Source organism: Vipera berus (genome assembly GCF_964194415.1).
Source record: "Vipera berus genome assembly, chromosome: 5".
Taxonomy (NCBI): domain Eukaryota; kingdom Metazoa; phylum Chordata; class Lepidosauria; order Squamata; family Viperidae; genus Vipera; species Vipera berus.
In genome coordinates, this window is record NC_138207.1 from 41,795,242 (window position 1) to 41,929,027 (window position 133,786).

General features: G+C 39.4%; 1 protein-coding gene across 1 annotated transcript; it reads left to right on the forward strand.

Moving 5' to 3' along the window:
• Positions 1-18,808: 18,808 nt before the first annotated feature.
• Positions 18,809-108,245, forward strand: DGKG (diacylglycerol kinase gamma; the record flags this gene model as incomplete). The annotated part of the gene is made up of 26 exons (XM_081329806.1): positions 18,809-19,124; positions 33,069-33,145; positions 36,303-36,323; positions 38,344-38,500; positions 40,040-40,102; positions 42,694-42,951; positions 44,655-44,825; positions 52,029-52,078; positions 52,635-52,709; positions 54,114-54,233; positions 57,442-57,559; positions 60,882-60,970; positions 63,090-63,206; positions 64,843-64,941; positions 67,672-67,788; positions 68,862-68,935; positions 72,352-72,426; positions 75,243-75,328; positions 76,720-76,809; positions 78,469-78,629; positions 82,923-82,987; positions 90,791-90,881; positions 96,496-96,697; positions 104,936-105,056; positions 105,948-106,008; positions 108,159-108,245. Exons 1-26 carry the CDS (start codon positions 19,058-19,060, stop codon positions 108,243-108,245), a joined length of 2,712 nt encoding a protein of 903 aa, XP_081185932.1. The 5' UTR covers positions 18,809-19,057.
• Between the last annotated feature and the right edge of the window lie 25,541 nt (positions 108,246-133,786).

Consider the following 133,786-nt stretch of genomic DNA (forward strand, 5'->3'; position numbering starts at 1 on the left):
GGAATATCTTTAGGTACCAGTTACTGAAACGAATCCTGCCCCGCCCTATATTCCAGGACATTGACATGATTAAACTCCTGACCAAATTTTAATAATCTTGGGAAACAAGAAATATGCAAGTGCAGGAGGAATCTCCATTTACAAAGAAACTGAAGTAAATAATTCTAGATCATGTAGTATTCCAGGCCGAGGCTCTCCATTAGATTCAGTAGTTCAGGTAATCCTTATGCAAAAAATATATGCTGATATCTGTATTGCTATTTCATTTTTAATACCAGCGAGATTTTATTGCTAAGAATACATTATAACTTAAGACTAAGAGGAAAACGTTATTGCCAAACATAGATTGCGCCTTAAAACAGGCATGGAGATTTCACTCACTATCTCATGCCTTGCCAGAAATGTTGGCCTTCCACTTTCATCTGACTGGGTGTATATTAAATAAGCATCTCTTGGATCTGATGATAGATTGCCAATTATTGGCCGGGAAGTGGGGGGGAGTGAATGGGAATAGCAGTTTTAAATGCTATGTGATAATAGTCTTATGAATTAATATTAGAAGTAGTTGTCAGATTTTTTCAGCAAACATTGGTGTTATTAACATCCACATTCATTAAAAGTTTTAAAATAAAATCACCCTGGAATTGCTGTGAATATTTTGAGTGAGAATTTATTGGGCTGTTTGCTTAAGAGGGAAAAGCTCAGAGTCAAAACTGAACACTTCCCTTTCTTGACACAGAGTATTATCTGAATACAGACAGGTGCAAGTCTATTGTAACTTTTCACACTGGCCTAGATTCCCTTCTGTATAGACAGTAGGATTGAAGATGGGGCTTACGACAAGGACTAGCATGTTTAGGCACCTATCAAAGGCACTTTTTTTGTAAAATGGGAAGAGCTCTTACAGTATTCCTCCTTTTCAGCATTGCTTGTGCCTCCTTTAACATTCAGCACTTGTGGTAGTAATTACAAAAACAATTGGTTTGTTCAGAGGATATTTACTTGACCAGCAAGCAAGTGATAGAAATTTTCGGGAAGAGGACTAGCTAGTAAGAATAGCTGGCAACAGTGGCCCAGATACTGGTGAACAACTTGAGGCCCTAAGGCTATATATGCGGGCCTGAATCCCTTTTTTTGCACTTCGCAGAATCACTTCTGATCCCAGCTGCCAAAGACTGGTGCCACATTTTCCTGGCATTTTGAAATAGGAAACACTAGAAAATTATAATGTGAGCTTTTTTGGGAGGGGGGAGGAAATGAATAAAGATAACTACCAAATTCCTCCCAAAAGCATTTGTGTATCTTTGGCCAAGCAAACAATACTACATGGAGTCCCAGTTATCAAAAGGGTGCCCAATCCAGATATAAGAATCAGGAACAAATGACATCAATTAGAGGTCAAAATTATAGATGAGCTGATCAAGAAAATTCAATTGATTTTACTGTTGGTGTTAATAGAGCAGTATTTTCCTCTGGCAGGTTATATAGATTTTTAAAAAATCTATAGAAAATATTTCAGTAATGTCCCCTAACATCGGCATTATTGTATATCTTCTCCCAATTATATACTGTGACTGTTAACAAACATAAAACATGCAATTTGCCATGTTTTCATTCTTTATGAGAAATTACCCTTTATGGTAGTCCTTTTATATGTAAATTCAATCAATCTAAATTCCCTTTTAAAGTAATTACAGATAGTCCCTGACTCACAAACAATCGTTTAGCAATGTTTGTACACTAGAGTGTGTAATTTGATGTTAAAATGGCACTGTAAAAAGTGGCTTACAACCAGTCCCCTCACAACTGTCGCAGCATCCCCACAGTCATGTGATCAAATCTGGGCTCTTGGCAACTGGCATGTATTTACAACGGTTGCAGGATTATGGGGAGGCTGAGCTCCACCACATGTTTATTGGACCCGTGCCCTTCCTGGCTGGTTTATGCAGCCCGGGAGAGGACACGAAGCTGGTTCCAGGCAGTTATATCGGCTTCTTTGAGTGAGGGTAGTTTCCCCGCCGTCTTGAAAGAGGCGGTGGTGAGGCCTCTCCTCAAGAAGCCTGGCTTGGACCCAGCTGTGTTGAACAACTTTCATCCTGTCTCCAACCTTCGCTTTCTTGCGAAGGTTGTTGAGAGTGTGGTGGCGCATCAGCTCCCTCTGGTCCTGGATGAAGCGGATTATCTAGACCCGTACCAATCAGGTTTCAGGCCCGGGTACAGCACGGAGACGGCATTGGTCGCGCTGGTGAATGATCTCTGGAGGGCTCGGGACAGGGGATATTCCTCTGTCCTAGTCCTATTAGACCTCTCAGCGGCTTTCGATACCATCGACCATGGTATCTTGCTGCGGCGTCTCAGGGGATTGGGAGTGGGAGGCACGGTTTTGCAGTGGTTCTCCTCCTATCTCCTGGGACGTTCGCAGTCGGTGTTGACAGGGGGGCAGAGGTCGACCTCGAGGTCTCTCGTTTGTGGAGTTCCTCAGGGGTCGGTCCTCTCGCCTCTCCTGTTCAACATCTATATGAAACCGCTGGGTGAGATCATTCGTGGCTTTGGAGTTGGGTATCATCAGTACGCTGATGATACCCAGCTTTTCATTTCGACCCCAAACCACCCCAGTGATGCCCTCAATGTGATGTCCCGTTGCCTGGAGGCGGTTCGGGTCTGGATGGGGAGGAACAGACTTCAACTCAACCCCGACAAGACTGAGTGGCTTTCCATACCTGCATCCTGGGTTATTTCGGATATTCCATCTCTCTCTATGGGGGGTGAACTATTACCCCCCATAGATAGGGCTCGCAACTTGGGAGTCCTCCTAGATTCACGGCTCACTTTGGAAGATCACATAGTGGCTGTGACTAGGGGGGCTTTCGCCCAGGTTCGCCTGGTGCGCCAGTTGCGCCCCTATCTAAGCCGGGATGACTTGTGCACGGTCACTCACACGCTCGTGACCTCTCATCTAGACTACTGCAACGCTCTCTACATGGGGCTGCCCTTGAGGACCACCCGGAGGCTCCAACTGGTACAGAATGCAGCCACGAGAGTTGTGTTGGGAGTCTCCTGATACTCCCATGTCACACCTCTGCTCCGTGAGCTGCATTGGTTGCCAGTTGTCTTCCGGGTGAGATTCAAGGTACTAGTAATGGTGTTTAAGGCCCTACATGGCAGGGGTCCGGAGTACCTTAGGGAACACCTGCTGCCGGCATCAACTTCCCTTCGCCCTGTACGTTCCCACAGAGAGGGCCTCCTCAGGGTGCCACCGATCAGAGAATGTCGATTGGTGGCCTCCAGGGGGAGATCCTTCTCTGTGGGCGCCCCGGAGCTATGGAATCAGTTACCGGTTGAGCTCCGGATGGCGCCCGATCTTTGCTCCTTCCGTCGTGATCTAAAGACATTCTTATTTGAACAAGCCGGTCTGGCCTGATGGGGGATTGGTTGGGTTTTTTATTGTTATTTTAATATTTGTATTTACTGTTTTTAGTGGGCATATATTTAATTTCTTTTTTAACTTTTGTAACTTTGTATTTTTTATTCTTGCCCTGTTCACCGCCCTGAGTCCTTCGGGAGAAGGGCGGTATATAAATAATATATTATTATTATTATTATTATTATTATTATTATTATTATTATTATTATTATTATTATTATCATCATCATCATCTTGGGTTCACATAATCACCATCTGCAACTGGCTTCTGATAAGCAAAAATGCAGGAGGCCAGATTCACTTAATGACCATATGATTCACTTAAGAACTGTGGTGATTCTCTTAACCATGTCAAAAAAAGGTCACAGAATCAGATGTGACTCACTTAGCAACAGAAATTCTGATCCCAATTACAGTTGTAAGTCAAAGACTATCTGTACATATATGCAACTATCAATAGTAGTTTCTTATTTTTAAAGGTACTTTGGCTTTTATTGTATTTCTGTGCATTTCTGTATGGGGAAAAAGCAAGACTATTTGTGTGAAGATTAATGGAAGCACAATGCTGACATTCATTCAGGTTCCTTAATGGTGGAAAAAAATAAAACAAAATGAAGACTGCACAGACAGAGACAGACAGACAGACACACACACACACACACACACTTTTAGATAAGACCAGATCAAACCCCACTCCTCTCATTGCCTAATCCCTTCAGAACCAGAATGACCCTCCTGAAAATCCCATCAAACCAAAGAAAAGAAATATCCTCACCATATAGTACAGCCCAAAGGCAGCCCCATTTGCAACATAGAAACATCACAACCTTCCATTCTCTCTTAGTGGATGACCTCAACATTGACTGTATCTCCTTAACAGTAAACTTTGGGGCTCTGCTGCCTTCCTGAAAGGCCCTTTTGCTCAGCAGTAGAACTCATTCTGGATATACTGACAAGGATCTGCCCAGCTTCCCCAAACAGAGCAGCCAATCAGATCCCCAGGATTTCCTGCCGCCTCCTATTTCTATAAAAATTGCTTTCCCATTATTCAAGGTCTCCCTTGTTAAATCATTGCAATAAACCTAGTTCTCCTCCTTAGTGTTGTGCTCTTATTGTGGGAAAATTCCAGAACAGGCTAAACATTTTTAAAAAATAATTATAAATACACATATGTAATTATCAAAATCAGTTTTATATTTTAAGAGTACTTTGGTTTGGATCGTGTGTCTGTGTGTGTGTGTGTGTGTACATGCATGCTCCCATGCGCACATTTCTGTCCAGGAAAAAGCAAGAATATCTGTTTGATACCAACTTTGATGTAAGGTTTACTGGGGGCAGAATTCTTTCATTCTCACAGAAGATCCATGAATAATTCTTTTACGACTTTAGTCAATATCAGGCATAAGCAATCCATTATTTCATCTGGCTGACATAGCAGAGGAGATTCATACCTAGTGAAAGTCAGTGAAGACAAGTCCCATTCGAGTGGAACATATTTGAATGGATGGGGAAAATTCATACCAAATGAATACGAAACTATTATTTATTTAGTTAGTTAGTTAGTTTTCTATACCGCCCTATTCCCGAAGGACTCAGGGCGGTTTACAGGGCAGCATATAAAAGACAATATAAAAAGATAATATAAAATTAAAATGAATTAAATTAATTAAAGCCTAACAATTAAAACAATATTAAAAAGCTAAAACCCCTTTAGTCCAGGCCTGATAAATTGAAAAGCCAGGTTTTCAGGTCCCGGCGAAATGAACGCCGATCGTGGGCGGTCCGGAGTTCCACAGGTAAATCATTCCAAAGGGCAGGCGCGCCCACAGAAAATGCCCTCCCTCTGGGGATCACCCGCCGGCACTCCCTAACCGGCGGCACCCTAAGGTGGCCCTCTCTATGGGAGCGCACAGGACGATGGGAAGTTGATGCTGGCAGCAGGTGCTCCCTAAGATAATCCGGACCCATGCCATGTAAGGCTTTATAGGTCATCACCAGCATTTAGTCTTGGCCCTGAGGTTGCACCCTTCCTTCAAACCACTGAGCCTTCTTTCCATACAGATCTGAACTATCAAAGTTCTGTTTTGCTAGAGAACTTCTGTAACAGATAGCGGTCTTTATGAAAGTTCATCATGAGCTGTGCAATCTAAACAAGCAGCCCTTTGATTTCTACATTGCTTGTTTGAACTGTTTAACAGTGATACAGTGCGCAACCGTTTAGCTATGCAGGTTTAAGCATGGTCACTAAAAATTTAACACAATCTGAATCCTGGCAGGGATGGGGTGACCGAAGAAACTTGGTTTCCATGGAAACTAAAAAGTTAGCACTTCTCTACTATTCCTCTGATTTGCAAACAGATTAGTGGGTGACTTCAAGACAGAAATCACAAGAAAGGAGGACAGCAGTTATTGCAGAGGGATCAGACAAAAATGCTGAGTTTAAAACTGAATTGCCAAAGGACTAGAAGAAGGAAATAAATTGCTTTACTTTGTGGATTTGTTTTAAGTAGAAAAAGAATTCAGACAGATACCTCAATTTTGTTATTATCATTGCCTATTTGTTATGTATAGCTAATGGTAAAATGTTCTTAAAATTATTGTTTTTTAGGAATATCTTTATAACTGTTTAACTGCTGACTTTTAAAATCTTTACTAGACATATACACTGTGACTTTTTCACCTTTGTTAGCTTTTTAATTGGATTCCCACTCTGTTTAGAATGCTGACGTGGACAAGGGAGCTTGCAAAAACCAACAGAATTACAAAGAAAAAAGGAATATGGTAATGGAGGCCACCAAGAAAAATTGTATAGACATCATGGCAGTTCTGAAGAAGTTATATACATGTTCTCCTATCACTGGATTACTATACCCCTATTATAACTCAGGATAAGAAAACCAAAGAAAGAATAGCAAGAATAGTACTTGCCTGCAATGCAGTCAGTGATTGACTTTTATTTATTAAATTTACATGCCACAAAGTGACTGTGGGTGGTTTACAGTTACATAATATATATGCTCATCCATGTTTCTGAGGTCTGCTGTATTTTCATACCAGAATATCATGATCATTCAACAGAAACCTTGCAAAAAATGCATGGACCTAACTGGATCAAGGAGGGGTTAGCATATCGTAGAAGACAAACATACAGGTGGCTTAAGGGCTAGTTTTAGCCCTGGCTTTGGGGGGGATTTTCCACTGAGCACAGAGCTTAAGCAGACCCTCAAAACCAAGACCATTCTAGAAATTCTCTCTCTCTGTTCATTTTATTTTTTACCTCCCAATATGGCCACAAAGGGTGGGAGAGAGGAGTGAATGAAACAGGAAAAAAAAAGAGGTGGAATATAAAGTCTCCTTCAACTTAGTCTGTGGTGGTGCTGATCCTGATTGGTTCACCACAACTTTGTCTTTTTCTTTATTTTTTCAAACATAAAAAAGCAGCAGAAAGTAACAATTTCCTAGTCATCCTTACAACAGTTGGGATGACATCCAAGGTTGCTTTCCCATTTGATCACAGCCCCTTAGCCACGTGGTGAGGATTATTTTCTTTAGAGTAGCAGTAACTGATCACTTGTGTCATCCAAATCTAGTCAGGGAGCCATAAAATCACAATACATAAAGCAGGGGATGTTCAATCTTGGCAACTTTAAGACTTGTGAACTTTAACTCCCAGAATTCCCTAGCAAGTTTTAAATTTGCCAAGGTTGGATACCCATGCTGTATACCAGGGCTCCCCAAGCCACGGGCCACTACCAGGCCATGCAACTACCATGGCCATGCAACAGGGCCACATGAGTGGTGGGCTAGTGTTCATGCATGTACACAACTTAACTTGCCTGAGCACACGTGCACACAGGGATGTGTGCACAGAATGAATCTTGCAGTCTTCTATATAAAATTCATTGCTTTTTATCCCACTCTATCTTCATTTCTGCAGTATAGAATATTGTAAGGAGAGTATAATATTATTATGTCTTGTAAATCTTTGATGACTTACAAATACGTTCTAAGAACTACTAGATTATGACTTATCTTCAACCACTGACCTGATCATAAGCAAAGTTTTATGAAGTCCTACTGATCTCGTGTTCTACAGCCAGGGACACCACAAAGTGTTTTTTATTTGGAATGAATTGGAACACTCAAAAGTAATATTTCATTGCTAACTTCTCACCCCCTTTCTCTTAATTATGAAAATCCCTGCCCCGTTGTCATCCTGCAAAATCATGACCGGGTTGCGAAAGTGAAGCCAGAATTAAAACATTTCCAAAATAGCCTAATCTCAGGGGCTTTCCTTCTGTTTGCTCATCTTGTGAAAAGCTGCCTTCTGTGTTACATCATAAGTGTCTATAAAGAATTCTGGTAACAAACATGAAGTTTATCAAAGGAAAATACTTTCTAGTAGTCTGAACTTCTGCTTCTGGTCTCTATGAAAAAAATCATCTTGTACCTTGGCCAATAAGTTGTCTGGAACACACAAGCAAATTATACGCCACAATAGAATTTAATGGCAAACCATTACATCTATTAATCACAGTTAAAATAAAAAAGAAAGTGAATTTTTGCAGAGGGTAGGTTTAATGGGAGGTGAGTAAATATCATAGGTGATACTATAGCAGGGGTGTCAAACCCGCAACGTCACGTGACGTGTCGCAACATATCGTGACTTTTTTCCATTGCCGGCAATGTGGGCGCGGTTTCGGCATGATGCATCCGGCCTACAGTAAGTTTTAAATTAATTGATATTTTACTAATATGTTACTAATGTTTTGCTATAGAATTATGTAAACTAATATTAACATACAAGCAAGCTGTATTTCTACCACTCATTGAACCAGAAAAGTAGTTCACAACCTAGAATAGCTAAATCAAAGGTAAATAACATGGAGTTATAAACATGTTGTGTAAATTGGGTCATCATGTTAAACCATAATGTAGATTGTTTATTCACCTTAGTATGATATGGAATCCAGCCATTGTAATTAAATAAAGTTTATGATTTAGTATGTAAGTTGGATTAACAAATCACAAACCACAGCATTGTTTTATCCAGAATTTGTTGAACAAAACTACAATGATTAGGTTTATAAAGTATCCTAGCTGGGATTATGTGATATGTTGAGCTGGAAAGTCCACTTAACTAACATGTATACACCACTATCTGACCCTCATAATCTTTTGGGTTTACCACTGTCATGAACTTACCATGCAGTTTCAACCAGCAGATCCTATTAACTGGGATGATAGGAGCTGAAATTAGTAATCAAGATTAGCCTTAGGTTATATATCTCAGTTTCCATAAACCTAAAATGGTTGTCCTTCAACCATGCAAAGCCTTATATACACCTCTGACTCTGGTTGATGAGCCACATTCAACAGGAGGTAAATTGTGCATCCTCATTAACACTTGGTAATTTGTAAATTGTGTTTAGTGCTTTTCCTGCCCTGATTATTCAGCAAGCCATGGTTAAGCAATCTAACTGTGTGAACACAGCCAGTATGAAGTGTGGCCATATTACTAAACAAATGCAAACGATGAATCAATATATACAGTACATCAAGAATATACCATATTTCTGCCATTTACTTATGGGGCTTACGTGTGGGAAACTGATACATGCTAAGGCAGTATAAATTTTTGGAGATGTCCCTTTAAGACAAGGTCTCAGGCCTGTGGGGATACAAATTTCAGTTATAGTACTTCAGAGTAACATTACAGTAAGTGCTTTAAAGCACAGTGTGAAATATAAAACAATGCTTTCTTGATTACTCATTCTGTTGCTACATAAGCCAATAAAGGACCTGTTGACAGAAACATTTCACTAGCTGATACTTACCCAGGGGTTACCTTAATCCAGAAACCAACTTGTTTTAAGCCTAGAATATGTAAAGCAGAATTCATCTGATGTGTGTTTCATACTCAGATCCTCTAAAACAAATCACCTATATTGTACAAGTTTTCCTTGCTGGTCTCTGTATGGCATTTACTTGGAATAAATCATAAGTAAATAGTGTTAACTCCAGATCTTGAAAAAGTGCTTTTTCCAAAAGGCAACTGGACTTTCTTGAGATTGTTTTTCCTTTGAAAACATTTCATTTCTCATGCAAGAATCTTTTTCAGTTCTAACAGACTGGTGGACAATGAAAGGATTTATATTCTTTCCAGTCATCTGGTCGTTAGGACTCTGAGGATTGGTGTTAGCTCTCTGAGAGCTCTGGATGCCACTTGGAGGTTATTTGTATCCTCAGAATCATCTGAATCAGAGTGCAAAGAGGTGTGATACCTTCTTGGGACTGCTGAAAGTAATGCATTGTGAACAGGAGCTAGATGGTGTCATGTCCCTCCCCCTCTGTTGAGGGAGGACTGTTGAATTTTAACATAGATGGCCTCTTTGAATCCTCTCTGTCCAAAATGTGAACTTTGCTGTCTTCAAAAGAGTGGCCTTTGTCTTTCAGATGCAGCTAGACTTCCTAATCCTGTCCTGATGAGTTTGTTCTCCTGTGTTGTGCTATGCATTTGTGAAGTGGTTGTTTTCTTTCAGCAATGTATAGGTCTGCACATCTCACTGCATTGCACTGCATATATCACATTGCTCAGTTTGTGTCTGGGTGTTTTGTCCTTAGGGTGGACCAGCTTCTGTCTTAATATGTTCCTGGGATTAAAGTGTGCCTGTTTATTGGCTGAAAATCCTCTTGAGCTTTTCAGATATAGCGCAACCCACGTAGGGAGTGCTTAAGTCCTCCCGACCTCCCCTCCAAGTAGCCACCAGCCCAAAGAGGTCTCTCACGTTGGCACCTCTTCCTAACAGGGCACGTAACATGGTGGTATTCAGTCACAATTGGCAGCCACGCACATGGAGCAGTGATGGTTGCTCTCTCTCAACAGTGACTCATTTGGGATGATGGTGGTTGATCTCAGGCAATAAGAACTTACTGGAAAGATGGTAGTCAATCTCTAATGACAGCAACTTGCCCAGAACGATGTTAATCAGCCTCTGGTGTTGGCAACTTGCCTAGAACAATGCCAATCAGTATCTGGTGACAGCAACTTGCATAAAGCAATGCTATCCTGTCTCTGATGGCAATAACTTGCCCAGAACAATGGCAGTTAGTTTCTGGTGACAGCAACTTGCCTAAAACAATGGCAGCCAGTCTCTGGTGGCAACAACTTGCCCAGGACAATGTTAATCTGTCTTTGATGACAACAACTTGCCTAGAACGATGGCAACCAATCTCTGGCACTGGCAGAGGCGTCCCATGTCCACTCTCCTTGTCCCTCTCTGACCTCACTCCATGTAATCCTTTTTTTATCCCCCACCTGATCCTATAAAGAAAAAAAACCCTTATCTCCCACTAAAAGACATATATCAAACTCTTCCCTAATTCTCCCTCTGACTAACTTACTCCAATGAGGGAAAGGAATTAAAACTCCCCAAACTACCCTCTCTCTGTCTGGCCTGCCTGCAATGAAAGAGAAAGAAACAATAAAACTTCACCTTTCCCCCCCCCCCACCCTCCCTCCCTCTCTCCGTCTCTCTGTCTCTGTCTCTGTCTGGCTCTCTCGCTCTCTTGCTCTCTCTCCCTGTCCTGCTTCAAGCAAACAGCTCCAAACAGCCATTCTCACCCCTCCCCCTTTCTCTCTCTGCCTGGCCTGCTTCAGGCAAACAGCTTCAGCCAGCTACTCCCACTCTCTCTCTCTCTGCCTGTCCTACTTCCAGCAAATGGCTCCAGCAACTATTCTCACCCTCTATCCCTCCCTGCCTGGCCTGCTTCAAGCAAACAGCTCCAGCAACTACTCTCACTCTCTCTATCCCTCCCCCTTTCGTCCAGCTTGCCTGTAACGAAGCAAAAAAAAAAAAGCAAATGCGAAAACCCAGCTTCTTACTCTCTCTCCAATCAGCTGGCTCAGAATGGCAAGCTCCTCCAAGCCTTCTCTCTTCCTCCCTTTTATCAGCTTCTTCCTCCTTTTTCTTCCCTCCTCTGAGGCACGCCCCACCACCGACCCATGGCAGCTGCCAGAGCTCCTCATCTTCCTGCCTAATCGGCAGGGCTCCTGCAAAGCCTCTCAGCTGGCTCCATTCTCACCCCAACTCCACTCCACAGATATTCCTGCAACATATGGAATGGCAAAGTTGTTCTGTTTATTGCTCTCTTCTTTGTCTGTTATGAAGGAGCTCCTGCTGGATCTTTCTATGGATTTGTTGAAGGTCCAGTTAAGATAGCCACAAGTTCTTATGGTTTCCGTGATGTGTTTTTATTCTTTCTCTTTTCCCATTTTGCTGGTAGGCAAACCTTCAGCCTGGTGGTGTAGGGTTTAGATTATTCCCAGTTTGTGCTCCAGTGGGTGATGAGAATCAAAATCTAAATACTGATCTATGTGTAGGTTTTCTATATACTTCAGTATTGAGGCTGCTGTCTTCCTTAATGTGCACTGCACAGGCTTGGAAGACCAGACTATTTTTCTTATCATCCTCCTGTTGTACATCTTAATGTTGCTGTCTGTAGAGTTCCGCTTCCTGTGTTCTAATTTTGACCCAAGTATCCTCCACATATCTATGCCAGTGAGTGGGTAGAATTCCTGTGAAGAAGTTTAAGACTTTAAATATGAATGTGAACTCAACTTTCAAAAGGGTCCTTCTCTTCAAAGCCATCTGGAAGCTTCAGATGGTCCAAATACAGCAATGTAAGTTGGTCCTCTCTATGAAGGAATGTTATCTGGCAGGATCTGGGAAGAGGCCTTTTTGTTACAGGCCCTCTCCAACTTCATGGGCTCCCTGATCCAGCTGCAGTTATTCTGTTGGCTTTCCAGAAAACCTTAAAAACATGGCTGTATTCCTGAACATGGCATGGGAGTATCTGAGACAGATATTTTTGTAGTGTTGTGTTGTTGTTGTTGCCCTCAGCTGTTGTTCTATGAATATTATTGTTGTGAGGTTTTTTGCTGTTGTTATTGGTAGCTTGTTTTGTAATTGATTTTTAAATTTTAAATTTTGTTAACCATCCAGAATCAGTGAGATGGGCAGCGATATAAATTGAGTAAATATAATGGAAAAAATTGAAGAAAAAATAAGAACAGATAGCTTTCCTAGAAAGCTTACTATTAGTACAAAGGAAAGGAAGCATTTTTTTCCACCTTTATATTTAGCTTTTGCAAGCATGATGAAAGTATAACAGTTATGAAAGCATAAAAATGCAAAATTGGCATCAGTGCCTTAACTTTAAAAGCATCTTGGCCCGGAACTAGAGCACTGTCAGAATTTTAACTAAAATTGAATTTTTATCTGTTGCTCTGCTTTTATTTTAATCCATCAGAACAGTATTTATGTATGTATACCACCTTCTCTTAAACTCTCAGAGCAAAGAGATAGGAGTGTTACAGTCTGTTCTGCCCCCCACTTATGGGTTTTGCATGACATCTATTTCACCTTGCCCGCTTTGGTTAGTATTTAATTTAGAAATGAAATATTCATCTTACAATAAAGAGAAATGACCATTTGAAGTGCTTGTTAAAATCTAGATCCCTCCATCAATCATTTTAAATTGCTTTCACAGGGCTCACTAGTAAAACCTTTCTCATTCTTCTGTTTTTAACTTAGCTCTTCTGAGAGAAGCTACATTTTCCCAATTGCTCATTATCTGCTGGGCCTGTCTTCTATCACCTCTGCCTTAGTTACTTGATACAGACTCATTAAACGCTCTTAGTAGGATTTCTTGTGTTCAGTTCAGCATCTAAAATGTCGTGGGCACTTAATTATATCTTGAAGAGAAGTTGTAGTATCGTTAATGTCCTTTCTGAGAGTTGCAGTTAGGAGGAAACTCTGGCCTAGGCAGTAAAATGTCAGGTTAATAATACCATTTTATATAGTACCTGTGGAGTGTCCAAAGCATCACCTCAGATTCATTATATTTAATAATACCTTTCAAGAGGGATTGTACGAAAGGTCAGTTTTATTATCCTTTTCTAACTCAAATGACGAGTTGAGTCTAGCTGAGGTTGACCTGATTAAGATTTAATCAGCTATTAAGTGCAAGCTAAAGCAAAATCTGAACCCCAGCTCTTATAGCTTCTTTTTTTAAAAATATTCATATCCCATCTTTAGTATTTTTGCAAATAACTCAAGGAAGTGGAATATCCAACACACCTCCGTCCTCCTATTTTCCCTGCAACAACAACTCTATGAGGTAAGATGGGCTGAGAGAGTGTGACTGGTCCAAAGTCACCCAGCTGGCTTGGTTAAGGCAGAACTTGAACTCAAAGTCTCCTGCTTTCTAGTTCAGTACCTTAGCCACTAAACCAAAGTGTCTCTTATCCAAATGCTTAGGCTGCAATTGTGAGTATCAACCTGCTAGAAGTGTCCATAATTTAAAACTGATTCATACTGTCCTATTTCAGGTTTTGTCTTTAACTAGATGATTTTTAATTTTATTTTACTCAAGATATTTGCTAAAGTTTGACTCCATTTGATGGCATTTTTATTAACAGCCATCTTTGAGAAAACAAATCTGGAATAGTTGTTATTCTATGGCTCCTCCCCTAGGATGTGGATGAAATCCTAGAGACAATGCGCTATTCTGCAACTAAAAAGTCCACACATGTCTGGTGTGCATGTGATCATATTTTGCAACAATAGCAAATATCAGAATCAATGAGACAAACAATTCATTGTGGTATCAAACAACCGTCCAGAGTTCAATTTTGCAGGACCATGGACAGATCACAAGGTGTTAGAAACTTGCTTCAGTGGTCTTGAGGATGCCTTATAACAACCTTCTGCAATTTGGTGGCCTTCAGATATATTGGGAAACAATTCAGACTATTCATCCCACTGAAACAATGTCAAACTAGTGCATTAAATATCCAGGTCCTTAATACTTTTTCCCGATGTCCAGCCTAATGAACAAAGTACTGAAGATCCTTATATGTACGATCTTCAGGCCTGAAACTTAATACCTTTGTATTGTTTTCTTCATTTTCCACCCCGTATGGCCTCTAAACCAATGAGCAGACACTGAGAACAAGTGTGACATAATGGGGCTTTTTCCTCAGATAGGAGGTGCTCAAAGAAAAAGTTATGTAGGATCTGATCAGGAATGTTGAAGCCCTGGCCATCAGACACAGCTTTGAAAGCAGGAACTAATTCTTTGTGTAATGAGTGTGGATGAGAGGATGCAACTAACTCAATTGTATCCAGATTTTTGCTGTAATTCAGGATTTGGTTATAAAACAAAATCTGCACAAATGATTATCTCCATACAGTGTGTAGAGAGTAGTGTTAAGACCATTGTAGTAGATTACATTCAGTATTATACATCCCACTGCGCCTGTCAAATTCTAAAAAGGGAAGCTATGTCCATTGCTATTCTTAAATTCTCATGGGATTGGGAACCCAAATTATTGTACAGAAGTCCTGGGCACATTCAGATTAGAACGTTTTTTAAAATGTGGATGAAAATGTCTCTAAAAGGGCCTTATAGATTTTTCTGCAAGAACCTCATTCTACCAATTCAAACATTAACATATTTTTTGAGTCTATAATATTGAATCAAATTTGCTGGAAGAAGAATCACACGCACTGAAATCTCATATCTTTCCTCCAGAAAATTGTCCACAATAGTCCCTGAACTCTTGGGAAACCTGCTTATATTATAGATTTTCAAAAACAATTTATGCAGATCAAATTTCAGACTGTGATAAGAGTATTTGAATTAGGCCAACGTCGTGGCAGGAGGCAGTTAAAGAAATATTTGAACCTCTCTAGCAATTGCTGTTGGCTCTAGAAAAAAATATAAGTACCTTTTTTTCCTTACACGTCTGGGATTTAGGCTGAGGTTTGGAGCAGTACAGTGGCACTGTGGGAATCCACCAGTTCTTTACATGCTATTCTGCAATTTAAAACCACCACCAATAATTTATTGTGCATACTTTGTGGCAATGCATTTTCAGAATGTCCTAGTATGTATTGCTGCATAATAGAATTATTCATCCTCCTCTGCTTTTAGAAGCTTTATCGGAGTAGGCGATAAAAACATCTTTACTCTAGTGCATAATGCACAAAATGCAAAGGTATAATCACAGGGAGCAGAATTCCTTTGACTCAAGAGATCCAGTTGCTGAAGAAAAACGGTAGGAGGGGAACTCTTAGAAATAAGAGTTCATATCTGAGTAGGACAAAGATCATTAGTTTTTAATACAGTTCTGCTAATGTTGCCTTCTAATTCAATCTTGCATCTCCTCATAACAATAATGACTAGCCATCTAAAATTAATTTGTCTCTTACAGAATAATGGTTTATCCTGGTCTCCTAAATATCAGAGAGAGAATGTAATTGAATGGAGGAGAGGTTCACTAAGAGCAATTTTTGTTTAACATGAAAAAAACAGTAAATGTTCTCAATCCATGTAGCATTTATGCCTGATTACTATCATGTATTAGTCACTACAAATCAAAAACCAGGCAAATGCAAATCTGAAATGCTTTATTGGCATGTCTTAATAGTCAGAAATCAGGTGAGTAATTAAAGAGCATTTAAGACATAGAAGGTTCAAAAGTCTTAGCAAGATTGAGTCATAATCTGCTAGCAAGCAAAGAGGAAAGACAGAAAAGTTGTGTTTAACAGTCTGAACACCAGAGAATTCTAGATGCCAGTCTGAATATCAAACCTAGGTTGTCAATGGAAGACAATGAACAAGAGTAGTAGGCATAGAAGTTTGCAGTTGGAGACCAGGAGCCTGGAGGCTGCTTAGCCTAGGGGGATCTGCTAGTTGCCTCTACTCAGCCCTTTGTAGTTGCCAATGGGTTCCGATTTAGGTGCCCTGCCAGCTTGGTGCCTCATTATCTGAAGTGGGTTTCACCTGCTCAAGTTTATTGTCTCTTGGAGCTTCCTGTTTGCCTGCTAGCTCTGCAGGCTAATAGTCTAGTTTGCAGTTTAACTTCACATTCTGCAGATGAGACCATAGCCCTTACAATCAAATTAAGGGAAATTCCTTCTTCGCTTCCTTTACCTTGCTTGCATCTGTGCAAATTGCTTTTTCATATCAAATGTGTTAATCTGACATTAAATGGAGGGATGCTTACACATGCCTTCAGCTCTGTAGTTTATTTTGTGATAATGTATTGCATTTGTAGAGTAGAAAGTGGATTGGATCAGTTGAAATGACTTTAATTTCAAAATTGTAAGAAGGCCCAAAGATCCTACATTACCCCCAGGGTTTTATATGAATGACTTCCTCTTCTATACTTCCAAATAGAAGTTAATGACTTTGCTGATACTATATTAGATCAAGAGAAGATTAAAGTGTTGTGTGTGCACAACCCACTCATTTCAATGTTATTCTCTACCTCAGTCAAATTGTTTACCAGGAAAAGGTTTAATTATTTCTTCTTGATTCCAAGATGAAGCAGTTAGTGGAGGACTTCTATGAACATCATCTGTGTCCTCTTTAATTTTTGCTTTCCTGTATAGGTGCCCAGGGTATAAGAGGACTTGCATTAGGTTGGGTCCCACCCAATTCTGTGCATACTGTTATTGTTATCAACAGCGTTATGATGGGATTTTAGTTATTTACTCAGGTGAAAATGAAATGTAGATGAATAACTAAGGGAAGTGGCAACCTCACAGCCTTATTTGCAGCAGTTCAAGGGATATTAAAAAATTTTGCTTCTTGGTTGATTGGGTCATTGGAGATTGCTGCTGACTGAGGGTGTGATTTAATTACCTGCATGAACAGCTGTATCTGCTGTCTCTATCAGTCAAATGGTAAGCATTAGCATTATTAAATACAAAGCAGGCAGGGAAAAGGTAATTCTGTTTGCTGTAATTGTCCACTTTAGCTAGAATAGTCCAAGAACAAAAAACAAATAAAAACAAAACACACCACTAAACCATCTTACATAGAGTTCATATTATCCTCTTTCAGTTTACTGCACTATCTATATTTAAGAAGAAATTCTCAAAAACCTTTTGGGTAACTTTTTTCTTTGGAGAAATCATGTCCTTGGCTCCAAATACCACACTAGACATTGATTTACCTGCTCATACAACAGGCTGAGTCAAGCAGTCAGCTATATTCAGCAAAGGCATAGTGTTTGATCAATAATATGCCTTTACTTTTACTGTAGAGGGAGGGAGAAAGACAGAATAGACTTTTCTCAGTTCAGTATCCTCCAGAGATTGGATTATAATTCCCATAATTCAAGTAAGTAGAGTCATGATCATTCTTCTGGGACACTATGGAACTCATTTAATAGTGTATCTGGACAGTTTCAATTTGGAGAAGTCCATATAAATGAGTAATAATTTTCTGTATTTAATAAAAATAAAGCAACTATTCCATGTTTTTCAGGAGTAGTTTTTCTATGAGAGTAATATCTTTGGAGAGATATTCGGTTTCTGAAAAGGAAAGAAAAAATGCTGGAAAAATATTTTTGGAATAACAAAATTGTGGTTTTCCCCCTTTTTGGATGAATAACTTCCAACACCCCTAAAATGAACACATCTGAATGATGTAGATATGGGAGACATCATATAAAGAAAATTAGCAATAACTGTGCTTATTCATAACAAATGTTCATTTGGAAAGACCACTATATGCTATATACTACACTCATATTTTAGGAAAACCTTCTGATTTATTGATGTTATATAAAAATTAGACTGCCTAAGACAGAAAATTCTATGAAGGTACAAAACGGTTTAATAAAACTCTTCATGTATATGTCATTTCTACAAGGTGGTACATGACTTGTAAGGCATAATACCAAATAGTATTCCTCAGATTAATGAACATTCACAATGTGTAGAAATGGGATATCTCCCTGTGCAGAACAGTGTTTATTTCAGAATTGTAAATGCATTTTGTAAGCTGTAATCTCCTTTTTTGATTCAGTGGAGCCAAGCTAACTGCCTGCATTGAAGTCCTTGCATAGTTCAACTGAGTACATGGTTCAGACAGTCTCTCTCATTTCTTTAAGCTACTTTTATATCAGCCACACTATCTAATCTGACTGAACATTTTTCTTTACCATAGAACTGTCCCATCTTTTTGTTAAGTGCTTAGGGCTACATATCTATTTTTTCAAGCCTTCTCATCTTTTTCTCCACAACTTAGGAGGTAAGACATGATAACTACCTAAAGGTAGATGAGAGCACATCATCAATAAGCAGGAATTTGTACTTGATTCTCTGGTTCTAGTCATGCACACTGTTGGAATTAGCCTCTTTCATTGTAGGTGTTTTTACATTTGTAAAATGTCCAACTAAAATATTGAGTATGTTCTATCTTCACTTTCTTGCAAACCTTCAGAAGCATCTTGAAAAAAGTGCATATAATTTTATAATTCACTCTCCTTTTAATTCTAGGTTTGGATACACTGGAATTCTTCATGAAGTACTTTTCTGATGGCAGTCCTAAGTAAACTAGCTGTTAAAGAACCGGGCACATCCGTATTCCTGATGAATGTGATTTGAGTTCTGTAGTAGACATCTATTCTTAACAATAGTAATACAGAAAGTGTAACTACCTGCAGATCCAAACTGGAATGATGGCCCAGAAGAATTCCTAGATGTAAATGTGCATCTTTTCCATGGACTTTGATTAAAGGTGACATCGTCTCCTCACAACTCAGCTTAAAAGATGAGTGATGGGGTGTGGATCATGCTTAGTCCAGCAGAATTTGCTCAGCTGCAGCAATATTCTGAATGTAAGTACTTACTTCAGCCAAAAGCCTATCATTCTCTTGATGATTATTTATGTTAGCAATAATATTTTAACTGATTGACCTCCATCATATAATAGATGAAGTACAATTTTGTTTGGGTTTTTTTTACAAGGTGCTACAGTTCATACCATGGCAACTAACACAGTATGCATGGAACACACAGTACATCTAAGCAGTACACACAGTGTTTTAGGGAGTTTAACAAGAGGAAAAGACGAGAGGAAATGATTAGAAAAGCTGTTTTCTGAGAGGATAAGTTCTGAATAGTTGTTAAGTGCCAGAGAATGTCCTCCAAGCAGAAGAATGCTCATTAGTCTACTGTATTGTAGGCAGTATATCAAACAGCCAGATTCCAGGGAGTAAACTGTGGGGTGGGGGGAAAGAGAGTTTCCTGGGAGGTTCCTAGCAAAGTTCTCCCTCCAAGTCTGAAGCAAGTTGTTCAAATAAAGACTTGTGTGCCATAGAAGGTACAGGTATTGTAACAGGACTTGTTAATTATTCGGTGAAAAAAATTCAGACCACTGGCTTATAAAGTTATTGGCCTTCATTGTCTACATTAGTGCTCAGACTGGGAAATAAACAAGGTGAGCCTCAACTCTTAGTATTCTCACTCTGGAGAACTGGATGGCCCCAACCCTGCTGGCTTTTTGTGAGGCTCTAAAGACCTAGTTCTGTGCTCAGTCTTGGGCCCCCAAATAATGTGAAAGCATCCATCTCCTGGCTATGTTTGTGCTGTTGACTATGCTGGTTTTCTTGGCTGCAATGACTTTTTATTTTTGTATCCAATAATTGTTTTTAGTCTGTTCGTTTACCACCCAGAGAAACACTTATATCAGAATAAACCAGAAATTAATTCATAGGAATAATATATACATGATAGGATGATTCTCATGACTGGGATATAATGATCTAAGTATATAATTTGTTGAAAACAGGCAGAAGCAATAGAAAGAGAGGTGGTTTTTGCTATTCAGAAATCCAAGGGAATCAATTTGATTGTAGAAACCATATGTGAATGAATAAATAAAAATAGTACTGTGTTTGGTGTCTACTAAAGTCCACATAGCCACAGTGAAGGTGTGGGTGGTTTTCCAAAACATAATTGCAGAATTTTCAAAAGGATATGAAACAGTAGTGATAGAAAGGAAAGTAGTGATAGAAATTCATCCTTTGGGAGATGAATTCTGCCAAACACCATCTTATCAGGAAATTTCTGACTTGCCTTGCTGAAGTCAGAGAAAGGCACAAGATGAGCAATTACTCTTGTTTAATTGTAATAAAGAAGATACTATAGGTAAAATAACATGTTAGTAACAAAGACCAAGGCATCATTTCATACTTCACAGTATGAAGGCCTTGCGCCTTCTTCCTACCCGGCCTTGAGCAGCCTCCGTCTGGGACCTACTGCTGGGTGGCCGTGTCACTCGCCCGTTTCCTCTGCTGTCGTTGACCATCCAGCCGAGCCTGCCGAGTGCCAGCTGCTCCCTGCATCCTCGGCCGCCTGCCAGCTGCTTTCAGGAATGCTGGCAGGCGCAGCCGAATGAACGGACCCTCCTGCCAGGCCTGCTGACTGCCGGGCGATACCTGAGTCCTCGGCTGCCTGCCGGCTGCTTCCAGCAACCCAGGCAGATGTGGCTGAGCAACCAGACCCTCCTGCCAGGTTTGCCGCCGAACAGCTGTTCCAGAGTGTGGGACTGGACTTCCTTGGGTTTGCGAAGGGTGGTTTGGGGCGCGGATCCCCTGGTGTGGCCGGGTGCGGTGGGGTTGGGCACCTGGGGTTAAGGGTAGGGATTACCTGGTGTACTTACCTGGTTGGGGGTGGCATGCCGGATAGGGGGGAGGCGGGTTGACACACGCGCGTAGGGATGGCGTCTGGGGATAGCAGCAAAAGGAACTGTACGGGGGGAGGAGGGTTTATATGGATGTGTGGGCGGATGTTGGTCTGTGGCATGAGGGCGGAGCCCTTGTACCTGATGGCTATGTAAGCGTTGGGAGCGATGTGCTACCAACACTGACTTTGTTTCCACTGGAGCTGAATAAAGCAACTTCTGTTTTGTCACACGTTCCTGCTGGAGTTTTGTGTTTGCTTCTATCCGAGGACATAGTCGTGACAGTAAATCAGCATTCCCTTTGTTTATGCTGTTCACCTCTACCTTTTTGCTTAGGCATAAACATGGCAGAGGGAACACAGGGGGCTGCCCCAGTGGCTGATGAGGGAGAGCCAGCTGGAGCTGCAGCACCTATTGAGGTGGCAGAGCTGGGAGAAGCTCAGCCGGTGGTTAGACCTAAGGTACGGGACCCACCACTGGTAGCCACAGTGGATGATTTCCAGGAGGCAGGGGACCAGACCCATGAAGGGGAATGGTGGTTCAGCCCTGCTCTTGGCCATATGAACCCTAGTCAGGGACAAACAGTATGGCCAAAAGGCCCATTAATGGAGTGGAGAGAGCGACGTCTCACCCACGACAATGAGGAGGAGTGGAGTTACTCCACAGCGCCAGGCAGGCAGACTATGGAAATACTCTGGGACAGATTCAGTGAGATTGGATATCAAGAGCCCTTACCATGGCCGGTTCCAGAGGCTGTACACGATACGCTGCAGTGGTCACATACTGAGACCCAGCCTGTTCGCTCGAGGTAATCTCGTTTCCGGCTAGCTAGCCCACGGTTACAGATTCCGCCCGGTCAGGGTATGTCTCAGGGGAGGGGTCCTGCTGCTCACATCCCAGCAGCAACAGCACAAAGTGGTTCTGATGCTAGGCTAACAGCGGACAGAGGCCCACCCAGCAGGCAGCAAGACCATCCGGCACCTTGGACTGGCAGGCAGTGGGTCCCTGGGAGACCACTCCACAAGGACCAGGACAACAGATGGGTCCATGGGGGTCGGGTGTGGTTTGGGGTCTGCCGCCATTGCCGATGTCCTATGACGGGCATCCCGACTGCCTGGCTATGTTTTTGAGCCACGCCATCAGCCATCTGGACAGGTATGTCCCAGCTTACTCATCCCAGTGGGCGATGGTGGTGGCAGTGATGGTGAGCCTGCAGGGCGAAGCCGCAGCCTGGGCAGCAGATCTGTACAGTGACCATGCCAGAGAACTGGGTGATGCTGGTCTCTTCCTGGAGGCACTACAGGCATGATTCAAAGATGTCTCCCAGGTCCAAAGAGCCGAGGCTGAGGTGGTGGGTCTCCGACAGCGCAGCAGACCCATTGTTGACTATTTTCGTGAGTTCCGCTGGGTGGCTGGCAAGTTACACTCATGGCCAGAATGCCTTCTGGTCCACCATTTTAGGGCGGGTCTGGATGGGGCTCTTTGCAGGGCATGCATCGTCCGCGGCATCCCGAATTGACTACAAGACTGGTTCTGGGTGACAATAGAGTTGGACGTAGGGTTGCAGGAGTTCCGGGGAAGAATGGAGAGTGTGCCTGGAGGCCGAAGAGCCACTGAGAAGGTAAGAGAGGAAGGACAGAAACCCCCAGCTGTAACACCAAAGCCTTCCAGTCCGGCAACTTGCTCGTTGATCTGGTGCTTCCGTTGTGATCAGCCATGACATAGGGTGGCAGAGTGCCCAGTCCCGGTGCCCCGAGCAGTCCCAACAACCCCTGGAACATGCAGCACCACATTCAGGAGGCCCGTGGAATGGACACGAGCCGCACATCAGATGCTGGGCGAAATGCCCAGGGGGTCGTCCCAGACGGGCATGGAGACATCAACTGATGATCTACGACAGCACCGATGAGCTGGATGAGGATCCCATGGTGAGTGCACCAGTGTGTCCCTTTGCAATCCCTGTTGTGTTAGTGAGCCCACAGATGGGACGGAAGGGTGCATACCGGGCTTTAATTGACTCGGGTAGTACCTGCTGTCTCCTTAGCTGAACTGTGGTGTCCGAGGTGGGCATTAGGATGGAACAGTTAGCCACCCCACTTAGATTCCAGCAGGTAGACGGGTCTCTTCTGGGAGGGGCACCTGTTACCCATGTGATGGAGCCTATTTGGATGGAGATGGGGGAGCATTGGGAAACCCTTCGCTTCATAGTAGTACCCTCTATGACCGAGGCGGTGATTCTGGGGCTTACCTGGCTCAATAAATGGGGCCCGACGATTTGGTGGGAGGGAGACTATCGTCACCTACATATCGGGATGGGACCCCAGCCCCCAGTTCATGACCTCATAAGACCAGAAGGGAAAGCTGAGGGAGAGAGAGCAGAGTCTGGACAGGTACAGCAGAGTCTGGACAGGGAGTCCAGGTCCCACGGATGTACTCCGACCTGGCCGATGTATTCAATGAACAAGAATGTGACATCCTGCCACCTCATCGACCAATGGACTGCACCATTGAAATGGAGCCAGGGGTCAAATTACCCAAACCCCATATGTACGCTATGACACCATGGGAGATGGAGGAACTGCGACAGTATATCGATAAAAACTTGGAAAGGGGTTTTATCCAACTGGCTCATTCCCAGATAGCGGCACCTGTCCTGTTTAAGGAGAAGAAGGATGGCTCCCTACGTTTATGTGTCAACTTCTGAGGCATCAATGGTGTTTGTGTGGAACACCTGTACCCCCTTCCCTTGATGAAAGACCTGCTAGCCCATTTAGCAAAGGGAAGGATATTTACAAAGCTAGACTTGAGGGAGGCGTACTACAGGGTGAGGATTAAGAGTGGCGATGAATGGAAGATGGCCTTTAACTGTCCACTCGGCAGCTACCAATTCAGGGTTATGCCATTTGGATTGCAAGGGGCTCCTGCGGTATTCATGCAGCTAATTAATCAGGTGTTGCATGAGCATCTGTACTGCGGAGTTCTAGTATATTTGGACGACATCCTCATATACACCACCACTATGGAGGAACATGTTGTCCTAGTCAGACAGGTGTTGCAAAAATTGCTGCAGGCTTGACTGTACATGAAGCTACCTAAGTGTGAGTTCCACAGGGCCCAGTTGGACTATTTGGGGTACAGAATATCTGAGGTAGGGGTGGAGATGGACCCCAAGAAGGTTGAAGCTGTTCTGCAAAGGCAGGCACCAAGGACTTGTCGCCAGCTACAAAGCTTTCTGAGGTTTGCCAATTTCTATCAGCAATTCATCCCGTCCTTTGCCTCGATTGCCTTGCCTCTTCCAGATCTTCTGCGCACATGGCAAACAGCGATAAAGCCTCGTCCCGGGTAGAAACTAGCGTGGTCCACAGCATGTCAACAGGCTTTTGAGTCTTTAAAGGTCCTGTTTGCCAGGAAACCCATTTTGCTCCACCCAGACCCTGAACTACCATTCGTTGTGCAGGCGGATACTAGCGATGTTGCGGTGGGAGCTGTCCTTCTACAATGGAGTAGGCACAGGTCCCTACAAACATGTGCGTACACTTCCAGGAAGCTGACAAACACCAAACGGGCCTGGGCAATCTGGGAGAAAGAGGCCTTTGCCGTACGTTGGGCTCTTGAGGCATGGCAACACCTCCTGGAGGGAGCCAAAGCCCCATTTGAGGTTTGGACTGATCATAAGAATCTAGAGGCTTTACAGTCACCTAGACGCTTATCTGCAAAACATGTCAGATGGGCCCAGTATTTTTGGCGTTTCCGGTTCACCCTGAATTACATGCCAGGGGGGGGAAACTTTCTGGCTGACGCGCTTTCACGGCAACCATAGTACGACAGCAAAAGGGAGGAAGTGGTGCAAGTGATCATGCCCCCGTGCCAACCAGAGATGGCAGGAGCTGCAGCCCGCATAGCAACGGATGACCTAATCCATGACCTACAGAAAGCGCTCAAGGGAGATACCTGGTTGCAAGGCCATCCAAACATTTTGATGAAACGGGATGGGCTGGCCTGGCACGGGGATAAGATCTATGTACCCCAGACAATGAGACAGAGTGTGCTGTATCAGTGTCATGACGCCAAGCAGGGAGGGCATTTTGGGTTTTTAAAGACCTTGCATTTGGCACGCCGGCAGTTTTGGTGGCCGCATATGAAACGGGAGATCGAAGACCACGTACGGGGTTGTCACATCTGTGCAACTGCGAAACCTAGTGCGGGGAAGCCGTTGGGGTTACTCCAAACTGTGGCTGACCCTACTAGACCCTGGCAGGACATTGCGATGGACTTTGTAGTCGAATTGCCGGAGAGTCATGGCTATAATGTCATTTGGACAGTTATCGACTTATTCTCCAAACAGGCGCATTTTATGCCATGCAAGGAGTTACTGTCAGCTAGGCGGCTGGCATGGATGTTCATCACCCACATATACCACCTGCATGGAGTACCCTGTCGGATCATCTCAGATCAAGGGGTGCAGTTTACAGCTCAGTTCTACAGTGACTTTGTTCGCTTTATAGGATCCTCCCAAGGCCTCAGTTCAGCGTGCCATCCAAGTACCAAAGGGGCAGCAGAATGTGCAAACACCATGGTGGAGCGGTATCTACGATGCTATGTGTCATATCAGCAATCTGATTGGGTGGACCTGTTGGTGTTTGCTGAGGTGGCACGTAATAACACAGTCCATAGCAGCACAGGGATCTCCCCATTCAGGGTGGTGTCTGGCCATGACTTCGTCCCCATCCCTGAGTATGACCAGGGGGAGCCCCTCCCTTGCCAACCCAAAGAATGGATGAAACAGGTGGGGGCGGTGTGGGAGACAGTAAAGAGGGCTCTAGTGAAGGCTGCAGAAACGAGTAAAGAGCAGGTGGACAAGAAAAGGAGACCCTTTGAGCCCTTCTGGGTGGGGGACCTAGTGTACCTATCCACTAAATACCTACGGCTTCAAGTACCTTGTAAAAAACTTGGTCCTAAGTTCCTAGGGCCTTTCCAGGTGACACAAGTAATCAACCCTGTGACAGTGTGGCTCCGACTGCCCAGGTTTCTGGGTAAGATTCACCCAGTCTTTCACAGTAGCCTGCTGAAGCTGGCTAGGGTATCACCCCATGGACTAGGGGAGGGGGGTCCAGGGCCGGTACATGACAGCCATTTCGAAGTACAGGAGATCCTCGACTCTAGGGTGCAGAGGGGGAGGTTACAATATTTGATATTGTGGAAGGGTTATCCCATGACAGAAGCCTCGTGGGTGAAGGAGATGGAGGTCCATGCACCCCGGCTGATCCGGGCATTTCATCACAAGCATCCGGGGAAGCCAGGTGGGGGACGGGCGGAGCCTTCTGGTCAGGTGGATGATCATTCATGTGTAACCTCTTGTCTTCCAGGTGGAGCCCTGGTAGGGGGAGCCGCCTGTCGAGCCCCGTGGGCCCGACACTCCATGGGGGGGCAGCCTCGCGCGCCAGCCTTGCGTCTTCTTCCTACCCGGCCTCAAGCAGCCTCCGTCTGGGACCTACTGCCGGGCGGCTGTGTCGCTCACCCGTTTCCTCTGCTGTCGTCGGCCTTCCTGGTCGTCCTTCTACATCAGCCAGCCTCCAACTGCTTCCGGGACGTATGGCGTCTGCGTCTGCGCAGATGGACCATCCAGCAGAGCCTGCCGAGTGCCAGCTGCTCCCTGCATCCTCGGCCGCCTGCCAGCTGCTTCCAGGAATGCTGGCAGGTGTGGCCAAACGAACGGACCCTCCTGCCAGGCCTGCCGACTGCCGGGTGATACCTGGGTCCTCGGCTGCCTGTCAGCTGCTTCCAGGGACCCGGGCAGATGCGGCTGAGCAACCGGACCCTCCTGCCAGGTCTGCCGCCAAACCGCTGTTCCAGAGTGCTGGACCGGACTTCCTTGGGTTTGCGGAGTGTGGTTTGGGGCGCGGATCCCCTGGTGTGGCCGGGTGCGGTGGGGTTGGGCTCCTGGGGTAAAGGGTAGGGGTTACCTGGTGTACTTACCTGGTTGGGGGTGGCATGCCGGATAGGGGAGAGGCAACCCACACACGCACGTAGGGATGGCATCTGGGGATAGCAGCAAAAGGAACTGTATGGGGGGAGGAGGGTTTATATGGATGTGTGGGCGGATGTTGGTCTGTGGCGTGAGGGCGGAGCCCTTGTACCTGATGGCTATGTAAGCGTTGGGAGTGATGTGCTACCAACGCTGACTTTGTTTCCACTGGAGCTGAATAAAGCAACCTCTGTTTTGTCACACATTCCTGCTGGAGTTTCATGTTTGCTTCTATCCGAGGACGTAGTCGTGACAGGTAAATCACTTCAGTATTTTACAAAGAAAACCACATAGATAAAAAATATTAAATGGTTGACAATACGGCACTGGGTGATTTGGTTAAATAGTGTTCAACAAGCTACTGAGGTTTAGCTGAGGATGTTTTGAAGTATTAATGTATGATATGGCTAGACTAAAGCCTTCAAGACTTCAGGTTGCTGATGTCATACAGAAAACGAAATAATTTTTGAAATTTAGAAAAAAATTTAAAAATGCAAAATGCAAAGCTTCAGAGATATTGTTACATGGAATGTATGAAGCATGAAATTGGAAAAAAATCAACACAATGAAAGATTAAATGAATTGATGACACATTGACATCTTAGGCAACAGCAAATTGATATGCATTGGAATTGGACAGGCAGAAGATCATATGGTTTACTAATGAACACATGAAAAACAAAAAACAAATGTTATTGTTTTCATAATTAGGAAGAGCATAGTAAGACAGAATTTGGCTACAAAGCAACCCTTGACTAAATAATATAAATTAGTCTTGTAGGCTATGTGTATATATGTATATCAGCTGCTCAGTGATGGCAAAATGCTAGCAAGTGAGCCAAAACTACTCAGGTCCTGTTAGTTTTGTCTCCTCTAATAATAAAGTATGCATTTAATCAAGGAATTGTGGAAAAGAGGGTGAAAAACATGATTGAAGCTTGAGTTTGTTGGGAACCATCTCTTTGTTCTGAATGAGTCTGATTTTGAGGCCCAGATTGCATACCAGAATACAAAGGAGCTTTCTGATGGTCAGTTCTTTATGTGTTATTTTTGAGAAATCCCAGGGAATGGGTAAAATACCGTATGATACTGAAGTATCAGATGTCCGTATCTTCAAATATAAAAAAAGAAAGAATCCAAGGAATTACAGACCAATCAGTTATCAATAACCTAGTAAAATTCTACAGCAGATCATAAAGCAATTGATATGTAAGTACCTTAAAAACAACATTGTAAATACAAGAAATTGGTGTGTATTTGTCAAAATAATCTTACCTCACTTTGATTATATATATATATAATCTGCAGATGAAGCAAAATTTAGAAGAGATGAACTAAAATTAAACACAATGTTTATAGGTTAGAAAAATGCCTTGAAAATAATGGAACAAAATTTAACAGTGAGAATGCAAAGCTATTTACTTAGAAAACCAAACTCAGATTCACAAACATAAATAGAGGATATTTGGCTTGACAGAAGTACAGTACTTAAAAAAGCGTCTTGGAATAATAGTTGATCACAAATTGAGTAAGCAAACTAATCTGGCTGTTAAAAAGGAAATGCAATTTGTAGAATTTAGGTATGGGAGAAAACAGCATCTAGAGAATTACCGGAAGTAATTGTTCCATTTTTTTCTGCTTAGGTCAAATCCTATTTTGAGGATGTGTTCATTTCTGCACATCATGCTAAGAAGAGACATTCTTGGGAAATCTACAGAAATTAAAAATGATCCAAAGAAGGGCAACAGGCTGAATAGGAACCTTAGAACCCAAATCTTCTACAGCACGGTTGTCAAACTGCTGGCTTGAGGTCCGGTTTCATCATACTGAAGCCACGCCCATCCCACTGCCGGCAATGCAAAAAGAGCCACGATACGTTGCGACACGTCATGTGATATGGCGAGTTTGACACCCGTGTTCTACAGTGACAGATTGAAGGAACAGAAAATCTTTAGCCTTGAGAAGAAAAGATTGAGAGGAAGCAGTCTTTATATACCTGAAAGACTGTCAACTGAACAACATAGAGACCTAGCCTAGGGATAGGCAACCTTGGCTCTTTTATAACTCGTGGACTTCAACTCTCAGAATTCCTGAGCCAGCATGGCCGGGTTAGGAATTCTGGGAGTTGAAGTCCACGACTCATAAAAGAGCCAAGGTTGCCTACCCCTGTCCTAGCCTGTCATCATCTCAGAATGCAGGACTCGGAATAATTAATTTAATTATGGTTTCAAAATTCTGAACAATAAAAGCAAGTTTTCAATTTGTCAGCAAAACTCATTATTCAGAGAGGTGATACGCTCTTCTTCACAGGATGTGTCAAAGCCAACTGTCATGGTGGCTTTAATGTGGTTTCCTGTACTGAGCAAGTGGTTGAATTCAGTGGCTTAGATGCCCCTGCAAAACTACAGCATATTACTCTAAGCAACTCTATAAATCTTCAGCTCTCATTGGGTGGGACAAGAGTGTCTAGGAAGTAGCCATATCTTCACTAGTAGAGCAGGGATTTCACAAAGAAGGTAGGGGAGGAAAGGAGAGGAAAGGGCAGGGGAGAGGAGAGTGAGGAAGGGAGACCTTGATTACCTAGGCTTACTCAGAGTCAAGGCAGACTGGAGAAAGTGATGTAACTTACAGTGCATCACTCATCACTTCCTTATTCAGTTATAAATGGTGATGTCATTGGCTGTGTAAGAAAGTCTTTAAATTCTGGACCTTTCCCTTAGAAAAAGCATGAATTTGGGCTGCTGGTGTTGATTTAAGGGAAGAAAATCATTTGCATTTGGCTAGTGTTTAAGGACAAAGTGTTAGCAATGTAAATAGAAGAAGAAACATCATTCAGAGAAAAGATTAAGAGATTATGATAAAGATTGGCAGTTTGGAAGAAGAAAAAAATAGTTGTTAAAAATATTTACATGTCTAAAGTTTATGGAACTCACCAAGGCAACTCTACAGCTTTATATATATATTTTCCAAAGACATATTTTACATGGAACTACATAAGATAACCTTCCCCAACTGTGCTCTGCAGATTCATTGGACTTCAACTACATGACCTCCGGCCAATGTAGCTGAAACTGAATCCCAAACTCCCATTTGGGAAGATCGGTGTGAAGTTTAAGTGCTGAGAATGTACAGAAAAGAATGTTCCCACTGACTTATCACCATGAATTTAATCTTTCAGAGACTCTAGCCTAAACATCACAAAATTCATTATCCCTGAAGAGATGTGATCTTGAGCAATCCCTATAGTTTATAGATAGAAGCCTCTGTAGACATCTCAAAGCAGACTCTTTTAATCATTTTCCTGTGGTTTTTCAATCTATTTTATCCTTTGGGACCAACTTCTTAATCCAGAGCAGTTGAACTGTGAGACTGCTGGGACATTTCAATTCCTGGAGTTCTGAAAGCTCACTAAGGAGGATTAAGAAGCAGAGAACAATGACTTCCATTAAGACACTTTATGGAAGAATTCTCCTTAAATATTGCTGATGGCAGAGTTAAAAGGAGATACTATCATTCCCTGCTATATTAATTCTGTGACACAAACCAAGGTACAAACACACCCATTATAATACTATGAGTAAACGATGTCGCTTTAGAATTCTGCTCTACAACTTAAAGTGGCATGGTTTACTCATAATGTTATAATAGGTTGGTTCATATATCATGCTAAACCTAAACAAACTTTGTGTTTGTGAATTAGCCCATGTAAGAAGTCCAATTTACTGTCACTGACTATAATCCTTGCAGATAGAAAGCTTGCATGACAGTAGGTATTAAAAAATTGAAAGGAGTAGCATATAATCATTAACATCTGAGACCTAGCATGTGGAAGAGATGTGATACTTAAACACTTTGTCTTTTTTGCCACCAAAAAACAAAGTTGTCTCCAATCTGCCTCTTTTACATCTGCTCTGAGACTTATTTTTCATTAGTAATAGCAGCAGAGGTAAAGAAACAGTTTCCAGAATAACATGCTGTGTAATTTTTCTACAACTGTGCCATTATCAAATCCTATTTTTAATTTTTTATTGTTTTATTTGCTATAAGTAAAAAGCACATTAAAGGGGGAAAGATACATTGATATATATCTGAGAAAAAAAGAAAAATATCATCTTCCTCTTTCTCTTTTTTATAAAGCATTATGACATTATAAAGCCACTGATTAAACCCTAATAAGACAGAATTATATTAGTCCTTTCATCAGTCAAGGGCCAGATCAGTGTTGAAAGTAAAAGTATTTCTTTAGGGTTCTCTTTTTCCCCAGAAGTATATTTGCAACACCTAAAGTTTAATATATCCAAATTGCTCATAAATGCACAAATTCTATATTAATAAAAATATAAATAAATGATGGCTAAAATGAGCTATCAAAAGCTCACATCCAAATCGTATATGTTAAGATGCTCCAGATCTGTTTACATCTTCAGTATAAAGTATGGAAAGCCATCTTTCTTGAATAACCAAGTATCCTTTCCTGAAAAAGAATGAACCTATTTTAAAACAGACCACTCCAATCCTTTAGAGAAGGCCACTGAAAGTCTTCCCTCATTGCAAAGTACATGTGGCATGGATAAATTGACTGTTTTCCCTGTGGTTGCCTCCACATTCTGGAATACTCTTTGCTGTTAGGTACATATGGCCCCTACTTTGCCTATGTTCCAAAAATTAATTAAACTCGTCTTATTTCAGCAAGTTCAGCTGATTCATTAAGGACATCTATCTTGGTTTCTGCTAGGGATTATATGCCTGTGTTGTATTGATCTTGTTTGTTTTTATTTTTACGGCATACTACCAGAGTCCTTTGGAACTGGGGCAGATTATAATTTCTGAAATATACATAAATAACTATTTTAGGTCTTTTGATAATTTTCTCCTTATATTAAATTAAATGACTCAAGATGCTATTAATGCTAGTTCCAAGGCATTGCTGGCTTCAGGATATCAGCAGCCAAGGAGAGCTGAATCATTAGGTAAAGTAGTTTCTCAGGCAACAAAATTGTTAAAGGACCGCAAATTGAGGTGCTTATGTGTGTATATTATTTATTTATTTATTTAAAACGTGCATAGCCACCCATCATAAAATCAAACTCTGGGCAGCTTACAACCCAGTTTTTCCACCTCGTGCACTAACTTGACTAGCTTAAATAGCACCCTCTTGCAGCAAAATGGGTGGCAAACAAATTTAATAAATAAATAAAATAAATGACGGGTTGATAAAAAGCCCCATTTGCAGTTTGCCTCAATCTGCATAATATCTTGGATTTAGGCCAGAATCTTCTTCCTACATTTCCTGTAGATACGAAGAACATGATCTGACATAGTGCATCCTGAAGATCCCTCACTCAGCAGAGGTGCTGTCTCCTTATGTTATGTATTTAATACTATGTAGTCCCCTCTGCTTGTCTGCCTTTATAATACTTTCAATCATTCTAAATACCCCATGCAGAGATGGAGCTTCTTAACAGCATTTTATGTCAGACAGAGGAAGGAAAAATGGTGCTTTCAAACATTATTCTATCTTCACAGCAATTCTATCAGTAGGCTGAAATATGAAGATCATCTAGTCAGCATTCAGTGGCTAGAACTTGTCTTTCTTTACTTTTATTCTAATGTTTTATTAAGCTGATAATAGCCATGGGGATCATTATGTGGCTTGCACAGAAGATAGCCCTTCCCTCAGAAAAATTGGAAATGCTTTCTGCAAAAAAAAATAAAAATTAATGGTTCTAACTACTAGATTTTAATGGCTGTAAGGCTGGCATAGAAAACACATAAGGAAAGCAGGTTTTTTTTCTTCTGCACACAAAAAGATACAACATTTGAATTTGCAATGTGATGTATGTATTTCTTACAAAATAACACTGGGATTAGGAAAATAGATTCACATTTATTAATGCAATTTAAGCCATTTAAAAGAAACCAAATATTCTTATTAAGGAAATATATATAGTTTTTACTATTTTGATTCAAGGTGTTGCTATTATTCTGTACAATCATTTCTTAACCGATTATGAAGAACTTGTTTGGAAGTAGGCTGCTCTTAATCATACTGGCCTGTGTTTCACTTTCTAGATTCTACCAAGAAATTGAGAGATGTTTTGGAAGAGTTCCATGGGGACGGTATTCTGTCAAAATATAATCCAGAACAAGTAAGAAAACTTGCATTAGCTGTATTCTTAAAAGCCTATTGACAAAATAAACTAGCTGTGTAGATTTCTGTGTACAAAATTCTCAAAGGATCTTAATCACATTTTTAGGATAAAGTGGTTATTGAATCTTATGTAAGCTTTTTAAATTATTCAGATCCTAAACCAACCAAACTAAATGTTTCTCTAAATAAGCCTTTTTATCTGTCACATCAGTTTTTAAAAGAGTTGTGAGGAGATAAAGTGATTTTTATTGGCACCATAAAAAAGGAAAGTTTTTCTTGTGAGATGTGAAGTGATATTTTTAAATTGCTGAATGGGAAAGGGAAAGATGAAACCTCCTCTTCCTACACGGGGGAGCCTGAGTGCAAGCACCACCAGTGCCTGCCTTAAGTTCTTCTTAATTACAAGTTATTTGCTAAGGAAAGATAACATTTTGCATGTCTAGGGGAGTGAGAGAGGCAAGGGTAATTCATTTTTGTATAGAAATTCTCTCAAAATATTAATGAAAATCAAAAGCCAAGATCAGGCTGGTTTCCACCCTGTTGATTTTCCAGAAACTATAAAACTGTTTATTCTAGAGAACTTTCAAGAAAGATTTGTAATAAGTTGCAAGATCCTCATTTTCTGGTTCTTATATTGGTGTAGTTCATCTGCTTGTAGGGCTGTTCTACTCATAGGAAAATATTGGATATAATATTGATTTGTTTTAATCTTTTTATGTGGAGGGAGAATGTAAGCTACTCAGAGGCCATGTGAGTTGAGCAGCATAAAAATCCTAGTAATAAATAAATAAGGATTTCTAAAGATCTGCAGTCCATCTCTGCTTATAAATTAGCTCTACTGGATTTAGTGAGAAACATATCCTAACATTCTGCTACCTGTGTTTCCCCAAAAATAAGACTGGTTCAGGGTTTGTTCGTTTGTTTTTTGCCTCCAAAAGAGGCACCAGGTCTTACTTTTGGGGGATATCTTATTCCCCTCTAATACTGACAGCCCCATCCAGCTGGTCCATTTCTTCTTGGGATGAAGGAGCAGCTTCATGCTGCAGCTGCATTCCAGCCTGCATTTTGCAGTCAAGCCTTTCCGGAAGGCCTCTGCAGACGAGTACCGTGCTATGGATTCAATCCATAGTTCAGTCCTCAGCTGCAGATCTCTTGCAGAACCAAGCTATAGATTGAATCCATAGCTCGATCCTCGGCTGCAATGGCCTTCTTGGAAAGGCCTCTGACTGCAAAATGTAGGCCTGGCTGCAGAACACGCTTCAGAAGAAGTGGGCTGGCGAGTAGAGGCCTGCCTGCAAGGTAAGTGAGTGCGGGGTGCGTGGGGCAAATCCCCACCCCTCCACCCCCTAGCTTGATTTTTAGGTGTGTGACTCACCCCAAAACTAGGGCTTATTTTGGGGGTAGGGATTATATTGGGCCCACCCCCGAAAATCAAGCTAGGGCTTATTTTCAGGGTAGGCCTTACTTTTGGGGAAACAGGTTATTGGATGATACAACGGAGTTTTAACTGCTCTACTTGGAAATTGGAAAACAAGTAACTGCCTTATTATAAGCTGATCTTTAAAGGCACATTTAATTTTTAAAAATCATTACCGACTTTTAAATGTTCAAGGTAGAGAAGCCTATACAATATAGGAGTATTTCATAAAATCATCTAGTCAAAATGCATGTCATTTACAACATTTTAAAAGTTATTCCCACTGTTTTCTAAAGACATATAGAAGTGAATTACAACCTAATGAATAAATATTAAATTTGAGTATTATCAGTTCAGCAATATCTGAACTCTGTAATTGTTTTAGGTTAAACTGAACTCAGGGAAGTGAAGGAGAAGGAACAGCTATAATACACATTTTTCTATCATTTTTCTGTTGGAGGCCTTAATCAGTTATGCAGATCCAAAAAAGGAATGTCTTAAAAGTCTTTATCGGAAAAATCACACATCAATTTGAAATACATCAAATATTTAATTTTAAGAATATCATGTGGTAATAAAAACTAACAGTAAACTAAATTTGTATCAGTGGATATTGTCTGTTCTGAAGAAATCACTAGATCCAAGAATAAGTTCCTGTAATCAGTATATCTGATAAAGAAATTGCTTCATTTTGATAGAAATAGTTTTCAATGTAACGTAGTGAAATATTGCTTAAATTATTCCTTGTTGCACTTAATTACTTAAAGCAAAGGTGTTCTACCATATGTTGAAACTGGAGGTAGATCAACCAGTAACACAGGTCACAATATATGCTTAATAATATGTTAGTGTTATATGCTGGGCAATGTAGGAGTTAGACCAAAGTTTCCTAAATAGTAAAAAATTAATACTCACTTATATTGCAGTCCTGGGAGTAAGCCCCACTGGACTTCTTTCTGAATAACCTCATGAAAAATTTCTCTGTTTGTTGCAGATCCAGTTCTATAATAGGCAGAGTATGAAATATACCTTTGATGGGAAATAATGAGGGGCAGGGAACAATGGCAAGGTCCCTGAGGGGCATACAACCTACCTTCCACCATATAAATTCCAGTTAAGATTCTAAACTCTCCCCTCACATCAGATCCAGGTGTTAGTCTGGAATGAAGAGAGGTACTGTGTTGTTCGTCACCTGGTCAGAAAATCGGTCTTAAGGAGCACACTCTTTTATCAACCCTAATTAAACTCAGATAGTTGCTAATGAGAATAAACAGAGATAATCTATATTCTGTTCAAAGCTCTTTGGTAGCAGTCCTAAATACAAATAGAACACAGAGACAGACAGACAGACAGACAGACAGACAGACAGACAGAAACACACACACACACACACACACACACACACACACACGTATCTCTTTAAATCCTTTGAACAGAAAGCTCTTCCTTAGAGAACTTTTTGTCTACCTATCAGCTATTTGCAAATTTCACAAGCCAAAGATCTCATCCAAAATCTTCTGCCTAGAACATGTCTTTTCATCTGATGGTGAAGTTTGAAATAGGGATACTTAAGAACAATGTATTCTCCCAAGTGCCTTCTATGGTGATAAACCTGGGGAAGAACTTCAGTCTAATCCTTCCTGGAAACCTGAACTGTCTTTGTCCAATGGAGTAGCTTCTTGTTCAATGCTTCGTCACTCAACTTTGCTTTGTCTTTCTCTGCTCTTTATTCCCTCAGAAGCAAGACACTTTGAACCAAGTAAGACTTGTTTTCCAACTCAGGCTCTGATGTGATGTGCTATTTGTTGCTTTGTATGGTTGCTTTGGCATAAACTAAGATTTCCCTCAAATTATCTAAATTTATATTTATGATAAGAAATTTAAATCTGCACATTATTAAACCGAAAAAACTAAACAAAATTGCTTATCCTGGAGAGCAATAAATCATTAGGGAGAAAATAAAATCTAATGCTTAAAATTCAAAACAGCCCAACTAGAATGAATCTATAGTAGCCATAAAATACTACAGGAAGAAAATTAAGAAAAATGTCTATTTGAAAGAGAATGGAATATATTGTCAAGGGGAAAAGTCATGGCTGGTAAAGATGCTCCAAGCTGAATTCTGTGTACCAGGGCATTGGGCCTGACTTGTTCTCTATTCACCCAAGCCACAAATAATATAAAAAAATTGAGTTTTATCAGAAAACTTTTTAGGAACAAGTTAATTGATAAGGAAGATAAAGAGTCAGTGGAATTTTTTGCAGTGTTATATGATATCATAGCATATAGCATATTAGTCCAGTTATTTGGGCAACTGAATAGAGTAGTGACAGCAATGCTTGTTAACTGTTGTTAATCGCTTTGGTTAAATGTTGCAGGGAATATAATAGGTTTGCTACAGAATTATGAATTATAGCTAACAATTCACAGAATGCAAAACTAAGAGCTGGCAAGAGCAAGTTTTTCTCAGCTCTGTTGTTACCTTTGATCTCTTCTGCTTCCTCACTTATGGCTGCCCCAGTTGTTTTTAAACAACTTTTATTATAAAGTCACTATGAAAATTGTGAGCTTCATGTTAACCACTGTCCGTCTTCCATCAGTTACCTCAGAGTTCAGCATAGTAGAAAGCTCTCAAGAGTCCCAGCAATTAAATGTAGGCAAGGTGTCCTTGTTTGCCAGATGGCAAGCAGGACAATGAACAGAACTGGGTAAATCTGAAGTGTGTGTGTGTGTGTGTGTGTGTGTGTGTGTGTGTGTGTGTGTGTGTGTGTGTCCCCTCTTGGACTAAGATCAAATACTTCTTCAGCCAAGCCCATTCTACCAATGTCACTAAGAAGATTTCAATACATTTGCCAGGATTACTTCCAAAAGCTTATGCTAAATGCTTTGCCTTTTGTGGCGATGCTCAAAGAACTTTAGTTGTGTTGCTTATTGAGGTTCTGCCTTCACCGCTGCAACTGTTGTTCTGCATATATGCATGTAACCCTGATTTCAATATGCATGTAAGAAATTTATTACTGTGCTTCCTTGTGGCATACTTAAGTATACTTTGTATTCCTGAAATATAATGCTAATTACATGCATTATAGTACATAGGAAAGAGATTACATATCGGTATACAGGTAAGATGTAGCTCTAATGAATACCTGTAGATGAATGTGTTCATGATCCATGGGCTTTCTTCAAAAATCACCAGATAGACCTCAGTGAATATCTGTTCTGTGCATAAAGTTATTTTCTTAAAACTTAAATGCATTTTTTCTTTCTTTCTAACAAACCTTTCTTCAGTGAAGAAAGTGCTCAAAGTACACCACCAACTGGTCTCCAATACACACACACACACACACACACACACACACACACACACCATATTTTAAATGCCAACATATTCATAAGGCAGTAGTGTCTACATGGCTTTTCAAATAACAAGGAGAACCTTTGTCCAAATTAACCCCCAAATCCAGGAGATTAAAAATTGCATTGATCACATATAATTCCATGCTTTATTCCAGATACCTTTCCCAACAACTTATTGACCCACCTACAATGTCTAATGACAGAGTTCTTGATCTATTTTCACTGTGTAGAAACCAATATCTTAACAGTTGTATTTATTTGTTTCTTCCTTGATTTTTTTCCCTTCTATCCTTCCTTCGTCAGGCTCCTCAATTGAGACCCTCAATTTAAAATGAGGAGGAAATGTAACTGGTAAGATTTCTAATGTTTAAAAATTCATTAAAAAAACACTTGTGTCTTTTACTTCCCTCTCTTCCTGTTAGCCTATTGACTATGAGGGGTTCCAGCTCTTTATGAGAACATATCTGGAGGTGGATATTCCAGAAGAGCTCTGTGAGCACCTCTTCATGTCCTTCAAAAGAAAAGTTGGCCAGTGTTCTCTTGAGAACCAGCAGCAAAGTTCCAGTATTTCACAGCTTGGTAAGCCATATGCTTTCTTTGCTGCTTCAGTTCTCACAAGTGTGGAAATGGCTGACAGTGGAATATTTTGAGTTGTCTTTATGGGCAGGTTAGTTTCCCTAAAAGAATAAATGGGCTCTACCACTAAATGATGCAGTGTATAGTACCTTCTGCTTAGAGTTCCATTACTCTCTTTCTAGGATATTCTGTTCTATTTACTTTCTTTGAATTTGCTGTTTCATTCTATGGCCCCTAATCCTCACTGGGCTGTGTTTCTCCCCCGATTTCTTTTTCATCTAAAAAACCTTTTCGTAGATACCATCCACATTCAGCATTCATGGACTATTTTTGTGCAGCGGTGTTATGGTACGTTAAATTAATGTGATTTGAATTGTGAACTGAACACATAATTCAATAATCATTTTTAATCACATATTAGGTTCAGATGCAGGGGCTTGAGCCACATATCTCTGATTTTGTTTTAATTAACTCCTTTTTAGTGCTCATATAAAAGAGAAGGTCTGTGGGAGAGGCATTCATTCATTCCACCTGTTTCTCTAAATAATGCTTTTTTTATCAACTATAGATCAGTTTTCAAAATAGCAACATAAATGGAGTATGGAAGGTAGTTGGTGTCAGCACAAAAGGAGATAAGCTTTTCCTGTGCAGTTAATATAAATGGGATTAAAATAAAATAAAAATAATAAAAATAATATTGTCTGTTGGGAAGGGGGGCTTCACTGGCCTACTGAAAGGGGAGGAGAAGGATGAAACCTCTTTTCTTGCACACTGGAGCCTGAATGCAAATAACTACCAGTGACTGCTCTTAAATTCTTTTAAACAATCATTGTGGCTCAACTGCACAGCCGTGTTGATGTTGGTCTTAAAATGGCCACCTCAGCATTTCTTTTACTACACCGCAGCAAATGGCAAGTTAATTTCTGAGTAGGGAAAAAACAAGAAAGTTTGAGGAAACCCTGAACCAAACTGAGATTGACAGGAAGAGGGGAAAGGAATCAAAACAGTAACAGAAAAAAACAGCCATCTATTCATTTTCCCACCTTTACGTGTAGAGTTTCCACCTCTATCAGGAGTTATGGAGAGGAGTAGCTGCCACCTGTGAACTCCATCGCCCTGACAAATATCATGCACCCATCCCAGTCTTCCCTTTTCCAAATACTCCTACTGCTATTCCCATGATGGGGCCAAGCCAGGCACAATCTTGGTTGTGGCACTTCCTTTTGTCTCTCCACATAGTCAGCAGCTGTGCCCAGTTTAGGAGCAAGCAGCAGTGTCCTGCTTTGCCTCATAATGTGCTAAGTTATGCTTCCCCACAGTTGATTGGGCTGAAATTGTTTCTGCAGCAGTGTTTGTAAGGCTAAAGCAAACCAGTAAATACTTGCAGTTCTATATTCTGCCTAAATATTTGTGAGCCTTTTGTGGAATAAAAGTAGAACGTGCAATTGCTATTGTAACTTTTGCAATGAATACTGATCAATTGATGGCAAGTGCCCATTGTTAAAGTATGTCTACGTTCTTATGTTTCTTTTATGTATTCAGAATCCAAGACTCTTGATACAGGTATATCCATCCAGACAGAAGTTGCTTGTGCTCCTGTTACAGGTATCCAATATAAATGCTTTTAAGAGCTGCACAATATTTCAAGTTTAATAAGGAGCTTTATGGGCACCATCAAGCTGAGTTCTATTCAACATTAGTTCCAACACTTTGTTGTCACTTTATGCTGTAAAAACAAATACAAAGCTAGGGACTACCCAGTTTCTGGAATCCTGCACAGAAACATACAACAGCAGCTAAGTAAACACGTTAAGCAAACAATCCTTGGGTGCCAAGAGATCTCCCATTATTTCAGAGAGGTCTGGCTTTTTTAATCCTTATCCCTTGCCAGGAAACAGTTGCTATGTGGCGATGTCCTTTTTTTCAATGCTGTGTTTTGATTTTGTGGTATCCTCTACCATTCTAGTTAGATGCAGGAGATAATCAGATGAAACATACAGGAAGCAAGAGATTAGTATTTTTAAATATATATGTAATCTAATTTGCAATCTGGACTGAATCAATATTAGTAATATGAGTTTTTATGAAGATGAAGTTGAGCGGTTTCCATACAACCTTCTTATAGCAAGATACCTATGTGCCATTTATTTCTCTACTAAATTACTAGATTAAAATGGACACGCTGGTAAGAAATGGTAGGAGAATCTGATGGGCAATACGGTAGGTAGGAAGGGCTGTCAGAATTATTACCAAAAATTGCTGATGCAGGTGCAGTACAGAAAATGGCAAGTTCACCATAAAAATTACAAGTTCATCAGAAGAATAAATTAGTAAGTTCATCAGAAAATTATAAGTAAGTTCCTCAGAAAAACAAATAAAAGATCATCAGCTTTGTGTTTTCAACTTCCTCTGACAAAATGAATAATTTATTATCATTTCAACATCCATGAAGGGTTTTTCATGTTTATATGAAGTACTAAATAAATACATTAAGCATATTAACTATCTAACAAAATGAAATTCAATGGTGAAAAAAGTAAGGTTCTACATTTAGGCAGGAAAAATCAAATGCATAGGTATAGTATAGGTGGTACCTTGCTCAATAGTAGTAACTGTGAGAGGGATCTTGGAGTCTTAGTAGACAATCACTTCAATATGAGCCAGCAGTGTGCTGCAGCTGCCAAAAAAGCCAACACAGTGCTAGGCTGCATTAACAGAGGGATAGAATCAAGATCAAGTGAAGTACTAATACCACTTTACAATGCTTTGGTAAGGCCACACCTGGAATACTGCATCCAGTTTTGGTCACCACGATGTAAAAAAGATGTCAAGACTCTAGAAAGGGTACAGAGAAGAGCAACCAAGATGATTAGGGGGCTGGAGGCTAAAACATATAGGGAACGGTTGCTGGAATTGGGTATGTGTAGTTTAATGAAGAGAAGGGTGAGGGGTGACATGATAGCAGTGTTCCAATATCTCAGGGGCTACCACAAAGAAGAGGGAGTCAAGCTATTCTCCAAAGCACCTGAAAGCAGGACAAGAAGCAACGGATGGAAACTAGTCAAGGAGAGAAGCAACCTAGAAATAAGGAGAAACTTCCTGACAGTTAGAACAATTAACCAGTGGAACAACCTGCCTCCAGAGGTGGTGAATGCTCCAACACTGGAGGTTTTTAAGAAGAGACTGGACAGCCATTTGCCTGCCATTATTATTTTTACAAATAATAATAATTAATAATTAATAATTAATAATAACAAAGAAGAAGAAGAAGAAGAAGAAGAAGAAGAAGAAGAAGAAGAAGAAGAAGAAGAAGAAGAAGAAGAAGAAGAAGAAGAAGAAGTAGTAAGTAGTAGTTGGAAGGGACCTTGGAGGTCGTCTAGTCCAACCCCCTGCTCAGGCAGGAAACCCTGTATCATTTCGGACAAATGGCTGTCCAGTCTCTTCTTAAAAACTTCCAGTGTTGGAGCATTCACCACTTCTGGAGGCAGGTTGTTCCACTGGTTAATTGTTCTAACTGTCAGAAAGTTTCTCCTTAGTTCTAGGTTGCTTCTCTTTGTAGGCAGCAGGCATATCCAACACACTTTTCTCCTCCTATTTTCCCCTCAATAAAAACAACCCTGTGAGATGAGGAGCTGAGAGAGAGTGACTGGCCCAAGGTTACCCAGAGGCTCTCATGCCTAAAACAGGACTAGAACTCACAGTCTCCTGGTTTTCCAGGGTGATTCCTTAACCACAGATGGTCATGATTTATTATTGGGGTGGGGTGGGGGTTGTAGTGTTTTATTTGTCTTATGAACTATGTAAAATCTAAAACCCTGAAAACTGGGGGGGAAACACAGCAATCCTATAAAATGCAAAACAGAGTTCCAGGGATTACATATTGTATAGTACTCATGTCTTAAGTTATTCACATCTCAGGATTTATAAGAAAATCCTGCCTCTGCAAAAATCTTTTGCATAAAATAAGATCCAATTGTATATGGGGCACTAAGGGAATGCATACAACCATCAAGAGCTGTAGCACAAAGGTAGTGTTCTGGGCCATGCTGGCTGAGATGATAAATTTGGAAATAATAGACTAACATGGAAAGGAGGCCTCCGTATTGAGAAAATTAATATAAAACATCATGTTTCATTATGATTCATTTCATGATTCATAAATCAAGGATGATTTATCGCTTTGTTTTAAATTATAGGGATCAATGGGAAAACTCTTCTAAGTGCCATGGGAAGGCATACCCCTGAATCCAAATGTCCCCAGACAAATCTAGCAGAACCACAATCGGCATCTCTCAGTCCTGTTCCACCATCCAACATCAATGTCCTTGGGAATGCCTCACCTAGCTGGTCCAGATCATCATCGCAAAAATCCACTGCTGGTAACCCTTCTGCTCACAACTCCTCAGGATCCTCCAAGATTTCCTCAGGTTCTCTACTTACTCCACAATCTCCAGGTGAGATCTGCCTTTCTTTTATGGAGGCATCTTTATATATTCTCGATCCTCACTCACATATAGCCATGAAATTCATTTCAGAGGTCAAAATCCTAGCATGAGATACACACCTGGTAAAGAAACCTGAAGTGGAAGGGTGAGCTGAGGTAATGCACTTTTGGCCTCTCTGAGGGTTTAAGAAGCAGAAATATTTATTTATTTATTTATTTTATTACATTTATATACCGCCCTTTCCCGAAGGACTCAGGGCGGTTTACAGGGTAATAACCAAAATACAATCTACATTAGACTGAGAAAATGATTCCAAAAGCAAATTTGCAGCATTGGCCAATAAATTATTTCCAGTGGGCTCCCTGATTCAATGGCCCAGGTGCATTTATCTGCTATGTGGATCAATCAGTTTGAAGAAATCTTCACCCACTACTGATAGTCCTCAATTTACAACCACATTCTGGAACTTCCAGAATTTCCATTGCTAAGGAAGGCAATTGTTAAGTGAATTACACCTGATTTTATGCCTTTTTTGCCATGATTGTTAAGTAACTACAGTTGTTAAATGAATCATGCAGTCATTAAGTGAATCTGTCTTCCCCCATTGACTTTGCTTGTCAGAAGCTTGCTAGAAAGGCTACAAATGTCAATCATATGACCCCAGGGCACTGCAACTGTCATAAATGCATGCTGGTTACCCAATGGCCAGGTTTTTAATCACATGACCACAGGCAGGCCACAGTGGCCATAAATGTGAGGACCAGTCATAAGTCACTTTTTTCAGTGCAGTTGTAACTTTGAAAAATTGCTAAACAAATGTTGTAAGTCAAGGACTACCTGTAATCTTACTGGAATGATGTTACCTGATGTTTGAGCTCAACTAGGAATCTGTACTTTTATTCCAAGCGTTCTAAATTCAGCAGTTTTTGATGTTTTTTTATGTTTGCGTGATTGGTAAGAAGGGTGGAGTAAGAGCTGCTTCCTTCCGAGTTGTTGTCATTCAATTTTTTTTATTATGTGGTAAGAGCAGCTGTTTCCAGCGTGCTAGTTTATGCCAGGTTTGCAAAAGATTGCAAACATTCTACGTAGTTTAGAACTTATTGGTGAACTGATTTCTTCACCCACACTTTAGTTATTTCTTCCAAGTCATATCTTCCTTTTCAGGTTCAAGATACAATCTAATAAATATATTAATCAGCTGTAGTCCACAAAATTGCCTACTTAACAAAATGGTAATTCATACAACAGAATAATTTTCTCCCCCACACACACATATATAGATAAACATATTTCCATGCAAACATCCTTCTTCCTAACCTGTTTTCCTCATTCTTTTCTCTGCCTCCCTGCCTCTCCTTACAGTCCTTCTCAGCCTAACTTTCCCATTGGGCTACCATATTTTCTTATTCACTGGAGCTTTAGGTTTGGATTTTTTAAAAACACCTGTTGCTGCAATGCAATTGCATAATAAAAACATACCAAGAAAAATTTACAAAGAGAACTACAACTTCACCCATAACCTTAATTCTTGATTTGCCATGCAAAATCTGTTGCAGCCCTTTGCCTCACAAAAGTTATTTTTGATCTAAGATCCACATTAAATCAATATAACCTAACAGTCACCCTGTACATATTTTGAATTACAAGCTAAAGAATGGCAGCTTGGAAATAATTATTCTAAAGCAACATGAACCCTTTTCTCTTCCCTTTAGGTTCCAAAGGTTTAGACAAGAAACTTCCTTTCAACCTTCGAAAGAGTAACTTCTCCCTGAAAACAGCCAGTCCACACCCACCAGCCCCTTTGGCTCAGGTAGTCTACCTGAAGGACATTGTCTGCTACCTGTCACTGCTGGAAAGGGGACGGGCTGAGGATAAGCTGGAGTGTAAGTGCTTGGGTGACAGGAAGAACATCTGTAGTCCTTGAACACCACATGCAAAACTATGAATGCCTTGGTCACAGGTGGCAGGGATGGAAGGAATGTGGGAGGGTTGTGGTTTTAGAGGAAACCATAAGAGCTTTGAGGTTTATAAAGGGTAAATGCTCAGATTCACATAGGTGTGAATCATGAATGAAGCTGCAACTCCTGCCAACCTGACAGTTCAAAAGCGTGCAAACATGAGTAGATAATGGTGGACTCATTAATGGAGACATGAAAGGAGTCCCCAACTGGGAGTCCCCTGGGCAACAGTGATGTCATTGGTTGATCCTTTCACTATGGAAGCACCTCAGTGCTTACAACACAGCAAAAAAAATGTATGAAGACACCAAATTGTTCATTCATTCCTTTCTAGTTAAACAAGAATAGGAACCTGTGGATCTCCATGAACATTGTTGGTGTATATCATCAACTCCAACATGGCCAGTGATCAGTGCTGGAAAGAACTGTGCTCCACATCAAGTAGTTCATTATGGATTCAATATTGATTAAACACCATTTGTTTAATATCCATTGATGGAAGACTGCTACATTGGCCCATAACTCACATTTCTATGTCTTTTTCTCGGGAGGGCAATTTTCAGGGAGGAAAAAGTTTGTGAGTGATTTTTAAATATTTTCCAGTATGAAATGCTCAGGTTTCAGCAGTTCCTTCTCCTCTCCTGCAATCACATCTATTCCTCTGTGCTTTCTAAAACAATAACTCATAGGCCACCACAAAAAATTAAATGGGCCATAGATACTATTTTAATTTGTTCACATATTTGGGTGTAGCGTTACTAATCTGAAATACTCCATGTGTCCTTCCTGATAAGCGGCTTCTACTAGGATTAATTAAAAGGTGTATGTAGTAGTCTTTTTTATTAGGTGGTAAGAGCAGCTGGGATGGAGAAGTCACTGTTTCTCTTCTCTAGCTAGTATTTTAATAGAAAGGAAAGATGTTAAGAGGCAACACTACATGTACTTTAAAAGCTGTGTCTGGAAGCATTCTCAGAGCATGTACATCAGCTCCAACCCTCAGTTTTGCAGGTGAGGAATTCATGTATTGGTCATCAGCTTTAATTAAATACCAATTCAGTGATGTGATTTCAAATTACTCAGGACTTACCAGCTTCCTTATCCTAGAAGGTAGAGGTTTTTTTTCTCAAATAAGTAGCTATGAGTTGGGGAGTGGAATGGTAGAAAATACGGGTTCAAATAGCTACAAACATAGCTACTACTGCAGTTGTGTCGGGAGTGCTGAAGCGCTTCCGGATTGAAAGGATTGAATGGTGACATCATCGTTGCCCAGGACAGGCCGAGTTGGGAGCTCCTTTCACATCCTTGTCAAGTTGGGTGCCAACATGGTACCCATTTATCTACTCATGATTGCCCACTTTCGAACTACTGGGTCAGCAGGAGCTGGAGCATGTGACAAGACCTCATCCCCTCCTGCGGCAACAACCAGGTCTCAAATGCCAGCCTGCCGATCATCAGCCCAGGGTCCTAATCTTGTGTGCCATTATGCTCCCAGAAGTATTACTGAAGACCTGATACCTTTTGAATTAACCGTTTAAAAAATAAACCTAGACTGTGATTTGGAAGGGCAGCTCATTTGATGAATTTTAACCCTTTTTGTAATGCCTAAACAGACTTGCTTCTCTTTTCTTTACAATTATCTTTTTCCACATATTGTACCTCTCTGTTTTGTTTTCCTCTTTTGCTGTATTTCCTTTACATTTCACTTCATTCCACTTCCAGCCTTATTTTGGAGTGTGGCTACTGGTGGGCAGCTGTATGCATGTATATATAAGTGTGTGTGTGTGTGTGTTGTATGTGTGTGTGTGTGTGTGTGTGTGCAAGGTGTTATGTGAATCCTTTTATTGCAGAAGGGACTTTCCAGATACAGTACAAATAGAGTCGGCAGTCCTAGGTGGAAACAATAAGGAAGCTATGCACAACGAAGGAGTGGTTGCCTGTTTATAAACTTTTTCATCTTTATTTATTTATTTATTTATTCGGTTTATATACCGCCCTACTCCCAAAGGACTCAGGGCGGTTTACAAGGCAAAATTTAAAAACAATACAATATAAAATTAAAATTAAATTAAGTCTAGCCGCAAAAAATGAAAATCACAATTTAAAACATTAAACCCCTCAGTCCAGGCCAGATAGCTCAAAGAGCCAGGTTTTTAGGTCCCGGCGAAATGAACAAAGGTCGGGGGCAGTCCGGAGTTCCGTTGGCAGTTGATTCCATAGGGCAGGCGCGCCCACAGAGAACACCCTCCCCCTGGGGATCGCCCGTCGGCAATCCTTGACCGGCGGTACCCTGAGGAGGCCCTCCCTCTGTGCTAAATTCTGAGTCATTTGCCATTTAAAACTGCTAGTTTATAAGCCAATCTCTATTAATACAGCAGAGACCATATTAATTATGAGATATCACTGGGGGGAAAAACTATCATTCTCCCAGGATCATCTATGATCCATTCTGGTGTAACATTTCAAGTTGAATTGTTCAGTAGAATCTCTTCAAACCTCACAGCACAAGTCAAAATGTGATATTGGGCCTGCCCTTTAGATTGGATGAAACATTCCTAGCCTGTGGATTGGCCTCTATGTAACTGGATATGGTGATAAGCAGGGATATTGCTTTTCCTATTTGAAGTGATGTTGAACAAATGTTTCTTCCTTTCTATACTGTATGGGTGTGTGTGCCCGGACAAAGTTATTCATCTCTATTGGCCTGGCTGGTTCCATTGTTACATATCATTTATTTTATGAATGGAATTGTCAGATATTTAGAAGAGAAAGGAGAAAATTGAAAATTGCTATCTACATGTTACTTTTTGCAAAATATAAACGCCATACATTGAGAAATAGTGTAGCTCCATTAGCATTCCTGAAAATTGTAAAAGGCTGCCCTCTAGTGCTATTTGTTAGTTTACTATTAAAGATTAAGAATTTATTATTTAAATGTAATACTATGTACAAACAAAGAAAATTCTTAATCTTGACGGATTTGGGTGAAGCTAATTTAAAGAGTGACTCTAAAGATAGTTTCTTCTAAAAACCCAGCTATATATTTTAAAAATGAATTAAATATATAATTATAAAGAATTATATATGCATATACAGAGAATATTGATGACAATAAATTTGGCACAAAGACTTATTCTACAATTTTGGAAACAATAGAGATTAAAATTATAGTCTATGCAGCAAAAAACACATTTCCTCATTTTGAGTTGAATTGGATGACATAATATCCAACCAGCTAGCTGAGTTTCATAGACATTGTAGCCAAATATACCATCTGCTTCTTTGTGGAAATGCATCGCCTTAAGATGAAATGGCCATTGCCATTCACATTATAAATTCACTGGTATTTTTGACCTACTGATTTGGGCATTCTATTTACATAAAATATATATTAAATCAGCTGTTAAGCATCTTCAGTGCCGATTATAGTACTTTGAGCCCCATATACTGGAACAATACCATATTGGGGGAAACTGGCCTGGTTGATTTTTAATTGAAAATGAAGAAAAAAGGGAAAAAAACCATCCCTCCCTTTTTCAGAAATCATCACCAGGCTGCCAACTGCCATAAAAGAGGGTCTGGAGACAACTCTGATTTACTGAATACAATTCATGTTAATTCTTAAGGAATATAGATGCATGTATACTACAACTGCAAAAAGCTAATTTCCTGATCTCTGTTCAGTCAGAAACTAGAGAGCACATCATGAGAAAGGCAGGGCTAGATGAATCAAAAGTTGGAATTAAGATTGCCGGAAGAAATATCAACAACCTAAGATACGCAGATGATACCACTCTAATGGCAGAAAGTGAAGAAGAACTAAAGAGCCTCTTGTTGCAGGTGAAGAAGGAGAGTGCAAAACTTGGGTTGAAACTTAACATTAAGAAAACCAAGATCATGGCATCTGGCCCTCTCAATTCCTGGCAAATAGATGGGGAAGAAATGGAGGTAGTGACAGATTTTATTTTCCTGGGCTCCAAGATCACTGCAGATGGGGACTGTAGCCAAGAAATTAAAAGACGCTTGCTCCTGGGGAGGAAAGCCATGGCAAATCTAGACAGCACACTAAAAAGCAGAGACATCACCCTGTCAACAAAAGTGCGTATAGTCAAGGCTATGGTCTTCCCAGTTGCAATGTATGGCAGTGAAAGTTGGACCATAAGAAAGGCTGAGCGCCAAAGAATTGAGGCCTTTGAACTGTGGTGCTGGAGAAGACTCCTGCGAGTCCCTTGGACTGCAAGGCGATCAAACCGGTCAGTCCTAGAGGAGATCAATCCTGACTGCTCTTTAGAAGGCCAGATCCTGAAGCTAAAACTCAAATACTTTGGCCACCTAATGAGAAGGAAGGACTCACTGGAGAAGAGCCTAATGCTGGGAAAGATCGAGGGCAATAGAAGAAGGGGACGACAGAGAATGAGGTGGCTGGATGGAGTCACTGAAGCAGTAGGCGTGAGCTTAAATGGACTCCAGAAGATGGTAGAGGACAGGAAGGCCTGGAGGAATGTTGTCCATAGGGTCGCGATGGGTCGGACACGACTTCGCAGCTAACAACAACAAAACCCAGACTGCTCCAAAATATTCCAGTATGCCAACTACATGCTGGACAGACTTAAGTAGTAATTTACTCATCTGGTTTTAATTCACATAATGTGGCAGATGCATGCACTGGCACACATCTGCAGGTGTTAGGGTTTAGCTCCAAATCCCTTATTTCCACTAGACAGAAAATATTTTTTTTATCCTGAAACTAAAAGTTAGGAACTGCAGCAGGAAAAAGTAGCCTTAGAAACTGGCTAGAATCCTCAGGATCATCTGGAGGAGAGACCCCAAAATAAATGAAATAGAGATTAATCTTTTCTAGTCACTAATCACCATAAGAAGAATAAGTAAAAATGTCTAACTAGCTAAATTACCTGCAATTAATTTTTATTTCTCTTTTTAAAATTAATCTAATTTATTGTCTCTGATATTTACTCCATCAATGCAAGCTATCCATGTATGCTTGATGCCTTTTAAAATCTCTGAGCAGTAGAGTGATCCTACCTTGGAGTCTAGACCCTTGCAGGATTTGTTTAAGGTGCTGATTGGTTTCACCAGTACTTTTTATTTTACTCACCATGATTTTATATGTGAATACCTAAAGGTAAATAAAATGTTTCTACATTTTTTTTTCTGTCTGAAAAAACACACAACTATGGCTCATTTTAATTTCGACTTTGTAAGATGGGTCCCCTCCCAAGGAAGGCTGAATTTTCATATCACAAGAGTGGGAAATGGTGGTACAAAATTTGTTTATTTTTTAAATTTTGTTTAAGTTGTTAATGTTTTTGTCTCTTTCTCTTTGCCAATGAGGCACATAAGCTGTGATGCTTCTCTTTCTTTCACACTTCTGGGTTCAATAGGAGGACATTAGATAAAGGCAATCCCCCTGGAAAATTTGTGGTGGCAGCAGTAATGATCAAACAGTTACATTAGAGCAAGAAGGCAGGCCAGGATATGTAAATTCAAAGGGCATCTCAGAGAAGACATTTGAGACCGCTTACATTTTGCCATTGGGTAGTCGTCGACTTACAATGGCAATTGGGATCAGAATCTCTGCCGCTAAGCAATGCAGTTATAAAGCAAGACTACATCACTTAGCACAGCAATCCCTGCAGTCCTGTTTGCCATCATTAACCAAGCCTCAGAGTTATTACAATAGGCAACTTCCTGCTGGCTTCCCACAAACAAGTCAGTGGGAAAGCCAGCAGAAAGTTACAAGTTCCAGGCAGCTTGCAAGCAGGTTGGCATACAGGTAAGTGGCTGCTGCTAGATGGAGGAGGGGTGCGGAGGATGTACAAAACTTCAAGGGAGGTATGGCAAAATCCAGGGAGAGTGTGTAGGATGAACGAGGGGGTTCAAGGAGGTGCAGTAAGGGTCAGGGAGAGTGTGTGAATAAGGTGTGGTGAGACTCGGAGAGGATATGTGAGGGTGCAAAAGATGTAAGGATAAGGGAGGGTGTACAAGGGTGCAAAGGAAGTACAGCAAGGATTGGGAGCAGTGCAAGGGTGAGTACAAGGATGCGAGGGTTGTGGAAAAGATGTGAGGAAGGTGCAGTGAAGCTTAGGAAGAATGTGCAAAGGAATGCAGGGGTGCATTAGGATACAAAGGCATAGGGAAGGTTGAGTGTGTGAGAGGGAGGTGTGGCAAAGTACAGGGAAAGTGTGCACGTGTGCACAAGGATGCATGAAGTTGCAAGGGAAGCATGATAACAGGGAGGATGCATGAGGACCCAGATTGTTGGGGGCAATAAGCTGACTTTGTAAAAATGCCGCTTGGGGGGGGCGAAAGCCCTAATAAGCAGGTATATACATAGAATGAAGGCTATTGCTAAGCACATTGATTTGTGCTTCTTAGATTGTAAGCCGACCTGAGTCTTCGGAGAAGGGCGGGATATAAATGGGATTAAAAAAAAAGAGTGCAAAGCTTGAGGAAGGTGTACAAGTGGCTGGCCCAGTCTGAGCAGGTGGGAGAAACTTACCCCAGAGAATTGTGACCTTTGTTGACTTTCTCATTGATCTTCAAGGGAAGCCTCAGAGAAGGTGACAAAAGGCAATCACTTGATCACGGGGTGCTGTAACTGTTCATAAGCGCAAGCTGATTGCAAAGTTTCTAGATTATGATTATGTCACTGCAAAGGTGCTGTGGCAGCCAAAATTCTTAGAACTGATTGTAACCACTATTCATTCAGCACTGTTGTAATTTCAGACAGTTACTAAACAAATGGTTGTAAGTCAAGGATTATCTCCAGTAACAGAATCTTGGAAGCCTGTCAAAGTTTCCCTCTGCTCTTTGTTACGCCAAAGAAAATAACTGTGGGGTAATCCTGAGTTTCCTTCTTACTCCCCTTTTTCAGAGCTCAGCTAATGTTCACTTACACTCTTTTGAATTCCTTCTCTTTTTTATGGTTGTGCATTTATTTCGATGTGAATTATCAGATACAAAGGGTTAACGGAAGGCAGAGACTTCAATGTGGTCAGCTCAAACCTTGAAATTAAGGCAGTGGTAGACAGTAAAACCTGACTCATTAGCCCTTTTGTGATGGGAGCATACATTTATTGCATATCTTTGCACACTTGTGTTTTCTTGCAGTTATGTTTCGCCTCTATGATACGGATGGCAATGGCTTCCTGGACAGCTCGGTAAGCTATCCTTCAAACTAGTCCTTCTCTTTAAAAGGATAAGAAGCTACGCATTGGGGCTTTCCTACCACGATGCCACTACAAAGTACATAGGTCGAGGGATACATCAATGAAATCTGGCTCTCTCTGGTTTCCAGTTAGACTACAGCATGGAAACAAGATCATTCAAAGTTGAGGGATTCTTCATAAAGAGGATTATACAGGCCTTTTTCAAAGTTGGCAGGCTCTGGTAAAGTTAGCTGATTAAATAGCAGCATCAAAATTTGGGTCTTGATATAGTGTAGTTCAATTACCTTGTGGAAAATTTAAATGGAAGGCAATGATATGGGTGTAGCTGTACTGTGTAATATTACCCTACTGCAAACTCTTTCCAGTGTTTATTCTTAAAAATAAAAAAAGTAATCTGACACAATTGTTTTAAAGAGGTGGCTCACCTTCATAAAGATATTTACCTCTTTTTTTCTTGCATGCTGATATATAATGCAACATCCATATAGTATATCATTCACATTCTCTTAAAAACATTTACCTTCTTCCATCTTGTTTCTAAATTCAGGAGCTGGATCGTATTATCAATCAAATGGTACATGTAGCAGAATATCTGGAATGGGACTCTACAGAATTAAAGCCAGTAAGTTATTTTTCCATGTAGAATCAGAATTTATTTTTAAAAAGTGCTTTGTTCTGCTTTTGAGTATCATTTTTTTCCTCTGAGGGCTAAGTCATACACAATATTCAATAAATAATGTATAACTACCTTTTTTTCTCCCCTTTACAGCAAAGTAAACATAGCAATGGATCACTACTAATTAAGATTACCATATGCAAAAGGTTACACCTTCCTCCTAGAAACATGTTTAGCAACATCTGCCCTGTCCCATGTGGAATTTTTTTTTCATTTTCTTTGGGTAATTCCCCAATGTGGAATACTGGCATTTTTGTATGGGAAATGGAAAAATGGTGTAAAACATCTTCTCCATGGCCCAGTCAGGATTACCCTGACAAGCAGTTAAAAAAATCTAGAAAAGTATCTACATACTATTTATATTTAATCATTATGCAGATTGGTCCTGAATTACTGAGATTGAACTATAAATACAAACATGATCCCTATTTTAATTTGCAGAAGGATTACTATCTTAGTCTGTTGCAGGCAAAACAGAATCTTGTGGCATCTTAAAATTAACTGTTGCCCTTAAAAATGTAAGCTACAATTAGTCTTTAATATGCCACAACAATTTGTTATTGTTCTTTTTAATTATTCCTTGAGTCATCCATTAATTCTAAATAGCCAGTCTGAGCCTGTCAAATATATTGTAATAATCAAGTCTCAAAAAGAATAGTTTTTTTAAAAAAAGAGTATTATTTTTGAATTTATTTTACAGCATTTCTAAGCCATCCACCACCCACAGATTATTATTTTTTTCCTTAAAACGCCTTTTAAGGAATAAGGATAATTATGGTTTCACAGGAAGAAAAGTTGCAGGCTTAAGAAAATCTGACTTGGAAAAAGTGTAATGAAGAACTGCAAACCAAACAAACAAACAAAACCCAACCATAAAACTAGAATTCCGTAGAACTCTAAATTACTCTTGGGACTGATTATCAGATCCCAGCCTGCTGCAAACAAACATGGATTTTTAAAAAGCTAAAGAAGCAAAAGACAAGGGTAAGTTGAAGAAGTCAAGGCGATGTGATGAAACCTTCAGATTGACAACCTGACCTGGATGGAAATATTGTATGACACCTTTATGCCTCAGTCAGCTAATAGAATCAACCGACAGCACTCAGTCTGTGAGATCTGCTGATTATATTCAGGCTGAAATTGCCTAGTTGTTGTCTCCACTGCTAAGTCTAGCTCCTAGACTTTGTGATTCACAATGCAAACACTGGTGCTCTTGATTATTTCACTTAATGTTGCAATCAATTTTGTTTTCTGTGCTAGTGTTCAAAGCCTACAGAACATTTCCTATCCTAAAAATAATTGCAACTGGAAAAAAATATGATGCGCATACCTGGACTTTGTCTTCTGCAGATTTTGAAAGAGATGATGGAAGAAATAGACTATGATCATGATGGAACTGTGACACTTGAAGAATGGATTCGGGGTGGTATGACTACCATCCCTCTGCTCGTTCTCCTAGGCATGGAAACAGTGAGTAACAGGCCTGATCTCACAATAATAAGCCAAACTTTCCCAACATGGTGTGTTTCTAGACTAACAATACTTTTACCTAGGATAGGAGAGAGTTCTTATTTGTTGTATAACCTTTCTTTCTACACATTATGCAATGTGACTTAACAATAATTAAAATGCAGAATGTAAAATAGAAATTAAACTTAAACCATAAATTAAAACCAAATATTATTTAACAGTAAAAAAAAGTCTGACAAAAGATATGCATTCAGCTGCTTTTTTTCCCAAGAAAAAAAATGTGTGCATAACTACTGTTAAGAAGACCAGAAGCCACTTTTTCTTTATTTCATCTTCTTTTCTACTTCTTTTTCTATATTTTTTCACTTTGCTATTACTTTTATCTTTTTTAACTCTATGGAAAAGCATATTTAATAAAAATTAATTTAAGAGTGTGAGTCTAATAGAATCCCAAAGGAGGACATTCCACAACTGGAAACCATGTGACTGAAGGTCTTCTTCTGCATACTGAATGAATGAGCCTTTAAAAACAAGTCATCTTCTGAAGGGCCTCTTATGTAGAACTACACTGCTAGAAAGATTTGTAATAGGAAAGAAAATCTCTCAGATAATCAAGATTTCAAGCTGTTTGTAATTTTAAAAATTAGCACCAATACTTTAAACTGTATCCTGGAAGCAATTATGGGAATTAAGTTGAGAAAAGGTGCTGTACAGAATATGACCTTCTGAAGGAAATTAGATATAATCAACCAGAATCTGCTTATCAGAAAGTAAAGTAAGTATGATAACTTTCACCAATAATCTAATTGTAGTTTGCCATTATATGTAATTATTTTTATTAACATTTGAATTGCTTGATGGAATATAAGGAGAGGATTTAAGAAATGTTGTTATTGTAAGGCAGTCATTTATTTATCTAACTTTTACTTTCATGGGCAGAAAAAAATAACATATACAACGGATAATATGTATGTTTGGGAGAGAGATATGTCTCTAAGGGATAAAGCACATGATGTGTGGTGCCAGTGTAAAGCAGAGGAGCTTCCAATGAACATTCACTTGAATATACACAGCCTCTTAGACTCTTTTAAGTCTCTGACCTTCTGAGAGTGCAGGTATTGCAAAATCCAGATTCTCAGCTTCCTTTTTAGCTATAGACACTAAGAACATCTTGACTGTCTGCACAGTTTTCAAGGATTGTGTCAACAGTTATCCAAAGCTTCTAAAAAGTGAAGGAATTCATATAAATAAATTTAACGAGTTTCAAATTAAATCTAATAATGTACTAATTAATTGTGTATTGTTAGGTTAGGGTGCTATGGAACTGGCACCCATTTTCCCCTCCATCTGCCTAGATTCATTTGACATACAATACAAGCAACCTTTTGAATTCCTGGTATAAACATTGTCTGGTACATCAACAGTAGGAGCTATTTGCTCAGTTTCAGTTCTATAATCTCATGATTTAAGAATCCTATCTTTAAAAGGTAATGTGGTCATTTGATGGAGTTTGAGAGATTATCTGATGTTCTTGACTTCTTGAGCAATACAATAGGACAGACTGAAATATATATAGGAAAATATAGTTTCTAATTATAATTCTACAACTTCTTAAAAAGGAGGGCGTTAGTCATCATCTACATCATCCAGCTTGTATTACAGCTATATGCAACCAAAGGCAATATGCCTCTGAATGTCAGTTCCTGAGGAACACGAGTAGGAGGATGTTAATGTGCTCTTTGTGAGATTTCCATAAGCTTTGTTGACTATTGTGGGATAATCATCTCAGACTATGCAAGGTCTTCTTTTCTGATCCACTACATTACTTCTTAGAAGATAAGCAGCATATTTTGTTATCCAGCAGCAAACCTGGGGTAATATTCCTGTATAAAGTTCTGTCCATTTAAAAATTGTGAATTCTGTGTTTTATAAAATTTTTATTCAGGATAGGCTGGATGGTTGCTTTTTTCTTTTCTTTCAACATTTTGGTAGCAGGTTACTTCCTATTTTACCTGGCCACATGATAAGAGGCCATTTGTTCCTTTGGAAGCAACTGACCTGATTCAATGCCTACAGTCCTCTATACTCGTCTGTTTGATTGGAATTGATGGATTCTGCCTAATTTTATAATTATAAAACTATAACACATATGGTTCAAGAATGGGACAATCTCATTCCAGCCACACTGGAAGCAGTTAGATGGTTAGCTTCCTTAGATATCGAATTATAACATCTATCCCATTGCAATTCTATGGCTCCATATTATGGTGATTTTATTATGGTTTTATTTGAATTTAATATTTTAACTCCTGTATTATATTGTACACACATACACACATACATACACACATTTGCTGATGCTTTATTTAAACTAAATCTGTATATTAGTGACTGCATGACCTCGGTAGATACCATGCATTAAATAAATAAATAAAATAGAGGTGCTACTATTGATAGGACACCCATCCATGTTTTATATCTATCAGAGATGCTGGTAACACCCTCTCCTCCCAAAAAAGGAAGTCTATCATCCATTAAAGATAATTATAATTATATCATTCTATACTAATTGCTGAGAAAAACAACATATTTACATTTTTAGAAATCCAAGTTATAATCCATTAGAATATTCAATCTTTGTCTTTTGACTACATGATATTACATAAATGTAGATCACTTTCCCCAAAATGATAGACAAAAACATTGGACTATGGTTGTTTTGCTTGACTTACCTACTATAATTAGATTGAATATCCAATCAGAATAGTTATTGTTTGGAGATGATAGAAATGTACTGTAGCATATCAGGAGAAGATTAAGTCAAGACAGGTTAATGTATTCTCTAGGTTATTATTTATCATGAGTCTTAGATTATTTTCTTGCATGGTAGTAAAAGTTTAATTTAAAAAATTCTGTAGCTTCTTCAAAAAATAAAGAGAAGCTAGCAAGACGATAACATAGGTTAATTCAGATAATTATTTACAGGTCATGGACATGCCAATTAAGTTCAAGAGTGTTTGTGTGAGAAAAGCTGATGAATGTTTTCTATAGTTCTGTAGTTCTGAGATTATTAGTTCACATTATGAAGAGACAATATTGATTGTGCAAAGTGCATATTTCGGTGACTGGGTCATTGGTGGGTCATTGGAGATCCATCATACTGCTTCTTCTCTGCTAAATGAACTTTTTTTAAAAAAAATCCCTACAGAATATAAAGGATGATGGCCAACACGCTTGGAGGCTGAAACATTTCAAGAAGCCTGCCTACTGCAACTTTTGCCGCACTATGTTACTGGGAGTTAGGAAGCAAGGCTTGTGCTGTTCCTGTAAGTCTCTGCAGATGCACCATAATCATGGCTAGTGAGGTTATCTCCATATCAGTTGGGAAGAGTCTGTCAAAATCTCCCCAAAGATGGGGAAAGGGTTTATTGATTTAGTTTCTGTTTAATCTTAAAGCAAAGATAGTTAGGCTTCAATATTTCCAGTAGGGTCCTTTCTCAAGGGAAGCTTGAGATTTTTCCAACTATATACCATTTGTATTATAGAACCAGATACCAGATAATCCACTTTCAAGACAACCAAAGTAACGACTCGGAGAGAATACTTTTCTAGAATTAATTAATTAATTAATTAATTAATTAATTAATTAATTTATTTATTTATTTATTTATTAAACTTATATACCGCCCTTCTCCCGTAGGACTCAGGGCGGTTCACAAGGTTTAAAAAAAAACAACAATACAACAATTACAAAAATTAAAAACAATTAAAATGATTACATTAACCTTGAATACATAAAAATCCCAATTAGAATCCAATTAAAACCCCAATTAATACTCTCAGTCCAGGCCAGAAAGCTCAAAGAGCCAGGTCTTCAGGTCCCGGCGGAATGAGCGAAGGTCAGGGGCAGTCCTAAGCTCTACAGGCAGCTGGTTCCAAAGGGCAGGCCCACCCACAGAGAAGGCCCTCCCCTTGGGTATTGTCCACTGGCAATCTTTTACCGGCGGTACCCTGAGAAGACCTGTGGGAGTGCACAGGATGAAGGGAGCTTGATGCCGGCAGCAGGTGCTCCCTCAGATATCCCGGACCCAAGCCATTTAGGGCTTTATAGGTCATCACCCTTGAATCTCACCCGGAGGGCAACCGGAGGCCAATGCAGCTCGCAGAGTAGAGGTGTTATGTGAGAGTATCGGGAAACCCCCATCACAACCCGCATGGCTGCATTCTGCACCAGCTGAAGCCTCCGGGTGGTCCTCGAGGGCAGCCCCATGTAGAGAGCGTTGCAGTAGTCCAATCGGGAGGTCACGAGCGCATGAGTGACTGTGCACAGGGCATCTCAGTCCAGGTAAGGCCGCAACTGGCACACCAGGCAAACCTGTGCAAAGGCCCCCCTGGTCACGGCTCCTATATGGTCTTCAAAACTGAGCCGCGAATCCAGGAGGGTGCCCAAGTTGCGAGCCCTATCGATCAGGGGCAACACCTCACCCCCCATCATTAAAGATGGAATAGACTGGTTAGTCCAAGATGCCGGTATGCACAGCCACTCAGTCTTGGCAGGATTGAGACGAAGCCTGTTTCTTCCCATCCAGACCTGGACCGCCTCCAGGCAACGGGACATCACGGCGAGGGCATCACTGGGTTGGTTCGGGGTGGAGAAAAAAAAGTTGGGTATCATCAGCGTACTGATGATACCCCACCCCGAAACCACGAATGATCTCACCCAGCGGCTTCATATAAATGTTGAACAGGAGGGGAGAGAGAACCGACCCCTGAGGAACTCCACAAACGAGAGGCCTCGGGGCGGATCTCTGCCCTCCCGTCAACACCGATTGCGAGCGGCCCAGGAGATAGGAGAACCGCCGTAAAACGGTGCCTCCCACTCCCAACCCCCTGAGACGCCGCAGTAGGATACCATGGTTGATGGTATCAAAAGCCGTTGAGAGATCTAATAGAACTAGGACAGAGGAGCAACCCCTTTCCCGAGCCCACCAGAGATCATTCACCAGTGCGACCAATGCCGTCTCCGTGCTGTACTCGGGCCTGAAACCCGATTGGTACGGGTCCAGATAATCAGTTTCCTCCAGGAACAGAGGAAGCTGATGCGCCACCACACTCTCAACAACCTTCGCCAAAAAGCAAAGGTTGGAGACAGGACGATAGTTGTTTAAAATCGCTGGGTCCAGGGCAGGCTTCTTGAGAAGGGGCCTCACCACCGCCTCCTTCAAAGCGGCGGGGAAGACACCCTCACTCAAAGAGGCAGATATTACTGCCTGGAACCAGCTTCGTGTCTCCTCCCGAGCCGCATAAATCAGCCAAGAGGGACACGGGTCCAATAAACAGGTGGTGGAACTCAGCCTCCCCATAATCCTGTCCACATCATCAGGGGAAACAGGATCGAACTCAGTCCAGATAACATGCTCAAGACTGTCCGATTCCTCCACATCAGACTCTGCCCAGTTAGAGTCCAAACCAGCCCGGATCTGAGCGATTTTGTCCGTCAGATGATGACTGAACTCCTCGGCCCACCCCTGCAAGGGCTCCTCCCTCACCTCCTGATTAAGGAGGGAGCAAGTCACCCTAAACAGGGCAGCCGGGCGATTATCTGCGGACACGATGAGGGCAGTGAAGTAATTAGCCCTTGCCGTCCTCATCGCCGCAAGATAAGACCTTATGAAGGTTCTTAACTGCAATTGGTCAGATTCAGAACGGCTGGATGGATCTACTTAAAAAGCGGAACATTATGCACTTTAACAGCTTCCTATTGCCACAGCTGTTCTTTTGCATTGAAGAAATTCATTAGTATTGTGTCCATAGTACTGAACAGTCCCAAAGACTAAAAAAGTTCATTTTTTAAAAAAAAATATTATAAGAGGCAATCAAACAACAGGCTTTTACTGAAATGGATTATTTTACAAAAGCCTAGGTGAAAGAGGCATGTCCTCAGTTGCCATCTAAAGAAAGCTTGGAGGCCAACCTTAGGACAAGAGTTTAAAATATTAAGGTAGGATAGATGGCTAATGAGAAGTTTCACTGGATTCAATAGAACATAATTTACAGTAAATGAATAAAGATGGCAACTGTTAATACATAACTTGCAAATTTTAACTTATGGGAAACTGAGGTTCAGAAGATAACATATTGATTGTAAACCCCATTCTGAGAAATGACCTCACACAACACCAGGTAGATGTTAATCCTGAGGGGTAAAAGAGTCACATCTTGAGGCAACCCACAACACAAAAGTTTAGGTCTCAATCTCTCCCTCTGTAATTGCACTTGAAAAAGGAAGGAGGAGAACCACCACAGTATTGCTTCCAGACCCCCTAAGCCAGTTCAGAACAATATCATAAGTGATGGTATCGAAAGTTGCTGAAAGTTCAAGGAGGGCTAGCACAAATGCACCACCTCTGTCCCTAGCCAGCCAGACGTTATCCACAAGTGTGATCAATACCATCTCAATAGTGAATGGTGAATCTACTGTCATGGATTATGACAACAGTTTACTCATTTAGGATTTTTTCAAGAATTGTATATACAATTACATACATGGAATAATATATTCTAACAGCCAAACTGTAGAAGTAGCTGGAAATTGCCCTCAATGCAGTAATTTAGAATGGCTCTCTCTTTTTTCTTTCCTTTCTACAGTTTGTAAATATACTGTCCATGAAAGATGTGTGTCCAAAGATATTGCTCCTTGCATCAGTACTTATATAAAATCCAAGAGAAATACAAATGTAAGTGAGGCATATGTGGAAGATCAATGCTATGTGTCCACTAATTAATCATCTGCCATGAATTCTAAGCCATCTGTTTGTAGAACATGCAGTCCATACTGTCACAGTAACACAATTTTAGTAAAAGAGGCCAATTCACTGCTGTGATTTTGATATAATATATACATATCAGTCTCAAATGGAGGACTTTATATTTGAGGAAGGATTTGCAGATATACCTGGGGTTAATTTTTGTTTGCAAAGTGATAAGTGTTCCTTTTGACTCCGTTTAAATCTTGTTGCCTTAAATGTTGTATTTAGTGAAAATCAGTATATGCATTTAATATAAAGTAGGTCCACAAAAATGCCTTCCAGATATTCTCATCTTTAGTAAGCTTTGCCTAGCAGTAAAACAGCACAGGGTGAATCCCTTGCAAGAAATTTCTCTGTTTTCAAAACTGAAATCTAAATTATAGCATTGTTCTCTATCAATTACATCATTTACAATATCAACCAAACTCAATTAACTATTTCAACAGTATTAATAGGTACATTACAGTAGATAAATAATACATCATCAGTACTAATAAGTACTACTAGAGAAATGAAAACTGTGCTGAAATTGTAACAGTGTTAAGATTCAAACAGTATGCTCTCTGTTGCAAACCAAAAAAAAAGTCAAGTTGCAGTTAGTACAGGAACCAAATTGAAACTTGGGTTTTGAATCAAACACTGAGGCTTCAGAGAGACGCGGTTGTTTGCAATGTATGCATAAAGGTAAAGGTAAAGGTTCCCCCGCACATGCGTGCTAGTCGTTTCCGACTCTAGGGGCCGGTGCTCATCTCTGTTTCAAAGCCGAAGAGCCAGCGCTTGTCCGAGAACGTCTCCGTGGTCATGTGGCCGGCATGACTAGACGCCAAAGGCGCACGGAACGCTGTTACCTTCCCACCGTAGTGGTCCCTATTTTTCTACTTGCACTTTTACGTGCTTTCGAACTGCTAGGTTGGCAGAAGCTGGGACAAGTAACAGGCGCTCACTCTGTTACACGGCACTCGGGATTTGACCCGCCAAACTGCCGACCTTCTGATCGACAAGCTCAGCGTCCTAACCCACTGAGCCACCGCGTCCCTCCAATGTATGCATATGGGTATACAATACCCTTAAGAGTTGCTTTCAAAGATATGCACATTATAAGTTGTAATGGTGAGTGGGAAAGACTGAGCAGAACATGAGGCTCAGAAGGGCCTCTCCATAAGTTCTCAGGCTCTAAAGATGATACCAGGAGAATTGTATTTTCCACTCTTGCAAAATTCTATTAACATAGCTTTACAGTAAAGTAAAATTAGTTTATATGGTCATGTTACCTGTCTGGTCTACCTGGTAAGGCTGATAGTTAAGCTATTTGCCTACAACCATTTATGTTTTCATAAATGTATAGATATATCAAAAGCATTTAGGCTTATATACAGCTCCATAGCCCTTTACAGCACACTCTGGGCTGTTTACAGGGACAACATATTGCCCCAACAATCTGGATTCACATTTTACTACCTCTGAAGGATGGAAGGCTGAATCAACCTTGAGTCCTATCAGGATCAAACTCCAGGCTATGGGTAGAGTTTGTCTGTAATACTGCATTCTAACCACTGTGTAACTAGGGCTCTAATATAAGTGTATAGAAATACCCGATAATCAGAGAAAACTATTCCTTAAAGTTCAGGGGTGTCAAACTCAATTTCATTGAGGGCCGCATCAGCATTGCGGTTGCCCTCAGGGGGCTGGGTGGGTATGGCTTGGGTGGGCATGGCCTACTGGGTGGGCGTGGCTAGAGTGCGTATGGCCTACTGGGTGGGCGTGGCCAGCTCTACATCGTTCGCATCAAGGGTGCCTATGGGGGCCTGGGCAGGAGTAGGACAGATCTGAGGGTCTCTGGCCTAGGGCCAAGGCAGTGAGGGCCATTCCCTCACTGTTTCCAGGATGGCTTCGCGGGCCACATGAAACCACGTTGCGGGCCGGATCCGGCCCCCGGGCCTTGTGTTTGACATGTCTGCCTTAAACTGAAGATGAGGACTAGGAACTTCCCTAAATTTGCACTATCCTCCCTTTCTATCAAGCTATTTGAACAATTTTGCATTTCTAGGTTATGCAGCATACATGGATTGAGGGAAATTCCCCAGCCAAGTGTGATAGGTGTCATAAAAGCATCAAATGCTACCAGGGAATTACCGGACTACATTGTGTATGGTGCCAAATCACAGTGAGTACGTGAAGAGAATGTTGTTTTTTATTTTTAACCAAAGATTATGGAAATCTACTTTAGTCAAGACAGATTTTTACACATTTAAGTTAATAATTTTTGTGGCATGTTTGTAAGAAATAAAGATTCATCTTCCCTTATTAGTTTCCCCTCCTAATCCCCAAATTAGCCATCATTCAGTAAATTATGGAGAAACCGCAAATGCTAAAAATATGGTAGTTCAGCAGTTCATGCCACTATCCATCACCTCTTTTATAACCCTGATTCTGACATACATGAAGTAAAACTTTATGAAAAGGAAGATCCAAAATGTACTTTTAGAAGGCTTCAAATTTGGCTTTCTCAAGGAACACACTCAGGATTGGATGATAACAATGATATATTACCATTTTGCAAATATTATGAACTATTGTAAGCATCTTTGTGGCACAAAAATAAAGTTCGTAGGATGTATTACTTTTTTATATTTGGTGACATTTCATTGTTATTGTTATGGGCGCTGAATGGTACTACATGCCTGTTAAGTGCAATGACAGGTACAGCAGTTTACCAGACCTGCAGATATTAAAGCAAGAAGAACAGAGCTGTTTAAAAACATGATTTACTGATTTTATTAATGTTTTAATTAAGGTTCGTCTCCTTTTCCAAAGACCTCAGAGCAGTTCTTTGAAGAAACAGCAACAATTTCACAGAGTTACAAGCTATTTACCACAGAAAAGCATAACCTGAGGCATATAGGCTATATATACCCAAAATCCCTGAACATTACCTCCAAAGCTTCTCCTAAACGTTAGCAGCAAATTGTAATTTTTAATGTGATAGAGGAGGGTACACTGCTGGACTGTTGTAGCTTCCAAGTGATCTTAAAGGCCAGCCCATGTAAAATGCATTGACCATGAGCAAGGTCTTCCAGTCCACAAAAGGGCACAGTTGGTGCACAACATGGATCTATCCAAAAGTCCTCCTGAGCAGGAACCATGATTCCAGGAAAATCTCATCTGAGGAAGTATGACTCTTTCCAGAGTCAGTGATGATAAACCAGCAGACCCCGAAGGAACCAAGAACATAAAACCTCTCCATCTTGCCAGGTTTGGGCCATGAGTTTTTCTCCATTTAGAGCCACACAGCTTCCAGACATTTGGTCAGCACCATAATACCTGCCAAGTCAGGGCTAGAGATATATGAATGCATGGATGAACCTTTATTGTCAAAGTACAACCATGTATACATTGAGATTGGCTGAGCCTCCATTCGTGCCCCCACCCCCAACTTACAGTGACACAAACCCTCCATCTTATTACACCATGTGAGCTAATTGCACAACACACCGGCCTCGCAAGTCAATTAACTGTATCATCAATATAACTATCAGCATATTTTCCCCTCTCCATTTTGGTACAAAAAGAATCATTATTTTCTCATAATATTTTCTCCTTAAGAAATTAACTCTCCCGATAGAAAGCAATGGCTTTTCTGCAGTGCTGGAGACTAAAAGCCATCTTATCAAAGAAACATGAGATGCTCTGCTAATCTGATTTCTTGATCACAAGTAAAGGAAAAATTTAGAGGATCAGATGCATATGGATGGAAGCAGGAAAGTAAACATTGATACATGCTGTTTTCTCTCTTTTTAAAGCTTCACAACAAATGTGCCTCACATGTGAAACCTGAATGTGATGGTGGGCATCTCAAAGACCACATCTTGCTGCCTTCCCAGATCTGCCCAGTTGTTCTGGTAAATGAGTCTGCTTGGCACATAGCAAATTGGTTTAATGAATGGTATTTTCTTGTTGGTTCTGTCTCACTTAAGGCAACTGGATAATATAGTCTTATGATCCAAATGGCTTTATCCAAACTGATTTGGTTAATTAGATTCCTATACCATTACAAACCTGGTATTCCCCTATAATACCCTCTGTACTGAATGAATGAACCTTTATTGTCAAAGTACAACCATGTATACATTGAGCCTTGGTGGAGCAGTGGGCTAATGCCTCCTTAAGTAACACCAGCTGCCTGCAATTAGTGCAGGTTCGCGTTCCACCAGGCTCAAGGTTGACTCAGCCTTCCATCCTTCCGAGGTAGGTAAAATGAGGACCCAGATTGTTGGGGGCAATTAAGCTGACTTTGTAATAATGCCGCTTGGGGGGTGTATGAAAGCCCTAATAAGCAGGCATATACATAGGATGAAGGCTACTGCTAAGCTTGTAAGCCGCCCTGAGTCTTCGGAGAAGGGCGGGATATAAATGGAATTAAAATAAAAAAAATAAATTGAGATTGGCTGAGCCTCCCTTCGTGCCCCCACCCCCAACTTACAGTGACACAAACCCTCCATCTTATTACACCATGTGAGCTAATTGCACAACACACCGGCCTCACAAGTCAATTTTGCATAAAGTTTATAAAATTGTTTCCCATTCAAAAGCCTAACAGCCCATGGATAAAAGCTGTTCTTCAGCCTGTTGGTACAGCTGGCTATACTCCTATATCTCCTACCCGATGGTAGGAGAGTAAAGAGATACCGTCCAGGGTGTGAGTCATTCCTGAGAATTTTCCAGCAAGCCCTGGCGATGTCATCCAGTGATGTCAGGGGACAGCCCACAATGTCTTGTGCTGTGCTCACCACCCTCTGTAATACTTTCCTATCCGCAGCTGTCAGACCAGCATACCAAACCACAATACCATACGAGAGGACGCTCTCTATAGTAGACCGGTAAAAGAGGGTCATAAGCCGTTGTTCTACCCTGTTCTTCAGCAAGACCCTGAGAAAGTGAAGTCTCTGTTGGGCCTTTCTGGCCACCTGGGTTGTATTAACTTTCCAGGTCAGATCTTCGCAGAGGTAGACTCCCAGAAATTTAAAGGAGGAAACTCTCCACACAGTCCTCCCCGATGTAAAGTGGGGCAGGTTCCTCCTTTTTCCTCCGGAAGTCTAGCACCATCTCTTTCGTCTTGCCAATGTTCAGGTGCAAGTTGTTGTTACTACACCATATGGATAGTTTTTGTACCTCCGCCCTGTATGCTGTCTCATCCCCACCTGTAATAAGACCCACCACGGTAGTATCATCTGCGAACTTAATTATCGCAGTAGATGGGTCGGATGATACACAGTCATATGTGTACAAAGAGTACGGGTAAGGACTAAGCATGCAGCCCTGTGGCGAGCCAGTGCAAAGCTTCAGGGGGGTGGACAAAGCAGACCCAACCCTCACTGTTTGTAACTGGTCGAAATCTAATGGGAGGCATGTCCTGAGATGTTGGAGAACCAGTCTTTCGAAGCATTTCATGACTACAGACGTTAATGCAACTATGCAACCATAGTTCCCCACAATCTTGTCCACTGTGGTCTCAAGCTGGGAAAAGTGCACTAAGGTTCTCATAATAACTACACTGATGGTTCCCAGGGCATACATGGATGTCACAAATATGAATGGCAGTGGGGAGGGGAGATGTTATGGATTAATCTTTGATTTTTAAATGGATTAAATCTATGTTAAAGCTTGCACCTGTTTTCATCTAATTTCAAGGCACAAATTTAATTATTATGCAATCATGTCAGGGGAGGTTCCTGGATTTTTGACTTAGAGTTTTCTGTCTGTCTAATGTATCTGACTATGACTAATGAACAAAATTCTTAAATGCATTAAATAAAAATTATTACATGTCAAACAACATATATCAGAATTTAAATATAAAAAAGCAAGGAGAAACTGCTGAATGTATCAAACCATGCAGAATACTTTAAATAATATGTTTTACAATGAGTCCCTCCGTATGAGGAGAAACGGTAAATATATAAACCAATATGGAACTTTTACATATGTTATAAAACAGAGGACTGCTTCCTCTGAAGCAGAGGGTATATGGGTGTAGAGTAACCATGGCCCACTAACTGTACATTAATGAAAGAAAGTCACATGAATGTTTAAAAAAAATCAAAATGAAAGAAGGGCTGAAGCAATTCTCTTAATTTGGAAATATTAGAGAAAAGGCCAGTAAAAGAGACCATGCTGTATAGAATGATTCTACAGAGAAAATGGATAATAAGATTAGATAATTCAATGGAAGTCTTTCTATAGTTACTAATCATAATGGTTATGCCTTCTCCAAGATCAGAGGCATTATGCCCCAATTAAATCTTGTTTGTGGGAATTTTGTAGCTATTGCTAGGCAGAAGCTACTTTTGGGGTGATATTTTCAGAACTTAATTATAATTTGTAACAAAATTGCTAGGTTATCCAAGATCATTTGGAATTTATAAAATGCATGTCCTTTACCAAATAATAAGTTTTGCACTGTTTGATAGGCAGTATTTTAGTACCCATGCGTTATACAATATCCTTAGTTTTTGGTGGTCTTATTATATATTTTTATACTTAGAATTCCATAATCTCCTCTCTGTTTATGTCATTAGTACTTCTTTGCTATCTATTTTTAAATGTCCTATGCATCTTTTATTCCTCCAAAGGATAGGCAATCCCACTCACGAAGATCAGAGAGTGAATCACCATCCAGCACCACCCCCGAGGATACAAACATGATCTTCAGATACAATACTACTACAGTGGATGGACATGGACTGCAGGTGGGGAGCTGATAGCATCTTTTCTCCCTTGTACATGTATAATTGTATGTACCCGTGGAGAAGCACTTTCACGATTGTGACCAATAGTGGGCCACTTTGGAGAAAGATATAGTGGAATACAATGTCGATATATTAGTCCTTTAGGCAGCTTATAAACCACTCTGAAACTAGATAGTCCCAAATCATTTTATGGCCAGAAAAAAAATAACAAGCCATCATTTCCTTCTCCATTTCCATATACAAAGTTAAATAAACTGGAAGCTGCATTTTTCTTTGTATTAACATTGTGACAGTATTTTTTGCATTCGTGAAGGCAATTTGATAGTTTACATCCATGTTTCTCAGCCTTAGCATTCTTATGATGAGTGAATGTCAGTTCTTAGAATTCCCCATCAAGCACGATTGGGGAGTTCTGGGATTTGAAGTCCACATATCTTAAAATTGCTGAGATTGAGAAACACTGGTTAAGGGTCAGAAGGAAAACTACATGTCATATTGCTTTTTTTCCCCCTAACATCTTCCTGCCACCTTCCAACATCTGCCTCAGTCTGTCTAATGAAAGCCCTTGCCCCACTCCAGGAATTATAGCTATGTTAAACTGTGCATGTGTTAATAGCAATACATCCATCCCCGTAGAATTTCCTTTAATTTAGAATTCAGCATGTCTTCTCTTTCAAAAAGGTTATAATAGTATAGAATCAGTGCTTGCAAATGTTTGATTAGGCTAATATCTGTCATGCCCTTAAGAATGCAGTCACTTGATGTGGATCAAAAAGGTACAGGAGGTCACAAGCCTCCTAAGTAAAGATATCCATTTATTATTCTTTGTCCAATATACAATTTGTGGCCCAGTGTATAGCAAGACAATATGCAGAAAAGGTGCAAAGAATAGCACAGTTTGGAGGATCCTAATGTTTCTCCGTGGCACTAAATCCTATTTATCCAACATCTTTCTAGTTAGTTGTTTTGCTTCACCTGTAACTCTGCCACATCACTTAGTTCTCCTCCTTTCTGTACAATGTTTGTATGTTGTGCAAGGAGTCTGCTTGTTTGATATACACTTTGGTTTTCAGATCACGCCTACACTAGGGTCACACCCATTGCTGGTATTTGTGAACCCCAAGAGTGGAGGAAGGCAAGGAGAAAGGTATGTTTCCCCCTTCTTTTGGAAAATTGTACATTTCCAAGATTAAATATTGTGATGCAATAAATGCATCAATAAATTGTTGTAGACAAATAAATCTTCCTCAAGCAAATGTTTTATAGCAGATTTTCCCTTATATTCAAACTATAATGTTCCTTATAAAATGTAGTTGTGATTTCAGGTATTTTTATCATTACTCTTATATGTGTAACAGCTCTTACATGGAACCTTGGTGGCTCAGTGGTCAGAATGCAGTATTGCAGGCAAACTGCCCACAGCCTAGAGTTGGATCTTGACGGGGCTCAAGGTTGATTGAGCCTTCCAGCCTTCAGAGAATGGTAACAGGAGGACCCAGATTATTAGGGGCAATATACTAAAGTTGTAAACCGCCCATAGAGTGCTGTAAAGCACTATGGGGTGGTATAAAAGTCTAGTGCTATTGCTAAGTGCTATAAGCTTCTGTGAATGTCCTAAAGCAGGAAACTGCCATAGCTTAGCCTCGGAATATCACTTTTGAATGCAGAAGGGTCCAAGTTAAATAATTTTCATTTTCAGATAATGGTAAGACAAAACTCCAGAGTTGGAGACCTGCTGCCAGTCAGTGTAGAATGTTGTTAAAGAGTTTATAGTTGTCTAGATGGTTGATCTTGCTGGCTGAGATTATTGGAAGTTGTAGGTCAACATCACTTGGAACTATGTAAAACCGGAAGGAGCCATTAAGTGCAATTTCCTGCTCAAATGAAAATGGAAGTATCCAAAATAGGTGGCCGCCAAGCCACTACTTGAACAAATCCAGTAAAGGGGAGCATACTATCTTCCTTGCTAATTGGTTCTATTGACAATCTGCCCTTCTTGTTACAAAGCTTTTCCTTACACTCAAGTGGAATCTACTTTCATATAATTAAAGACTATGTTTTCCTGTTGTACACATTGCCAGAAAACAAATCTTCATTTTTTTCTGTAAATTTGAAAGCATTATCATGCTTTCCCTATTGCTTCATTTCATCTTTTCTCAAGTCCCTCTTCTATGACTTCATTACCTCCTTTCCTAACCTCAATGAATTCTGTTCATAGCTTTGTTGATACCATCTCTATAAATCAGACTTACTGGCATGTATTCTTCCTTACTGACTGTCCCCCATTTTTCTTTTACGTGATTCTTTTATTTACAGATTTTCCCTAAAGATTGTTTTTTGTTTCTTTGTTTGTGCAGCCAAGTAGGCTTCTTTTGCTGTGTTGCACTTTTTTTCCTTTTAATTTTTTGTGTGTGGGGGGGGAGGGAATCCTGTTTTTGGTTACTACTGTTTTAAGAATTCCAATCCAATCTTTGAATAATTTTGTCTTTCATGTTTTCTGCCACAGAATCCTACTTTTCATTGGTTGAATTTATTATTAAAATTCATTTCAGTTTCCATTAAAATCAAGAATGCCTCCATTACATAGTCATTTTCTCCCATGTTCTTGCTTACTTCCACTTCCTCAACTTAATTAATGTAGTTAGTCTCAGATTACATATAGCTGATTCTCTGGTGTTCCACTATTAGAAGAAAAAAGTCGTCAGCAAAACAATGGAGGAATAACAAGGCAAGAATTTTCTGGGAGGACTATGCTGGGCAGAGTTTATCTTGCCAAAAATGTTGAGTTAATGAAGTCCAATGTATGGGTGTATTCAGTATTAATTCATTTTAATAAATTCCTTCCACTTTATCTACTAAATCTTATCTATTCAGTATGATCACATCAATGAAGGCCGATCTCCTAGTAATTTCCCTAGTTTGCTTTGAAATGCTTGTTAGTCCCACGAAAATACCACTCCTTTGCTTAGTAAGGAGGACTGGAATTTATTTATGAATCAAATAAAGCAAGAACATAGCAAGGACTTCTTACATGATAATGATCTATTCCAAGGCATTCTGAAGGCTGAGGAAGATAAATGTCATGTAATATTCCTGAAAAGTTATTTAACTCCAAAACAGTATGTGTGGAACATCTAAGCCTTTCTCCATTTGCAACTCCCAAGGGTGCAAAGATTCCCTGACCAGTATGATGTACTGGTTATAATTGGACTAACAGCAGGAATACCCAGATTCAAGTCCACTTTCGGCCAGAAGGGCCCATTTGCTATCTTAGCCAACCCTATCTGACCATGTTGCTGTTATTAGGAAGGGAAGAAATAGAGGCAGGGATATTATGTATGCCACCTTGAGCTCTGTGGAAAAATGGCATATCAGTCCAATTAATAAATACATTTCTCCCTGAAGTTTCCTTATGATGTTGCCATCTGGTCTCAGCCTTTAAATTAGATGGTCTTAAGTTGTCCATGGCAGTACTAACATTATTATAGTATGTTTTTCCTCTTATTCAAACTTCCCCAAGGAAACTCTCGAAGTCTTTTAGGTTTTGCCACCTTGAAGGTAAATCGGATAATTGTAGTGACTAGGAAAGGAGGTATATGGAGGCAGAGTATAGATCAGCAAGAGGGACTGTAAATTTCATGCCAATTTAGGTTTCTGCTGATTCAGATCAAGCTGGAGAGCTCTTCAGCTCAGCAATGGAGGAAGGCAGGAGGCCCTGATAAAAAACTATGTTTTAATATGTTGTCCTACAAAAAGAGGGGTGTATCAACATTCCAGAATATGAACAAAGCTCCAATTGGGACAAATGGGAACTTTGCTCCTTTGCAACTGCTAATCAAGGGATGAAATTCTGATGTAGACATGATGAAAACAAGACTTTTTTTTTGAATATTTTGAATATGTTGCTAAGGACTTCCAGAGTCCCACCTTATGTATGTACTTAAAACATTAGGGAAAATTTCGCTGACTGGAAAAATATAATGGCAATCAAATAGGTTTCTGGTCTTGGCAAACAGCATTTGCAATTTATTTATTTATATCTTACCTTTATTATTTTTACAAATAACTCAAGGCGGTAAACATATCCAACACCTTCTTCCTCTTATTTTCCCCACAACAACAAAAACAACCCTTTGAGGTGAGTTGGGCTGAAAGCGAGTGACTGGGCCAAAGTCACCCAGCTGACTTTCATGTCTAAAGTGGGACTTGAGCTCACAGTTTCCCTCTTTCTAGCCTGGTGCCTTAACCACTAGATGAGAGGTCCCAGGGACGGGTTCCATGGAGGTTCCACAGACCAGAGGATGCGTGGTTTTGTGTGCTGCCTCCATCCTGCTGATGGGGCTTTGCTTGTTTGTGCAGACCAGTTGCTGTCATGCCGTGGCCCGGTACTGGTCCACAGACCGGAGGTTGGAGATCCCTGCACTAGATCAAACTAGTTCTCCCCTAGCAATGCTTTAGGTGCTGAAAAAGCAGAGAGAGTGAAGAAAGCTGATAGAGTAAAAATAATGATTTGCCTTGACTCTCCTTTTTACAGCTGTTGACTCTTATTTTTCTTACTTCTAGGGTACATAGAAAATTCCATTACATACTCAATCCCAGACAAGTTTACAACTTGGATCGTGGAGGACCTAATCCTGGGTATTGAAGTTCAAAATGTGGCCTATTTTACATATTTGTTTGTTTGTCATATTAGGAAATCGTTGGTCTTCCTTCTTAATATTACTTGCTTTCTTTATGTTGTCTCTGATCTATTCTTATCACTTCACTTCTTTTTCCTCTTTGCTGTCTTTCCTCAGTTCAATTTCCCTTACTTCCTCCTCCTTCCCTACACAAATATACCTTAGATTGAGAATCTCATCTGACTGTTGGTCCTTTAAAGTATGTATCTGCTGTATTGTATTAATATTTGCTATATTTGTGTTATTGAGTCAACTGGGTCTCTTTCAATTCATGAAAGAATATATGTGGATGTTTCATTGCAATACAAAGGATCAATACAGCAAATGTTATTTGCAGCTGAGGTTATTTACTGCATTGCTATTAGTGTCATGGTTCCAGTTGAAAAGCCCAACAAAGTAAATCCACCAGAGACATTGTGATCTCTAATGTAAAGCTTTATTAGGCATAGCATACCTATCTGACAATATTGCAGGAAAAAGCTCTGACAATATTGCAGGAAAAAGTTAATTAAAAGAGTAAAACCTTCCCTTCCCTCTCTAACAGTTCAGGTCACATTGTCCAATTAGTCTTCAAACGTTTGTTATGAGAAGAAAACCTCTATTCACCAAAACATCTCTTCAATCACCTTGGCTCTCACACGGATAGCAACCACCTGTGCGCTCCAAACCTCCTCCCTCCCTCCCCCCAGACTGTAGGCAAGCTAGAAACAGCATGGCAGTTCTAATGCAAGGGATCTTCATAGCTTGACAGGCTGGCCCCCTACAGACTTGGGGAAACCTGGAAAAAAAATGAATACACATTATTGTTTGTTAACTTTCTCTTGCCCTGGCCTCGGCTTCCAGGGGTATTTAGTGTGGAATCACTTCACTAAGCAATCTGCTCTTACGTTGTGAGCTTTTACTCATCTAGCTCCTAACATCGGACAGCCCTCCCTTGTATTAGATACTGCAACCTCCCTCTGTGAATTCTGAAGTTCAGAATCCGTTTGACTTCATAATGTGTTTCTCCTCCCATCATTATGGGCGCCGGGGCTGCTTTTTCCACGGGCCTCATAGTAGACCCTTGAAATGGTTTCAGTAGGCTACAGTGGAATTCCAGATGCAGTCTCCCCAGTATCCTAGGTAACTTGAGCTCTATTGTCACCAGGTTTATAACTTTCACGATAAGGAAAGGGCCTATGTATTTTGGACCTAGTTTCTTGCAAGTTTGTTTCAACTTGAGATACTTAGTGGATAGATACATTTTATCTCCTACATGGAACATCCCCTGGGGACCTCATTTCTTGTGCCCCTGTTTTTTCTGACTTTCAGCTGCTTTGTTTAGCACTTTCTTTGCCTCACTCCAAACATGTTGGAATGAGTTGACCCACTCAGTTAAGGTGCTTGAGGAGGGGGGTTCCTGCAGGCACTCTGGCATTGACACGAACCCTGGTAACTAGCTTAAATGGAATGAAACCAGTGCTGCTGTGTACTGCGTTGTTATACGCCACTTCTGCAAGTGGCAAAAGTTCTGCCCAATTCGTTTGCTGGTAGTTAACATAACAACCCAGGTACTGTTCCACCATTGCATTAGCTCGTTCTGCGGCCCCATTTGTACTCAGATGAAAAACTGAGCTAAGCCCTTGGGTGGACCCAATCATCCTCACAAACTCCCTCCAGAACCTAGCAGTGAATTGGACCCCTCAATTTGAAATGATGCACTTAGGTACTCTGTGCAGTCGATAGATGTGCTTTAAAAATATCTTCATCAATTTCTGGGCTGAGGGGTGTCCAGAGCACGCGATGAAGTGCTTGGAAAAGAGGTCTATTACAGTCCAAATCACGGTGCTTCCCCCACTCTCCAGCAACTGCACTATAAAATCCATAGCTATCCCCTCCCAGAGTCTAACTGGGTCAGCCACCAGCTGCAACAGTCCTGGGCTTCACCCTGGCAGTTGTTTACTGGCTGCACAAGTAGCACAGCTCCTCACATAACTCTCAATGTACTTCTTCATTTTTGGCCACCAGAACTGACAGAGAGATGCAGAGTCTTTAGGAACCCAAAATGGCCAGCCTGCTCAGTGCCATGGCTGTGCTGCAGGACTTGCATACAGCTTGTCTCCCTTCCATGCTAACCCATCCCTCATGGTCAGTTCTTTTGGTGAGTTCCAAACCACATGTCAGTTGGTAGCTCCTACTTCAGCTGTTGGGCAAACACATCAATGGGGTGTGTGCTACTCCTCTTCTCTTGCCGCTGGGTTGTTTGGTGGGAACGATGGAACTTACTACCTCCTCCTGGGTGCTCTTGTACTGAGGCATGCTGGGTAGGGCATCAGCAGCATAGCAGTTCTAATGCAAGAGATCTTCATAGCTTGACAATTAGTGGAATTATATCTAAAGTTTACATAGATACTAAGAATTTTTTTTTGAGCAGGAATAGATAGAAAACAGATCTCCATGAAGTGTAGTTTGGATTCTAGATTGCATGATTTCTTTTTCAAATAGATTGCACTTAAACATTCATCATTCATCTATTCACTTGAGAATAGCAAAATATTACCTTATATTCTAATCCTGAAGAGCAGCACAACTAACATGCTTTTCTGTATGTTATTGTAGAATTTGAAAAATAACTATCTTAGTCAGACCTTCCCAGTCTTATATTCTCCATATAGTTCAGATTATAAATTCCAGAATGCACTTGAAAGGTTGTGGGAGAATGTGGCATTTTTCTTATTGTACAAGAATCAACCATTTCTAAACTGCTTTGTTTTTTTGCCCTCTATTTTTTTTTAGATTAAATTTTTTCCGTGATGCCCCAGACTTTCGTATTTTGGCTTGTGGAGGGGATGGGACAGTTGGATGGATCCTGGACTGCATAGGTAAACTAGGATCTGTCAACACTTGATAAATGAAATTATCATTAAAGCATGGGTCAAGTCTAGGGTTACTGCTAAGAGAAGGGAAGGAGAGGCCGAGATGCTTCTTTCTCATGAATATGCATACCTCTGTCCAGTGTAACAAAAGAAACTGTGAATTAGAGAACTCTGACAAGAAAGACAGATACTTCGTGCACAGTTTGCGTCCTTTTTATTATCATCCACTTCTTCATAGTTGTTAAGGACTTTTTGATAAGGAGCTACAGTTGTACAGATTAAAAGCAACAAGAAGCACAGTTTAGATGAAAATCTGAAAGAATAAGCCTAAGTTTTAACCTTCCTTGGTATGAGGAGCAGAGTAGGTGGCTATTTACATATGTTGTAATCTTATTAACATTCACTATTGACAATTTAATTTCTATATAACACCAGTGTAGTGGTGTCACCTCTCCTCCCCTGCTCTTTCGAAGTTGGCTATAGCTGTACGTTCTGGCCATTCCATTGCACGTAATAAAGGCTCAGGAAGGACCTGTGGAAAATAGCTTAGCTACTATTTTGCTTTTGGCCATTCACTGTAAGATTTATTCCCTTCTCTCAGAGACTCTGAATTTTTGAAATATGTCATACCATGGCAAACTTTGTGCCTATCTAGTAACAAAAAATGCACTCCCTTAAAGATAGGGAGAAATCAAATAACCTTTCAAAATAGAAATGCAATGGATTGGTAGAATCCTGATTAGGTGATTCTGGTGAAGTTCCTGCATGAATGAATGTCATGCTAATAGCACGAGCCATGGCGGTGCAGTGGCTAGAATGCAGTAATGCAGGCTAACTCTGCCCACATACTAGGAGTTGGATCCTGACATGCTCAAAGTTGACAGCCTTCCATCCTTCCAAGGTCAGTAAAATAAGGACCCATATTGTTGGGGACAATAGGCTGACATTTATAATCTGCTCAGATAGTGCTGTAAAGCGCTGTGGAGTGGTATATAAGTCTAAGTGCTATTGCAATTGCTATTGATTAAACTGGGGTGCGTGTGTTGATGCAGATGTAGAGGTAAGGTTCATCATAATTATCAGAGACTCTACTATACTAATCCCCAACTCCTCCCTCCCCAACCACCATTTCCTTCACTACTAGTGGATTCCCATCCACTGCCTCTATCACACTGAGGCCAAGTCTTCTAGACAATTTGCTTCGTGTACATCATGTACTCTCCCTGCTATTGCTTTTATTTTTAGTCGGTGAACACAATTCAAGCGAATTCTATCCCTTTGGGAGTTATTAAGCTTTACTACTCCTCTGAGCTCTCCTCTGGCAGATGTTGCAAAAGAAGGTCATCATACCCAAAGGCCTATCTGTGGGCCTCTGATGGTTTCTTATTTCTTTGCAGATAAAATGAACTTAGCAAAGCACCCTCCTATGGCTATCCTGCCATTGGGAACAGGGAATGATCTTGCCCGTTGCCTCCGATGGGGAGGAGGTAAGTCTCTCAAGTCAGTCCAATGTTTTGGATCATTCACCATAACTTCATGCCATGACTTGCCAATGATTCCTCTTGCTAGCAATCTCATGTGTTGTTGAAACCTGCCAGCTGTTTTTAATGCCACCAGCCATTTTCCATGCTTTACTACTATTGTGAATATGGGGAAATTTCATGAAAAAGATAAAGGAAAAGATGATAAGTGGAGAAAATTAAACATGTCCCGACAATTGAACACCAAGTAGCCAATCAGTTTTCCTTCTCAGATGGGTATGTAAACAGAGAAGAGAGCAGGCATTCTTCTGTTTTTGGTTTTTGTGCTTCTCTTTTGATGCTGGCTAATTACATAGGAAGACAAACGTTCCAGCTTTGGCAGCTACAGGAGAGGAACTAGTGAATCTGGACAAAATGCTAGACCAGCAAAGCTGGTTGTTGTATAGATCTGTTGCATTTTGTGGATTGGGTTGTGGGCTGTGTGAACTTATGGCATGTATACATGTGACAGATCCTGGAGTTTAGAGAACATCTATTTCCTGGGTTAGTAGGAACTGAGATCAACTTATTTAAGAGATATTTGTTCATTTTTCTTCATTTTCTTCTCTTTTCCATTTGCAACGTAACTTTCTGATCTTGTTTGATGCAATAGAGATTTAAATTCTTAATGAACCAGTAGTACTGATTATGGAAAAGAAAGCTAACCTTTGCATATAATTTCCTGTCCGGTAGTGCTACTGAAAGAAGAAGGTGGCCACTTACCCCCTTCCTTGTAAAACAGTGGTAGAATTTATTTTTAAAGTGACTGGCGCAGTGGTATGCTGGAACTGGCTTATACTAGTTTACAAGAACTGGTTATTAAATTTTCTGGAATTTTATGAGCCACTTGAATACAGAGATGAGCTACAGTGCTTATGGTGCCAAATCATCTGTTTGGCAGCTAGCAATGCAGAGTAGTGGCAGCAATACAGATGGGATTGTTGATTGTTATACATTTATCAGTACACCACTGGGCTATCACAATTAGCATATTTAGTTGGCTCTCCCCTGTGAGACAAGAGTATGGAGACCTTGGTAGAAATGAGTGTATGCCGAAGCCATTATGCCCCATGCGTATGCACACCCTGTTAAAGTACCATTGGAGGCTCTTCACAATTGCTCTTTATCTCCATGATGTGGATGCATTCTTATTTAAAGTACATATCCCATACAGATATTGTTTAATATTTATTGTGCAGTCAGCAGTTATAGCCAATCAATAACTGTATTACCCCACAAAGTACTGCTTCATACCATAGGTGCAATTTGAAGCTAGATTTAACATTGTTATTGGGGCTAGGATTTTATGTGGTCTTTACATGGAACACACATCGTTTTGCTGGCCCAGAGTCAGCAAATGCTGATGTTTTTGCCACCAGCAATTAATTGAGAGTTGGGGATGGTGTACAAGGCCTCAGATTTCAACCCCAGTGGTGAGGCTTATACTACATCAGATTGATTTCTGCTTCCATTGCAAATCACCTGCCTTTCTTTTCTGGCTATATGTTCTGTAGAGCCCATCGCTGCCTGGCCTTCTCTTACTCTATTGCCCCATTAATGCTAGGCAAATTCCACCATAACAGTCTGTTCCTCATCACCTATCCATTTTTTTTCTTCTATTCCAAGGTTATGAAGGAGGCAACCTAATAAAAATACTTAAAGATATTGAGCACAGTACTGAGATAATGCTGGATCGATGGCAAATTGATGTCATACCCAATGACAAAGAGGAAAATGGAGATCCTGTCCCATACAGCATCATCAACAACTATTTCTCCATAGGAGTAGTAAGCAATCTGTGTTATCTTACTCACGTGGCTTTCCAAATATTTGGGACTGCATCTTTTACCATGCTGATAAATTTTAAGTCTCCAATATTTCATTTTTTTCTCTTCATACTATTCCCAATGCATTGGACTATCAAGGACATTAATAGGAACATCATTAATTATGGAAGGACTCAATGTAGAGAATTGATTTGGGAAGCAAAGGAAGATATAATAGAAGGATCATTTCCATGGTGTAGGCATTTCAGAAGTCCATGGCATGGCATTCTGCCTGTTTGCTTCTGACTATTTTTCACCAAAAACGGTATAGAATAATAAAACAAATAGAGTATATCAGTGACCGCAACATACCAAATGACACAACAGGAGAGTTCACCCAAACTCTTTGTTAATTCTGGACAGATACATTTGGGAGAGATGACTAATAAGATACCAGCAAGGACCTGAGCCACATAGCTTGAACTTTTCTTGGTAGCACAGAAGCTGCCAGTTCTGATCCTTCAAAACTGGTATAATGTTTCTTTGGTAGGTTGCACAATGTTCAGATCTGAAGCAGGAAAAGTATTGCAGCTCCAACATGTTCCCCCACTTTATCAGCAACTCCTTAAATAAACTATATTGTTTCCTGGATTCACAGAGTACCTCTGCAGAGTCAGGAAATTACTTGATAATGGTCTGGAGGAAAAGTGGTGGCAGTACTGCCACAAGAAGATACTTGCTTTGATTCAGAAGACATGATGGAGGCAGCAATAGGATGAAACTCCTTTTTGCTGTCCTATAGACATTTCTTTGCCTTTTTAACTCAAACATACAGTACGTTCCCCTGATCTTGCATGGCTTGCATGGCTACCATGCAAGTCCAGAAAAAGTGGCAGCCATTAGCACATTTTCCACATTTTTTTTTCATTATTTGCCACTTTCCCTGAAGTTGCCAGTTTCAATCATGGTTGCCGAGCAATTAGTTTCAGTTCTCCTGATCCACAGGACCCAACTGCTAGTACTTTCACAATTTACTCCTGCCAGCTTCTCTATTGACTTTGCTGGTTAGAAGCTGGCCAGGAAGGTTGCAAATGGCGATCACGTGACCACAGGACCTGCAACCATGATAATTGCGATCTGCTTGCCAAATGCATGAATTGCAACTGCAGGAAAGTTGTAATGGTCACAACATCGAGGATCAGTCATACGTCTCCTCGTTCAGTACTGTCATAACTTTGAATAAATGGTCATTAACCAAGGACTAATTATAGCTGCACAGTTATGACATGGCCTACCTCCTTTTTCTCTGGGTCTGATTCTGCTATGATATTGTCCCATATGTTCCTTAATATTATTGGAATTTGAGAAATGCCAGTATGAATTATGGGAAGAGAGGGGGGAAAAACCAGAGAAATAAACCCGTCAAATTTTGAAATTGAAACATCTCCATTTTCTTGTGATCAGTGGGTGCTTTTCCTGATAACTGGTGATATGCTGAAAGGGAACTGCAGCCAAGCCAGAACAAAAAAGCCAATCACCTTACTTATATACCTTTATAAAGGACTAATATCACACATTTATTATTGTTATAATGAGAAACTTGGTACTGCAAGGAAATGATAGTGTTTTGTTAAGAAAGTAGGCATACTGCTGTAAAGAGGATTTATGACACAAAATATCAACCAGTGTGAGCGATTGAGATTATCAGGTGTTAGCTTTGAGTGAATGTAGTCAAGTTCAGTTCCAACTTTTGAGGGTTGCCAAAATAAAAACTAAAAAGAATAAGGTCCTGAAAAAATCAGAAGAGTAATTTCTGATGTCATATCAAATATACACAAGATACTCAAATTGTTCTATTTGGATACAGTACAATTCCACATTGGTCCTATCCAGAAAGCTCTCAGAGCTTTCTCTGAGGCTGAGTCAACAACATTAGCAGGAGAAAAAGAAGAGTAACAGGACTTCACAGTTCAGGATTTATTTATTTATTTAGTGCTACTCAAAAAGCACCTTTGACCATTACCAACCTCTTTATAGATTAGCAGCAATCAACAAGAATAAATATTCTAGAACAAAATACTCCTCCATTCTATGTTTCTATTCCTTTCTGTGGTAATAGGGCAGAGTGTGAAGGTGCATATCTTCAGTTATGTGCTATTTTCTGGCCCTATTAGCCAAAGCACATCTGTCCAGTTGAATATGCTTTCCTGCTATACTAGTAGCCTTATATAACTGCATGTACAGCCTTTTACAAGTAACCTTTTATATAATTATATTTTAACTATTTTACCATTTTGTCCTATTAAACATTCTGTGTGCCTTCATGGTTGATATGCGTTTTCACTGATGGAAATTGGTCAAATAATGTTAGTTTACCCATGTTTTAGGGTTGCTAGGAAGCCCCTCACAACAGCTGACTAGTTTAATGTTCTGGCATGGTAGGAGAAACAGCTGATGGAAAGGGGGTGGGAACACTGAAGCATTTGTTTAAAAATGTTCTTCTGTTATAGTAAGGCTCCATTTATAAATGATTGATGATTGCCATAAATGTGTTACAGACATAAGCAATGTGCCTTACAAATGGCTGTAATTGATGTGCTGACCTTTTAAAATCAATGACACATGATTAATATTACATTAAATTATTTTTCATGCTTTGCAGATATTTAAGAAAATTGACTTTGGTGTCCTATATACCCTATATCTATAGATCCACAGAATACGTCATTATAATCTCTGAGTTATGGGGTAAAGAATAACAAGAAAAGTACATAAACAGGCTTTGTTATTCTGGAATCCCAGCTCTAACAAGATGCTTTTAAGCGTTACCACTGATGATAACAAGCTGTTCTTGAGCCTAGGCTGCCACATGCTGCTTCCCATCTTCTCTCCCTTTATTTTTGGACTCTGAGAAACGTGGGCCAGTAACTATATCACTAACAGGAAGTTTTGGATTACAAATAGATCAGGTCCTGGACTCGCAAAGTCCCTTTCTAGTGACACTTCACTACTCCATCATGAAGAGAGGGATGTGGACTTCGCTAATCCCTGGATGAGGAGGGTGCATTCCACAGGCAATCCAAACCTCAGTGCTGAGGGAAAGCTCTTTGCATTGCTATTTGTGATTTGAAAAGAGTTTAAACTTTATGCTTTCTTAAACCGAGTAAAGATAAGAACACAATTGTCAGCAAAGCAAAGAATGGCCAAAGGTATCCAATACAAGACTATTCTGTTAATGATTCTTAAGGGAATTTTTTTTAAGCTGAATATTTTGCCTTCAGTATTCTAGGAGTACAAAACAGATAACCACAAATAATATACATTAATATACAAATAATATACATTAAAAAGGTAAAGGTAAAGGTCGTTTATACATTAGCTTTCCCAATTAGGCCATTATATTTAAAAGGGCATGATATTGGAAGAAGTCATTATACTAGGAAAAATGGTTCCTTTTTCATTGAACAGCATTCAAATTTGCTGCCATTTTATACTGCATATTGCAAAATGGCAGAAAATACAAGAAGGCATATATTCAACACCTCCGTACAAGGATTCCACACATGTTTCAAACCCAGTACTGAATTTCTGTGATCCTTCAACGTTGACAGTGGTTGATAGATGAGTCAACTTACTTCCAGCTGTGCTTTGGCAGGAAGCACTCTTAAAACAAGTTTCTTTCTTTTTTTTTCTTTCTTTTATTTTTGCTTGACTGGAGCTCTAGGGAGAACTTGTGGCAGGCTAGTTTCTCATGGGAGAAACACTTGCATCACCCCATCTTCCAGATCAATGCATCCTCTCCCTCTTCCCCACAGAAGATCAGCCACCACAGTATCTTGCCAAGGTTCTGTTTGAAAAGCAGTAAAAGGATAATTCTTTGGTAGATTGCATTCCTTTCCCAGAGATAGCACTTTAATCTTTTTAGAAATAGCAGGCAAATGCAATTGCCCCTGAGATCCAATCCCCAGAGGCCCTGGCTTTTTCTTCAGCATTCTATTATTTTATCTGCATTTTTGTTGGTACCAAAAACTATTTGAGTGTTATTTAAATAAACAAATGAAAATTAAAATGGGGGTAAGAAATGCTAAGTGCAAACTATAGTAATATGAAAGTGCTTGAAAACAGACATTATTCTGATATGGTAACTTTAAGAAGCTTGTGGAGAAATGTAACATCAACACTAGTTATAATAATTGTGGGAAGGCACAATATAAGGAGTAAAGTTCAAATCTGTAAGTTCTAGTGTTAAGAATTCTGGAAAACTGACTGTACTTTATAAAAGGCTTCATTTCCTTCCCTTTCTCCTTTTTATAGGATGCATCCATTGCACATAGATTCCATTTGATGAGGGAAAAGCATCCTGAAAAATTCAGTAGCAGGTAAATATCACCCTTTCCCCCTCCCACAATTCTTTTTTCTTTTGTACTGGTTATAAGGTTGCAATAGTTGGGCCAAATTACTTGATTAAGCCTTCCCTAGTCTGTGCACCCTTTATCTAAATGTGTGCATTTTGATTCAATTGGCTTGGACCACATGCCTGGAAAGGGGAAAAAGTTGGTTGGGGGTGGGGTGGGATAGCTCAAACATGGACAAATTTCAGACACAGGATCTACTCATAGTGTACCTTGGCCTCATCCATTAGTAATTTATCTATTAACTAGGAATCAGGAGAGGAAACTACAGGTGCACATTCTGTTTTCCAAGAAGACTCTTGTGAAGAGAACAATCTGGCTCAAAAAAAATCAAGGAGGCTGCTTTGTCTCACTCCCCCCCCCCAAGAACCCATATAATAACTTAGATATTTTTCTCTTTGTTCTTCTTTCTAATTCAATTGTTTTATGCCATGTCTTTCATATTATAAACCTGAAGGCAGAATCAGATTATTTTAAATTGCATTGGTAATTTTTTTTCAGTTGGAGAATGAAATTAAAAATGCAAAGCAATGAAATCAATGTTACTAAATCATTGTTTTAGAACCCTGAGATCTGGGAACCAAGTTAGAAATCATCTTCTTTTGCTGGAATATTGAAGTCTACAGAGATCTATTTGTAGAATCATTTTTTTCGTGAATTGTTAAGTTTGGTTGTGAAGCACTTCTATCTTAAGATGTGTTCTAATGGCAGCTGGTGCTTAATAACAGGCACAAGAGAATGAATACATTAGAATACTCACTGTGGGACAATCCAGCCATGGACTATCCACTAAACTATGTGAATTTCATTATCTCTAACTACCGTGTGCTCTAATGCCATTTTCTTCTATGTCCATGGGATTAATATAAGTACATTGGATCCTGAGCAGCATATAACAACTGCCTTCTTTCCCATGGTAAATGTGGCAGTCACATGAAGAGAAAGAGAAAGACGAGGAAAGAGAGAGACAGATCAACAATCTTGTTGGGTTTTTTTTAATGAAAGATAGTGCTATTCTTTCCCCTACAAACATGAAATATTCCTAAAACAGATGAAACAGATATCATTAGCTCTCAGTTTGTGAGAGTCTTTTCCATGCTGCTACCTGGAACTGCTTTGATTTTCCATTAGGACAAACAATTGATGTCTGAGCTGCTGCAGCCATATATATCCCATTTCTAGTCCCCTAACTGACTAGAATCCGTTCATCCTCAGCATAACTGCTAAGCCAACACCCCATAAAATGTTATACACCCCAATGCTTATGACTGCCTGATTGAGATGGAACACCCTTTAGTGGAAACCATTGTCTGATGGTATAAAATATTTTATTGCTCTTACAATCTAATACTTTGGCCATTTTGTTTTGGCCATTGCGGAGCTATATTTGAGCCTTAGGTGGGCAGACTTGTAGTTTTGAAAAGCCTTATACTCTAAAGAATTGCTTGGCAGGAAGAAATAAATAAGGGAAAGGATGCATGCCATATAAATAGCAATTTATGTCATATTGTCCACCTGTTAAGAATCGGCCCACACAAAGGCCAAGGTTTGCGTATGTACATGTTTCATTCATTTTTAACAAGGATAAAAGTGTAAAAATTCTAGCCTCTACTATTGTTAAAGTGAATGACGATATTGGTTCTCTTCAGTTGTGTCATACCTTACTCTCTGGGTCAGAGATAGGTCTCTTCTGGGGGGGGAAACTAAGGATCCAAAATGATGTTTGCTGAATCCTAATTGTATAACAATCATAAAAAATAAATAAAAAGATTTCTCTCCCCAATCTCGGGAGAAAATGTAGGAGTTTTTCTGACAAGTTTGATTTTGACAGTGATCACAACTTTAGCACAGACCCACAATTTCTGCTTGGACCAGTGCCAATATAGGCCATTCACTGTTTCCTGAGTGCAAATGCAGATGACTTTGGCTGCCTCCTACTCCCAGCCTTCTCCAAATGCACTTCACACCCATGTTTTCTAGCTCCAGTTCGAAACTGCTGTTTTGCAACCTGAGCCATATTAAGCTCTTCAGAGCAGATGGTCTCCAGTGACTTCTTCCATTCTACTAGCAGACCCAGCACAGATTGGATGTAGCACCTGGCATGTCCCTTTTCCTCTTGGGCTGGTTCCTCTGCCCTGGATGGCCATTTTGTCCTTGGTTGTTAGCTACTGGTCAACAAATGTTCTTGTTACAATCTCATGGTTGATCTAGAAATGGCCTATTACGGTAAGTCAGCAATCTTCAACCTAGGAAGCTTGTTCAGCCCTTCTTTCATTTAGTGGGCCCTTCTTTCTTGTTTTTGCTAGTTTTGGTGAAGCATCTTCTTCTTGCTTTCTCACCTCCTGCCCTCACTTTTGCAAAGCTTCCCTTCCTTTCCTGTTTTTCCCCCTCTTTTATATATTTAAGATATAACATAAGAACTTTTCTACATTGTTTTCATAAATCTGAACAGTTCCTCCTTGTTAACAAATTTTCCATAAATCTACAGAGGAATGGAAGAACAACCAATTTTTATTTCATTGATTGATTGATTGTTGTAGAATCAGAGTTATAAAGGAGGAGAAAAAACAGAAAGGATCTCTATTTGTGTTAAAGGAGATATGTGGAAAGGAGTATGAAGCCATCCAGGTATGTAAACATCTGGAGAGACTATCCCTAAAAGAAAACAGTAGGCCCTGATAGGCTGGTCTATAGGTAGTCCTTGACTTACGATCATAATTGAGCCCCAAATTTCTGTTTCTAAGCAAGATAATTGAATTTAAGTGATTTTTGCCCCATTTTATGACTTTCTCACCACAGATTTTAAGTGAATCCCTGCAGATGTTAAGTTATTAACATGGTTGTTAAGTGAACCTGGCGTCCTCATTGACCTTGTTGTCAAAAGGCTGCAAAAGGTGACCACATGACCCCGGGACACTGAAACCATCATAAATACATGCCAGTTGCCAAGCATCTGAATTTTGATCATGTGACCATGGAGATGCTGCAATGGTTGTAAGTGTGAAAAACAGTCATACATCACTTTTTCCAGTGCTGTTGTAACTTTGAATGGTCACTAAATAAATGATTGTAAGTCGAGGGCTACCTAGACTGAACATCAGCCTGATCCCCTTATCAATACACAACAATCCAGACTGCAATTTTGAATTTTGCTTAACTGGCCAGGAGCAGCATGCAAGACAAGTCACTTAGGTTGAAATGAGGAATTGCTCTTAGGCTAAGTATGCACTCAGCAACACCTTGTTTCTTATTGTGTGTTTGCCCATTTGAGCTACTGTTTTGCTTCTGACTGAGGTTTTTTACTCCTCATCAAACTGGATTGATTGTCATGGCACTTGTCTTTAAGATAAAAAGTATTACAGAAAGAAACTTACGTTATCTATATAAAAACCTGGAGCAAAATGATCTCAAAAGAATATGTAGTATTCTAAGATTTGGAACTTTTAACATTTGGCAATTTTGAATATTTTAGGTTTTGCTTAGAAAGCTCCAAGAATTTGGCTGTGGATCCAGTTCCATTCATTCACTCTTCATAATTATATATAAATTCCAGAACCAACAGAAACAGGCAATAAAGGCAAAACAGACTATCAGGTTGGAATTAGCTCACGTTTCACATGTAGATTCATGAGAAATAGTCCTGGCTTGCTTTCATTAAAAAAGCAAAATTCACTTAATAATGTCTATACAGGAGATATTCAAGAAAACTTTACAAAAATTCTTCTATTCAAACATTTCTCTAAGAATTAATACATCTTCAGCAAACAGTCTTCCTGCTGAAGTAAACATATCTTTATCCTCCTAATTCATCTTTAGGATAGGTTAGGAAATACAAAATGGAAACTGTAAAGGTAATCCCATGCTTCAACCATGCAGAATGAATAATGTTTGGCCTTTCAGATGTTGGTTTATAGTTTTTGCTGAAATTGTAATAGATATACAACAAAATTTGGCATGTACACAAATATCAGACACATATATTCACCAATAAGTCTAATATGAATTTAGATAATGTCATAACCTGTTTGCCACAATTATGCACTGATCTTTATTGTCAAGAGATAATTAGCTTTTCTCACTCTCCATATAGCTTCAATATTTCACAGATTTAAAAATAAAGATTTTCTGCCTGGAGGGTTTACATATTTATAATCCAGAGGAATTGAATCAAGGAATTTAGAAGCATTTTCATGTGTACAAGAAGTAGGCAGCACAGATGTTTCATAGGATAAAAAATATGAAAAGAAATAGATATATCTGAAAATCAGGTTGGATTTGGGCTGGAATGATCCAGGTTAAAACATCTCTGTCAGGACCCACCCCAATCCACGTCTTAGGAAAATAACGAACTCTTGGAGCCAGGTGTTGTCCAAAAGGGATTTTTACTATGACATGATCGGTTGTGGAAGTACAAGACAGGATCTGGCATTGTTTTACATTTTAACACTATATAAAGGATTCCCATTTCAACCCCCTCCCTTCAACCCCATTTGGTCAGACTCACATTAATTAAATTTAGGTGTCAAGCTCTTTCGTGGGAAAGGGTAATCTTCTAGTGCTTTTATTGCTATTGCTTTCTTCCTTTCAGTTTCAAATGGAGATACAACCCAGATCCCTTCTTCCCTAACCCTCCCCCTTGTTGTCCCCAGTTCAAAAGGTTTTCCTTGGTCTTTGAAGATAGCCTAAGGCAGGTTGAATAAACAACTTCTCCTTCCTCCTTGGAAGGTGGCAGAATCCAGGGAGAGGCACAATATTTTAAACATACATTTATGAATGTGATATAATTGGATTCTGACAATCTCCTTGTCCATAGGACTCATTGGTGTCTCTGGTCATGCTGTCTCAGCCCAAGCTACCTTACAGATTTTTGTTGTGGAATAAAATTCATATAAGCAACTTTAGTTCAGAGTACGTTCAGAATAAACGTAGAATGTAAATGCAATAAATACATATTTAGCCTGTTGAAGATTGGGGGTACTGTATTGTAGAAGCTTTAAAATTTTGTAGCAGTGTTCAAACATCAGATGGTGTCACACAGACTTGGACAGGATAAGATATAATGGGGTTAATTTTCAATCAGTGGATGTAATTTAGAACTTGGAACATAGCCACTAGAGGTCTTGGAAGTATTAAGGACTAAAATAGCTATTAACAACTTATTCACCTAATTTTTTTATCAGATTCTTTCTTCGCTACAAAATTATTGGACTTCTTCCAGCTTTCTGACCTCTTATGAAGTCCTTGTCATTCTGTTCTACCTAATTCAAATATTTACCTTATTATGCCTTCCTGACACTTATTTGTGGTCTATACTGGTTAACAGTGGACTTCTCTCCAAAATCCATGAACATGCATGTATAGTTTTGGTCCAGCAGTAATCTAAGAAAAATAAAGTATGTGATATAAGCAGAAGGATGGATACGACTGTTCTACTTGTCTGTTTTCCAAAGTTGGAAACCTAGGATTCTTTGGAAGATTTTCAAGGGATTCTTAGTGTGGAAGTATTACTCATACACTTGCCTTGCATAGGAAGTATTCCAGATGGGGAAAAGAAAAAGAGCTGTGCACAATCAAGTAAATAGAACAGAGTAGATGGATTATCAGATCCATAGTCTGGGTTCAGTATGAACAGTGAGATGATATATTACATTTTCAAATGCCTTGAAAAGTTGAAAAATAATGCCTCCGTACAAACATAATCTGAGAATTTCTGGATCAGAGTCATTTATTCTGCTGAGCAAAAGCACCAAGCGGTCTTATGTCATCGTTAGTGTTTCAAAATTCCTGTTGTTTAATCTGATATATATTCCATTAGGTGGGATGAACACTTTGACTTTTTTCCTGACAGAGCTCAAAGCAGGCTGCCCTCCAAAAAAAACCAAATGATCTTGTCAAGGAAGTGTGTTCCAATAGGGCACAGTGAGATGTGTACAATACCTCAAGACTTCCCTATTTAGTTCTGAAGACGATTTTACACCTACAGGTGGCTTGGAGCCAAACAGCTGCTGTTCCTGTCTTTATAGCATTACGCCAGTCTTTAAACCTTTGGATGGTTTCTGAGGATCTGGTTGAAAATTTTTCATACAAGGAATAGAGCACAGAAGGCACTTCCTGTAAACAAACTCTATTAAATTACCATGTTCCTTAGACAGCTCTGAAGTCATCTTAGGCCAAAGAGGAGCCACCAAACATGTATTAGAAAAAGAGGGTGGGTGCACGCATATTTCTGTCCTAAATTTTGAAAGGGCAATAAAAGCATACTGCCCTCTCAAATTGAAGTAAAAATGATTTTCCTTCTAAATTATCTGCCACCACCACTTACTCCTGATTCTACCATCATAATAAAAAATAATCAGGTTAAAAATTCTGAATTGAGAAAGAATCCAATTTCCTTAATTGGCCTTACGAAGCTCTTTTACTATATTTTTATATTTTAAATTATATTTTTAAAAAATCTGTGGAAATATGCTTCCTCTAAATTATATTAAATTGAAACTAGAATGAGGCAGCTTAGTTGATTTTACTCCAAAGGGTTGATGGGCTATAATTATGCAAGTAAAAAAACATTAGTATAGTAGATTTCTATGGTCAAGAAATAGGCTTTCACAGGAAATAAAAACAAGATTTTATGGACTTAGGTCTCAGGGATTCCCATAAAATGGATTGTTCTCCCACCCCACACGTACACACATGTGATTTCATGAACAAGGAGGGTTACAATTTATGGGTGCCCAGAAAGTTGAAAGGCAGGTGTCAAACTCACCATGTCACGTGACGTGTCATGACATATTGTGACTTTTTGCATTGCCGGAGCTGGGGTGGGCGCAGCATCCATATGATGCAACCAGCCTGCAGGCTGGCAGTTTGACACCCCTGGAATGTATGAGCCAAGTACAAGTAGGCAAAGCATGCCATTTTATGGGGGTAGCTTAGTGGTGGGATTCAGCCGGTTCGCACCACTTCGGCAGAACCGGTATCTAATTTTTTGCTGCCCAGGCACAGAATGGACTTCCAGAAGCAGCATCCACACGGAGAACCGGTTGTTCACGTATCTGAATCCCACCACTCGGGTAGCCTGACCAGCTACTGGGCAACAGAGGCTGGTTTCCTTTTTCAGGAGCAAGGCTGCAGCAGCAGCAGCTTTCCCGCCCTCCTTCCAATATAAGAAGATATTCAGTTTCCATCGTCAACGGTCAGCTGATTGAGAATAATGGGAGTTAGCTGATTGACTTATGGTGTCACACTGCCTAATTTGAAACTTGTTTTAGACCAATTCGCGAGGTATTGAGGACTGGAAACATGTGGAAGCATCCTTATTCTTGTTTACTTTCTATAACCTCCTTGGACTGCTAAACTGTGGAGTAAATCCTCTGATACAATCTGTAGGACTGTGATGTGCATCAATGATTGGTACAAAACAATACGGTGTCTTATCCTTAATTAAAATTTGGTTCTGAAGATAGCTACTATTCTATTAAGAAAAGACCCTAAATTTTACTGAAAAGGGAAAAGTGTATAAAGTGCATAAAATAGTTGGTGAATTGAAATATTCCATCATCTAGTGTTGTTGTGACGCAATTCCATAAGTTGTCTAATTTTCTAGAAGATTTTTTTTTGCTCTATCATTTCCCAGTCATACTATGGTAGCTCTTAATGTATATAGACTGCAAACTCTGTGGCTGCTAGCAAGGCAGCATATACTGTATAGATAAAGTATCAAGTGAATGTATCACTCCAGAATGCTTTTCCTATTTTGTTTCTGTATGTCAGAATGAAGAATAAATTGTGGTATTTTGAATTTGGCACAACAGAAACATTTGCAGCCACTTGCAAGAAGCTTCACGACTATGTAGAGATTGAGGTGAGTCTTCCCAAACCCTTTAGTCTTATTTTCTGTAGAAGGTGTGTCATGATTATGCCAATAATTTCTTAGAAATGTATTGTTGTATTTCATTAAAACATTAAACATACTGTAGGCTATTGAACATTCTAGAAAAGTCAGGGTCAAGCTTGTAGAGTAAGAATTTCCCTGGTTTATTGGAAAATTATTCCTGGCCAATTTACAGTTTATTTTTCCCTTCTTCTTTAACTTCAGCTACATTCCATCTACAGAGTCATTAAAACTTTAGTCAAAAAATTAGGCTGTAACAGCTCTGCTGCTTACAGGTTAGAATTAAAAAATAAAATGATTTAATTTAATAGATATATATTCAAAATCTTAAGTAGTGGTGTTAAATGAATCTATTTTATTCATGAGTAGACTTGCCAAGAGTTATGGCAGTAATTGACTAGCATTGGTCTAGTTTTTATGTAACCAACATAGCACTATCCCTGGAGCCAGACGTGTTTTGCTCAGTTTACCCTGATGCTATTAAACTCAGCCACATCCTTCAAGACATGGGACTTTTCTATTCTTTCAAGAAATATTTTAGTGTTTGAAAATAATACCAATTCCAATACAAGAATTCCCCCAATTTAAAAAAAAACCTTCCGTATCTTCTCAGCTGAAACAGAGCGCTTTTAAAATTGGGATCACAAATAGTAGATAATTCACAAATGTACATTTATGGAAATTTCACTTACTGACTTTGTAGAACTGTGTAGGGGGAGAGGAGGAACAGGACAAAGGGGGAAAGAGGAGGCCCTGGAGGAAGAGGAGCAGGAGGAGACAGGCAATGAAAAGGCCACCCTATTTGCCATTCTACTGAAGATTGCCACTTGAAGAGAAAGGGCCTCTGGGCTCTCCTAATTGCCCCTGGACTGCTGGATGTAAGAGAAATAAAGGAATAGGAAGATGATGGTGCATTGGCCATTTTTTCCAATCAATGATTAAGAGAATCCAAAGTGCAGGAGGGAGACAGGAGAAAGCTTCTCACCAAAAGGCTTGCCTGATGGGACAATGCTGGCAGATATTTTATTTTTTTGCATAGCCTTCATAAGCACAATACTCCTCTCTTTAATTTTTAGTGTTTGATTCTGACCCACAATGGTAGAACCAAACAAGATTCTAGATTCCACGCCTCTGAATACTTTCCAATTAACAATATAACTCCTGTGGTTACTGCACTGTTAGCAGGTCGACAAAGGTTTTTTTCCCCCACAAACAGCTGGCAGCTGCAGCTGAGCTTTTAGTGATATCTCCATCCACTGAACATTTTAAGATGTTTTGCAGGGAAAGAGTAGGTACATTTATAGTTGAGAAAGCTTCCGTTGGATACAGATATCCAAAACACAGTTCAGTGGAAGAAGAAAAAGTTATAGATGTGGAGCAGCGTTTTAAAAATGTACAGCATATTCCTGTTTTATTCATTCCCTTTAAATATATTTGCTGGCATGGACATCTGAGTGTTTCATCTTTGAAGCCAGTTTTGGGAGAACAGAATTGTGCCCTTACAGGTATACCTCAGGGCTTGACTAAAATTAAGTTGTGAATGTTTGTAAATTCTGTGATTGCCTACTACCACCTTCTAGCTACATGAAAACAGCCTCTAATTAGGAAGTGTGTGGTTCACCAGCAGTTACTAAGAAGTCAGTCATTTCATAGTTTCTACTTGAGATTTTATGTGGTGTGTATTTTCCATAACCATTTCCACTCCCCAACCTCATCCAAACTGTCCTCTTTTTAAGGACTGAAAGTTATACTTTCAGTTTCCGTAGTCTAGAAACATAAATGTAACATTTGTTAATAATTCACTAAAGCTGAAGGGGTTTTAGCTTTTTAAATGTTGTTTTAATTGGGCTTAATTAATTTAATGTATTTTAATTCTATATTATTTTTATATTGTATTTTATGCTGCCCTGTAAACCGCCCTGAGTCCTTCAGGAATAGGGCGGTATAGAAATTTAAATAAATAGATAGATAGATAGATAGATAGATAGATAGATAGATAGATAGATAGATAGATAGATAGATAGATAGATAGATAGATAAATAGATAAATAGATAAATAAATAAATAAATAAATAAATAAATAAATAAATAAATAAATAAATAAATAAATAAATAAATAAATAATGAAGCTAGAAAATGGAAATGTCAGTCACAGCCCATGCCTTGCCATGCTTTTCCACTCTGCTGTGATCACCTCCCCTCAGTTCCTTATGAGAATGAGGACAGGCATCCTCATGATGACAGGCATCCTCACTCAAGGGCTGATACAGGGACAATTCCCATCAGCTGTCCTTGTCCAAGAAATCATTTCAGAAGATCCTGGGCTCAGTTGACTTCTCTAATTGCTTCCTAATTGTATAAGTGATCCTGGTGCTACTATCTTTACTGTGACTATAGATTTGCATGCCAGCGTGACCTCAGATCTGGGTATGGATGGCTTTAAGGAATACATTGCACTTGCAGACCACATCAAAAAGGTGCCAAGTGGACATACCACTCAGAGTTCACTGCTGGTTTCTTCATGCATCTCTTTTTATTCCTCATTCCTATTTTCACAGTATCTTTCAAAAGTGCCAGTGAAAGAGATAGAAGCCCGTCCACTCTATAGATGCTGGTGTGTGCTTAAGACATCTACTCTTATTTTATAAGGTTACACACAGTGATGGCCTCCTGATTTTATTGCAGACAGCATCTTCAGGGGCTAATAATAGCCAGGAAGGAGAGAAAAGCTTTTTAGAGGAAATTGGAACTCATCCAAACCCAGATCAGGAATAAGTTTCAGTTGATTGCTGTCAAAAAGGGTAAATGACATAACATATACTTCTCCTCAGCTGTCTCAGATATTTTAGCTGGCTACATCCCTTGCTCATTCATCACTCCCCAGCTTTCTTCCTTCCAACACTAGTCTAGCCTATCCCTTTGAGTACAGGATGTTTAAATAAAAAAGAACCAGCAAGGAAGGACATTCTTGGTATCTCTGAAGAACTTTTTCCATCATCCAGCTATTCTTAAAATATGAGAAGGTTTGTGTTTAGTTTGGTATGGTATTTCAGCACACACTACTATTACCTCCCACATCCAGTTCACCTAGTACATCTATAAAATAGATGCAGACTTAAAATGGTATTTGGCATTTTCCCCTAGCCATCAATTGTTGAGATTGTATTTAGTTTGTGAATCAGTGCAACTCCTAAAACTTTCCCCTGTGGATTCATGCCTGAGAGGCTGAAGTCAGACATGGAATATTCAAATAGCACATTTTGCCAGAAACATTTCAAACAATCTAAGTAGGCAAATGATTAGTTCTGGGGTTCAAAACAGATTAGTTCCACGCATGACTTCAGTTAGTAATTTAGTCATGCAGCATATTAAATAATGAAATAAAAGTGAATGCCTTTTCTTTGAGCAGCAATTAGGACTACCTGCTATATATCTGGGATAAGCAGTTAGGATAATGCTGCTGTGGAAAGTAGTCCTGACAGTGATTATGTTTACAATGGCACCTGAATAACAGTTGCCAAGAACACAAGTCATGACCATTATTGGATTTCAGTCTGTTTGTGGGCTTCCCATGGGTCCTTGATTGGGAACAAAATGCTATACACAAAAGGGTTTACTATTGCTTTTATTGTACTTGTTTTGGATTTAGCACTGATAGCGAGGACATGGGGAAAATACTTTAGCTGTATTTGTTCAACCTTTGACAGATTCCGCACTGCACAGCTATTCATCTGTTATATAAAAAACCCCTAAGTGTATCCCCTCCCAGTATTGGCTGAAAAATACTATTGTGTGAAAAAATAACTATGTTTCTCAGTCCTGGATCTTTCTGCAAATGTGTTCAGGATATTGTAGTTCAAGGGCTGCAAAGTGTTAATTTAACAGCATTTTAAGATGAAAGCAACAGTTTGCCCTCCTTTTGGCTCCAGGCATCTGTCATGAGCACAGGAGAAATGGCAGTTTTGTTTTGGAAATTGGCATCAGTTACAGTTGTAGTCGCTTAGAAATTAAGTTGTGTTTTTTTTGCCCAGCTGCAAATGTCTACTTCCAGTCTTCCTGCCAACAACCCATCAGCTGCCCCTTCTCAAAGAGGCCATTGTACCACATTGGCACAGAGGCAAAGCAGGGTTAAAGAGGAAAATACAGTTGCTGGCCATTAGATGCTCATTCCTCTGCTGGGTGAATATATGGCATCTATATCACCTTCTGCAGCCTGCCAGAATTTTGCTACCCAGACAGCGCAGGGGAGGCTCATTGGCAATGTCCCCAAGCAAAACAATGAAGCAGAACTGAACACAGACCGAAGAACAGCACTTGCAATCCTTAGATAAATGTCAAAGGACTTGTGTGCAGACCAAAATAATTGTTTTTCAACTATAGCTTTTGCCAAACATGTTATTATCTTGCTTTAGACTACTCTTTACAAAAAAAAAACTATTTACACCTTGTTTTCATTAATTTCTAGTTTCAATTAGAGGAAGAAGGGACAACCACACAGCTAAATGGATTCACATATGAAGCTTGATAGTTTTTAAATGTGAATAAATTATTATTACGATGTTCACCTGACTATTAGTAAACTTTTCATTTCTGCCACCCACAATGGCTTGTAAAGCAGTCACATTATTTACAGTCTTCATTCTCTGCTTTAAACATTCCCTCTGTTGTCAGTAAATAATATACAATATGCAAAACAGCAAAATTCATAGGTGATAAAAGACTCACAAAATTACTAGGATCTACAGGCATCTTAAAATGATCTTGAATACAATAGGCGTTGCCTTAGCTTAGATGAATATAGCTATGTTGGCTTCATAGATGGCATTATTCATCAACGAGGTCAACCATACTGAAGCTTAAAGTAATTTTTACTAGATTACCTAGATTTTTCCCATATTACTCCTGATAATATTTATACCATACTTTAAAATGTTCAGAATATTTAGTTGTATAGACCCCTTGTTCATAAATCTAATATTTCATTCACATCTACTGTGCTGTTCAGACGTGCATGAGAAACAAAAAATATAGTGCATTTTTTTGAAAGTGAAACCCTGTGGATTTTTAAACTGCATGTTTGTGGTACATTTAGGCTCTGGTTAAAATGGCCTTAAGTAAAACATAGTTTAGACCAGCGGCCCCCAATCTTATGGGCACCAGGGACCGGTTCCAAGGAGAAAGGTTTTTCCGCAGATCTGAGAGGGTGTGGTTTTGCATGCCTGCATCTCACAGATGGGGCTTCACTTGCTTGCACGGACCATGGCTGGCATGATGCGGACTGGTGCCAGTCCACAGACTGGGGGTTGGGGACCCCCGATTTAGACAGTACACCTCCTGCTGAAAGGGGTTCTAGCCATCTACACCTGAATTTTGAACTGATAGCATCACAGCTTATTGTTTAGTGTTAATGTAATGAATATGGATCTTAATAATTTTGCTTCATTGGTTTTATGACAATTAGAAGTTACTTGATATTTAGAATGGTGAAATAAAAATATTTAAATAGTTCATGATACAGTTCAATAGATAATTCTAAATATATTTCATAAAACCACTCTTTTATCTTTTTCTCCCTCTGTATCAGTGTGATGGAACAGTTTTGGATCTGACTAGCACTTCATTGGAAGGAATTGCAGTCCTCAACATTCCCAGCATGTATGGTGGCTCCAATCTTTGGGGGGAAACCAAGAAACAGCGCAGCTATAACCGTATGAGCAAGAAAATACCTGAAAAGTTGCAATCCTCGGTGGTTATTGATGCCAAGGAGCTCAAATTTTGTGTGCAAGGTGAGATGGCTTAGAATTTTGAGTGCAGTAAAAGTAGCATATAGGAAGTTGCAGATATTTAGGAGTCATCCCTGTATATCTACAGTGGCCACAAAAAAATAGTATTTCCTGCGTTCAATGCTTGACAAGTTGGAAGAACCAAAAAATAAGATTTCTTAGGGACATGCAGTTTAATGAAAAATAACAACCTATTTCATCTGTGAAAATGAAGACCAAAACCCAGGACTCATGTGCCCTTAGTCATTGAAGAATTGAAAGAAGCCATTACAACTGCTTGTTGAGTACCAGAACATGCTCAAATTAAAGCATATCTCAGATATGTCTTAGCTTTCACTTCAACACACTGGCTGAAGAGGAATCCAATTTTCTGGATAACTGGCTGAACTATTAAGTTTTTTTTCTAAACATTCAGTCTGGAATCTGTTTTCATGATTGTGGACAATGTCCTCTGTAGTGGTAGAAAACAAAGCCTGGTGTTCCATGTAGCACCTCCCAGTTTTTTCAAGATTGTTGTTTTTATTGTTGTTAGCTGTGAAGTCGTGTCCGACCCATCGCGACCCCATGGACAACGTTCCTCCAGGACTTCCTGTCCTCTACCATCTTCTGGAGTCCATTTAAGCTCACGCCTACTGCTTCAGTGACTCCATCCAGCCACCTCATTCTCTGTCGTCCCCTTCTTCTATTGCCCTCAATCTTTTTCAAGATTATAAATATTCCCAATTCCTTCAATCTTTCTTAAACCCCTTCCCCTCCTCAGAGATCTTTTCTGGGCTTGTTGTAGTTTAATTAAATCTTTCCTAAAGTACAATATCTAGAACTGGCCACAATACTTGAGATGGGATATGACCAAAAGAAATTAAGTGATCGCCTATGATTTGGAAACAATACTTCTGCTGAAGCATAAAAATGCATTTGGCTTTTTTGAAAGCAACATCACACTGCTGACTCATATTCAATTTGTGATCAGCTACAGTTCCAAAATCTTTTTCACAAATGCTTTTGCCAAGTCAGATACACATGTGCAGCTGATTGCTTGCTAAGTGAAAAATCCTGCATGTGTTCCTGTTAAATTTCATTCTGTTATTTTAGGTACAGTTCTCTAACATAAAAATAATTGTTAAAGTTATTTATACAATCTTTAGGGTATGAGCTATCCCACCTGACATTATAATATTTGTAGATTTGATAAATATTCTATCCAAGCTCATGTGGTGACTTTGGACTACAGGCAACCTACCACCAGGCTGTTTTATGTGAAATTATAAGTGCAGGAAGTGCTGTAAATACTGTCTTGAATGCCTAAATTAAAGGTAGGATAGAAATCAAATAAATGAATACCTTTTGCCCTAGAATCCTAGATATTTGAACTCATTCAGAGTAAACAGGTATTCCCTGAATATCTTTATCATCCTCAAATTTCAAACCTGTTCCTTAAACTTGCTTTTCACAATTATCTGGTGGAAAACACATCTTTACTTTGAGAAAATTAATCAGAATAGAAGCTGAAAACTTGCCCTTTTCTTTGTCACCTGCTAGTCCTTTGCCATTATTATTAAGAACTTGGGTCTTTGCATAATGTATCCAAAATAAGATCATTTGAATCTTATCTGTGCCTTGAATAAGAATTCTGGACTGATTTCTTTGTTTTCTTGGCTACCTGTGATATCTCTGACGGACCAAACAATCTCCCAGCTCATCCTAGCCCAATGTCACCCTAACCCTCTGGAAGGCTAAAAAAGCAGTGATCCCTCAGATCTCAGGTGAGAAGCTATGCCAAAAGGCTGGGATGGCCACTATGAAAGGCACACTTCCAAAGTCCCATCAGGTAACAACATTTGAGGGAGGGGGCCTGGAGCATGCCTACCCTATTTAACCTAGAAGGAAGGGCAGAGCTGATCCTGCAGATAATCTGGCTCTGTGCATTGTACGGCTTTAAAGGTCATAACCAACACCTTGAATTGCACCCGGAAAACAACTGGGAGCCATGCAGCTCAAACAAAAGTGGTAAAACACAGGACACTCAAAATTTATCTGTTGCTGGATTTAGGACCAGTTGCCCTTTCAATTTTTCTTTGAATGTATTGCAGTAATTCAAACGGGTTACTAAGTCATGAGTTACTATGAGCGAGGACTCCTAGTTGAAGAATGAGTGCAATCGACACACAAGATAAATTGGTGCAAAGCTTCCTGACATCGTTGCCACGTGCTTTTCCACCAGGAGCCATGAGTTCAGCTGGATCCTCTCTCCATGAGAATGTTATCCCATTTTAGAGTCAGAGATATCAATTCTCCTGACTTTAGGAGAGCCAAAGATCCACAATTATTCCATCTTGCTATGGTTGAGTCAAAGCAAGTTTCTCCCATCCAGGCCCTTACAGCCTCAAGGCAATAAGCAGCATCACTTTTCTGCATGAGGTAGAGATATATAATTTTGATATTGGACTCCATGCTCCAAATACCACTTCCAGTGGCTTTATATAGATGTTTATATAGAGAGAGACATAACAGGAGATTAGGACTTAGCCTTGCTCACTAATGCTGACTGGTACCAGTCATAGAGACAGGAGGAAAACCACCTGTCACAAAACAGTGCCCCCCCCTCAATTGTTAGAGCTGGTCCAGTAAAATACCATGATTGATGGTATTGAAAGCCACCAAGAGATCCAGAAGGGCCAGATGGAGAAACCACCCCCATCCTGAGCCCTCCAAAAGTAATCCACAAATGCAACTAAAGTCATGTTGGTACTATAGCCCAGCCTGAATCCTGACTGGAAAGGGTCCAGAAAATCCTGATGTTGTCCTTGAAAATATTGACTGTATGCTCAAGTTCATATCTTGGAAACTGTTGGCTTTGGCCTGCTTTAGCTTGATTTGGAACTTGCATATGAGCAGCTCATAATCTATTCTACATAGCCCCGTCCACATTTTCACTACTATAAATTGAGCTCCTTTACCTTCTTGTACCGATAATATAGTGAAACCTATTTATGTGCCCCATCTGGTGATGCCCATGTACATAAGGTAGGCTTTGAACTTTGAAAAATATGTTAGCATTGAAGAAATATTGAATTGGAAGAAACTAATAAATCATTCTCCTGTTTTATTTCTGTTTCTTAGGCCACTCAGTCCAACTATGTTTTCCTCCTTACTATTTTCAACTTTGGCATTCCAGTTTTCAACCACAAACAGTACATCTTTCAAAAAGACAAGTTGACCATAATGACTGACTAGAATTTGGGGAGATATGTCCCATATCATGGGAGGTGTGTGGTGGGGTAGCACCAAGCTGAGGGAAAGCTGGTAAAGCAGATGGGTCAGGCAGGCAAAGGCTGAAGAGGCGGCATGAGACCAGGCAGGACACACCCTGACAATTAGCCAGTTTGCCTTTTGACATTCTCACACACAATTTCCAAAGGGACTTAATTCACAATTCTAAATTATCTCTAAAGCAGCCAACATTGCTAGCTTCCAGCTGCGCATGTAAGAAAGGATTCCCAGGACAAAGGGCACTTGCTTGCTTTCTCCCTAGGCAACAAGCTTGTGCTGTAAGAAGTCTGAGGTTATGACTACCAGCTTCTTTTTATTTATTTTTATTTTAATTCATTTCTGCTAAAGAAGCTGCTGTGTGCAGCTTTCTTTCAATTCAGTTTACTTGTCCTGCTCAAAACCTGCCTGCAGGATGCTTGTCCATTGCTTATAGTACAAAGTATTGAAGCATTTCCAAATACCCTTTGACTTGGGTTCATCTCTGACATTCGATATTGTTTTTGGTAATCCCTCCAGACCCTTAACATGAATGCATTGATTTTGGGATAAAGCGGGAACTTATGTTATACTCCAAAGGAGCATTTTACAGGCAGCAGTTATTTCTAAGTTTATCATTTATTTAAGATTAATTCATTGCCTATTTAATTTTTCTCAATGCCATTCCCTCCCCCAACTCCTTGCCAGCTTCCAATGAGTCTAAAGCTTTGTAGAAAATGGATCTTGCAAAGTAATGAAATATTAAAAGCCTTAAGCTAATCACAGTGTTGGCACAGCAGTGCCAAACTACTGGAAATAAAAGGTACGTTCTCTGTCATGGAGAATCATAGATCACCTTGTGAGGTTTTTCTGAAATGCTCTTCCGATGAGAGCACCTGCCTGAAAATAAGACAATTCTAAGAATATCCTCATGGGAGACTATGGAGAGGATTGGAAAGAGCTTGGCAGAACAGGTGCTGCTTAGACAGAACAGAATGAGTAATTAAGAGGATGCTTTAATGCTGCTACAGGCTACAGTACAAACAGGGAAAAGAAAGCTGCCAGGGTGGTGAAATAGCACTTTCTCCAGAATATTCCTTTCTGACTAATGCATGAAAGTCCAAGTGGAGAGGCCTGAGGCGGGATGAGTGCTGCAACAAATCTGTAGGCGTTTACAGCACGATCCTCAAAAAAAAAACATTGGGCATGATCTTCATTGGGAACAATGCACGGCAATTTTGAAATACTTTCTCACTAATGGTTGCCTCAGTTGCAGTGGGTAGCTTTCTAAGGACTGCAACTTCAAAGCAATAAGCAGGAAGTTGCAAATATCTGATCTGTGGGCCATATCTACCCCCACCCCCCACCCTGCAAGTTTCCCAGCCTATAAATGTTCCCCTTCACTACTTTTCTTGTGGAATGAGACAAATGGGTTCATGCATAGCAGCAATGTAAGTTTACAGGTTACCTTTATAACACATCCACAAATGATAATGGCTAACCAGCTTGAAAACTAATAATCAGATATGTCAGGACAAGGTTTATAGGGAGGAGCAGTTTCTTAATACTATCAATTATTACTTTTTGCAGCAGCTTTTTCTGTAGGATAATACAAAAAGGGATTTTTAAAAAGCTAATCTTGAATCATGTGGAGGATTTAGCAGTACAATTTTACATGAGTCATCACTAACCTAATCCTCAAAAGAATACATTTTGTTGTTCCCCAAATACGTATGTTACAGCAAGGCTTTATAGGATTTTACATACAGGTAGATCTGAATAACAATTTCATTTTCTATCTTTTGGAAAAAGAAAACAATTGTATAGGGACCACACTCCATATTCAGATTCACCCATGGCATAAAGATATCTCACAGATCATTTTTAGATGATGTGTTTTTATGATGCAGCTTTTGATTATCTCCAGCCTACCCACAGAGGTACCCTAAATTGGTCCTTAGCAGTTTTAAAGTAGCATTTTCTACCTTTTTCAACACATTCTTACGAAGAACCTGCAATGGCTCATTCACAAATCTGGTGAGGATGCAGTCAGAATTCCTATTGTCCAACTAAGGTTGCCACAGGCTTACATCTTCATCTCTGGTTAAAGCACTTCCATCCCTGGCCATTTTGCTTTCAGCTGCAGGAACCCCTGGTTTCTGTAGAAGCATTTGCCCATGTAATACCTAACTTACATTTCACAAAGCATAGCATGGCTTCCTTATGTACACTGATATGTGTCAGCCTTTTTGTAGATCACTAGACCTACTATTGAATATTCAAAAGTTTTACAAAGATCAGTAAACCTGCCTATGACTAAAAATAGGATCTGCTAGGATCTGTTTAAATGGGGAGGTATGTATTGCTGATTCTACTCGAGTTCGCTACAGCTTTCTGCTGCTTCTGCTGACAAGGGTTTGGCATGGCTGTGTTTTCTGCTGCTTCTATTATTTTGGGAGTGAGGCAGCATTATTTTTTTGGTGATGCCATTTTGTATTTTTCATTTGATACATTTGGATGCTGATATGTCCATTCACTTTTCCCCATAGGTCTTACCAATTTGGAAGCTGGAGGGAAATTGACAAGAGTAGTGCTAGTTTTCCCTTCTATCCCAAGTGACAGAGAGGTGGTAAATCTCTCTATAAGCTTACCAGACTTCTAGAAGACTGGTAACCTTTTGTCCAAAAATAACCCAGCTGACAAGTTAAGGATGGCCCAGGATAAGGCAGAAAGGCACTGCATTAGTGTGCTGTGTAAGCTCCTTTCTCCAGACCAGCAACCTGTTGAACTGTATTCTGAACTAGCTTGAGTGATCTGTCACACAGACAATGTGAATACAGCTAAAACCTCTGTCCAACCTGTTCCATCACACTTTCAGAAGAATGATTGGTGGTTGTTTTTCTGACTATCTACTGATTCTGAGAGGTGGTGGAAATAACACCAAAAAAAATCTACTAAATCTTGTCTTTAACTTGTGTCACTGGCAAGCATTTTTGCTGATGCAAATTAGAGTTCAGCCATCATGGCAACACGTATTATCCTGGCTTGTTTCTCTGATAACTCAGATTCTGGAGGAATACGCACAAATGTGGAAGGAAACAATCTTTGAAGACTATTCCTATGCTTCAGAGATGAAATCTATTGTTCCAAATATCTTTCCAGAGTAGAAAAAAGAATAATTTGAGGCCATTAGTGTTTAGTTTTGAAGTTTTTCAGGCAAGACCTCATTTGAGAAAATTAAATATGCTATTTTGGGGTGCTGTAGAACAAATGACTCCAACTTTGGCACTGCAGATTCATCCTGGCACAGGCCAGATATCTATATTTCAAAAGACAAAGGTCTCACATTTGCTTTGTTCTCACATTTGTTTCTTCTTGTCTGTCATTCATTTTCATTCCATGCTACACTTTTCTCCTTGCACAGCAAAGGCAACCAAACAGAAACCATGCATGTGCACAGGAGGGTTTGCCAAATGAAGAACCCAAAGAGATGAAGCAAGCCTACTTATTTATCCTTAGCTGCATCATCTTTCTGAGTGCTGAAAAAAGTTTAATCCTTGACCCAAATAGGGAAGTCATTTGTGTTCAAAACCACAAATTGATAACATCTGTGCATTTGGTAATAGTCTTGGATCACACAAACATCAAGTGCACAAATCTTTCTGAAAAGGAGTAGAATTTACATGAAAAGTGCTGCCAAATGCAGAAATATTACCCCTGTTGCTTTGCTTTTGAAGCATTGCCCCTGTTGCTTTGCTTTGGAAGCACTGTCACTGTTACAGTGCTTCCCTCATAATGTGATTCTTTTCCCAATAAAGTCTTTTTAATGAAATTTAATGAAATTAAATGAAATATTTGGAACATGCTCACTGGAGCATCAAAAGCACCCATAGGCAACGTGCAGGGGGTCACCGGATCACAAGTCGTGGGACTGCATACATTACCTGTAACTTAGCCTTGTAAGAAAAAAATTGAACTGAGAGCTGTAGCCAACTCATTTCAAAGCAAAATGTGGAGAAAGGTCATAAAAATTTAATCCTAGCAAAAAGAAAATCATGCTCCTGAGTTAACCAAAACTTCCATTAAGGTGAACAAGTAAAATAACCTTTTATTGATTCAGACTATTGACAAATTTAGCATGCTTCTTATATTATTTTTCCAGGCAACTCAGAACAGCATTTAAATAGATAGAAATAGTATCTCATCCAGTCACTGGCCTGTATAGCTTCTACATACTAATAGTAACTTTCCAAAGATAGGTGTATTTGTAGACCTGCAATCTGAATATTTTAAATGAACTTGGGGAATTCTGCAATAAAAGATGAGGTTAACAAAGAACTGCTCCAAACATTGCCTTCAAACTCTTGTTTCCAGTCCTTTCAGGACAGTGGATTCATTTGGAAATAAAGTTGCGTTTGACTGATATATACACAGAAAGACAGTCATGCTAAAGACGTTTTGCCCATTCATGAAATGGATACCAACCAGTTGGGGTTAAATGCCCATTTTTCCAAAATGCAGGCCAATGCAGTAAAGTTCAGAGACTTGGCCAAGAAACAGAAGTAGATGTGAGCCCCCAAACTAAATCACAACATTTTCTCCACCAATCACAAGAAAGTTCCTATTTCAGAAGGTACACTGGTAAAGTGGAAAAAAAATGACAGTCCAGATGTACACAACAGATGAGCAAAACTTACATAGAAAATATCATCCCCTTTAGTCTATCTGGACACTGTTACTACCTCCAATGATTAGATAGATGATAGAAGATGATAGACAGACAGACAGCTATAGATATATCAACTTTTCAATTAAAACAATTTTAATTTAAAACATCATCAAGGAGTATTAGAACCTTGCAAATAAGTACCCTAATGTCCATAGCCACTACATGAAGAACAGCAGTATAAGCAATCTTCAGCTTTGCATTAAACGCAATAAAAGGGCCACAAGTTTTTTTTTTTGTTTAATAATAATCTATCTTTCTTTCATTAGATCTTAGTGATCAGCTCTTGGAGGTTGTTGGTCTTGAAGGGGCAATGGAAATGGGACAGATCTATACTGGACTGAAAAGTGCTGGAAAGAGATTGGCCCAGTGTTCCTCTGTTGCCATCAGGTACCTACTTTGAGGCTTTGGTTCTAATATGATTTTTTTTGCCCAGTTTGGAAGATATTATAGTAAGAGACAAAAAAGAATCAGGCACTTCCTGGTATCCGTTTCTTTTGTGTGCTAATATTCTAATACCCTGCTCTAAAGACCAAATCTGAATTTTCTGTGGTTTGCCATGACCTGAAAAACTTATCAGGTCTATAAAATAAAGCTGGTTGGAAACATAAGGAAGAAGATTTCATCCTGCAGTGGATAAACAATGGCTAGAAAGTTGATGAAAATAAAGCACTTTACTTAGAAGGCATTATGTTTTCCCAGAATTTCAGCATGTTCTAAAAAGAGACAAAATGAGATGAGAGAATGAGATGAGGAGCCATTAAAAAACAGGGGAACCCAGGACAAAGGAGAATAAGGTGCCTGCTCTTACATTAAGAAATAGGAAAAGGATGTAGTTTTTATAGAGCCAAACTCAACATACCTCAAGACTATATTGGATAAAACACAGTTGCCTCTATTTGCAATTGCACATATGATAGATGAGTTAAGCAAAGAATGATAAAGGTATGTTGAGACATGTAAACGGAGCATGCCTTCTTGTGCCCCTATGCTATTGCTTCTGTGGTTCCTAGAAATCCTAACTACGCTAACAAGAAGCATGTTCATACAACACACTGATCTAAAAATTAGCCAGTCCATTTTTTATCATAGTATTAGAACCATCCTATTAATTTATGGTTCATTTATCATTCAACACTTAACATTAGGTGATGATTCAGTGACTACAATTAGATAGCATCATCTTGTATATCTTACTCTTTTCATTATTGACAGCTTAGAGCAAGACAGAATTCAGTTCTGGCTAGTTTTCCTTCTTACAAGACTGTTTGTGTATTGCAGAACAACCAAACTGTTGCCCATGCAAGTGGATGGAGAGCCTTGGATGCAACCACCTTGTACAGTGAGTAGTTGAAACACAGAAAAGTCTGAATGCTATTAAAGGAGTTTATTTATTAGAGCAAGAAGCTCTGAGAAGCGGTTGGTTGTTGTTGTTTTTTTAAAAATAAGCTACAGAAGAGACTCTGATATGCAAATGAGTATTATAGAACAATATCTTGCAAAGAAGCAGGGCTTTTTTGTCATGGAACCCCCAGAACAGAGTTCCGGCACCTTTTTTGGATGGAACCTTGTAGGTTAGGCAAGGCGAGAGTTCCGGCACCTTTTTTTTTTTTTTTTAGAAAAAAAGCACTGCAGAGAAGTATTCAAAGTGAAAAGAACGGCTCTTTGAATTCCTGTGTATACTTCACTTAATGATGGTAATTGGATCAGAATTTCCATCACTAAGAGATGCAATCAAAGTGTGACATCATCTGATCTTACAGCTTAGTGAAAGCAGTTCCAGCCATCTCTGGATGTGGTCATTAAGTAAGAATCTCACATGACCATGATTTCTGACTTCCTGCCAGCTTCCCCATTGACTTCTCAACAGTTCTACTTTGAACCACATATAGGTTCTTCTATAGGCAGCAAAAACTCTACTTCGCTTTGATTTCACTCATGGGAAGATAGCAGAGAAGATTGCAAAACATGATCATGTGATTGAGGGATGCTGCAAATGTCATATTTTTTGAACTTATTACAAAACATCCAAATCACAATCAAATGAACTGCAGGCACATTGCAATGACCACAACTAACATGACTCATCATATGTCCCCTTCATTGAGATCATCACAAGTTTACATGGTCACTGAATGAATGGTTATTAAACAAGGACCAAACATTTTCCTAAAGCCAATTGTTCCAATAATCTGGAGCTATCTAGGGTTTGGATTTCAGTTTTTGAATCACGTTGGATGCTACTTCCCAACTTTCTCATTGCTTTGAGGATCTCACCTTATGACAGTTGACTGGCCAGGCAAGATATGCTGGATGTGCCTTTCTGGAGAGCCTGTTACACTTCTTGAGTCATCTTGGGCTGTGGTGGAGAAGATGACCTGTTCTTCTGCTGCCTCCACAACCACTTATAAGGCTTAATGGCTGAACTATCTCAGTGCTATCTCCAATTCAGTCTGATAAGGAACTTTTTTTATTTGCCATAGAGAACTAAACAGACTTGTTTTATCTTTCCCTGAAGCAACAGGAGTGGGGGTGTATCTGTGAGCCAGATCCTGCTTGGTACTGATTTTCTTTGGTCATGGAAGAAAGGCCTTCAGATCAGGAAGAGCAGAATACCTGGCAGGTTTATGCCATGTTTAGGTGACTGTAGGAAAAGATTGATATTCCCCCTAGCTGCCAAACAATTGATCATGTGCTCTAATCTAGGGAAAATGTTACATTGCCACCTGGAAAGAGATTATAACAGTCCTATTGCAATATTCTGGGGTCATCAGATTGGGGAACTCTGCAGCAAAATGCTATCATATAAAAGCAAGGCTACATGCCCTAAACCATAGAGTAGTAGATTCAGCAGATACCACTTCCACCTTCTGCAAATAAACGACACAGGTGAAGTAATTACTTTCTTAGTTCTTCCAAACAGCTTGTCCTCTGTTGGAGCCAGTCCTTGTAGCAGCAATAAACTAGCATAAATAGACATTGACAAAAGGGAAATGTTAATGTTTATCTCAGCTAATAGAAAATCTTTGCCCTTTCCATAGTCCCTTGAAATAGTTTCTATCTAGAAAGAGCAATCACCTAATCATAATATAATGAGAACTGGTTGAAACAGTTGGATACTGAAGAAAATATAAGGAGAAATTTAATGTCGTCATTAAACATTTGAAGAACTGAGAACCAGGTAAAGAAGCTTTCCAGATTGCAAAACAAAGCAATGAGTCAAAATTAAGGGGATGCAGATTTCAACTAACTAGGAGGAGAAACATCTAAAAATAAATGTGTGAAGTGAAATAGACTGCCTTAGAACATAGTGGGTTTTCCTTTGCTCAAGATGTTTGAGATAAGATGGACCTGCATCTATCAGAGTTATTGTTGTTGCCTCCTGCCTCATAATTCTGTATGAATTACAGGATTTTACTATTCCAAATTATCTCCAAAGGCCTTTTCATTTCAATGATTTTGTGACTTTGGCTTCCATCCTTTTGCTTCCAGATTAAAATAATCCACAAAAGCCAAGTGCCAATGTTGTTAGGACCTCCCCAAAAGAGCAGCTTTTTCTTCCTGAGGAGAAGAAACTGAACTCGAGACTAATTTTCAATCAAGCAAAGAACAACCTTCAGAAGCAGCATTTCTCCATTCCAGTGGCAACCACCCAGGGAAGGTCTGCAGAAAAGAAATCTTAATCCCTCCAGATTCCTGGCTTCTGAATCTGCTTTGGAAACGTCAGTCTGGAGGCAGCATTATGAACTCTTAGTAGAAAATAACAGGGTTGACATACGGCAGTCAAACTGAAATAGCAGTGTGGGTTCATATATCCATGCACACATAGCCACTTTCTCTAAATATTATTGGCAGGGATAGCATTGACACTGAAGATTCCGAAGGATTTTGCCCTCCATAATACCACAGTCCAAGAAGAGGAAGCTCTCACTGCTCTGGTTGGCCTGTGGTAAAATCTGAGACTCTTCTAAAGACAGTCGTTCTGGGCAGCCTTGAATTATACAGCCCTGTCAGAAAGCAAACAAACAGACATGGAAACAGCATGTCTGACATTGCCTTCCAGATGGATTGAAAGAGAATTTTCATCTTATTTAAACTCTTTTAGAAACCCTCCCTCCAAAAAATAACTGTTGAAGCATCAAATTTGGCAAGGAACCAAACGTAGCTTATTTATTTTTAAGAAATTCTGTCAGCAGATAAGTGTTATTTTGCTTTACTACTGTTTGGGTCACCAAACTGTACACTTGTTTAAACATGCTATTTATTTTTCAAAGTTTAGAAAACACAGGGGAGATGAAAGGGGAAAGGGAGAGAGATGTTATTTTTCTGCAACTGTAAAACAAGAGCTCCTTGCTAGCTCCAGTCATAATTTTTAGTTTTAAAATAGAGTGGAAATTGGTTAGCTGATCCCTTTCAGAGGCACAGGAATACACAAATATTTTGCAACAAAGAAGCCAGATTCATTAGAGGAAACATAAAAGATTAAAAGTGAGAACTTCCTTTGGAAGGAAAAGGAAAACTCAGGGCATATTAAATGTGTGAGTAACCCTTCACCATTTGGTATGTTGATAACCTCAACGAATTAGGGACACCTTCAGGTTTGATACTGATTCCGTTGTCCAGTTAATGTTTTTAAATTTCTTTTCACATACAGGGTTGTTACAACTTCAGTCCAGAAATATTTTATACACATAGTTTAAAGCTTTTCCATGGAAGTTTTACATTTTATCTCATTATGGGGCTAACTTGAGTAACTGAAAATACTAGATGCCTACAATAGCCTGAATACATGATCAGAATTTAATGCAGAACTGTACGCAAATTCTATGACATTTATATGCCACTGATATTACAATAAAATGTAAGCAAACTCAGAAGTCAAACTAATTAGTTAATTTCCATCCCATACATTGGCTTTTGCAACAGAAAACTACCCAACAAGCAATCCTGTATACATTTTTGTGATTAAGTCCCACTGACCTCAATAGGATTTAATTTTGTATAGGCACATATTAGAGTGTAGTGCATGAAATTCATAGATGCAAAAGACTAAAATTGTGTATTTTAGTTAAGAAATAAATACCTCATATTCTCTAGTTCTTCTTTAACATTGTTCAATCAGATAACAGTATAACGTGATAGCCAATGTCATGCCCCCTCTTTATTCTTTTTAGATTCCAGTGTACATGATGTTTTCTATATAACAGAAAAGTGCCAGATTATGGAATACTGTTTAGATCACAATTGCCAATATGTGTGATCACCAGATTTTTTCCCCAAGAGAAGCTAACAGATGAAAATAGAGAAAGATTTGATTTACTTGCAACAGTACCATTCTTCTCAAAAGATAAATTGCTAACAAATGGATACATATATTTATTATAACATCAGAAGAAAAATTTTAACCAAACAGCCCTAAGTTAATGTAAGCTTCTTCTACAAATGGTACCTTTTCAGGATTTTGAATTGGTAATTCTAGCTTAAGAACACTGACTCCTTTAAATACTTTTAAATTCAGATGAAGAAAATTGTACTCACTGATTCTCACTGTTGCATGGAAGGTTCTTTTACATTAATCCAGGACAAAGGAATGTCATCTCTGAGATAGAGTAGAGTAGAGTAGAGTAGAGTAGAGTAGAGTAGAGTAGAGTAGAGTAGAGTAGAGTAGAATAGAATAGAATAGAATAGAATAGAATAGAATAGAATAGAATAGAATAGAATAGAATAGAATAGAATAGAATAGAGCTGGAAGGGATCTTGGAGGTCTTCTAGTCCAGCCCCCTGCTCAAGCAGGAGAACCTATACCAGTTAGAAGTCTGAAAAGAGTAAATGGCACAAATCCATTTATTTACTTGACCACTCAGATAAGGAGGACAGATAGTATGTTTTCTGTTAATGTAGGTTTTTCTAAATGAAGTCATTTGATTTTATTTAGAGCTTGTCTGAACTAGAAAATCTGGTGGAGACTTTGGTATCTATGACAGTATAACTGTATTTTTCATAGACATCCTGTATTGCACTTAACGATACCTACAATTTTGGAAATGTTGCACCTGGGATCCATTCAGATGTCTGACACCATGAAGGTTGTGAAAGAGGTACAATGTAGAAGAAATAATGGATAGATTTGTTCTTACATTTGGAAATTTAGTCTCAGGAATTTTTGAGTCCCACTTACGGAGTTTCATCTATGGGATCCATCCTAAAGAGCACAATTCTATAGAGTATGTACTCTTTATTATTACTGGATCAGAAAATACCTCATTGACTAGTATTCATAATTCTGCCTTCTTCAATCCCTTTTTTTCCATAGCTCTGCTTCCTTTCTGCTCTGCTTACCTATTTGTAAGCATCTTTGCTTCAAATATCTTCACCTCTTTTTATGTTTGCTTGTTTTCAATTTTGGTTCTTAATCAAAATGATCAAAATATCCATGACACAAGTACAATTCGTACTCTTTTCTTAAATATACTTTTCTTTTGCCATTGATTTTTAATGTACAGTAGAAAACAAATAAGGAGAATTTCTTCAGAAACTATCTCTGCCAGAAGTTGCAGACTAAAGCTTTGCCAAGTAAAAAAAATATAAAAAATAGCACAGCAGGAATTTTGTGGGCCCTTGAGATTTGGTTGTAGCCAGATGTTAGTTAAGTGTAATGAGAAAGCAAAAAAGATGTGTATTTTAGATATTAGACATTTCAAACAATTACAGACAATTATTGTGATTTTATTATAGATGAAAATATAATACTGAACAAAGCGAGAGCCAATGAAGCAGATCTCAGTCTATAGATATACTACAAGACATGCTTATTCCACAAATATAAGCTGGTTTACTAGCAATTCCCATCTGAGGGAATTTGGAAAACCTTTGTTTTATGAAGAGGTTAGAGTCATGATAGATCATATACTAATGCTATAATCAGCATTTTTATTGAGGGAAAATAAGCTGGCTTAAAATAATAAACCTGAGTTGTAAATATACCTTAAATGGTGTGACTTAAGAATGAAAAGCAAATATATTAAGAACTTATTTCCCCCTAATCAAGGCATGCCCATTCCATAGTAAATATTCTTGAATTTCATGGTCTTGTGATGTTTTCTTCATCACATCCCCAGCCTGTAGTACAGCATGAAAGTGTTTTCCTTCTTCAGATGCATGAGGACATCTAACACACTTACCTGTGTTCTGGTTAATCATGCAGTCAGGCCTAAGATCTGGTACTTTAGTCTGCTCTACAGATGTTGCCTCCCCTCCAGTTCTGGGCACTGCCCTCCATGGACACTTACCATTGAGCTGCAGGAAAGACCAGACACAAGATTTCTACAGGAACATCTGTTTGTGCAATGTCTTACTGATGCTTTCGAAAGTGTATATACTGAATTTGGCACACAAATTTAACACACTTATAAAAGAGTACTAGTCCTGCTCTTTAAGCATGTGCTGCACAGAAGATTGATTTAGACCAGAACACAGTTCTGCTAACTGTTGCTGATTCTATCGCCAGTTACTGCATTGCAGATTTTCCAGTGATTCTGCCAACAAGGTATTTTGCAAGGCTGTTCTTGTTTTATCATGGGGGGGGCACCATTTTGAATACTCTATGGATTATTTCTGGGTGTTGCTGGTTTGGCTATTTGTTGCCAGCAATCCTCTCGCATCATTAGTAGAAGAGGGAGCTCACTCATTACTCCACTTCTGAGCTTCTCAATCAAAGTGCCATATCACTGGGATAGTGAAGAGAGAAAAAAAGTTCCATAGTGTTTTTCACAACCTCCTCTTAAGGTCTATAGTCTGTCAGTAAAGGTTTTTCTGAACATTGATCAGCCTTCCTTAGAAAAAGTTAAGTCATGAGATCTCTGTCCTGCTTTATCCATGCACCTCCTCTTTTTTGAGACAAAACTTAAGTCCTCTTTTCAAATATTGCTAGTGGCGGGTCCCAGCTCATAGCATCTTCATGTAAGCAGTCTATTACAGTAGTTAAACAACATGTCAGGTAACTAAACCCTTGGGTACAGCCACCCAACCCCACTTCCCCACATATTAAGAAAGCAATTGTTGATGTTTTTCACACCAGCAGATATTTGATGAGAGAAGAAACAAAGCCAGGAGAATCCACCAATCCCTTTTGTTAACTAGTCTCAAACTAGTCTCAAAAGTAAGTACTACAACGGCCCTATTAATGAGAAAGTGTAGGTCTTGGCTGTCAGAACAACATATTTTTCTGCCAGCTCAAAGATTGGTATATTAAGTCCTAGAGTGCAACCAGGTGGCTACATTAAAGACTATGTTGCTTATATTTAATTGAATTACAGTGGTTTAATCAAAGTAAGGGGTACATCCAATTATATCCATCCACTTGAGGAACAAATTGTGCTGGCCAAACAGGTTCCTTCTCTCTTGCATCTTCTTGGATGACCTTCCAGACAAGATTTGCATAAACACAGTTGTTCAAAAAGGTAGGAAAGAGAAGTCCTATTAAGAAAACTGATGATTTGTGCAAAATTGAACATTTGCTTGTCCTGCCAAAATTTAAGTGAAAATAGTAAAATAGAGATAGGTGATTTTTGTTACCAATTTCGATTAATCTTATTTTTGAATTTGTTTAATATACACTTATATTTCTTTAATTTAATCACCTTAAGCCCATGGTCACACATTGTATGATCAATTCTCTAGGTAGGTTCACCTATAGTAAACAGTGCAAGACATAGTAACATTTTGTATTAGCTCTGTAACACTCGAGCAATTCTTAATTGTAGTGATTAATCTCTGCATTCTGCCTTCATATACAATGCACTAGTATAGTAGCTATTTGTTATGTTTTTCAACAGTAATGTAAATAAACCAACCCCCATCCCTACCCCAGATCAGGTTTTATTGAAAGTAAGCCACAAGTTTGAATTTCAAACTATCTTTAGATTCAATGACAGTTCCTAATAAGCCACAATAATTGGATTCATGCACTGCTGGAACTCATTGCTGGAACTTAACAATGTATTATATGAAGCCATTGTGGGCTGTACATCATGGTTTACAGCTTAATGCAATAAACGTGGTTTATTCAATAAACCATACTATCACTGAACAGAAAAATGGAACTATAGCCCACCAGATGTTAATGAACTATAACTTGCAGCATTTCCCAACTTTAACTTGCTTTAGGAGATTTTGGATACAGTGAGCAAAATCTGTCCATACCCAATAGATTTGTGTTGACATTGAAACATTTATTTGCAATGTTAGGTTTAGCAAAATTCATTATGCTTCTATGTGTCCATAAAATGTTGCCTGCCATTTTAAAGATGCGTAAAATAGATAAAATATAATGTGTAAATCCCATTCATTCATTTTGTTTTAATAGATACTGCTTTCCCCCTTATTAATCAAGTAATAGTATGATTTACTATGTGCAAAATCATATTAGAGACAAAAGTAGTCTACTCACCCACCATCCATTGCTTGGCAACAGTGCTGGCAAACAGATTCCTTTTTAATTTAAAACTAAGCTTGAAGCCTCTTATATACTTAGCCATAATGTTGTGTGGCTTTGTGCATTCTGTGTCCCCTACTATTTAGTAATCCATAGTTAAACAAAACACAGCTCAGTGATCTTGTTGAAATGCAGCTTTAATAAAAAAAATAATAAGATGTCATTTTTGTAAGTACAGCTTTGGATTGTTCATATGTAGCTATCCCAAGAAGACCAAGCAAACATATAACATCTTCCAGTGTAGCAGGAAATATATTTAGTGCACACTGCCCATTTCTTCCCCTGTAAAGCATAAAATAGTTCGCTTGGCTTATAGTTTAATAAATTGTTTGAAGCCACACTAGGTAAGTCACAAGGCTTCACTGTATGTGTAGGGCCAAATAATGGGTTGATTAAACCATGGTTTAGTATAAAGTGTAAACATAGCACAGTGGAATGAACATAGGCCAGCAGTTCCAGACAGGAACAGGCAGGAGATAGAGCTGCCTTGTCTCTTGCTCTGGCAAATTGAAAGGAATGTAGTTCTCCAGCTTTGCATCTGGCTGGCTTGATTTGAATAATCCTTTCTGTCTAGGTTAGATGCATTTGATTTCCCCATTTCTTGCTAAGCAGGCATACACCAAATTCATAAGCCGGGCTTCTCCTTGCTTTATTTTTTGCTTCACCAAGGTTAATTGAACAAGTCAAGAGTCATCCGTGAACTCATAAGTGCTGGTATGCAAAAGCTTGGCACTTGCTTTGCTTTTTATGTCACAGTTTCAAATTTATTTTAAATACAATTTATTTCAAACTGACTCCCACATAAAAGCACCTGTATCAAAATAGGAATTGTGGGCAATAGTAGAGGTTCTAGCTGGACTAGAATCCATTATTCCAGTTCATTTTCTCCTTCAGTATATATCTAGTCATCTACTATAAACCTTTATCCCCTAATCATTTTGTCCTTCCCCCCCTCCCCGTGTTTGCTGAAATATTGCCTATCCAAAACCTGAGGATTTGCCCTTTTTTTCTGAAGTATGGTCTTAGGTCTTTATTTTTTTACATGGAAAAGAAAAAAATAACCTGTGCTTTACATCATTGCATGTATGTGCTGGAGAAGATTGTACCTGTTTAATTTCTGCTATTCACACAGTTACTAAAAACAAATAAGTAGAATGAGATGGGGGGAGGGGGGAGAGCAACTTCTCCAGTTTCCTCTCTAGAGCCAAGATGGTTCAGAAAGAACAAGCAGGATCCTGAAATTGCCTTTGTGCTGTCTAGAAAGCAATTGATCTGAATTCCAACTGTGAAATTGTTATTTCAGGTGATGACTCATTAGCCCAGCTTCATCTCCAGAGCAGGCAGAAAACATAGGGAGACAAAGCCGCATTTATTGGTGAATGCTGCAAATACCTTGTGCATACAGCCACTATCCAGTTCATAGGAGTCTTCCTCTATGGCTAATTATGTATTCATAATTAGAAGACTACATTATTTCTCCAGTGAGGATGTAACCAGGCTGATATTACACTTCTGGCAATCTGCAGATTTAGCCCTTTATAGAAAATGAGCCATAGGAGGATGAAAGAGCATTGTGTATGAATATTCTCTGCACAGTTTTGCAGAATGTTGGCCAAGGACAGTAAAAGAATCAGATAGTTTCAAGGGTAATTTTTTGGCACAGTTCCAAAAGAACATGCCAGTCCTATATCTACTAAGCCACACCTGCTGCTTCTTCCTGTTCCTCATTTTGTTAGGCAGACTGTTGCCCATTATTTCAACTCATTTTCTCCTTCAGTATATCTCTAGTCATCTACTATAAGGTTTTCTCCCCTAATCATTTTGTCCTCCCCCCCTCCCATGTTTGCTGAAATATTGCCTACCCAAAATCTGAGGATTTACCTCGATAAATGGCCATGTAGCACAAAACTGCCAATTAACCCATCTGTAGGACTCTGCCAGATATTGGGGGTTTTTTTAGTGGATAGCTCATTTAGAAGTGCTAGTTTTAGTGTAAAATACAAGCAGTGTATCCTTTAGAATTATTGAAGAGCCCTGTTAACCGGTTGCATCCAGTTTCTGGGGGAAAAACAACTAAGCCTCTCCTCCATTTGAATTACAGATAAATGCCATTCAATTAAAGAGTACTAATCTAAGTAAAATCATTTATATTTTATTTATTACTGCTATATTAAGTTGACTGTCAGTTCAGCTGATCTCTGCACCTATGAATGAAGCATGAACCAGATCAGACTTATAATCACAGAGAGAGTATTTCCATCTTACAGTATCAATACAAGTAGAATATTTTCCAGTAGTAACATTTTGTACATTCAGCAAAATCACCAAGGGCTGGATAGTAAGCAATTGCTAAAATTGTGTATATCTGTAAAAGAGGTATAACGTGCACCAGTGTTGTGGGGAGGTGCTATTAATGCCATTCCCAAGAATTTTCAGCTTCCAAGAATCTATTCCATCACCTATGCTGTTTACATTGCTTGCTTGCTACTGAGGCCCATTTAGATACAGGTTACAGGAAGCTGTTTATACTTGGTCAGACTGCTGATCCATTCTAAGCCCAATATTTTCTATATTTACTAGCAGAAGTTGTCCTGATTTTATGTGGGAAGTCCTTCCAAGATGCTTCTGGAGATGCCAGAGATCTACAAGTTTCTGCATACAAAGCACATGTTCTCTCCACCAAGCTGTGCTCCTTCCCTCAAAGCAATTCTACCCTTGTTCTGACATTCTCAGTAACTAGTGAGTGGGATTTATTCCGTTCCACTTCAGTTTATGTTCAGAAAAAATTCTATAACATATATTTTCATCACTTAGGTATAACACAAGAAACAAAACTCCAGATAGCAAAAGCAATATGCACAAAATACTCCTGTGTTGCAGAAGTTCTCAAACTCAGCTACCCTTCCCAAGCATCTCCCAAACTCATAAGGGAAACTTTATGCACCTAAACAGAGGGACCGATATGTACTCAGGCAAAATACGCTTTTCTCCATTTAGGAAATGTAATGAATGTACACTTCCCCTCCCAGTGTACTGTGTGAATACAGGCAGCCAGGATAATTCTGTTCATTATATGTATGTATATCCTTTGAGCATGGACTACTCATCCTCCTTTTTTCTTGATCTTGTAGTTCCCTGCATGGAATTGTGTGAAACTGTTGCATAGCTCATGGTTCTATGTAAATCCTCTCTGATGTAGTTCTACATCAAATAAAATTACAATAAAAGTGGCTGACTTTGAAATGACTTTGAATGAATAGCAGCTACAATAATATCACTTACAATGTTCAGTGTGATAGCATTCTACTCTAGGGGTCAATATGTCAATATGCCCATTATGGTCTCCCTGGATGAGGCATGAGAGTGTCCCAAGAGTCATTTTATTAATAAAATGATTATACCATACCTTACAAAACATTAACACTTATCTTTCATCTTTTTCTGAATACCTTCTCTTTTTACTGAACATGATCTGGTATCCCATTTTCAGTAACAGTGTAGTAATAGCAGCATATAAGGCTTGAAAAGTTGAAAGAAACAAAATTAGCAAAATTATTAAACCCAGGAACTATCAAATAAACCTGGGTAAGTACTAGGAATACAAGGGGTAATATGAAAAGTAGAGCCTATCATCCCAATCAAAATAGGTCCTATTCATTTTCATAAAATGCATAATATTAAACTGGTGACCCGAGTGATGCTATCTCTATCTTCTCATGATGCCTGGAGGCTGTAGAGACCTGGACGGGGGACAACAGACTTCGAATGGACCCCTGGCAAGATAAAGTGACTTTGGGTGCATGGAGCCTCAGGACCCAAGGTTTTGTCATCCTTAGTTCTGGACAGGGTTGCATTGACCCATTCAGACCCAGTCCATAACTTAGGTTTTCTTCTGGACTCAAATCTACTCAAAGAGCAGGTGGCGGGCATGACTAGGAAACCTTTTGCACAGCTGCAGTTTGTGCACCAGCTGTGACCTTTTCTGGATCATGATTCCCTGTGTTCAATTACTCAAGCTACAGTCATCCCTCGTCTGGACTACTGCAATGTGCTGTACATGGCGCTACCCTTGAAATCCATTCAGAAGCTTCAGCTGGTTCAATGTACACAGTGAAAGCAGTCTTTGGGGCCCCTAGGATGGCCCATATTACACCTCTGCTCCAGGAACTGCACTGGCTTCCAAATGCAGTTCAAGGTGACCCTTAAAGCCCTTAATGGCATATGTCCTAATGAATTGTATCATCCAGCTAAGACAAGCCTGTCCAACTTGTACCTACAGAGAGGGCCTACTGAAGATCCCATCAGTCAAAGAACTCCGACTATCAGGATCCAAAAGAAGACCCCACCTTTGGAACATCCTACCCTCTAGGGTAAGATCTGTCCCCACCCTCCTATCCTTCCCTAAGAGCCTGAAGACTTGGCTTTGCAGGTTGGCCTGGGGACCAGATGGGGGAAGGTCCATGCTGCAGGTGGCTGCTGGACTGATGGCAGACTCTCTCTCCTTGCTCTCTGCTCTCCACCCACCCATCTCATCATATAGCTGTGTTTCATTGGTTCCACCCATTGTTTATTTTATTGTTCTATTATTTCTGTTTTTCAACTTCTTTTCATTTCCTCCTTTTTTATTGTTGTAAGTTGCCTAGAATAGTTCCACAGCAAGATAGATAGTAAATAAATTAAATAAATAAATGCATACATAATACATTATAACTGCCAGATGAACATAACTTATTTACCCTGTCTAAATAAGTAAAACAATACATTTCCATAGCAATAATGTTTTAAAAATAAGTAACTTTGGCTTGTTATTTCCCCTATGGATTCTTACTGTAGTTTGTTGCACAGTCAGCCAGACATTTAGAATAGATTTGATGTTTTTATTTACCTCTCAGGTCCTTCCTGAGGACCTGGGATAGAGAGATGTTTTTTGATAAAGTTAAAAGAACTCTCATAGATTGTAAGCTGTTCCAAGTAAAGCTGCCTTTTTCAATTAACCAATGGTAATTTTGTCTATGCCAGTGGTATTCAAGTGCTGCTCTAGATGTTTTGGGATTGCACACAAGGTGCCTTATTATTAATGGTACTATTTTTGCTTTCTTTTACCACTATCATTCTACTTCTGTTTTCAGGTCTTTGTATTTTATTATTTTTTTTCCAGTTCTTTCTCTTTTCTTCTGCTGTCTCCAGGTACATCCACTATCCAAAATATTTTGTCTTTTTTATCAACATCTGCAAAGTCGGAATGTTATTGGCAGGTGCTTGTCTGTTTGAATTCTAAAGGCTCAGAGCACTTTAATTTCTTCATTTTTCTCTTCCTTTGTACATTTTGTGGTCCCCTCAGTTCTTGCTTGCAGGGAAATGGTATTTCTTGAAGATTTTCCAATGCACTATTGCTGCTACTTTGTCATATCAGTGTTTGTAGTCAGTCTGTGTGATCTTCTCGCAGCAGCTAACTTTGTAGCCCAATGTTTTTTAAGTTCCTTTGCAAAGGTTGCATTTGCTCTCTGTTGCTGTTTTCTCAATTCTGGCTTTGCATACACTTGTTCTTCAGGCTTGGTCTTATGCAGGCAGAATTAGCCCCTCTGTCTCTTTCTTCAACTTGCCACTCGTGTGTCTTAGCCATTGCCAGGTCTTGTTATCTGCTTTATTTGTTTTTTTTAATTGTACTGGCCATTGATACTTTGCCTTGCCATGTCACTTTTCTATTTTTCATTTGGTTCTTCTTTTAGGCCAGCATAGTGTCTCCAGTACGGTACTCAGTAAGCTCTCATGGTATACTAGCTTCAGTGCATCTTCTTCACTCTCCTTCAGCTATTCTTCCAATGTCCTTTCTTCTTCTTTAGCTGTCCAGTGTACTTGAAACATTCCATACCCACTTATACTGTTCACAATATATGAGTTGAGTTTGCAAAATCATTATGTGGATGAAGAGCATGATTCATGGTCATTATTTAACTAAACTTCCTATCCAGGACTTTTAGTTCTACTTGCATTCAGTCCACTATTCCAGTTGGGTATCTAATGACTGGAATTGCCCAGATATTAACTGCTTTGATGGTGTTTCCTTCATTAAGTTTGGACTTGCACCTGTCATTTCACATTGTTGTGTGTATGATAAGTAATTACATCATGAGAATGAAGATTTTCTTCTTCACTCTCATGATACATTTATTTATTACCGGTATATACACAACAATGTGAAATGACAACTGCAAGTTCTTTAGCTGATGTAGGACTCCATATGAACAGTTCTTCCCAAGAATCTAGGATGCTGTAATGTATCTGTGTAGTATATGTGCTGAATCAAGCAGTGTGGCCTTTTGTAATTGAAAAATGGAAATTTTGTCAATGGATGGATTTTCTAAGTGCCATCCAAGATAATTTGATGCCTTGGTGGAGCAGTGGGCTAATGCCTCCTTAAGTAACATCAGCTGCCTGCAATTAGTGCAGGTTCACATCCCACCAGGCTCAAGGTTGACTCAGCCTTCCATCCTTCCGAGGTAGGTAAAATGAGAACCCAGATTGTTGGGGGCAATTAAGCTGACTTTGTAATAATGCCACTTGGGGTGTGTGTGAAAGCCCTAATAAGCAGGCACATACATAGAATGAAGGCTACTGCTAAGCTTGTAAGCCGCCCTGAGTCTTCGGAGAAGGGCGGGATATAAATGGAATTAAAATAAAATAAAAAATAAAAAAATAATTTGGTATGGCACCCAATGTGCAAATAACCCCCAGGACCCCCATGGTTTGTTGATACTATGATCTTTAAACTTTGATTTTCAGATCTTGATACTATGTGACCTTCTTCAATTCTTTGTCTTCTGTTTTACTATCCCTTGGTACATCAGTTATCTACATTTTCTTCTTTTCACTACAGTTAAGTCTAATGTGTTATGTGCCAAGATGTTATCAACCTGTGTTTGAAAATACCACAATATTTTGATCTATTATTTCCAACTACTTTTTCAACCAATGTAACCACCAATTTTTCATAATGTGCACATGATAATTTTAACAGATGTTCCAGTTAATCAATTTGGTAACTGTGTTAAATAGTGCTTATAATCTGTTCGTGAGATTTCTTGCATGAGCTAAGTATGTGATCTACTGTTTCTTCTACTTCTTTGCACAATTTGCACTTTGAATTATGTGATGATTTTTCAATTCTGGCCTTGATTGCATTAATTTGAATAGGTTGCTTTTGAGCAACAAAAATTAAGGCTTCAGTTTCTTTTTTAATGTTCCAGTTGTAAGTCATAGCCAGAGTTTATCTTTATTCATTTTTCTCTCACTCTTTTGTAGAAATTGACCATGTAAAGATTTTTCCCTGCCAGCATTCTGTGTTTGTATTACATTATTTCAATATTCATGTTTAGTTTCCTGTATATTCAGTACATTCCAATTTTTAACTTACATCAGTGCTTGTACATAATCAGCCAATGTGTGCTTTTTTTCTTCAAAACTTTGACTTGAACTAAATCTCAGCATTTCTGCAGGCCAGGTATAATTTATCAATATTACTACAGAGATGTAATGCATAATGAATAATCATCAGTTTTCTTGTTATTTTGTTTTGCAGTCCAAATTGTCCAGTTCAGCTTGTGCTGGTTAAAAATTCCAGCAATGTATTGTATCACAGATATTGCCCAGGTATTGATGGCTTTGATGGCGTTTCCACCATTCAATTTTGTCTTTAACGATTTTCTAACTCTTTGGATGTATTCTTTACTGATCAACTTTTTAAATTGTCTATGCTTAATGTTATCTAACTATAAAATATCCAGATACACATAGGCTTCATTCTGACAGCTCCTGATGGTTTGACCATTTGGCATTTTAATTCCATTGCTGCTTTATAATTTTACCCTAATTTATTGCTACTGTAGCACATTTTTCTAGGCCAAATTCCATTGTTATATCTGTGTTAAAAATTGCTACAGTATTTGTCAATGATTGGATTTTTAAAGCTTCAGATCATCTATATAAAGCAAATATGAGATTTTGGAAGCATTTTTCACTGTTTGATAAACTTTGTTTTCTTCAAAATCACCGAAAATGGGATCATACAATGACAGATAACAAGGGTGATATTGAATCACCCTGTTCTAATGTTGATATGCCCTCATTTTCATTTTCAACCAGCAATTTTGCCTCCACTGCTTCATTAATTTTTTCTACAAGCATTCTTTTTTTTTACTGACACCAATTGTTTCCAAACATTTGTTGACTAAACTATAATGTGACAATGAATCAAACCACTTTTTATAATCAATCTAGACCATATGTTATCTCAGCTCTTGAAATTCTCCAGAACTATTTTATCAATCAGAAATTGGTCTTCTGCATCTCTACTTTTTCTTTTATTTCCTTTCTATTCTGTGGAAAAGATATTATTTTCTGCTAAATAATCTTGGATTTGCCCACTACGATTTTTATGAGTAATTAAAACATTGCAGGCATGCATGTTATCAGCCTATAGTTTCCTGATGTCCATTTTTCTGAGTCTTTTTTAATCAGATCCATTTTGCCAGTTATTAAACATCGCTGATGTCACCTTTATGCAATACTTCATTAAGCTGTTTAGCTATAATTGGATGTAAGTTAATCAGATATTTGAGCCAAAAGCCATGCAATCAATCATTTCCAGAAGATGTCCAGTTTTTAACCATTTTCACTTAACTTTAACCATTTCTGCAGTTATTATTCTTCCACGATGTTTATTTAATTCATATTCAAATTCTTTTATCCATCCAGCATTTTTATTATAATATTTCAAGTTTCCCATAGATCTTTCCAAAACTGGATAGTTTCCTTCTTGTTTGATTTTTCATTTTCAGAATTTCTATTATCATTTATACTTTAGAATCACTTCTAGTCTGATTTTACCTAAATTGGATGATTTGTGTCTCACAGTGTTCAATTTTTCTAGCTAATGCTGTAATTTATTGCTGTATGATTTCCAAAGCTTTAATTTTTCTGGTGCTATTTTTTTATTTGATTTTTACATTCTCTTGATTTTTGTTCTTTCATGTTCTTTAAATTACTCGCATCTGATCTTAATTTCCTAATCTTGGTTTCTAGTCTGATCTTTGGGATTGAATATGGTTTTGGTTTTGGTTTTACAACTACTGCTATGTTGTAGGCAAGCTGTTTGGTCTGTTCAATAGATATTATTTTAATCCTTTCAAACACCTTATTCACATCTTTCATTATAGGTATCAGGTCTTTTGGGGGGCAACTATATTCAATGCTGGCAGTCTTTATCTTTCTACTGATAATTATGCATATTCCATAATTTTGTCTCTTAATTCTTCTTGTCAGAATGTTAGTTCATAGGTTGTTTCACTGCTGACTTGTACTGGTACTGTTGTTATTACTTCTTCTAAGTTATCATTATTATAGCTCAAATTAGCAGTTTCCTCTTTATTGACTATGAATTTCTTCTGCTATTCTACAGTTTTGAGGTCTTCCATTTTCACTTTTTTTTCTGAACATGTTCTGTATCCCAGTTCTGCATTCCAGAATATTTTGTTTCTGGCAATGAATCTCCTTTCATCTGCTAATAGTTATTCAGTGATACTTGAATCTTGATCAATTCCTATCCAGAATTCAAACATTCATTTTAAGTATCCCCACTTGGTTGATTCCAATTTATAATAGCAGGCCAAAATTTTACAATTTTGCCTTCTCTGTGGTTGTTGATCTTCCAATAATCTTACAGAACTAAAGCCTTGGTTACCCAGTTATAGCACCGGAGTCTCATTGCTCACTGCTGACAGATGCCCAGGAACTCTCACACTACACAAAATGGAAGAGAGGTTTTCTGATGGCATGAAAAGATGTCAGTCTACTGATACACTGTACAACTGACATCTGCTGCAAAAAAGCAGAAACATTTTTTAATTGATCTTACCAATGTTGCTCCATATTCAAGATATACTGAGAGCAAAGCATCAACCTAACTTCCTATAGTTTTTTGTTGCATATAGTTCACTTTTTTGGCATGAATTATAAGATAGCTCAATAGGAATGGGTAATCAATAATTAAATATTAATTAATAATTAATACTTTGGAGTATCACAGCATTGCCTATATTAAGAAAACAAATACATGATAATTCATTGTAGTAATGAAGCTGGAAATCTGTTGTAATAATAAATATCAGCCCCCCCCCCCAAAAAAAAAATCATTCTGAGGTTTTCCTGTCAAAATACAGTCCCATGAAGAATAGATTTTCTTTACCTCTTTAACTGGTTCCTTTTTCCAAGGATAGTAAAATCCTATGTGAAAATAAACAGTTTCTACAATGCCAGTTCATAGGAAGCTGTAATTTCCATGCTGTTCACACATCGCATTAACGTGGTTTATTTATTTATAATTATTATATGTGAACCCACCCAATGTATTTTAAGTGTTGTACGTGAAATAGGTTATTATGGCTTGTGCTCAAATTGAGCTTATAAAATGGTTTATTTATAGATGTGTTCCTTAGTCCCTTCACTGGTCCACATAGGTCAATATTGTTGCATCTGGCTGATATTAATTCTCCAGAATTTCAGGACAAAAATCTTTTCTAGATCAGCCCAGAGATATCAGGAATAGAACCCAGGACTTTCCTCATGCAAATACCTTGCTCTGTAATTGAATTAAGGTGTTTCCTGCTTGTTGAGAGAAAAGTGTGAGGAAGAGATTCCAGAACTCTAGATAGAAAGTGTCTCTTGAACAGGTCCAAATCATTTAGTATAATCTTCTCATATAGCTGTTCTGAGACTGGGTAGGTTAGTTCCTTACAAGGAAGACTTTTATAACTGAACAAATAAAACACATTTAAAACACATCTGCACTTTACAAAGACTGTGATGTATTCATGGATACACAGCATGGAATTATAATATCGTCTCTTTGGTTCTGGCTTATTATGTTGTGTGAACCCTGCTGGCTATGCTTATGCAGTAAATTATAATTAAATAAACTATAACAGTTTAATGTATAAGCCAGGTCATATATGCTTTGCACAAAAATGTAAATAAATAAATAAACAAATAACATCAGCCAGTGCTGGAAATATCTGAAAAATATGGCAGATACGGCTAGGTTTGGGTTTGCTTACATCACTTACTTGTTCGATCCATTCTGGTTAACCTTTATATCTTTAGCTGGGCAAATCCAAGTAATGTACAAGTTTAATAAACATATAATACATTAAAATAAACCAGAATACAGTCTATAAAATCATGATCATTCCTTCCAATTATTTTCATAAAACCATCACAATATTACCACGTATCTTGATAGACCAGGTATGTAGCATGCCAGGATGCCAGAATAATGGGAAAGCCTGCTGGACCACTTCAAGATTCCATTTAGTATAGCAACAACTAGGTGTTTTTAGAGTCCAACTTGGATCAAACCCAGTCAGGATGACTGTTTACCAAAAGTAAAGAAACCTGTAAACTAACATTTAGTACCTCACTGGTTGGAGGTTACTGGTTTAGTCCACTAATCTGTTTCCAATCTCAATTACCCAGGCATTCTAGAAAGCCTATAATCCAGACATGGAAGCCTTCCCTCTAGCAGCTGGCATGTAGAAGTACATTTGGAATTTCATATAGGTTGCCTCTCTATATTTTCTAGAGAAAATATATGCTGTTCTTCCTTAATTGTGATGAATCCAAAGTGGCCTTTTCTACTTCCTACAGTCATTTCTTCCCTGACCTGCTATCTTCCAAACTCAATATATTCTTTTCAAATCACAGAAAGAGCTTTGGGATGCCTAAAAGAGCAATAAAGTTATAAGCTCTAATTTCTGTAGCCTTTCATCAAATGCACAAAGAAGTGTTACTATCCAACAAACATATTAGCTTTCAACCACATTCACATGATATAGTCTCCTGCTTGAGCAGGGGGTTGGACTAGAAGACCTCCAAGGTCCCTTCCAGCTTTATTGTGATTGATGTCATGAGTAGATAACTTGAATGTAAGTGCCACTATCTGATCCCTGCCTCTCACTACTCCTTTCAACTGATGTGTTGTATTATGCTGGTTTGAAGCCATATCATTGTTAGTTAACACCAATCAGAATTTGAAACTAAGGGCAAATGTTAGTTTCAAATTCCAGTTAGTGCTAACAGGAAATGAAAGTGTTCCAAGTATGGACAACTTTTTAAACCATTTTGAAAACCATGATCTGTGTTTAAGAACTATGAAGAATGGAATATAAGATAGCCATGCAATGTTCACAGTAACCCATCATATAAAAGCACCTTTTGATAATTTGCTATGACAAATATATATGGTTAATTCTGGAAAATATGCAACAGTTTTGTAATGTTACACCTACATGTAATGAATAATGCATTTCCACTTAAAATCTGGTTTCACTTTAAAGCCAAAGATGAACATATTTTCATTATAATTGGAATATGAGCTGCTTAAATGAACATATGCACACCTACTGTATATACAATCTTAGATACAATCTACCTTCATCTGTAGATTCATGTAGATATTTTAAAGTATTTACATATATTTTAAAGTAATTTTAATACCTATAAAGATTATTCTGGCTAAGCTGAAATCTAGTGAAAGGGCATGGGCCAAGCAAGTCAGCTCCAGTGTTGATGTCATTTGGCAAGAGCTATAGATTTTTATTTTCATGTTTTAGGAACATTTCATCTTCAAAAACTGCTTTAAGTCATTGTAGGCTGTATAAATCAGAATTTCTGATTTTAAAATAAGCTGTGCCTTCCCTCACTCCAGGAGAACAAAAATAAAAGGCAGCAGCAAGAAAGCTCACATGTCAGAAAAACCAAAAGAAAAAAAAGTCCATGTGAAAAGTATTGTGTTAAATTTAGAGCCATTTTTAAAGAGGCTCTATATTTAGTCAAGTTTTCCCCCTCCCTCTGAAGGAGTCTTGCAAAGCTTCAGTAAAAAAGCAGGATATAAAGGGGAAAGAACTGCTTGCTTTTTTCTATCTATCCAGCTAATAAACCAGGCTTGGGCAGGGCTGGGTATGCATTCCATTGGTCTACCACACATTTGGATACTCATATGCTGCAAAAAAAATTATATTCTGAAAATTCCACCACTGGCCAGAATGTAGGGGCCCAACCAGAACATCATCTTGGCCAATGGCCAGAATATGTTGGAAAAAGAGCCAGAAAAAATAATTCAGAACTCATTTGTTGGTCTGCTAGCTTGAGGAAGTATAACACTACATGTATGTTAAGAAGAATGCTGGGTCCTCCTCATACATGGCAATCTGTCACTTAATCATGATGCATGAGCAGTCTGGCTTTGGGGGAGTCATACAAAAGAGTGTCATAGATAAGGACTTGCTTTATATTACTGCCAGGAAGATGATTGAAATTGCCAAAACACAGACCAAAAATTACAGATGTTCTTACAGGTTATTTAGCTATGGCTAGAGCATGCAGCCATAAAGTATTCTGTTTAGTTTTAATTTAACATGATGTACGAATGGTATCTGACTAGTGGCTTGTGCAAATTCATCAAATTATGGTTTATTTAATAAACAATGGGTATATTATTCAACCACCAACTCATAAATCCATGTGGCACCATCAACTTAGGCTGTTGTCTATGGCCACGACTCCATGCTGCTTTTGTGATTGGAACTAGGAAGGGAAATGGGAGCTAAGTTCTAAGCAGGCAGGATCCAGGAATGCCATTTAAAATGCAGCCAAGTTTAGGCTGTTTTGATTGTTTGCAGATTCTTGCAGTCAAGCAACACAAATTGTCAAGTGTTGTGTTTCCCTCTTCTTCTCTGTAATGAACCAGCCATCACACAATACACCAGGCTGCATGGTTCTCTGCCTTGAAAGAGAATGGCTCACTTGAGTATTGAAAGCACGGGTGGGGGGGAGGGAGAGAGAGAGAGAATTCCCATCAATGGTACTGCAAAAAATTGGGGGAAAAACTAACTCATCTCATAAAAATTAATGAATGTTATTTGATCAAAGAAGTCTGGGCAAAATTTTGAACTAGTGCAAAGTCCTTGTTCAGTAGTGCCTGTAATTCCAATGCATTTGGAGGCCAGTAGACTAAAAAATGCTACAGTAATTTCAGTGTCTCTCCCCAATTTGTATGGCTTGCTTTTTCTTTAATTTTTAAGTCAGTTGTCAGAGGAGCATTCAACATAAGTCACTGCCTATTATGGGTCCTGCAAGAAAAATGAATTGGGTGGATTATGATTTATGAATCTACAGTGCAGAATCTTCCAGATGTGCTAGATTACAAACTTCCATTTCCAGATAGCATGCAAGAAGTACACTGGGAAAGGATTATGAAAATACCTGGTCAGTGGTTAAATTGGGAGAGAATGCTAGAGAAGAAAGGTCAGCTGTTAATTATATGTGCTAATTTCACCACATAAGATAGGTACTAAGTACTTATACTCTTTAACCAAGCTTTTACTTGTGGACTTTGTGCAAAAATATATTCAGATCCAAGGTTCCATTAAAAATAAGCTTCCAGTGAAAGAGAGAGTGAGAGTAAGCGAATAAATTCTTCAATCTGGTAACAAGCTGCTCTGCTTCCTCTTGTAACTAGCTTGTGTGCCTGAAGATCAGCTGACACCAGACATGAATTAGAACTGGCCCAAATTCAAGTTTTGCTGTAGTTTAACTGTACTGCTTTCACTAGACCTGCTTATATGAGTGATTCAAGCTGAGATTGACCTTATCAAATGTTATGAAGCATCAGTGAAGTAGATGGAAAAACATGCAGTGACATGGACCTGAGTGAAACAATAAATTATTGAGAGATAGACCCGCTTCATTTACATTTCCCTTACTCGGGCCTACACTTTTAGGCTCTTTGGTTCCTCTTGCAGAGTCTGAATTCTGCCAGTTTCATCCCCTCCTGCCAACTTCAGATCTATGCTACCACCCGTCTCTTCTTGGATTGCACTTTCTTTCTGTAGGCTCCAAAACTTGTCTTTTCTTCTCATGCCTCCTCTTTCCTGGGTCACCATTTTATTAAAAAAAATTGTTCACAGTGACATTTTCATGTTGCCTTTCCGATGTTGCTGCAGTTGTGAAAGTGATTCCTTTTTCATTCCAGATGAGAAAGCTGATATTCTAACTATCCAGTTGCTTCACCATCTATTGATTCAGCAGACGTGCAGCTTACTGCCTGAAGCTGCAGTCTTGCAATTTGATACAAGGACGATATGATTGGTGAATTAGTCATGAGAGTGCAAAGCATGATATCTGATCCATATTCCTGTCTTTCTGCACAGCACTTCTACTTGGTAACAGCAGGGGTTTTTTTTTCTCAGATATGAGTGTGAATTCATAGACTGTAGCCAAACCTGTCATTAGTTTTTAAAATCTGGATTCATTTTCGGCTCACACAAACTGAAATACACTCTAAAATCCTTTTTTCCTAATGTATTCTTTATATTCACAACATGCTGGTTACGTTAAAAGTGTTGATAGATAAGCCTCTTCTAAATCCATGCAGAGGATTAAAAGCATGGATGAAAAGTGGAGCCCGGCCTTATGTCATATTCTAATGCCAAACTCCTCCTCCTCCTCACCCTCTAGCTATCAAGACATAAAGTGCAGTATATACAGTAGGTCTCTGCTTACCTGGAATGCTGTGCCATGGTGATTCCCAGCCTCAGGAAAATCAATATACGTTTAGCTTTTGCATATGTATGGCTTATGCAATTCAAGGGTGAAGCTAGGAGATACAATCTCACCACCTAGCCTTTCTGAAGGCAGCTTTATTGTGCTGTAACCAAAGAGATGATGATTCAGATCTCACACTGAACTAAGGTATCCTCAATCATTCAGAAGAGAACAAGATTAGATTTACGCAGATTGTTTTTTCTTTGACCATAGTTTATTAAAAAAAACCTACTGGATGTGTTCACTCGATACACTAAGCCATAAATCATTATTTGCAAATTTAAATGTCCAGATTGAAAATAACATGCTAAGCTACTAAAGAGATCACATTACAGTTTAGCATGTATTTGGGAACCCACCCTGCATGTGTACTGGATATAATATAGGCCCCAAGGCAACTCTCTTATTGAAAGGGGCAGTTCCAGCCACCACACATATATGCCTAACCTCCATGGGCACCACACCTATTCTGAGCTAATCTTGAAGTGGCTGTGAGCAGGCAACAGCAGTGGCGTAGCGTAGGGGGTGCAGGGGGGGCGGGCCGCACCGGGCGCAACATCTGGGGGGGCGCGCTCGCACTCGCAGCTCTCTGCCCCTGCCTGGCTCACTCTCTCTCACTGCAGTGCTGGCTGTGCAAATCCGATCCGAGCCGCCGGGTCGCCGCCCACTGTGGAGGGGGGAGTGCCAGGCGTGCGGTTAGGGGGCGCAAATTACTTGCCTTGCCCCGGGTGCTGACAACCCACGCTACGCCACTGGGCAACAGTTACAGTACTTGTTCAGAAGTAGTGCTGGAATAGGAGCACATAATTTCATGATTGTATGAATTTTTTTTAAAAAATACATTGGATATTAAACTTCACCATCATTTTAAAAAACTATAAAACAGCATTTTCCAAACTGGAATCTCCAGGTATATAGGAGAACAAAGCCCATAATTCCTAGGCAGTATAACTAAGAGTTCAATTACGAGATGCCAAGTTAGGGAAGAATGGTATAAACCAAAAGTGGACACATTCAAGATTCTTCTGAGGGCATCTCAACATTAGAACATTGCACCAGTTCAAAAACAGCTTTGAATCCATGCAACTATATAATGTTGACTGATTCTGAGAACACACACTGTACAGGTAGTCTTCAGCACATGAACATAATTGAGCCCCAAATATCCATTGCTAAGTTGTTATCTGAGTGTTGCCTTATTTTATTTTTCTTGCCACAGTTGCTAAGTGAATCACTACAGTTCTTAAATTACTAACATGGTTATTAAGTGAATCTGGCTTCCCCCATGGACTTCACTTGTCAGAAGGTTGCAAAAGGTAATGATCTCAAGACACTGCAAACATCATAAATATATGCCAGTTGCCAAGCGTCTGAACTTTTATCACATGACCATGGGGGATGCTGCTACAGCTGTAAGTGTGTAGAACAGTCATTAGTCACTTTTTCACTGCCATTGTATCTTCAAACTGCCACTAAATGAATAGTTGTAGGTTGTGGACTTCCTGTAATGTCTTACCATCCTAACGGCATGGATGGTTTCAGTCCCGGTTACAGCACGGAGACGGCATTGGTCGCTCTGGTGAATGATCTCTGGAGGGCCCGGGACAGGGGACATTCCTCTGTCCTAGTCCTATTAGACCTCTCAGCGGCGTTCGATACCATCGACCATGGTATCCTGCTGCGGCGTCTCAGGGGATTGGGAGTGGGAGGCACAGTTTTTCAGTGGTTCTCCTCCTACCTCCTGGGACGTTCACAGTCAGTGTTGGCAAGGGGGCAGAGGTCGAACTCGAGGCCTCTCGCTTGTGGAGTTCCTCAGGGGTCGGTCCTCTCGCCTCTCCTGTTCAACATCTACATGAAACCGCTGGGTGAGATCATTCGTGGTTTTGGAGTTGGGTATCATCAGTACGCTGATGATACCCAGCTTTTTATTTCGACCCCAAACCACCCCAGTGATGCCCTCGACGTGATGTCCCGCTGCCTGGAAGCGGTTCGGGTCTGGATGGGGAGGAACAGACTTCAACTCAACCCCGACAAGACTGAGTGGCTGCGCATACCGGCATCCCGGGATATTCAGAATATTCCATCTCTTTCTATGGGGGGTGAGCTATTACCCCCCGTAGATAGGGCTCGCAACTTGGGAGTCCTCCTACATTCACGGCTTACTTTGGAAGATCACATAGTGGCTGTGACTAGGGGGGCCTTCGCCCAGGTTCGCCTGGTGCGCCAGTTGCGGCCCTATCTAGACCGGGATGCCCTGTGTACGGTCACTCATGCGCTCGTGACCTCTCGTTTAGACTACTGCAACGCTCTCTACATGGAGCTGCCCTTGAGGACCACTCGGAGGCTCCAACTGGTACAGAATGCAGCCGAGAGAGTTGTGTTGGGAGTACCTCAGGGATCACCTGCTGCCGGCATCATCATCCCTCCGCCCTGTGCGTTCCCACAGAGAGGGCCTCCTCAGGGTACCACCGGTCAGAGAATGTCGGCTGGTGGCCCCCAGGGGGAGGTCCTTCTCTGTGGGTGCCCCGGATTTATGGAATCGGTTGCCGGTCGAGCTCCGGATGGCGCCCGACCTTCACTCCTTCCAACGCGATCTGAAGACTGACTTATTCGAACAAGCCGGCCTGGCCTGATGGGGGATGGGTTAGGATTTTATTGTTGTTTTTAATATATCTATTTATTGTTTTAGCTTGGGCATTGTGTTTAATTCTTTTTTTAATTTTTGTATCTTTGTATTTTTATATGTTTGCCCTGTTCACCGCCCTGAGTCCTTCGGGAGAAGGGCGGTATATAAATAAATTATTATTATTATTATTATTATTATTATTATTATTATTATTATTATTATTATTATTATTATTATTATTATTATTATTATTATTATTATTATTATTATTATTATGGGAGAATGCTACCAGTTTTCTTTTTAACTATTTTTTTGCACTGAATAAAGATTAGGGGAGTTTTGCAACTCTGTGGGTCAGGATAGTTCAGGGCAATAAGCAAATGCCAGCCTTTGTACTCTGTAGGTTAGCTAGACCTTTAACTGTATACAGTAGGTTAGACAGGTTCATGGGTGATGATGGTTGCAGGCTAGCTTCAAGCCATCTTCATGGTTCATGTATGATTGGGAATGAGAAACAGAAAAGCTGAGGTGGGGACATGACCACAAATGATTTTACTTAAACACATAAAACATGCTGTAATATTGCCAAGTCCACCTGGCTCACCATTCTATTGCCATAGTGAATGGCAGATGCTTCCAGGAAATTCACAAAAGGACTACATGTTGATACTCATTCTTTTATTTGCTTCCATAATCTCATAATATGAAATATATGCCTTTGAACACAGACATTTTGTGTCTGGCTATATGACTTATATCCCTAAACAGATGTCTAACTGTGTGTGTTGCTTTAAGCCATCAAAGACTGTAAGAATCGAACAAATTCAAACTTGTAGGAGTTATTTTGGTTTTGGATAGAACTCATCTTACCCATCAAAGCCTGGTATAAAAGACGTGTACTTAGCATTTATTCTTCAGTACCAGAACTGATCAGAAAACATAGTCCTTTCATTAAATATCAACCTTTAATTACTCACTATTTTTTTCTTATACCATTCTTCCTCCCAGAACACTGGGGGGGAGGGATTTTAGATAAAATTAGCACAATAAAACCAGCAACGCTTTAGAATACCACACATTAAAAAAAGAATTTTATTTTTTTAAAAAAGTGAAATAAAGAATCTAGTCACTGAACACTTATCTCTTAAATGGGATTGCCTCAATCTTTCTACATTTCAGTTCTATGTTTGGGAGTAAGGGCAACAGAGTTGTTTTGTTGCTTTGGCTAAATGGAAGTAAGATGTGATTTGATATTTATATAAATTGTAATTTGTATTATAATTCTCATCACTCCCTTTATTGGCTAGGTCATATAAGAATTAGAGACCAAAGTATTTGGAGTCA